General features: G+C 44.8%; 1 protein-coding gene across 2 annotated transcripts; it reads right to left on the reverse strand.

The window, feature by feature from the left end:
• Positions 1-34,259: 34,259 nt before the first annotated feature.
• Positions 34,260-92,278, reverse strand: LOC146863773 (uncharacterized). 2 transcript variants are annotated; one of them, XM_085627963.1, is made up of 5 exons: positions 92,087-92,278; positions 68,911-68,976; positions 68,687-68,732; positions 50,334-50,457; positions 34,260-36,974 (listed from the first exon to the last, which is right to left on the reverse strand). In XM_085627963.1, exons 4-5 carry the CDS (start codon positions 50,416-50,418, stop codon positions 34,888-34,890), a joined length of 2,172 nt encoding a protein of 723 aa, XP_085484089.1. In that variant the 5' UTR covers positions 50,419-50,457; positions 68,687-68,732; positions 68,911-68,976; positions 92,087-92,278; the 3' UTR covers positions 34,260-34,887. The 2 variants fall into 2 exon arrangements, with proteins under 2 accessions (XP_085484089.1, XP_085484083.1); XM_085627957.1 differs by lacking the exons at positions 68,687-68,732; positions 68,911-68,976.
• Between the last annotated feature and the right edge of the window lie 51,901 nt (positions 92,279-144,179).

A 144,179-nucleotide genomic window follows, 5' to 3' on the forward strand; every position in this document is an offset into this window, starting at 1 on the left:
GGCACAAGATTGGGGTGATGGTGCTTTGGACACAGGACGTTGATGTAGACTTGGCCTGAGATGTGGTAACAGCTGGGGGGTAAGATATAGGTGTGGGCAGAGTGACAATCACTGGAGCCATCTGAGCAGGTGAGCCAGATGGGCCAGCAAGCTCCACATCATTCAGACTTGCAGAAATGGTTCTTCACTGATGGCTTGTTTCTGTTATAGAGTGGAGGTATCCTAAGTGGCAGGTGTTTGCCCACGTACTATCAGTGTTGGACCAAATATGAATGAAAAAAGAAATTGGTAAAAGCCTGGATTATACATCCAATGTGTTTGGAGCTCAAAAACAAACAACCTAAATGGAAAAAGAGAAGTACCATAATGATAATAACTTTCAGTGGTATTATAATCAATGACAAAATAAATTAATTAGAAAGTATACATTAAATATACCAAACATTCAAAACAACAGAGTAGAGAGGAGAATGTGAAATAAACCATATAGACCTAGCAGGCAAAAAATCTGACTATTACACAACCTAGTATTACATATTGCATTATTCATTTTATAAACATTGCAGAGTAAACTGTCTATGAAAACCACTTATATTCAGCACACAATTTTACATGCCTTACAATTTTGAAATCAACAAACTTAGCTTTTCTGAAACAAATTACATCAATTCCATAGCATAACAAGGATAGGACAACATAGATGTTTAAAGCTAACAACATTTCAAAACTTAGCATGGACTAGTGATTGATAAATGCATCACACTTTCACAAATGTGAAATGTTGTAGAAAAGAGAGAATGAGCACAATAATATTGCAATTTTTTTTATAATAACCAAATCAGGGCATCATGGTAGTTGTAGTTATTTCAATTGTATATTGACAAAACTAAAACATACCTAGTGAAAATATACAGTAAAAAATAACAGACATTTACTACATAAGATACATATAAGAAATATGTCATTTGTTGTCATAACACTTACACCATGGGAAATGTAATGGAGGTTGAACTCTGTAATCTTAAGTAAAAGAATATACAATGAAAAAGAAAAACAACACATAAAAGCGATTGATACAATTCTATATAGGGTTCTATATAGATTTGTTTGTGTGCTAAAGCTAAATCAACAGTTCTAAGGACATTTAGGTTTAGTGACACATTCAGAAATGTAACATACCAGTCCCCACTCCACCAGAGATTCCTGTCAAGCCTTCAGAATGTAGGATCTGCAAGACCTTCTCCTCCAAGGAAAAAAGTTGTAAGGGGGGCTTGGGGAAACACCACCAGTACTCATGGCCTCCAGGTGATGCTTGGAGGCCAGGGAACACACTCTCCCCCACAGGTCGTTCTACCTCATCCTAAAATCCTCCTGTGTTCATAGATTACTAGTTGCAGCATTCACTCTGTCAACTATTCTGGCACACATTTGCTTTTATGAGATATGGTTATATTTTGTACTTGGTCTTCAAACAATTGTGGCTCTACTCTAATAATTTTATCCAGAATCCACAATTCTCCCTGTGTGAAATAGGGATTTCTCTTCCTTGCCATTATCGGAAATAAGCGAAATAAAATACATTATATTGCCAACAAGAAAATAAATGATAGAGGGAAAGAGGGAAAATAAATAGAGAAAACAAAAAAAGTCAACCAAAAGTTGAGCTTCCGTATGTTTTGCTTCAGTGGAATAGCAAAGGATCATGGTCTGAAATGGAGTGTGTCTTATAGGCTGGTATGCAGGTGAAAAACATTAGCCAAAAGATATAAGGTGTTTAAGGGCAGCATCAATCCAATGGCCACAGGAATACTACAATGGTGAATGTCTACCACAATGGAATCCCTCCATCAGCAATCCGTCACTAAAACACCGTCAGCACTACTGTGAAATCTAAATAGGCTCAGTGCAAACCCCACACGCTAATGACAACCGTACTGTTCATCAGTAGACAAATCTGCCGTGTTGGCAACGGTGAGTTGCATATGAGACGATAAACACTCTGTAATCCACAAATATGCGTTGCCCCTGAGCCAACAATCTTTCCTTTGTGTCAGCTGTCTGAACTGCAGCCAGTGTTTTTTTCAGTTGATGCTAAATTAATTTCAGCATTATAACATAAATGTGATTTATATACAATCAGTACTGTGTCACCCTCCTTGACAGTATCATATGTATAGCCAGTGGACCCCGCAACTATGTGGATCACCAACTTTGTTTTATTGACACAAGTGTGTAAGTGTCTGGATGCATGCATGTCAGTTTGCAATGGTCTGAAAATTTGTGTACGTTTTGATTTCCAGAGTTTATTGGAGAAGGCAGAACAAATTCATTTGTATAATGGTTAGATTCATTTTGCATAATCTGATATGTATCTTCTACCAAAGGTGAGAAAGCCTAAAAGTAGCTTTTTAATCGTGATTGGTGGTTGTTAGAGAACTTAATTCTCTAAGAACAGTGCTGAACAGGTTTTGCCTTCATTTGCCAATTCGCATTCCAGAAATAGGACAAAAAGAAAAGCAATTTTTGGAAATAAATTTGTAGCCATGTTCAGCAAATACCAAAACTATGCGATATACTCACTAAGTGTATATTTAAAGCATCATCCGTGAGGTATCTGTCATCAATGTAGGACAATGCTTATGGGTCAATTTCATGTAAAATTGATGTTACTCAGGCAGAAAACAGATCTGTACTGTTCTTATAGGATAGGATAGGATGTATGCTTGTAAAGCACTCGATTGCTGTGGCATCTTGGCGCTAGTGTATGTGAAAGGGAGTACAGCCTACACTACCAGGAGAACTAGGTGGAGGTATACAGTCATGTTTTCAGAGCCTTCCTAAAAAGCTGCCCATTGGATTGAAATCTCATGGCCGTTGGCATTTTGTTCCAAAACTTTGCTGCACAATTCGATAAAGTCCTACCACCCCATCTTGACCATCTGATTTTAGGAGTCTGGATAATGCCCAGATTTGTGGACCTAAGAGATCGAGAAGGGGTGTAGGGTAAGAATTTTTTTTGGATGTCCTCAGAACCACCACCATAAAGTTCCTTATGCACCAGGCATAGAGCCTTAAATTCTACACGTTGCTGAATGGGAAGCCAGTGCAGTGACTTGATCCCTGCCTTGGTAGAATGTAATTTGGGTATATTTAGAAGTAGTCATGCTGCAGCGTTCTGTAGAGACTGCATTTTCCTCATCTGGGTCTTGTCAATGCCCAGGAAAAGGGCGTTGCAATAATCCAATTTGGACAGGAAGAGAGCCACTACCACCGTCTTTTGCAGTTCTTGTGATATAAAAGGAAACATTTTTTGCAGGGTTTTTCATAAAAAGAAGCAGGAGGAAGTGAGATTGTTGACCTGGGCAGAAAAATTCAGCTGGTCGTTGAAGATGACGCCAAGGTTCCTGACATTTGAGACCGGGCAGGGGCACTCCCCAGCCTCAACCGGCCACCAGGAGTCGTTCCACAGTGATCGGCCCTTGCCAAACTCTACCACCTCTGTTTTACTGATGTTAATTTTCAGGAAACTATGGTTCATCCAGGTCATGATCTCAGTGAGACAAGCATGAAAACTGATGGCTGTGGTCTCAGGCTGGTTGGATATAGAGATCACAAGCTGAGAGTCATCAGCGTAGGAGACCAGGGCAAAACCATGCCTCTTGAAGAGTCTGGCCAACGGAGTGACGTAGATGTTGAACATCGTCAGGGACAGGGCCGATCCCTCTGGGACCCCGCATGGAAGATGGAAGCTATCAGATTGCAGACTCTGCTCCCTTGCCTCCAAAAAAGAGGAGAGGAGGGCCAAAGCTGTGTCCTCGATTCCCACGTCCTTCAGCCGCTGCACTTACACCATGTGATTCACGGTGTCAAATGCTGCTGATAGGTCTAGGAGGATGAGAACCACTCTGCCCCCTCCATCCACTATTCTCAAGATCTCTTCAGTTGCAGTAATCAGGGCTGACTCAGTGGAGTGACAGGACCGAAAACCATGCTGTGTAGAATCAAGCAGGTTGTTAGCATTTAGATAGTTAGTCAACACCTTATTAATTGACTTCTCCAGAATGTTGGCTACTATCGGCAAGCCAGCAATTGGGCGGTTGTTCTTAGGTTCAGTAGGATCCAGAGTCGGCTTTTTGAGAATTGGCCTGATACATACTCTTTTCCAGGCCACCGTTGAGTTGAGGGAGTGGGCAGAATCTTCTCTGGCTCACCAAGGTGGTGAAAGCAGTTAGATCCCTGTTTCAGACTCTATGTTTTGGCAGAAAAAGCCATTGGAAATATCCAATGTTGTTTTGTATTTTTTCATGACAATATTGTTCATTAGAGCTATACTGTGCTAACTTTGTACTCTAAATGTGTGTGTATGACTATTTAAATATCTATAGTCTAAAACTGTCTGAAAGGAATGATCTGGTTTCATTATTGGAAAAGTGGATTATTCAATGAAGATAGACATGGCTCAATTATGCTTTGGTACTCTAATTGTGAGTGAATTTCTATAACTGGGTTTTTAGCATTAAGATTTATTGGGTGTTGTGGTTGCATCTGTGGGCTGGATCTTACGGGTATAACATGATAAGGCGAGTCTTTATCTTAGCCTACATGATTCCGGTATAATGCCAGCCCATTCTGTGGCATACACTTGATTAGCCTTTTCAGGGACAAGAAAGAGAAGGAAGGTTGGACATTCATAACACACTCAGTCAGCCAATCTACATCAGCCAAGACAATGTCAAATGTTATTGTTACATTTTCCCAGAATATTACTTTAATAGTACGCTTTATGTCACCCTTGATTTGGATGAACATTTCATAAAGCTCGTCTGGAGGGTTTACCCCCTGATCTGGGGTTTCAAGTTAAATTAATTCATTAATTGCTCTCAAAATCAAAAACACTTGAAGGTTCTGGTGAACTTTTATGACTTTGGCCGTGCTGTCTAGCAGTGTCAATGCTCTGAAGGAGCATTCTCAATATGTGCCACCTTCTTTGTTTTGAGGTGGGGTTTTGTTGTGGAAGCTTCTCTTCCTTTTTCAGTTGTATGTAATTTGTGGGCTTTGACACCTCCCATCACTTTTTATTTGTCTAGTCAGTTGTCTTGTAAACATCTTTGCTTGCTAGTTGCTAATTTGGTTTTCTGGTTCCTCCTTTTTCCAAGTTGTTCACTCCCCTGGAGTATCGCCCCAGGACTTGTAGGCTTCTGCTTTTCCCACTGCATCATCTGTTAGCGACTACTTTCCCCTTTCTTTAAGAGCATTTGACCAGAGCAATCAATGTTTTCTGTGCTCTGAGATCCGTTTCTGTAAACAGGGCTGTAATAATGTTCTTCTTTCATAGCATTTGCTGTCCATTCAAAGACTGAGGTCAAATGCTAGCTGCTGTTTTCCGAGGGAGCCTGTTTCCACCCCCCACCGTGCAAAGAGAATCATGACAACAGCTATTTACATTGATTTCTAGTTTTGTGCTGCTGATTCACAGAGAAAATAAATACTTTTGTGATTTTTAATGAATATTGGCCCAATTTAAGATGGCAGTTGCACATCATGCGCAATGACAACATTAATGTCACAATTCATGATGAGGCTGTCTTTGTTTTCAAAAAGGTCTTTATTGCTTCAAAAGCCCATCAGCAATATGGCCATCAGTAATGGTATATCTATGTAGTCCCTCTTCTATGTTGGCAGTGTTCTTAGTTTGCCTTACACAGAACCTTATAGTCGGTCACCGAGTAAGAGAGCGGAGCCCAGAGCTCACCATCCTTGTGGTCACACTCCCTGCTGGGGCAAGAGCTGAGGTAGCACCACTCATATACCACACTGAGGTTTACATAGGACAGCAACGTGTTGGTCGAGGGTTTCTTCCCTTTATTTCTGCTACACTTGTGCCCCTCTTCAGGGGTTGTAGGTAACAGAAACTATTCAGTGGCTATTCGCACTCCCATGCTCTGTTGCGTTAGAGCTGCCCCTTTCCAGCGTTTTGCATTATATTTATTGAACAGCAAGGGACATGAAATGTATTTGGCTGCAGGAAGTGTCCTTGGGTCCACTGAATTCTCGGGCTCCGTTTTTAAAATCTGGCACAGCAGGTTCATAGCCATCCGTGCTTGAGCATCTCGCACTCTTTTGGTCACAAAGAAATAAGGATTACAATGTTTTCATAGATGAAATCAGGGTTTGGGTGATGCTGATTTCAATTGACCAATATGTTAACTGGATATTGGTGGAGCCTCAATTCCAAGCAATGTTTTAAAAAAGTTGGGAAGTGGCGCATTAATTAAGCATATTGATCTAGAAAAATTGGTCAGAATGGATTGAAATTTGGCATATGTATCACTGGACAGTCTCTCAACTAAGGAATGTTAAGAATACGTTTTTAAGGGCTCTGTGCCGCTAACAGTGTTTTAAACTAGATGGGATTTAAAGTCAAATTTGCAAAGTGGGTGATTTAGGTGGGACTAGTAACTTAGTAAGAAAGTGTTTGTTCACAGGGAATCATTTTTGGTGCAGCACCTTCTTGAGAAGTAGCATTGTGCATATCTTCCTTCTGGTTTAGTTTGTATTTTTTCGTTATTTTATAACATTTCTATGTCCGATGGACTCTGTAGAGAACTTGTCGCTGGCCAGCACCCAGGAATCAGTTATTCTTTAATTAATGTAATTTAGGCATCTTTAATCAATCAATCAATCAATCAATCAATCAATCAATCAATCAATCAATCATGAGTTTGTAAAGCACACTACTCACCCGTTAGGGTCTCAAGGCGCTATGGGTGGGGTTTTAGCTCCGTTGGGGTCATCTAAAGAGCCAGTTTATATGTCTTTCCTGAATCGGATCCGTGTGGGGCTTTACCAGAGATGGAGAGGGAGGTTATTCTATGCCTTGGCTGCGAGGTAGCAGAAGGACCTTCCACCCGCTCTGTTCCTGTTGATGCATGGGTCGGCGGCCAGGGAGAGGTCGGCTGAACAGAGGTTTCTCATGGTGACGTTGAAGGAGAGACAGTGGTTGTGATATTGTAGTTTGATGTCGTGTAGGGCCTTGTATGCATGCGTGAGCAGCTTGAAAGTTATTCTTCTTTCGAAGGGGAGCCAATGGAGATTGCGGAGGTGTTGGGTGATGTGGTTGTACCTCATATGTTACCTAAGGTCTAATAATGATTGTAAAACATCAATAATAGATACAAGGGGACATGTTTTGGAAATTCTTAAATGCTCAAAATAAAAAGCTGTAAGTGGTCCATTCCTTGACAGGCCCTCCTCGCACTACTCAACCACATAGATTAAAAAGAATGTGTGTTGATAAAAAATTACTGTGTACCAAATGGTTGCTGCTCTGTGTATACAGTCAACCTTTTCACTCAGCTAGCAACTAATTCCTGACACTGTATTCATATGTGCACAATGTGGAGATTTAAGCCATATAGCCTTTGCATCTGTGTTGATTTTTGCCCTTTTAAGTTGCACCTGTGAGTGAAACCCTCACTGCATTTAGAGTTCAGGAACATGTTATGTTATGTTATATTTACTAGTTTCTAAAACACTCAAAGACCCGGAGGCATTTTGGCACTTTCCTAACAAATTACAGGTGTAGGATGTGGCCCTCAAAGAGAAGAATCTACAGGGGTTTGTATAGCCAGTTCTTTAACATTTTCAGGCAAGTATATTTAGGGCTTCCTTGATGTAAAGGAGGAGGGTGTTTCAGGCTTGTGTGGCTCCCAATACAATGCTCTTTCCTTCCCAGGTTGCCCTCTTAAACCTGGAGGGCACCACTAGTTTGGATATAGCTGAACGTAAAGTCCTGCCAGGGATATAGTGTAGAAAGCTCTGTTGAAAAAAAGAGGGCCTTGACGTGTAGCGCTTTGTAGGTGATGCAAAGTACCTTAAATGTCATTCTAAGTATGATCGGGAGCCAAGGCAATTTCCTTGTGCCTTTAAAGCTGAATGATATTTGGGGATATTGTACAGAAGCCTAGCAGCAGTACCCTGAAGAGTTTGTAATCTATTTATTACCACTTGGTTAGCAGAGAAAAACTAAACCATTACAGTGGGCCAATATCGTCATGAACAGTGATGTCACAAGAGTTTTTTGTATCAAGCTTCACAATGGAATTTCACTGTGCATCCAAGAAATTATATTTGCTTTCCTTTTTATTAATTGGAATTGCTCTCTTGGAGAAGAATGGGTTTGAGATTCTTGGATGCCATATAATAGGCTGCAGGTTAATCCTTTCAGTCCAGACTAAAATACTACTCTGGATAGCACACTCCCCCACTTTAATTGTTTTACAGGTTGCTTGTTGCCTTGTCCTGATGAAGACCCCTGTTTAAGGAATTAATTGGCCTATCTTCCTTTTGGGCTCGAAACTTCGACATATAAAAATCACCTGTACCGGATATACGATCCTCATCTTAACTTTTTTCCAAAACATAGGTTTCTAAGTAAGACGTTGGGAATTAGTATTACAGGGGAATTCGGGACAGGCTCCTCTTGTTTTGTATGAATCTGTATATATGTGTTTTCTGTATATTGGCACTTATACCTTTGCCTTTCCCTTGATTTCTTTCACGAGTACTCTCTTAAATCACTTTCTCACTTATCTGAGTGTATTAAACTAAGCTACCTTCTTCTTGCACTTTAAGGGGCTTGTTCGTCCCCAGGTGGCCATTTTCCTTTTACCACATGCTTCCTCTGGTCAGCGCTCTAGACGCTGCATGCTGTCCTGCCTCCGACCCCACTTAATGGTCCCAGAATGGACACGCAGTGGACGCGCGCAGCAGGCATGCAAAAGGCAAGCCTGTCGGCGCCCGTCCGCACCCGACCGGGGCCAGGGGCCATGACCCCTGGTTCAATTAGGAGGAATTCAAAATATAGAGAGAGGAGTCCTACTCACCAAAGGGACAGGACACCAGAAATAGACACTTCTACCAAAGATAAGATCCCTTTGGGCTCCTTAAAGCATACAAACATACATTTCCAACATCCACAGCCCGATCACCAACACTGGATAGAAACCAAAACATGCGGTATAAATGTTATAATGTATTTTTATTATTATACAGACCTTTATCAATTCAAAGTATAAACAAAAAGTAAAAAACCTATACATCAGCAGTACACATAGGGTAAAAATATGTCATACATAGACACCTGGGAGAATTAAACAAACATTAAAAACATCAACAACCTGATGAGTCCACTAAGCACCCCAAAATTAACACAACACTGAAATTGATGACACAAGTTCAATACTTATTAGTGTTCTTTATTCCTAATTGAACGCGATAATATTGGGGTGCGTTCTCAGCACAAAGCGATGCGTTTTGGTGGTATAGTGCGATCCACAACCTTCTTCAGGCTCACATGTACAATGCAGTATCTCCCAACACATTGATCTAAAAAATTTTATAAAAAATATTCACAATTAAACATTTAAAAAAACTTTTTTTGTTTGTTGAATATTTCATGTGTTGTAGGTCCTATTTCATTCCATCTTTATTAAAAACTAAGCATATCAACCACAATTGAGAAAACTTTTTTATTACAGACTTGGTTTCATCCGTGTTGATTCACATACCACTTCCAAACAGGCCAACTTATGTAGCAACCATCATCTCACACATTGCTATTTACCATATCTCAAGAGCGTACCCACTGGAGAAATTGTCAACAAAAGGGGATGTATTTATTCCCTTTTAGTTGCTTCGTGCTCAGGTAGGCCCCTGTGTGCAGATTAAAAACAGGGGTGTGTACGTCTTCCCTGTGATATCAACCCTTATACGTCCATTATACCCCTCTATGAAAAAAATTCTCATAGCTCTACCTGAATGTTCTCTTCTATCGCTGATTGATCAAAGCAGATGAACTAAGTATACAAGAAGCGGGCAAAATTCTTCCTACTAGCTCCAGTGATCACGCTTTACAAGGCCTTTTAAACTAGGTAGAGCGTATATTCCGTTTATATCCCATTGAAATAATTGTATGGAACTTGTGGCCTTGAAATATGTCAGACCCTAACAATAATGTGTTCTCCGATTGTAGGATTGGTTACCTTTTTTATGCAGAACAAGTAGGAAGAATTTTGCCCGCTTCTTGCATACTTAGTTCATCCGCTTTGATCAATCAGCGATAGAAGAGAACATTAAGGTAGAGCTATGAGAATTTTTTCATATAGGGGGATAATGGAAGTATAAGGGCTGATATATGATATTCAAATACCCTTTACTTTGTATCACCACTTTTTCACAGGGAAGATGTACATGCCCCTGTTTTTAATCTGCACGGAGTGGCCTACCAGAGCAGGAAGCCACTAAAAGGGAAGAAATAGATCCCCTTATGTTGACAATTTCTCCGGTGGGTACACCTTTGAGATATGGTAAATAGTAATATGTGAAATGATGGTTGCTACATAAGTTGGCCTGTTTGGAAGTGGTGTGTGAATCCACACGGATGGAACCAAGTCTGTAATATAAATGTTTTCTCAATTGTGGTTGATATGCTTAGTTTTTAATAAAGATGAAATGAAATAGGACCTGTGACACATGAAATATTCAACAAACAAAAAAAAGTTTGTTTTAAATGTTTAATTGTGAATATTTTTTATAACATTTTTTAGATGAATGTGTTGGGAGATACTGCATTGTACATGTAAGCCTGAAGAAGGTGATGGATAGCACTATACCACCGAAACGCGTCGCTTTGTGCTGAGAACGCACCCCAATATTATCGGGTTCAATTAGGAAGATAGAACACTAATAAGAATTGAACCTGTGTCATCAATTTCAGTGTTGTGTTAATTTTGGGGTGCTTACTGGACTCATCAGGTTGTTGATGTTTTTAATGTTTTTTTAATTCTTCCAGGTGTCTATCTATGACATATTTTTAACCTATGTGTCCCGCTGATGTATAGGTTTTTAACTTTTTGTTTATACTTTGAATTGATAAAGGTCTGAATAATTATAAAAATATATTATAGCATTTATACTGCATGTTTTGTTTTCTATCCAGTGTTGGTGATCGGGCTGTGCATGTTGGAATTGTATGTTTGTATGCTTTAAGGAGCCCAAAGGGATCTTATCTTTGACAGAAGTTTCAAATAGGAGGAATAACATATGTTACTCTTTTAAGCAGCTTCTGGAGCACCGTAACTTGCCCCTCCCGGAATTCACTCTACTTACGCTTGAGGAAGGTGGCACTAGTTGCTCATGCTGCAATTTTACATTTAAAGCAGGGACATGTAAGTAACATAGTACCCTATCCACTACCACCGTCACTAACTCACAGGAAAACTCTCTTTTATAATGCAGCCCTTCTTTCAATAAGGAATATTCCTTTTTCAGTATTAATTGCCGCTCGATCCCTAAACATAAGGCGGACATCTTTAATCTTCTCTTCAGTGAACAGCCAGATGCTATCTTTCTTACCGAAACATGGCTGCACATGAGCTCTGGCCCTGATGTAGTTTTAGCCTTACCGTCTAATTTTGCCATAGGTATGAAAGAAAGGGAATTCAAGATGGGTGGAGTCATTGCTATAATCTACAATAAGTCCTAGGGGGATATTCTTAAGAACTTGTGATAATTATCGCAAAAGTAGCTTAACGCAACTTTGCATATCGCAGTCCATCGCGGGAAAACAACGCTGTGTTAACGTAGTATTTTCAACCGGGCATCACCATGAGATAGTCTCACGATAGCACGTCAAATGACCGCGTTAAAATTAACGCGACGCCGCAAAAATGCGAAACGTGAAAAAAGTTGTGAAGAGGCCAATCGTGATACAAAAATCAGTGATACCCACCGACAGGCATGCAATTCCCACGACGCATGCAGGAAAATGCACCATCAGAGCAGAACAAAAAAAAGGGCAAAAAAATAAACTACCTAGCACCATGGATGCACCCGGACCAAGTGCAGAGGTCAACGCAAACCCCACAAGCCGCACAGACCACCAGCAAGGAACCTAAGGGTTGGGGAAGGCCAAGGAGAAGAGGAAGAGGAAGATGGGGTACAGTCCGCATGAAAACCAGATCATCGTCACGGAGGTGACAGATCATTGCCAACTACTGTTTATTACCTCCACTGTGTCATTGGCAACACAAACGGAAATATGGCATTCCATCTTGAACAACATCAATGCAGTCGGAGTGTCTAGGAGGTCAATGGAGGAGGTCAAGAGGCGCTGGCATTATGTGAAAAGCCAAACGAAGCAGAAACCCGGTGCCAACAGGAAGGTAGTAATGGTTACTGAAGGTGGGAATTCTGTGCCACAGGAGGAGCTGGAGGAAATGGTGGCCACAGTCACCAGTGTGGAGACGGTGCAAGGAGTTGTGAATCCAGACACAGCTCGATATGACCTAACACAACATCAACAGGGTGAGTAACGACCAGGAACTGGGGGTACAGGGGGAGACGGGCACAATGGCACGCATGCACAATGATGTGCAGCACACTGCACACCCACAATGACCCTGGATCATGTCCCTGATCCCCGTGGTACACTGCAGCACACATACAAACACCAAGTAGGCCCCCGTCCGCCATGTGCCCAAAGGGGTCTCACCCCACACATCACCAATCTCACAACCAACACATGCAAACGTGCAAAACCCAACAAAGATGCGTATTTATGAGCCACAATGACAATGCAACTGACACTACATGACGATCCGAATGGCTGCAGTACAATCATCATAACATTGTGCATGCCACAACACTGAGGTGGGTGAGTGTGGACCACATCCGGAAAGGAGCTAGTCACACTCTGACACATCCACATGCACAAACAACCCCTGACATCAGCAATACATCTGCAGGCAAACAATGCACAAAAGTACATTAACGGTACAAAAGCACAAATGACCCAAGTCGCCAACATCTCAGCACCATAAAAGCACAAAATTCAAATGCACACCGCCTCAAAGGGATAAGGGGCAGCAAAATTACAGCTGCAGTGGTGACTCCCCCACAATGTAGCACACATACATACAATAACAGCACATCCACATTGACGACAATGTGATACAAAGTGCAACACTTACACTGCAGAACAGAGGAAACAACTGGGTCTGCTTGTGCGTAGAAACTGGCCAATCATATCTGACATAGCAGGAAACTGTGAGATGAAAATGTATGTGTACAACCACACATCCGTCATGTAGTCCAAATGTTCACTGTCCCGCATCAAATAGTCAGCTCCTCCCAAATAGTCACAATGTACATAGTCATCCAGTCAGTATGTAAACATGAACAATGCGCCAACATACATGTCAACACAATGTCAAAATGCATCTCCCCTTCACATTGAAGAGGGAAAAACAGCATCTCCAGCAGAGCAGAACAGACAACCCATCAGTGATGCTGAAGAGGACCTCCACACCTTCGACACCGATGCCCTACAACAGCTCATGGAAATCTTAGGCAGCCCACCTCCAGGAACAGGGCAGCCCAGCTGCATTGAGGAGACCCCACCCCCTGCACAAACCACACAGCAGGAAGCACCCACCACCACGGCTGGCCCCCAGCACCTCACCAAAGCACACATCGTATTCCAAGGCCAGGTGTTAGACTGCCAGAAGGAGGTGGCCGAAGAGGTGCGGGTGGGGTTCGACCTCATGCAAGCCGAACTAGATCACATTTGTGGGTGTCTCAGTCCCATCAGGGACCACTTACACTCCCCAACCGAGACCCACACTGCGACAGAGACACATGCATTTTCACATTTCCAGCACTGAACCATGCCCAGAGCCCCATGATAATCTTTCACACCCCCACGCTGGACTTGCCTACGCCAGCCCAGTCCACTCCTCTTACATATTGAGTGAGGGCCGACAAAGCTACATGTCCAAGGTCTTACCCGCTGCCTGCGGTGACATGGTTGCGTCCGCTGTACACAGCACAACGTAATGTTGTAGGGCCTGGGTCCCTCATCCATACATCATGACCACAAGGACACACTAAGATAGATTGTGGAACTGGCTACGGGCACGTGCGCCCGGCACCTTTATTGCCAGGGTCACATGTACAGTGACGCTGCTGGAGCGGGGTTTATTTTAAAAAATGTGTATACCCTCTCCATTTTGCATGTTTATATTAATAAAAATAGTTAACTAATTGTAATGGTACTAATTGGATTGCTGTGGATTTTAATCAACTTTACTAATAAGAATACACGTGGGAATTGCATTTGCATGGCCTAATTAATACGTAAACTAAATCATGTATGCATATTGATCATAGATAATTAGAATATTGCATGAATATATGTTGCTTCCGTGATGTAATTGTGATTTGTGCTTTATATTGTGAGTATAACCCGCAATGAGTGTTGCTTTTGCTAGATAAATACACACACATATGGGTATTAGCAAGGGAATAACATTTTATTAGTCATTTCTATGTATTAATTACGTTTTTGTGTTTCTTTGCTTAAGTTGACCATTTGGAGTGGCCACAAAATGGCTGACATCCCTATCTGACGAATTGACTCCATTACGAAAGTCTCTGGGTGAAGTGCGCATGCGTCGCCGCTAGCAACAGTGGCCTCTACGCGACCCTAACTCGACTGTGCCCCTCAAGGACGTTCTGGGCTGCAAGCCAGCTGCCCTGAAAGAAACAATAAAAAGATACTTTGGACCGGAAAAATTATGAACTACATCTAAAGAGACATTTACCGCATGGAATCCCTGGTGAACAGATTTGACTGACCAATCAGAGACATTCAAAAATAATATTCGATACTTTTGGAATGTGATATTACTATAAATTATGATAGAATAGAGAGGTTGGTACTCTTCACTTGGGCGCGTTTTTTCGATTTCCTGACGTTATGCTGACGGAGAGGACGGTGACACTGCAGGACAGCTGTTTTCCCTGAATCTTTGACAGACTGAACTGATGACCAAAACTCTGACTTAGAAGACCACATTTAGCTATAAGAGGTAAATATGATGGTCAGCTGCTTGATTAATCAATGACTTTATTTTCATTATTTAGCTAAAATTCAAATGAATTATTACAGAACTGTGTCGGTTTGTTTATTATGAGAAAATGTATTAATGTAAAGAGATTATAGATCTAGAAACCACTTTAACTAGCAGCTAGCTGATTCATGGCCTATCCATGGAAGGGATACTAATGGTGATGTTCAGGTCTTAATGAGGGAAAGAAGGTTAGGTGGATCTATTGCTCATTGGAGACAAACAGGTATTTCCTTCCATTAAAGCGAATGGAATAATCACCTCCTTAGAAACACAGACCAATAGAGAATGAATGTTGGTGTTATGGGCCCCACCAGCGAAAGTAGTGAATGAGTGTGTCTATGTGATTTGCGGTCTGTGACGGAGGGAGGGATTTTGCATTCCACACTGCATCAACGCCTGTGCGGGAAGTGTGTGGGGTCTAAGCCAGCCCTCATGGAGTGGTTGGTGCTGGCAACAACTTGAACAGTGATCACTATTAAAGTGGAAACAGAAAACACCAGCATTACAAAAAAAACTGCGAAGCATCATGGTGGTAGCTGGAGCTAGTACAGAGGTCACCCAATATGCAATCAAAAGTGTCCATGAGTTGCTGTGCACTGAGGTTGGGGCACCAGAGCTGAGCGTGCTCATGTGAAAAAATTGTCTAGGATGGTGTCCCTTCAGAATATATTCCTGCTGCAGCTGCAGTGGGGTCTGTTACACCTGCATCATCTTCCTCTTCATCGTCCCAGGTCTTCCACACTGCCTGAGGTGACATTGCTGCATGAGCTGCCCACAGCAAAAAACTCAATCAGAAATGGTCCCTGAGTTGTGCTGCACTTAGTCAGTAGCAAAGCAGTGGCACCTGAAGAGCTGAGCAGGGTATCATGCATAGGATGGCATCCACAACAGGTGTGAGAAACTCTGATAGTCTAGTAGTAAGACTCTTTCGACTCTGGCAGTTGTTGGTTGGAGATGGTCCTGCGGTTGTGGTGTGTGCATCCTGCGGTGATGCGACGTCCAGGCAGGTCAGGACTCGATTTGATGTGTGAGCCCTGGTGGACCGCAGTTGAGGCCGGAGGCAGCCGACAGTGCAGGGCCACAGACACATGGCGTTGATGACCCCAAGGCCATCGACCCAGAGGACATCCAATATTCTATCAGACAAGGCCCATGACTTGAGCTGCACAGAGCTAGTGGCCCTGGATGCACTGTGGCCGGCACAGGCACACCGCCACTGGACGGTGATTTGCAGTGCACTGAGGTAGGGCCACATGAGCTGAGCGGGTCCTCGTCGATGTCGAAGGTGAATGTCGCGGAGTGTTGCGGGGGATAGTGGAAGGTATCCTTCCAGGGCATGATGCAGAGGGCAGAAGTCGGCAGAAACAGGCAAATGGAAGAGTGGAATGGCACAGACTCACTTTTTACCACCAAGTCAGTATCACCTACATGATGATGAAGACAACCACCAGGCCATAGACTCAGACGACACCAAAGTTCAACCAGAGAGTGTCCATGAATGTCAGGGCACTGACTTAGAGGCACCGGAGCTGAAAGGGGATGCAGTCTGCGATGAGGCATGTACAAAGATATAAACTCTGCCATAAATAAATCAAGACTCAGCTCCAAATGTGTGACCTACTTGGCTGCAGTGTAGGCCGGAGGCAGCGCTCAGCAGGGGCTCACAGGCATGTGTCGTTGGGTTGTGATGCACAGAGTTAGTGGCACCAGAACAGTTGTTGGTAGTGTTCGATCACCTCCGTGGCGATGATCTTACTCCTCTCCTTGCGTTTAATGAAATGTACTCTGTCATAGAGAAATCAAGACTCAGTTCCAACTGTGTGACCTACTTGGGCTTAGTGTAGGCTGGAGGCAGCGGTCAGCAAGAGACCACAGACCAGTGTGGTTGAAATTCTATGCGCAGAGTTGGTGGCACCACATCGAAGGGAGTATAGTGATCTAAATGCGGCCATTAACATATGAACTCGGCCATAATTATATCAAGACTCAGTTCCAAATGTGTGACCTACTAGACTGCAGTTTAGGCCGGAGGCAGTGGTGGAGTAGGTCAACAAGAAAGGAGCACTGCGGGCCTGTGTTGCGGAGGTCGTGATGGTCGGAGGAGGCTGCCAAGGTCGTGGGCCTCGGGCTTGCACTGGCACGTGGTGAGCCCTCTTTGACACACGCCGGTGTCGGCAGGTGAGCAGTGATGCCTGGGTGTACAGGGGCAGACAAGACAGGTCTGGGGACCAGAGGCCAGGGGTGCAGCAGACGCATAGGAGCGCAGGCAATACCGCTCATGGCGTCGACCTCGTGTCGGGGTGAGAGGCGCTGCCATTCCGGAAGAGAACCACGCCCAGAGCTACGTGCTATTTATTCACACCCCTACGCTAGCCTGGCGTAAGCCGGACCAGTCCACTCCGCTCACGCTTATGCTTACACAGGGGGGATGTAACAAGCTACTTTTCCGCAATCTTCCCCACTGGCTGAGGTAACATGGTTGCGTCCACTGTCCACTGCTCTCCAAACACCAGCAGTATATGTCGATATGGACATGTCTGTGGTCTGCATAATGCAGTCTACCCAGCAAATCCACAACATACTTGGCATTGTGTACATTCTTATTCATGGGTCACTTGCCTCCTTCTCACATGCCTAGTTCCCACCTCTCCCCACAATCTGCTATTGTGTGGCTGAGGTATCATGCCGTTGATGGCTTATGTACATGGCTAGCCCAGGTTACCACAGTAAGTTGTGCTGTTGTGTCTGGTAGGTGGGCATGTTGTTTGGCATGTTGTATGTGAGTTTGTAATGTGTGCATCCCCAGAGTTGCATGATTGTGGAGTTAAGGTGTGTGGTGTGTTCATTTGGTTCTTACCACGAGCAGTGCATTTTCATAGGTGCCATCCTGGAAGCACTGGTTGATGATGGACTGTCTGAAGATGTAGGAATCATGCACACTGCCTGGGTAGTTGGTGACGACATTGGTGAAGAGTTCACGGTGGTCCACTATTGCCTGCACATTGATGGAATGCGTGTGCTTTCTGTTGCGGTAATTGTGTGCAGTGTCGCCAGGGGGCACAAGTAGGACATGTGTGAAGTCAATTGCCCCCAACACGAGCGGGAATCCTGCTATGGCGTAGAAGCCTTGCTTGGTCTCCAGCTGTTCCTGCGCAGTGTGGGGGAAGTAAAGGTACTGGGGTACCAAGCTGATGATGGCATCCAGGACAGGTGTGAAGAACTTTGATAGGGCTGGCTGTGATACTCCTCCGACTCTGGCAGTTGTTGAATCGAATGTCCCAGAGATCAACAATTGCAGCACAGCCAGCAGCTTTGTCTGAGGTGGGATGTTGGCTGTCCACTGTGTTGGTACCATCAGCCTGTGGGCAATGATGGTCAAGATGCGGAGGATGGTTGTCCTTTTGAGCCTGTAGTGGGCAATGACATTCTCTGGTGTTAAGTCTGTGAGGATGGTGCATTTTCTAGAGGTCCGCTGTCTTTGTCTGCGCTGCCTCTGTGGTAGTCAGAGGGGGGTGGGGGTGGTTGGGGGGTGGCTGGCCTGGGTGTGGTGGCGGTGGGTGTTGTGGCTCTCTTGGGGCTCTGAGCTGCATGATCAGTAGCTCCATGGCATCTGTTGTTCTTCTGGTGTGGCTCTGGGCTAGGCTCCCTTTTATGGTGCAGGTTGTCGTATGACTTTACATCAGGTCAGAGCAGGTGTGAAATTCCTGCTGCTAACGCGCCTTATCGCCTGTTTTGGGATCTTAGCGCAGATCTGGCTGGTAGTTGAGAATGTTGCGGAGTGGTGTTTTCGCAGCTTTTTGCACGGGAACGCCTATTCTGCATCTCATTAGCGTTAGTTGCCGGGGTCATCGGTGGCGATGTTTTTTGCAGCTGCTATCGCAGGTAAGCTTTGCATTTAGTTTTTTAATTTACAAAAAATATATCTACAAATGTTAAATCTCACAGTTGTCATATTTCTCTATTCGTTATTATTCACAACAACATTACCATCATATTTATGATCATATAATTGACAATAAACATGTTGGAGTTATATTTTTGTAAATTAAATAAAAGATTATATATTTTTATCTTAATGAACAGTGAAAAAATAATTGAAATAATTACAATATCAGTTTGCATTTGGAAGTAATGTTATCTCAATGAATGTCTGGAATTGATATGCCTGCAATGTGTTAAAAACCACCTTGCCCAGGTGTCTCTTTCCCCATAGTTGATAATCCCTGTCCAGGCTTTTTATCCTAGATACAGGGGCCCCGTTTCTTTCCAAAATAAATATGAGAACAAGGTCATCTTCAATGAGAATAATCCATACCACAACAATATAGTGCTATGGAAATGCTATATTGACGATGTACTCTTAAATTGGAAGGGCAATTAGGGCGAACGCCAGGTTTTCCATAGTTGGCTGAAGGAGAAATCGCAAGACAGAAAATGTATGATGCAATATAGCCCCACTAACATCGATTTTCTTGATATCGCTATAAAGGTAGATAAGGGAGAACTATACACAGCACTTTTTAGAAAGAGCAGTGAAAGGAAGCCCCTATTTTGCTACACCAGTCACCACCCCAGAAACCTATGGGACAATCCTTAGGTTACAAAGGAATTGCTCACAGAAAACAGATTATTTACGAGAATCGGAAGACCTACAAAAAACATTTGCAGATCGGGGCTATCCTAAGCGTCTGCTGAGAAAGGCCTGTAAGAGGGCATGGTATAACCCCAGAGAAGCACTCCTAGAGGCCAGGACTCAGGTAAAAAAACCTAAGCTAGAATGATCTGTGTCACAACGTTCTGCATAAGGAGTAATGACATAAGGTGGATTGTAAATAAACACTGGGAACTGATATCTGATGATGTCCACATGAGGGATCCACCCCTGCAATCTTTCCAGAAGGGAAAATGAGTAAGCGATCACATAGTCAGTTCCTTCCTTGAGACTCCCCCGCCACCATCATTATGCTCACTGTGGAATCTTCTGCAGATAGTTGGACACTTCAGATGCGGCCACTGTAAAGCATGTGATCTAACAATTGAAACAAAACTTTTTAGTCACCACGAACAGAGAGTGGTGCTAAAAGATCATACTAATTGCAAAAACACGAATGTGATTTATGCCATCTAATGCCCATGTGGCCTACTTTACATTTACAAAAAGTAAAAACCCAGATACTTCAGCAGTGCAGTAGGATACAGTGTAAAGTGCTAGGTGCCCCCCTGGTTGAGCATTTTCATGCACTACAATATTCAATTGATAGCATGAAGTGGTTAGTCCTGGAGAAGGTGTCTTTAGGGCCGAGGGGAGGTAACCTCAGGGGCGCGCTGAATCTGCATGAATGCACATGGATGCCTCTGTGGACACAGTGACCAAAGGGCTGAATGACCAAGAAGAAGCAAACAGGCAGCTTTCCCTGCTTAATACAGGCTAAATACCTTCAGCAACAGTCTCACATGACCGGTATGTGCTTACCTGTTTTTCACCAAACCAGGGGGTTTGTCAGGCATCACCCTGTCATTTTATGATGCCTTTATGGAGGCAGATATATCCCCCTACCTTTCCACCTTACGTTTATGTATCCGACATGAGGGAATTCAATGATCCTTTGACCGGTTTTACAGGATGATAACATACATTGTTAAATTCTCAGGCGTTAGAGGGTACACTAGATTTTCTCATAATCGCAATCATTCTGTCTATTGTGTTAAGAAAATGCAAAAAATATGTATCTGCCCTCTCAAAACATTGTTTTGTAAATTCATTCCAATCTAATTCATGTGTTTCCCAAACAACTCTGCATGATTTATAATAGTTAGGGTTCCATTCACTAAGCTTGGCATGCATGACTGTTTAACTGGAAATTTGTGATGCCGTTTTGTAGGTCGATATTTCCTCTGACCTCCAGGCATTGGAGGTTTTTTAAGATTCTTTTATGTATTGCACATGATGGGCTTGGGCCCATTGTAATAGTGAGAAATAATTCAGCGCCCTTTTACAGGTCAACAATATTGATTACACAAAAAAAATTCTCTTTGTGATCAATATTTTCTTCATAAATGCAAAAGTACGCGTTGGTCTTACTGTGTCATCATTAAAGGTTTGATTTTGTATACACAGATTTTTTTTATATTTTTATAAATCATACCAGTGTGGCCTCATTAACTTTGCGAGACCCAATATCCTGTACAGAATCATTTATGCTTCTTTCACTGTTGTTCCATCACCATGTGGATGTGAGAAACGCCCCTTTTCCTTGACAGCAGCTAGCAACTGTATCGTTAGTAATTAGGCGCGTGCACACCGACCGGCCGGCTCTGTCATATTTAGGTACGTTTCTTTTGGGAGGCTCTCAGTCAGATCCTATTCCCTCAGAAAATATTTCGAACATTAACCCCTGTGCTCATGATGGAATGGTTCAGTTACGTCATGAGTACAAGTGCAAATGTGCTCATGACGGAACCATTCCATCATTAGCACACTTGAAAAAATCCCTCTGCTGTCAACAGCAGAGGAATTTCCTATTTTTTTGTTCTGCCTTGGGAGGTGGGGAAGAGTTTCCCCAACCTCCCAAGGCATAGTTTTGATTTTCCTTGCAATGACGATTGCGAGCATAGCGCGCTGTCGTCATGACAATGAAAACAAAACTGAAACTTAGTTTCAGTTTCACAGTTTCGGTGCTTGTGGGGCTACATCAGCCCCCCAAGCACCGAAACACATGGAAGGGGTATAGTTGGAAAGGGAAGAATCTCCCCTTTCTAATGGTACCACTCCCTAGTGGATCCCTGCTTGAGGATCGGCCCAGGAGGGCGATCCTCAAGCAGGGATCCACCCACGAACCACCAGGGAGGGAGGAGCGGCCTCTTGGGCAAGAGCCTTTGCTCCCCCATTTAATATTTCCCCAGACAGTCTTTAAGCCCCCCCAGGTGGCAGAAAGCAACCTAGATGCCAGGGATTTGTTTTTTATAGGCCAGGGGTGGGGGTTGCCCAGAATGGGCATGCCAATGCCCCCACCTTGCCCCCCCCAACAAAGGCAAAAGACTTTTAGCCCCCCCAGGAGTCAGATGGGGCAATAGCCAGGGGGGGGCAGAAAGCCCACTAGGCACCAGGTTTTTTTTCTTTTTAATACTTAGCAGTGGGGGCTGCCCCAATCCAAGAAATTCTACTCGGCATTGACATTTTGTCGGAATTTGTCTACCTGTGGATTTTGTGTCCTAGCGTAGCCGGCACCCAATCAAACCTAGCAAACCTGTAAATTGTTTAAAATTAGACACCCAGGGTAATCTAGGATGTGGTGACTTGTGTGGCTTGCACTAGGTTCTGTTACCCAGAATCCCTTTCAAATCTTAAACTTTGTAAAAAAAAAACACATTTTCGTCACATTTCTGTGATGGAAAGTTTGGGAATCTGCGCAGATCCACAAACTTCCACCTACCCAGCATTTCCCAAAGTCTCCCAATAAAAATGGAACCTCACTTGTTTGAGCAGGCCTACTTCCCATCAGTTTTTGTAAAAATGGGGTGTGTCTATGTTATGTTTTGGGTCATTTCCTGTTGCGGGCACTAGGCCTACCCACACAAGTGAGGTACCATTTTTATTGGAAGACTTTGGGGAACGTGGGATGGGTAGAAATTTGTGGATCCACGCAGATTGAAGAACTTTCCACCACAGAAATGTGAGGAAAATGTGTTTTGTTAAACAAATGTTTAGGTTTGCAAGGGATTCTGGGTAACAGAACCTGGTGAGAGCCACTCAAGTCACCCAATCCTGGATTCATCTCTGTGTCTAGTTTAAAAAAATGTATAGGTTTGCTAGGTTTCCCTAGGTGCCGGCTGAGTTAGTGTTCAAACTCCACAGCTTGGCACTATGAAAAAAAAGGGTCTGTTTTCACTGTAAAAATGTGGTGGGTCCACGTTGCGTTTGGGCCGTTTCCTGTCACAGGCACTAGGGCTACCCACAAAAGTGAGATACCATTTTTATCAGGAGACTTAGGGGAACTCAGAATTGTGGAGCAACTGTTATAACCTATTGACTTTTTATGCATTTCTGCCTTCCTGAAGTAGCACAATGTGTAAAAAAGAAGTCACTTTGAAAAATGTCCTGCAATTCAAAGGCTAGTATCGGTGACAACAATTTTGGAGATGTACAGTTTCTAAATTCCATATTTTGTTCCCATTTCGGAAATTCATAGGTGTCTTTGATACCTTGTTCCACTCTTTATATTATATCAAATTAATTGCTATATACCCGGTTCACAATGGGTCTGGGTTCCTCGGGTTCTTGATGAACCTACAAGTCCAATATATCCCCACAAACAGTAGAACCCAGCAAATGTAACAGTATATTGATTTTAAACATCTGTAATACTTAGAAGAAGTTACAGGTAATAACGTTGGCACAAATGGATTTTTTTTAACTCATTTTCAATTTTTCTTATTTTCAACTCTTAGTTTCCATAAAAAAAAAACTTGCAGGATCTAGACAAATGACCCCTTGCTGAATTCAAAATTCTGTCTACTTTTCAGAAATGTATAGCTTTCCGGGATCCATTATTGATTTCATACCCATTTCTACTACTAACTCAAAGGAGGTTGAAATCACAAAAAGCAGCAAAAATAGGCTATGTCCCAGTAAAGTGCCAAAACTGTAAAAAATGTGGTTTTCTGACAAAGGTCTTCTTGTTCCTGAAAGCTGGGAAGATGATGATTTCAGCACCACAAACTGTTTTTTGATACCATTTGCAGGGGAATAAACAGGCACTTTCTTCTGCAGCACTTTTTCCTCATTTCCCCCCCAAATGAATTAGCTGTATTTTGGCTAATTTCTGGGTCCCCTCCAGGGGAATCCACAAACCCTGGGTACCTTTGAAATCCCTATGATGTTGGAAGAAAAGGGCACAAATGTGGCGTGGATACCTTATGTGGACAAAATGTTTCAGTGGTCTAAGCACAAACGGCCTAGAAGCGAAAGCGTTGAAGGTATGTGCGAATCCCCATGGAGTGCTCTTGCTAGACTCCTTCATGCACACAAAATAGTAAAGAAAATCGCCACCTCTGTCATTTTCAGAACTGATTCAATTGGCTTGAATTGAATGTTATTTCAAGGCAATTGGCAAACCCTCTCCTCTGAAGCCGGGCTAAATGTACCTGGGTAATTACCCTCTGGTACACTTTAGCACTGCATTCTTGCATTAGCCTGCTACCATTGTTCTATCCCACTCGTATTCTCGAATCAAATTCAAAAAGATCTTTATTCGATTCATAGAATCATCAAAGCATTATTCAAATATTATAAAACATTTCTAAAAACACATACAGTACATTATTCCTCCTATTATTTACATTTAGCACTATCCTCATTTTATGAGGGTACATTTTAATTGCACAAATTAGAATCTTTAATTCATTTTGTCACTGGGCCTTAGTTTCCTATTTAACATTTTTTTGTAAATTACGGCAAAAAGTGCAAAGTGCAAATTAACAGGGACTTATTTAAGAAAACGCGATTAATACAATGCTGAGAATAATTCAATGATATCGATAAATACATTCTACCTAAAACTACAATCAATTCTACTCTTAACATTGGCATTTTATATTACACGTCCTTCTACCCAAGTACGGATTACACTGATGGAGAGGTCAGCCCCTATACTAAAATTTTATAAGTAAAAGATTTAAAATTTTAGCCCTTTCTTTTTCCTTGTAACATTTGTGGCCAATAGAAATCTGCCAACGCCAAATGCAATGAGTTTAGTGTTATCAGTTTTTAATATTCAGAAACATCTCATTGTATTTTCTAACATTCAAGCTTCTGCCTAGTGGTTTTATCTATTTCCTTCTGGTATTTACATACGCTGGGCAGAAGAATAAGACGTGTGCGATGTCCTCCTTTACTCCTAATTGTCATAACATGCACTTACAATCCTTATCCCCATCCTGTGGCGTTTCCCATTTTGATGTAAAAGCTTTTTTCTGAAGTCTTTCATATCTAAACTTCAGATATAATGTGTTTGCCAGTTGGGGTCTCAATTGCATCCAAAAAAGACTCGAAGCAAGGAGTCGTTTTAAACATTAGGCATTGTGTTGTAAGCCTTCCTGATGTACTATTTAAGGTGACTTGGTGCAAAATAAAATTCCAATAAATGGTCTTAATATCACGCTTTGAATCAGGCATCAGCAGACTCGGATTTGTCCAAAATCTGCTCAGACCTAAATCAAAAAGCCACTTACAGATATGGGCCAACCTGGGAAAAGTAACATAGGTATCAAGTGACAGCAACTCCCTCAATGTTTGTCTGTATGGCTCTAAATCCACTGTAGACCAGATTCTAACCCAGTATGACAGTGTTCTCCAGATCGCCTGATGTCCCAGTCGTTTTGTACCCAAATTCAGTGGCGGCTCCTCGAGGAAGTGCTGCGGGATGGTGAGGCGGGGTGGGGGAGAGGCAGGGTGGGGGTAGTAAACTCTGGCATACAGCTGTATGGAGTTAAATATTTAATAAATAAATAAAACGATTTAAATTGCGCACACTGAATTGCAGCGCTGCTTTGCAGCGCACGCAATGTAATTAGTTTTAATTATTTATTTATTTACTTAACTCATACGGCTGCATGCTGGAGTTAGATTAGATCTATTTACTGACACACTGCTGCTGCTATTGACACACTGCACTTTACCTAGGCTGCTGGAGGCTAGCTCCGCTTTTTAGATAGTTTTAAAATTGTTTTGTATGCTCGTGTACATTTTAATTAATCTGTGTGATTAGAGTGCTAATTTATTAATCCACCACTCGTGATTATACTTTTTGATTGCTTACCTGCTAACCCTCAAATTTACAGGCTAGCTGGGCTATTCTCGCCGGAATACTTCTGCCCGCCATCTTGTGAGGGCTAGACACGCGGACACCACGATTGGGTGCTTTGCGGTCTAGTCCTTGGCTCGTATCCCCTGCCACTTCCTATTTACTTTTCCTAGAATGCAGGCGCGCAGCGAATGCGCGCAGCGGGCGCCGGAGGAGCGCCAGAGGAAAGCCCGTCTGTGCCCGTCCGGGCCCAGACAGGCCTAAGGCCTGCCATTATGCCCGTTGTTACATCTTTGCAGGGTAGTTTCATCAGGTATGCCACGATTGATCCTTTGTCATTGCGACCCCCTAAATCGGATACATGTGGGTTCATTGTGAAGGATGGGCAACCTTTTGTAAGTTGTAAGGTGTGTAGCCCAGGGCTTGGGGCCCATAAGGCTAGAAAAAAGTTAGAATTTGGTCTGTTGAACTGTAGGTCACTTCCCTGTCACTCCACAGAAATTAACTCATTAATTCAGGACTATGATCTTGATGTCTTATTTTTAACGGAGACATGGATCACGTCCACATCCGGCCCAGATATGGTCCGAGCCCTCCCGCCGGGATTTGTGATTTTCCATCTCGACAGACCCATAGGGCGGGGAGGGGGTATGGCTATTCTGTACAGGGATACGCTCAGTTGTAAAGCGCAGGAGGCCGGGGTTAAGGACTGCGAAAGCTGTCAATTCTCCCTCCGGCTGTCCCCCACGGTCGCCATTTCAGGTCTCCTTGTCTATCGCCCCCCTGGGGCAGTGGCCGGTTTCATTGATTCACTAATGGAATCTGTTACCTGCCTAGCTTCCTCTACTACGAATTTTGTCGTGTTAGGAGACCTGAACCTCCATTTTGAGGATTCAATGGACCTGCCGGCTACTGACCTGCAGTGTGACCTGGGCGCTATGCAGATGAGACAAATTAATTTAGGTGCGACCCATGAAAAGGGTCATCTGCTTGACCCAATTTTCTCAAATATGGAGCAACTAACCGCCCTACCTCCCCTTGCCCTACCGTGGACAGACCATTTCTTGGTCTTAGTCAGCTGGGCTCCTGCGGTTTGGGATCTCCCTACACCCAGGACATTTAGGACGGATAGAGCTTGGTCGAGGCACCCTATGGATAAAAGGGCGGCCCACTTGGAGTCATCATGCCCCCAAGGGGGGGTCTGACCCGGTGGAGGTGGATGCCAGCCTGGAGAGCTGGTTGAGTAGCTCCCTAGACGCCATTCTCCCAAAGAAAAAGATGCTCATCAGGAATAAGAGAGCGGGCTCGGCCCCATGGTACTCTCCTGAGCTGAGGGCACTGAGAAAGAGCTGCAAAAGGCTAGAACGGGGGTGGAGGAAGGATTGGGGGATAACAAGTAGGAACAATTATCGCTCAGCCATGAGATCGTACAAGAACGCGATAAGGGAGGCTAAGATCAAATACTTTGATGAAAGAATTTGTAAAGCCACTTGTTCCTCGAGAGAGTCCTTCAAAGTGATGAAGGAGTTGCTAAAAACCCCCGACCCACCGGTTATTCATGACAATCCCCAAGGGAAATGCCTGGGGCTGGCTACTTACTTCAATTCCAAAATTGAGACCATCCTACGCTCACTCCCTCAGCTAACTGCAGTGGCAGAGCCAACTGCTCAGCAAAGGGTAGGAGCAGCTGAGCTGGACCTTTTTGGCCCTGTGACTGCGGAGGAAGTGTTAAATGTGTTTGGGAAACCGAAGAGTGGCTCTCCCAAGGACCCTGTCCCGATGCGATATTTAAAACAGGTTGCGCCGACCATCGTGGCCCCAGTGACCGAGCTGATTAACCTGTCGCTATCGCAGGGGGTGGTGCCACCTGGATGGAAAGGAGCGGTCGTGAAGGCCCTCCTGAAGAAGCCGGGCCTTGACCCCACTGACCTGGCTAATTTTAGGCTGATTTCCCTGCTCCCAGGCATGAGCAAGGTGGCTGAAAGACTGGTCAACTACCAACTCTCGAATTTCTTGGAGGCCAATGGCCGGTTACGGGATTCCCAGACGGGATTCCGTCCTGGACACGGCACAGACACCGCCCTTCTGGCCATGGTGGAGGAAGCCAGGTGCATTCTGGATGCAGGAGGGTCAGTGGCAATGATCCTCCTGGACCTGAGTGCGGCTTTTGATACCGTGAATCATCAGGTGCTACTCCAGCGGCTGGAAGGGTTGGGTGTCACAGGGATGGCTCTGGGATGGCTTGCCTCCTTTTTAGGAGGACGGTCATTTGAAGTTTGGGAAGGAAACGAGAAGTCGCCCCCCTTTGCCCTCCAGTGTGGGGTTCCCCAGGGCTCGTCGTTGAGCCCTACATTATTTAATGTATATATGGCCCCCCTGGAGGATATGGTGTCTCCGGTTGGCTTTAACATCATTAGCTATGCGGATGATACGCAGATGGTGGTGGGGCTCTCTCAGTTAGAGAAGCAACCAGCGGTGCTTCATTCCTGCCTGGAGGAAGTGTTTGGGTGGATGTGTAATTCATCCCTTGAACTTGATAATCAGTTATCACTGAAAGCGCACATCCTGGGTCTGGCCGGAACCTGCTTTGGTATTCTGAAGATGCTCCGCAAGTTTCTTCCATTGCTCTCTGCGGAGCATAGGCGGATTACAGTACAGGCGCTCATCGGGTCCCGGCTCGACTATGCCAATGCCCTCTTTCTTGGCCTCCCGGACTACCTGGTCCAACGCCTGCAGGTGGCACAAAACTCTGCTGCCCGCGCCATCTTTGGCTTGCATAGGCGGTCACGAGCCTCTGGGCTGCTGCAGAGGCTTCATTGGCTGCCTATCCGTAAGCGGATTATGTTCAAATCCCTTACGTTGATGCATAAAGCCCTGTTTGGCTTAGGGGCTGGGTATCTTCGGCGTAGATTGAACCTTTATCGTCCTGCCCGCTCACTGCGGTCCGAATCTCATTTTACTGCCGTGGTGCCACGTGTGCGGAAGGCGCGGACTGGGGGCCGTTCCTTCAGCTTTAAGGCACCCCAGTTGTGGAACTCTCTGCCATTGGCGCTACGCAGCACCTCGAATCTACTCCAATTCAGGAAGAGCCTGAAGACTTGGCTTTTTAATGTTTAACTGTTTTTCTTTGCGGGGTCTGTCTCTTTTCTTTCAGCATTCGTTTTCTTTTCTTGTTATGTTATCACACACGGAGCCGCCTGTGGAAAGCGCCGGGACACTCTTTTAGAGTAGCTGTGCGCTATATAAGTTTATTTTAACATAACATAACATAACATCCCTTAAACTGAATGGCTCAAAGACCGAGCTTATGATCTTAGGTCAATCTTCCTTCTCCCTGTCCCCCAGTAGCTGGCCCGACTGCATGGGAGCTCCTCCCAGCCCGAAGAAGGAGATTAAGAGCCTGGGGGTGTGGCTGGAGCAGGACTTGATGTTTAGAACACACGCCAAAAAGACCGCGGGTGCATGTTTTGGTATGCTCCGGTCAGCCCGCAGGATTCTGTCACTCCTCCCTGAGACCTCCCGTAAGCTGCTTATACAGGGGCTCATCATTTCGAGGCTGGACTACAGCAATGCACTCTTCTTGGGCGCGCCGGAATCCACATTTAAGAAGTTGCAGCAGGTGCAAAATGCAGCGGCCAGACTGCTGATCAATGTTCCCAGAAGGCAGTCCGCCAAACTGGCACTGAAGGCGCTGCACTGGCTCCCGGTGCTGGAAAGAGTAACCTTTAAAGCACTCTGCATGGCACAGAAGAGTCTGCAGGGGAAGGGTCCAGCGATCCTGAGGAACATGATCCAACCCTATAAAGCAGCAAGGGCTCTCCGCTCGGATCATAAATTCCTCCTCCAGTCTTCTAGAGTAAGGCGAGCCCGCACCGGAGGGAGAAGGTTCTCAGTGAATACGGCTTCTGCTTGGAACTCGCTTCCACTCGTGTTGCGGGCAGAGATCAGCACTCTGCGCTTCCGCAAACTATTAAAAACTCATCTGTTCCCAGCCTAATGTGTCATGTGTTGGGCGGTGGTTGATCTATGGATAGCGCTGGGATGCTCAAGGGTAACCGTGCGCGATATAAAACTCCAAATAATAATAATAATAACCCACCTTACCCCTCCCCCGCTTCACCCCCACCCTGCCTCACTGCCCCGCAGCATTCCCTCGAGGAGCCACCACTGCCCAAATCATGTGTTAAAGGGATAACTGGGGTATTCTATGGAAGAGCCATAAACCTTCTTAAAACCTTAATTTTCCCCACAGTTAAAGGGTAGAGGGTTTCACCCCCCCACAGCTCTGAGCCATACAGGGCATCGGTTTGGGCTCTGGACTTATAAACTTCGAGAGCCAATTTGAATCAATGGTAACACCCAGATATACAAAGATGGAAACACGCTCCAGGGTCACTCCATCCGATGCTATGTTGTTTTGAAAACATTTATGGAGTCTCATGGACAAATATTTTGTTTTTATAGGATTTATTTCCAGACCTTTTAATTTACAATAATCATAATAAGTGGATTTAAAAGATTTTGTAAACCCCTTGGGGTTTGAGACAACAAAATTGTGTCATCTGCGAATGCTAACACGCAAATATCGGTCCCTCCAAGCTTTGGGGAATCATGTTTTTTTTTTTAAGGAACTGAATCATATCGTTAACATATAAAAGGAACAACGTTGGCGCCAGGTCGCAGCCCTGGCGCACACCTCTCCTGACTGGAATCTCATCTGTAAGATCCACGCCTTTACCCCAGTGCACCTATGCAAAATTTCCCTCATGTAGCCTTATGAGTTGGAGAAGAATCTCCTCCGGTGCCCCCGCTGCAGCAAATTTTTCCATAATCGGTCCCTAGGGATTGTGGCCGGTTCTCAACTTTGTGTATTTCCAGGCTGGAATTACAAGTCTGATGACTTGATCTATTGTACTAGTTTTCTTTCTGACCCCAGCCTGGCATGGTGAAAGTACATCTTTTTTCATTTATCCAGTCGTTTAGCTTATCCAAGACATGTTTTGCATAAACTTTTTGCATTATATCTATCAGGTTTATGTGCCTGTAATTTGCAGGATCGTCCCTGCTACCATTTTTATGGATCGGGTCAATCTCCCCACCCTTCCAGGACTCTGGAATGGGTTGTCCCCTAGCAATTACGTTACATAAAAAAATTATATATGGTGCCCACACTTCTGGAGCATGTTTGAAAAGGTCCCCTGGTATCTTATCAGGTCCTGGTGCTTTAGATGACTTAATAGCAGCTGTAGCAAATAAGGTGTCTTCTATGCTAAACTGTAAAGGCGTAGTTTCAAGTAAAATCAAGGAACCCTTGGTGCTACTTGTGGGATCTCTATCCAACACATTTGGTGTAGCATATAGATTAGCAACATGTCTTTGCAATGTGCAGGGATCTAAAAAGTGGTTTTGGACTGGATTACCTACTTTACTACCATGTGATATAATCCTCCACAACAAGGACTGATCGCCGGCTTTTGCAGCTAATATCAAATCCTCCCAGCTAGCATCTTCCCAATTTCTATGAGCTATTTTCATGGTTTTCTTATATTAATTTCTTTCACTTCTAATCTAAATTATTTCTTTGGCCTTCATAGCCCTGATGCGACGTCGTTTATCCACTACGGATTCTTTGTTAAACCAAGGATTCGACAGCTGCATTTTGCCCTTACGGTTACTAGCTCCTGGCTGGTATTTGGTTAAATAGGATTTCATATTTTCTACCAACCTCGTCTTAAATTTTTTCCATCATATAAGTTTCTAAGTAAGACGTTGGAAATGAGTCTTACAAGGAACTTCCTGACAGGGTACTCTTGTTTTGTATGAATCTGTATATATTTGTTTTAAGTAGATTAGCACTTATACCTTTGCCTTTCCCTTAATTTCTTTCATGAGCACTCTCTTCAATCACTTTCTCACCTTTGAGCAACTTTTTGTATAAGAAATGAATGCATGAACCTGTATCAATTATCAAACTTATGACAAAGGGTTAACACTCTTTTGCATTCCTTTAGTGTCTGTTTTTGATGGTGTGGGTACCTTCTACAAGAATATAACCCAATTGGGGCCAATTGTTTCTGTACTACTTTTTACGCAGGTCCTATGGCTTGTTGGGTTTCGCCATTGTTTAGTAATGGCTACGTGGACTACAGCACAACATTTATTAGAGTTGACTGGGGAATTTTATTGCACAAATTACACTCCCGGGGGATCCACCCCAAACTTCTCACAACAATAACGTCTCTTCACCAAGGTAACTGGGTTAGGATAAAAACCAGTGCTATGACAGTGACTGCAATAATTCCATCAACAACGGCCTACAACAAGGCTGCGTGTTAGCCCTGCTGCTCTTCAAACCCTACACCACTGTTCTGCTTAAAACGCCGAAAGGCACAAGTCTAGTCACTCAAAGACTTAGGGGAGCTTACGCCTCCAGGCTATGCAATATGCTGATGACATCGTCATCATGGACCAAACAAGAACAGGTCTTCAGAGAGCCCTCAACGCCCTCCACAAGTATCATATGATGAACAAACTCCTGGGGAATCAGTCAAAAACAAAGTAATGGTCTTCAGCAGCTATTGACTAAAGAAATCCATGCACTGACAAGTAGAAGATCAGGGAATAGAAACCTGCACCAGCCACAACTACATGGGCAAATCAAGCGGCTCTCCTCAAGCACCTTGAGTCCTTGAGTCCAAGGGAGCCTAAGATGCTTAAACTCCCAACTACACAGCCCAACAGCCTAGCCAATATTAAACATTTTACGAGCCAAGCTGCTGCCAGCACTGCCCTATGGTCATCTAGCCTTTCCAGGTAAAGTGGGCCCATGCCTTATGAACTACCATAGAAAAAAATATTTTCCGTCCCCCGGCATGCAAGGAGGGCCAGGATAAGTCTGGATACGGGCCTGGTAAGCGCAGACCTCTACTGTCTAGGAGACCTAGTGAAATATTTCATCTGCATCCTGCACGCCCCAGCCCTATCACTGAAAGCGGAATCACACTCCATATTTGCCGACGAGCTCTCCCCATGGCGCTCGCAGCTGCAATCAGCCGTCAGTGCATTCAAAATTGAAAAAAGAAACTTGTCCAATCCAGCCATCCCCCTGTCAATGTGGAAAAAACAATAGATAAGCAAACCACTCAAGCATCATATGAAAGGGACATAGAAAGGCTTCAACACAAGCCCCTTGTACATCATGGAGAAAGCACAACCATACTGCAGTCTTGCAACAAAATCATCTACATGAGGCTGCTAGCTCTTCCAATTCATGATTTCAATCCTCTCTGGGCATGTCTGAACTGGGGTGGCAGAGTGGGCTAAAGAACTGTGATGGATCAAACCCAGATCTGTTGACTGGGTGTGAGTGTTTGATTGGTTCTGATGCTCCGTCCATCACCACCCCCTTGTGTACCGCTTTGTTCACCATAAGTTGGCAGGGTATGCTCAGACGTGAGTCCCTTGCTCACTTTGCCACTGGATTCAAGCAAGCCTGGCTGAAGATGGCTGAAATGCCAGAAACCGGTCCTAGGAAGCTTGTTTACGGTCCAGGGAAGGCATGGCTTGGCAGTTCGGGCTGGACTGTTCCCATGAGGCACAGGGTCAAGACTGATTTGCATATGGCCATGTCTGAACTGGGGTGGCAGAGTGGGCTAAAGAACGGTGATGGATCAAACCCAGATCTGTTGAACCCCTTTTGTACCATTCAAGTAATCCTCTCTGGGCACGCAGGGATTGGCAGCAATCATGCAGGCTGTGCAGCTACCACCTTGAGTCTTGTCTACATCTGCTGTGCTGCTGTCCCCAATTTGCGACGATCGACGTTGCCTCATAATTCTAGTCTGCCAGGGTGACTCGTACAGGTGCTGCAGGGAAGTATCAGACTTATGCTTCACTAACAAGATAGCACAAACCCTCACAAGGTTGGGGAAATTCAACAGCATCATCCAAGCGGCACTGCACACAGCCTAGCACTGCAGACATTGATAAAGGCAGGAGGAGAGATATTCCTGCGGAGGATCATTCAAGCACCCATGAACATCTGCCCAGATGCATATCCTTCCTGACGCGCCACCTCTTAAACTCAATGAGCATTGTAACTTTCTATGGACTGCCTACATTCCACTCATACACTTCGTCTTATCTTTAAGAAAACATTTTAGAATTTATTATTTCAATTTTACAATAAAAAAAAACATTTTAATGACTGTTGGTAAAACTTTTTAAGTGGCTTTTAATTACTGACTGGCTGTCTGTTGTTATAGGCAATGGCGTCATCCAGTTCACCCACATATAATGATTTTTATTAATCGAACATGAATAAACAAATACTATAGTGAGTTTAGTTATCCTGGAATTTTTTTAACATTCAGTCCTTGGTGCCTTAAAATGAGCAAGTGCTGATTGAATGAATTGAATAATTATGTGGCCACAAATGTGCAAATAAGAAAACCTACCTACCAAAGAAATGGAACTGAAAACAATATTCAGTCATATGCAGGGAACTTTATTGATTTACAGATCACAATAGCGAGGAACAAAATCACATGCATGATTCAGGATAAAAAACAAAGACGTTGGTGTACATGTTTTAGCTAACTTTTGAAGAATGATAACATACAGAAAGCACAATGATTAACTCCTACTTAACACATTGGGTCTGTGCAGGTCTTGATCTAGAAGCCATCTACTATGCAGGGATATGTTCTGAGGTAGTGGTGCTTTAAATGCAGAATTCTTGGTCAGGGCAAGGCAAGACATTCAGAGGCACCTGACACCACTTTGAGCTCAAAGGCCACCATATCTGAGACTATGTTGAGTCCAAGAACAAAGGTAAGTGACTTGCCTAAAATTCAAACATAAATGTATCTTGAGGTCTTTTAATTTTAGGCGTCAAGAACAGAGATACTTAACAGATCTTTTAATCCAAGGCAGAGATATTTCAAATGAATGGGCCTGTATTTAGAGTGAAAGACTTGATACACCAACTGTAGACTGCCTGCCACCTACACCCATTGGAATGGAAACATTTACACCCACTGAATCCTATTCAATCCTGTTCAAGTCAAAGCTCAAAGAATTAAACACGAGTTAGAGAGAATATGTCGGCCCTCTTAGAAAAATCCAGATATGTCTAGATCAGTGTTTTTTGAACCTTTTGCAGCATTTACCCCTGCATTTACCACCTCTTTGATGCGTTTCTTTTCTTCTGCTGGGATGGCTGGGATGGCGGCGCCCAGCTGGCAATTGATCGTTTCAACTCTCGCCTCTATACTGATGTCAAACTCTTCTTTTTTTGCAATCACCAAATCCTGGATTGATTTTTGTGCCTCTGCACAGCCACTTTGTAACTTCTCACGCTCGATCTGGAACTGTGGGTTTGAGGGAGTCATGGTGAGAAGTCGTCCTAATGCGCTCACGCGGTCCATCAGGTAGCGCTGGGACACCTCGCTGTAGGTAGACGCGATCATGTTGACTAAGTGGGCAACACTGCTGGCTTTGAAGGCTCGGTTGTACAACATGTCCTTCACAAAGGCATCAGTGGAATAGTTGGGAATGTTCTGCGTAGATCTGGCGTCCTCCACTAATTTATTGACTTCTTTTGAGAGGCAGGACCCGATGAGGCTGGATATCATCTGGAAGAAGCGGACCATCTTCTCCCACTGCTCCTTCACCTTCCCCAGGGAGTCCAATCCTTTAATGAGCATATTTTTAGCTGTTTCAAAATCAATCTTTTCCAGATTATGGCCCCTCATTTCAACCAGGATCTCTGTTAGTTTCTCATTCTCTTTTTTAAGGTTTTCAAAGGAATCTTTGTACATGTCCTGAGTTTTTTTTAATTGAAGTAGGGATTGGTCCACTCGTGCCTGTGCCATTTGTGCCGACTGCGTGCCTATGCCGACATTGCCTTCACTTTTGGCTGCATTCGGTGGCTTTTGCTGCAAAGGCTGAGCGTCAGTCGCTGATTTACAATAAGTATCAACTTTTAGTGACCTGGTAATTACTGACTTTATGTTTTGAGCAAGTAATTTTAAGTAGTTCTCGTCTGTTTTATTGGATAATGCTGCTCTTTCCAAGTCTTCACACATATCAACACCAGATTGTAAAATGGCGTCCATCAGTGTTTGTGCTTTACACTCAGCTTCATCCTCTATATCCTTTTTCAAAGTCAATATCAGTCTTTTTACATAGTTTGTTGTCACTGTGTTCTCTCTGTCATCATAAACAATCTTCATGTTAATAGTTTCTTCCTTACTGTCTAAGACTTTTCGAAAGTCATCTGTGATAGCGGTCATCTGATTGGACTTGGAGCAAATATTGTTAGTCGCATGTGTGGACTTCACATCTCCTGTGCCAGCAGCACCAGCAGGGCTGCTCGTGTCAGTGCTTCTGTCCATACCATTGTTTGAAGAGATAGACAGTCCGTCAAGAATGCCACCCACAAAATTAGCAGCCATGGTTTCCCACACAGAGGGCACATTATTCATAGCGTGCTTATAAGCATCTGAGGCATCCTTTAGTTGTGTCTCAGTGGTCTTCTTGAACTCCTCTGCCATTTCCACAGATTTCTTTGAAGAGGCTTCTCTTACGCTGAGCTGTTCCAGGGCGATCGTCACATCCGTCAGCTTCTTCTCGTAGCCCCTCTTGGAGTTCAGACAAGCTTCAAGCACCTCCTGGACTAGATGAATGGTTTCACTAAAACTCATCTCCACGGACTGAGCTAATGATATGCACTCGTTGGACACACTGAGCAAAGCGCTTAGACGCTTCGGGAGCAGGGCATTCACAATAGCAGTGTTCTGGAACAGAATTGTGACTATTTCTTTATTCGCACTGGGCATGGAACCTGTGAGGAGTCTGATCTGATCCATGTTTTTGTTTGCTGTGCTGAAAGAAATCCAGGCTTTATTGCAGACCTGCATAAGGGTGGCCGCAAAGGACTCTGGGTATTTCATGTACTTGAATCCATTTGTTGGTGGATTCAGGTTGATAGAGAAGTCCCCTCCAGCTGATGAAATGGCTGCCAGCTCTCCCAGAATGGCGATGGAGATGGGGGCGGGCATCAGGAACTCTTCCCAGTTGGCGTAGGGCTTCATCATCAGCTCATTTTCCGCCCTCACGTCCTGGGCTTTGGTGACGCTCCTGACGGCATCCTTGAGATTAGACACTGATGTTTTACAGTCAACTTCCCTCTTGAGTCCTAGAGAAAACATATTCCAGAAAAGTTGTATTAATTAACTTAGTGACCATTAAGCATGAGAGAACACTAGGGGTAACAACAAAAATTTGGTGCAAAATATGTCCATTTGGAAGGGTTCTCACATTAGTTCTGACATTCAATCCCAACAAAAATAAGCTTCCGATGCTGCTGCTGAAGTAATCGCTCTCACAACTAGACTTCACCTGTAGGACAGTAGGAGCAAGGTTCATCTTCTCATTTGAAAAGATATTTATTTGGTACAAATGTAACATTTTCTGTATACTACATAGCAGCAAGAAAGCATGGGCAAATACATGCTCTGCACACTTCATTAATATAGCATAACTATCTAGGTGAATCTATTTCTCTTGCATGCAATGGAGATGATAGAGAATACACTCTCTTCCGGGTGACACAAGTGCTCATCCTGTCCAATGGCTGCTCCCACTGTGATGCCTTATTTCAGGTATCTGCATGCCCTGACTGAAATTGGGACTACTACAAAATGGAAGCATAACCTAGGCATAAGTTATTGTCGCAGTGAAGTGTGTATGTCGGTTTGGCCATCCGAAGATGGGCAGCAAAAACTGACATGCGCACTTAGACTGCCCACCACTCCTCCTCCCTGCTGTCCATGGAGGATGTCCCGGCCCTGCCCCGCCCTACACTTGTGGCATTGTCTCACTCAGTCAGAAAATGAAACATAAAATGATAATACAATTGTTTTATTATCATTCTATTTTTCATTTGCTGGTGCTGAGCCAAGGCTGGACTGGCCGTAGTGGGCACCGGGCGTTTCCCCGGTAGGCCGTCAAGGTGGGGGTGGTTTTCGACCCAGGGGGCAGTTCTGCAATATCGCCCCCCCCCCCACTGTAACAAACGCAGCAGCTGTGCTTGAAACTAGCACCAATCCTCCCCCCCCCAGGCTGGCTCTTCTATCAGTAGCCCCCCCTCCCCCAGGCCGTCGAGCAGTATTGCCTGGGCTGGTTTATGTTCCCAGTCCGGCCATGCTCTGAGCAGTGAGGCAACGCTCCTCCGCCATTACAGAGGAGTATCCTCTGGTTAGGAGATTGTGACTAAGAGGTCACCATTGTGTCAGAAACAGTTAAACATACTAGTAGACATGGGGATCCTAAGAAAAGACAGATACATAGTAGACATTAAAAAGTACTAGTACACCCAGACATACTTTACATAGACATAATACACATAATAGATGTACTGGTCCCACTTCACAAAGTCATTTTCACTTGTAAAAATCATTTACGAGAGAAGTACCAGGATTTGCAGCTCATCCTAATAATGGGTGGAGGTTTTTTCCTGTTGAGTGAGAATACATTTCCTGGGTAAGAAGAACACCCCAGACTTCAAGCGGTGTCAGGTAAGGCATTCCCCAAGGGAAATAATATTTTCTACGAGAAAAAATATAAGCGAAACTTCAACTCAAGCAAGCCTAGAAAAATTCAATGTTGCCCAGTCTTCTAGATGAAAGTTTTATTAACTGGAGAGAGTAGAAAATCGACCCTTGTGCAAATGTGTAATTTTCATACCAGGAGGTATGTTCATACTAGACATATACCATGTGATACCAGACATGTACATGCTACACATATACCTGGTGATACCAGACACATGTGTACTACACATGTACCTGGTGACAGCAGCCATTGGCATAATACACATGTAGATAGTGATACCAGACACGGACATACTACACATGTACCTGGTGATACCAGACACAGGCATACTACACAGGTACCTGGTGATACAAGACACAAGCATACTACACATGTACCTGGTGATACAAGACACAAGCATACTACACAGGTACCTAGTGACAGAAGACACAGGCATACTACACATGTACCTGGTGATACAAGACACGAGCATACTACACATGTACCTGGTGATACAAGACACAAGCATACTACACAGGTACCTAGTGACAGAAGACACAGGCATACTACACATGTACCTAGTGACAGAAGACACAGGCATAGTACACATGTACCTGGTGATACAAGACACGAGCATACTACACAGGTACCTAGTGACAGAAGACACAGGCATACTACACAGGTACCTAGTGACAGAAGACACAGGCATACTTCACATGTACCTAGTGACAGAAGTCACAGGCATACAGTGACAGAAGACACAGGCATACTATACAGGTACCTAGTGACAGAAGACACAGGCATACTACACATGTACCTGGTGATACAAGACACAAGCATACTACACATGTAACTAGTGATATCAGACATGCTTATACTACACATGCTCCTGCTGATAACATACATGGGCATACTACACATGCACCTAGTGATACCAGACATATGTATACTACAATTGTACCTAGTGATACCAGGCATGGACCTAGTAGACATAGTGCAGAATATGCCTGACACAATACAGTCCAGAGCATCAGAGGCTGATACTGACTCTGACACACAGTAATGAGGATTGTCTGAAAGACATCAGCTTCAGCAGCACCTCAGTTTAGTGATTCAAACTTACTGTGGTATCACATACAATCCATTGCAGACTCTCATTATGAGAAGACCAGACAATGGGGCAGTATTTCCCACAGCCAGAGTTACTGATGCTGGGGGTAACACCAACTCAAGTGATGATAAAGATTTTGTCCATTATTAATTGCACCTGGATTTTCACATGGAGATTTCAGCAGTCAAAATGTCTGTATGAAAGGGTGATTGTCTTGTAACTTTTATGGTGATGGTGTTTGCTGTTTTCAGACCCATCGGAATCAAAAGGAAACGTGAAACGTGTTATGAGGGACTTAGATGCCTCCATGAAAAAGGAGGAATCTTATACTGTTGAAAAAAGAGGAAAGGCATAGGAAGACATTTTACACTGCGTAAAGGAAGAATCCATGAACATTAGATGAAGTTGTGTATGTGCACCCTTCTTGATATTTTGCAGTCACTGGGAATCATTGAGACAATGTAGTGGCATCAGTCCACAGGTCGAGCATCACCACTGCTTGAATGCACATGTTCCTTTGGAGATCATGCATGCCAGGACTACTTGGTGTATCCACAGTTTCTTAAGCCAAAGGTTCCCTTCTCGTAGACAAAGCAGCTCTATTGACTTCACTAATTTACATGCGTTGACATGTTTTAGTGTGAACATATATTAAAAAATGGCTTTGTATGTTCCTAATTATGGGTTATTTTCCAAAGTGGAACATCTGAGCTTGCTTGGAACAGAAGTCCTTTTAAGAGCATTTACTATTTTTCTTGTCATCTGTCCTCTTGGTTCACTGCTCTACTTGGAAACTGTCCCCTACTGAAGGAAAAAGAGCCAGGTATGAGAGCCATCTCCCTCCATACAGGTTTCAACACCCACCTTAATGTTGTTTCTAATATTTTTGTTGTAAACAGCAAAAACATATTGACCTCAAAACACTAACTTATGTCTCGTGAGTTATAGTCAATATGGACAGCACGCGTTCAGCCTTGGTGTGCTAGTTTGAAAGACCATGGATAGCACAGCAATCTGCTAACCCCAGTATCGCATCCTAACCAAGAACTCATCATGACCAGGTGGGTGTATAAGTAGTCTTGTGATGGCTCCTCTGAGTAATGGTTTTGGTGTGGCTGGTGGGTGATAATGTGGGTGCAGGCACATTTTATATTCTATAAAATGTACATGGGCATCCCCTGCTGGTGTATGTTGTACAATCGGCGGCCATGTAGAGGTCCAGTCCCCTCCTCTATTTCTGTATCGAGGGAATCTCCTCCACTCCCCACCAACGTGCCACATCTCTCTTGGCCATCGCCAGACCCAATGTAGCAAAAAGTAGCTGGGCTCTATCAATGTCAACCTCACTCGGGATCCCCAGTAGGATGAAACCAGGGTCCACTGGCAGGGCTACCCCTGAGGTCTTCCCCAGCTTCCCCACCACTCTCTTTCAGTATGTCTGCAATGGGGGACTGTTGGAGGGAGGACCACCGGGGAGTCAGGGGGCCCACCCCGGGGCACCTTCCTACCGCAAAGGTATAGCCGAGCGCCGCTGAGAAGCCTCCTAGGAGAGGTCTTCTCCTATGATCGTACTAGGCCCAGTAACACCACCACACAGGACTCCGTATCAGTTGCTTATCTAGGTACTTTATCAATAGTAGCACATTCGAAATATTTACAGGGGGATCGAGAGATCCAGAAAGAGTCTCAATGTCTTTGTAGGGACAGGGTAGCGGGACAGTCTTAGTACCAGCCTGGTACGGGGAAGCTCTGCGCCAGACCTTGCGTTAGGCCGAAGGTGGCTCCGGGGATCGGAGCGGCAGGTGCTGGTCTCAAAGCAGCTTGGACGTGGAGAGCCGCGACGGTGTCTGCAGGGCTCGGGTGGTAGTTCCGCTTGGGTCGAGCCGCGACACAGTCAGCAGGGCTCCGGTGGTAGGTCCGCTTCGGTCGAGCCGCGACGAGGTTAGCTGGGCTCTGATGGCAAGTTCAACAATGTCGGGCCGCGACAGCGTCAGCAGGGCCCCAAAGGTTCGTGAAGGTCTTTAAGCACGGTGGAGCCGCGACGTAGTCAGCAGGGCTCAGAGCGTGGTTCCAGGATGAGTCTTTCTCCGTAGGGTCAGCCGCGATCCGATCAGCAGGGCTCTTGACTCCGGGATACAACTGCTGTCCTGTTGCAGGGTCGCCCCAGATATAGGTCTGGAGCCCTTTGATATCCGGACCCTTGCGCCCGCGGGGGCGGAGAGGCCGGGTCGGGAGCGGCCAGGTGCTCAGCAGGAGAGGCGCCAGGCCCAGGAGAGCTGTGGGGCGATCGCACCTAGGTGTGGGAGGACGGTTGGGGGTCCCATCGATACTGCCCTTCGCCGGGAGTGGGGAAGTGTTCACGTGGTACCCCCTGGCCAGTTGTTGGTGCCTTGATGTCGGGGCTTGCTGGGGCCGAGGCCGGGTTGAGCGGGGTCACGTAGGCTGGTGCGCAGAGTCACGTACAATCCAAAATGGAGGAGCCCCGAGGTGCAGGGGACCTCGTGCAGCTTGGCGAGGGGGAACAGGACCACACCACGAGGCTGGCTCCAACAGGGACAAACCCACACTGTGTAGTGGAAGTCCCCCTTTACATTCCTGCATTTAAGGAAGTATGGCATCTCCACCCTTCCCATCCAATGTAGTCATAGTATACCCTATGTAGGATTTTGTATTGGACAAGGCGCAGTCTAGATTTAATGGCCACTTACCTAGGGTGCATAAGGGCCGCCTCCAAGTCAATGACTTCCAGGCTTCCCAGGTAGCTCTCCCACCTCTCACTCAGTCTCCCAAGGTTGTCTGGTATGTTAATGATTATTGTTTTATAGGTGGTAAAGATTGCTTTCTTCACCAGTTCTTCTTGTAGCAATCTCCCTTCCATTGGAGCATATTTGGGTAAGTCAGTGCACAATATTTCATCTGTCTGCCAGTTATGGCGTAATTGTGCATATCTGAGAAACTGAGATCTATGGAGCCCATACTCTGTACTGAGCGTGGACCCGGCGTTAAGTTCGCCTTTTTCCACAATCAGCCATCGTTGATATGTCCAATAGATCCCCTGCCCTGAATCCCTTTAATTTTCTCAGTTCACTACACCGTCACCCCGCCCTGAGAGGTGTATTCTTTGTAACTTGTTGCATCCATCCCATTCCCTTCGTTGGTCTGTCCCACAACTCCAGGAAAGTCTGAATCTCTGGTAGTAGTGTGGATTGCCCCTTGTCACTATAGAGGTAGTGCAACTCTTTATGTGGCCCCTCCACATCCCTGTCTAACCTGTGTGTGGGATGATCCTGTGCCCTGTGTAGCCATTTGTTGGTATCGATTAGATGTGCGGACCAATAGTATGCCTCTATGTCCGGCAACCCCGATTCCACCATTGTAGGGGTTTGCTGTGGCATTTCCAGAGCTATATCTGAGATGACCTCCTTGCCACAGTAAGGACCAGATATCTCCCTGCTGCCCAGTAAACACCACTCATGAGAGCGAGTGGTACGTGTTCTGGAGACCATACAGTAGTTGTGGCAAAGTGATCCTTTTAAAAATAGTGGTCCTCCCGAGGAGTGATAGGGAAAAGTCCCTCCATCTCTTGGCGTCTTGCTTGAATTTTGTTATTACCTTCCCAAGGTTACGTTGCCTGCAAAGTTCCTTATGCGGAGTGATAAAAATACCCAGGTCGGAGATCACTTTCAAATCAAGGGGCAAAGACAGCCCCGGAGAGATCTCGCCTGGGTTGTACATTGTGTGATTTTTGATCCTATACCCAGAGTGTCTTCCATACTCTTCTACTGTATCAAACAGAACAGGGATAGTATTACAGGGATTTGTGACATAAAGAAGGACATTGTCCACGTAAAGGGTAATCTTTTCTTTCTCCTAGTTGGTGGGGGTAATTCTAAAACCTCGTATTCGTGTGTGGCAACGAATGGCACAGGCCAGAGACTTCAGGGTGAGTGCAAATAAAAATGGGGAGAGGGGGCACCCCTGGCTCGTACCCTGACCAATGGGAAATGCTGAAGATGACATTCTATTCACCCTGACTGTGGCAGTGGGCGCTCTGTAAAGTAGAAATTTAGGACACATACCAAATGTTACTAATGTACAATCAAGGAATGGCCAGTGCACTGCATCAACTGCTTTTTCCACATCTATGCAGGTGGTTTTTCCATTGTGTGTTTAGAAACCACTCTTTTAGAAGTGGCTGGGTTTTTGTGCTCTAACATTTCTGTGTGTCTCTGCCTGGTTGTGGATTGACTGTCTGGATTTAAAAAAGGGATAGGATCTGGGGAATGTCTTGACCGAGGAGAGGAGGTGAGACAGCAACAGGCTGACCTGCATCTGGAGTGTAGGGGGGAGAAGTAGCCCCTAGAGGTGAAGAGGCCTGGGTTGCTGCCATAAAACAATGGTCCCATCTCCTGATTGATTGAGAATCCAGAACCCCACTAATCAAAGTAAGGTGTCACTGGCAGGGAGGCACCCAGAACTGGTATGAACAGGGGACAGTGCCCCCCTGAACACAAAGACTTCTAAGCCATTGAGGGGTACAACTATGAGAGCTGAAACCCCTGGACTTTTGAATGGAGAAATTAAGTGATCAAGTCTGTAAAGGATTGAACCACTTCGTGGTCAAGAGGAACCTTTGCCAAGGAAGAGACAGCTGAAGAGACTGAAGAAAAGGACTGACCCATGCTGTGTGTTCTGGGGCTGGCCTGCGGTTTGCTGCTTTAACCAAGGAGAGGCTTAAGGGACTTTGATGTGTGCTGTGTCCCCCTGCTTGAAAGGTGAAAGGACGTTGATGTGTGCTGTGCCCAGAAGTAACTTATGCCCAAGGGCCCAAGGTGAGCTGGCTCCCTGTTGCGGAAACTCAGGAGCACAAAAGTTTCCAGGAGTGTCTCAGCGACACTGTGTGCATGTGCTTTTTGCAGCCTGATACCCTCGTAATAACTGCCCTGTGATTGTGGGCGCCTTGAGTCCAAGTGAGTCTCAGCGACGCTGTGTGTCTGTGCTTTGTGCAGCCTGAGACCTTCATGAGGATCGGCCTGTGATCGTGTGCACCCGGAGTTCAAATGAGTCTCAGCGACGCTGTGTGCATGTGCTTCGTGCAGCCTGAGACCTTCGGGAGGAGTGCCCTGTGATCATGCACACCCGAAGCCCAAGTGAATCTCATTGACGCTGTGCGCGTGTGCCCTGTTGCAGCCTGAGATCTTCGTAGCACCAACGGCCCAGACCAGCAGCCCCAGAGGAGCTGAGCCGCCAGCCTGAGCCCGCCTTTGCTAGAGCGGGACCTCAAACCAACCCCGTCGAGGGAGGGTCCGAGGAGAGGAGAGCGAGGTCGCACCTCCCAGGTAACATATGTCACTGCCTAGGGCAGGGTGCGGGTTCGGAGAGGGACACTCTTGGCCTCTCCCATTCCTGCAGAGCGAGCCTCTGCTTCGGCTCATATCGCGGCCCGTACTTGCCAAGCAGTGGCAGTATCGGGGCCGGAGTGCAGAGCTACATCATACCCGTGTGGGGGCATCTTTGATGGACGCTGACTGCGAGTCAGTACAAGGGCCGGAGAGACCGCCTAAGGCACCATGATCGGTGCCTGAGTGTATTACGCTTTGCATTGTTTCTGCATTACGAACTACCTGATTGTTTTAATACGCATTGCACTACTTCTGCATAACGAACTACCTGAAGTGTATTTTGCATTGCATTATTTCGGCATTAAAAACTACCTGATTAGTGTATTACGCATTGCATTATTTCTGCATTACGAACTGCCTGATTGTTGCATTACGCATTGCACTATTTTTGCATAACAAACTACCTGATTGTTGCATTACGCATTGCATTAGTTTGCATAACGAACTACCTGATTGTTGTGATACGCATTGCACTATTTTGGCATTACCAACTGCTTGATTGTTGCATAACGAACTGCATTATTTTTACATTGCAAAGTGCCCAATTCTTGCATTACGAACTGCATAGCATTGTATTATGACTGCAGTGGATCATTAAGAATTGCTTATTAATATAGCCAGAACTTACAAGGGCTGGCTGGCCTAATAACCGCCCAGGAGTAATATTACAAATACATATATCTTGGATTTATATCATGTGGTTTCATCGTATATATTTTTATATAAATTTATACTTGTTTTTATGAAACACGTGAGGAGTCCATTTGTGGTGTCATCATTGAGTTGCTGAGAGCGTGGTTGCAAATATTTTAAAGTCTTGCTTTGAAGATAAGCCTGGCTGCTCGTGCCAAGCTACCAAGTGGGTGAGCGGGGGCTGTCTGAGAAGGTGTCCTTCCTTTCCTTGATGTAGAAGCAAGGGTCCCTATTTGGCCTAAGGTACCCACTTCAGCCAACGAGCGACCCCCAGGTCTAACATGATGTTTCTCTCCTCTTAAAAGTGCAGGAGGGTTTCCCCTGCACAGTGAAACATAGTGTGGTTTTGGAGCAGTCGCTCAGTATTTCGCTTGAATTCACTGACGCCAGGGCAGCACGATTTCACGGTTGCCCTGAGAGCAATGCATTCAACATAATTGGGCACAATTTCCCCATTTGTGCATGGTGCACCAGTTTGAAGGTGCGCCGTGGCGCAAACAAGGAAAGAGCGCCCAATATATAACAGGGCCCCTGGTCTCTACAATTGATGGTTCATCAGATCCCATCCAGTGCATCCAACCTTAATGTAAATTACAATCTCAAACAGGGAGACAGGTGCTGAGTTACATTCTGTACCATGGATCAGTCCCACCGATGTAAGTGTGTATATAATGTATAATATTATACATGCTTTGTCGGATGTGTAAGAGACTCACAATTCAAAATGTACTGCAAAATGTATCAATCCAATTGATATACCATAAATATTAACCAGCGTAGAAAGAACCTGTTCCATCTGTAGAAGATACAGGGCAGAATCTAAAGGGGACGGTGGGTCACAATGTCATTTGAAATTAATATTGTGTCCTAAATATTGTTTACAAAAATATTGACCCATGTGGGTGCAGCTTTTCTGTTACCAACTCCAATGGAGGTATATCTTTGTGGATGATATCTATGACACAATATTTATTTCAAGACCTCATTCTGACAACAATATTAATTTACAGTGACTCATAGAAGACATCCCTGCACTGTGACCAAGCCGTCCACAGGCTCTTTTTGCATCATGAGAGGTCATCAGACAGACCATTACTATATGGGTTGTTGTTTGTAATCAGACCAACGAAAAAGCACCCAACCACATGCTGGCACCGTTTGTCTGAATTAGAGAAGATCAGAACAACAGGTGTTTAATAAGTCGACTAATACTTGCCACCCAAGTAATTCACATAGCCTCGAGGTCCTCGAATAGCCTGAATTGTTACACTTGTAGGGTGTGATGTTCGGTGGTTGTGTTGATTCTGTCGTTGGCGGTGCTGGCAGGAGCAATGGGATAAGTGGCCTCCTAAGGGGGTCCGTGGCATTTAGTTTTTTTTACAAATTAAGCACTGCCCCTTCAGTGCTGGTGTCACAGATTGATTGGTAATTCTAAATGTCTGCTGATGGAGTCTGTGCACTGCTTTGGTTTGGAGGATAGAATGAGTGATAATGCCATCTGCCATCTCGAGTTATAACTCACTACCTGGAATGGAAGGAGTGGCAGTACTGGAGTGGGAAGCTGTACTTTATGTCATCGTTGATCTTTGTGGGGGGCAACTGTGATCGAAGAGGCTGACTGTCGTAATACACATTGCCAATATTGCTGCTAACGAACTGCCGGACTGTCTTGTGATGCCTGACATTATTTCTGCATATCGAAGTACACGATTGTAGCTCTACGCATTGCATTATTTCTCCCTTGCAAAGTACAGGATTGTGGCAGCCCGCATTGCATGATTCCTTAATTGCAAAGTACATGTGTGTAGCGGTGCTCATTGCATTATTTCTTCATTGCAAAGTACGTGATTGGGGTGTGACGCATTACATTATTCCTTCATTGCGCAGTACATGATTGTAGCTGTACGCATTGCATTATTTCTCCAATTTCAAGGTACCGGGTGTATCGTTACGCATTGTATTATTTCTCCTTTGCCTAGCACAGGATTGTATCATTATGCAACGCACTATTGTTTGTCCAATGCAACGTGTGTGATTCTAGCTGTGCGACCAGCATAGCATTTTGAACGCAGTGGTTGGTCTTTGAACCTACCAGTCAGCCGGAACGAATATTACCCTTTATTATATGTTGGCTTTTGTATCGTGTGGTTTGATCGTATATCTTTTTATATAAAGTTTATACTTGCTTTATTAAACTCATGTGGAGTCCATTTGTGGTGTCACCAGTGGGTTGCTGTGGGTGTGGTTGCACACACTGTACACTCGAGAGATGTGCCTGGCTGCTGGTGCCAAGCTACTAAGGGGGTGAGCAGGGCTATCTCAAATGGTGTCCTTACTTGGGCTAATGTTGAGTGGGGAGTCCCAGGTATTGCATTTGGTGACAGTGGTGCAGGAATGGGACTCTGGCCACCAACATTTGGCGGGAGCGGTGGGTGTGGTTGCACATACTGTACACTCGTGCCTTTGTGATAGGCCTGGCTGCTCATGCCAAGCTACTAAGCGGGTGAGCAGAGCTATCTCCAACGGTGTCCTTACTTGGCTTAACGTTGAGTGTGGAGTCCCAATTCTTGCATTTGGTGACAGTGGTGCGGGACTGTGACTCTGGCCTCCAACATTTGGCGGCAGAAGTTCAGGACCTCCAAGAAACTAGAATCCCATACGTGGGTAGAATGTATGAATGAGTACACATGGGCACTGGATTGAAGAATGCTGGGCACCAATATCAATGATTTTAATGGCTTATGCGATTTAATCAGTTGGGAGCACTTGAGTAGTCTGTGTGTCCCAGAGCCGCGCCAGCATCTATTGAAAAGTAAGCTGAGTGATCCCAGTAAGCTTGCTGAGGAGGCGGACCACTGGACTAGTACCCGGGTCACAAGGGGATTGGTAGTACAACTGCCAAGAGTATGCAGGGTCCTCTGCCGAAGGTGGGGGAGGACAAGGGTAACCACAAGGAGTCCTCTAAAGGGCCCCAAGGTAGTTCCCCCAAGAAAGAGTCCCAGTCCCCCATGGCCAAGAGGGCCTGGGCCTCCAAGTGCAAGAAGGAGCCCCAAGGTCCTCCTACGTGTTACTTCTGTTAAAAATTGGATCATATTTCCCCTAAATGCCCCAAAAAGTAATCTGCACCCACTGGTGCTCCAACACCTGGTTTAGTGAGTGTAGTGTGGAGGGAGGAATTGAGTCCTTGGAATGGGGAGGAGCAAGCAGTTATGACCCTGGTCTCCTTAGGGGATCGAGAGATGGTCTAGGAAATCTCTCTGCCTGAGAACACTAAAAAAGCACAGGCAATGGGTGACCATCAATTGATGGAGGGTGGAGGCTCTGGGGGACAACAGAGCCAGTTTGACATCTGTCAGGTGTCAGTGGGTGTCTGAAGCGCAAGTAATTCCCGATGTGCTTCACCCTGTAATGTCAGCAGACAATTCAGTGCACCTCTGCAAGGTGGCGCTGGTTTCCTTTGAATGGGGAGCGGTCTCAGGTTCCTTGAAGGTTGTTGTAAGTCCATCCATGCCTGTAGACTGTCTGCTAAGGAATGACCTGGAGAGTTCCCCTTTGAAGGAGGTGGAGCACCAGGCGCATTTGGGCTGTGTGTGACCACTCGGTCTATGGTAGCCAGTAAAGGTATTCAAGAGAACATGGGGCATGTAACAGTGGCCCAGGTGCCTGCCAGTAAGAGAAGATGCAGGGGGTGTGGGAAACCGACCCCCACTGTTCCCACGGTCCAGGAGGAGGCACTCTTTGAGGGGGATGCCCTGGAGCCTACAGGTTAACAAGTGCTTGAACTGGGGGACCTACCCGGGCTGACCGAATGGCAGCAGGAAGGGGGGCCCTCCAGGGAGGAATTCAGTGAGGAACAGAAGTGCCCTTCTCTTGTAGGGTTGCGGCAGCAGGCAGCAAACCAGGCAGCAGGTAATCAGTTGGAATCACACTTAATTTACTATATAGGGTACTATCTTTTGCCCAGAAAAGAGATGGGTTCAGTGGCAACGGAGCGCTGCACCAAGGCCGTGCTTATCATCAAGGACATTGTTCCTAAATGCTTACTTTTCAGGCAGAGCCACGTGTGGCATTTGTCTCTTCCTCTGAACTGCGAAAACCATGACTTATTGATGTCCAGCATGCAGAGATTCCATATGGCTTTACCCCCTTTCTGTCAGCTATCCAATCAAGTTTCTTATACACACACACACACACACACCGCTTTCTTCCCTGTACACTAACTTATCAAGTCATGACTTTACGCACATGAATACACTCTTCTCTGTGACCCTGGTGCTCCCATTTAACAGATGCTAAAGGACTCAACTTTGTGCTGTGTCAATTTGTTAAACAAAGTAATGAGATCAAACCTCTTTAAAGTAGGAGAAATTTGAGTGTGGGAAACAGCCTGCAGGAAAATGGTGGTCCTGAATTGGGTGCAAACTCCTGAACCATAGGTAAAGCAGCTCAGAGAATAAAGCCTCATGTGATCATCACCAACCAAGAGCATGGGTACTATGGAGACATCATTCAAGCTGCGAGCTGCAGCATATGTGGAGTGTGGCATTGAATTCATGAAATCTAAGGTACCTCCAAAGAATGTCTCCATCACTCAGTCTATGAGCCCTTCTTTTGAGTACTGTTTGTAAGGGTGAGATAGCCTTCAGCCCTCTTGCTGTGGAGGGAGGGTGTCTAATAGTGTTATGATCACTGTTACCACTGCATGAAGTCACTCTTTATCATAAAGTAATTCAGACTCCTGTGGCAGAAAACTTACTGTAAATGGCAAGTGGACCACAATAGGAACTTTCGAAGATGGAGAGCACGATGACCAGAGAGTAAATCAGTATTCGGGTCCCCATGGTGCAAGGTTTGAGTGATCTGCTAGCCGGGTCTTCTTCCTGCATAGGAAAGCAGTAAATACCATTTATCACTTATGTAGGATACAGAGACAACTTTAAACCAGTGTAACACATAAATATAAGAATCAGTGACAAAGGTGACTAGTCAACCTTTGCAAAGGATCCTCCACTTCACAGCAACACAAACCACACTTTTTGTAACTGTTGATCCATTTGATTGACCACTGGGTATGATAAGATTAGTTATCTTGCCAGAAAAATCTTTTTTCTTTCTTAAAAAAACATGAAATGTAGTCTGTGGCTATTGTGAAGTTCTTTCTCTTATGTCTTGGAACAAGCTTTGTGCTATGTTAAGCTGCCAAGGTAAAATAGTGACTACTGACAATATTCGATTAGATTCTACTGGTTATCTGTTATCTAATCTCATCCTCCTACAGTTAAAGCAAATTGTTAAAGTTTGATGGCGAAAATAGATACCCATCTAGTGGTGCTATTCCTGCTTGATCAAATTGTAGGATCCAGGGCAAGTACTGTATTTCACTGAGCCTCATGTTTCTTGGTTCATTGTCACTACACAAGTGCAGGAATGTACGCTGTACAAAGACCTACTGTTCAATGTAATTATTGTCTCTGTCGTACTGTCTATAATGTTGTGCTATCTATAGTAAGGATTTACACTACATATAGGTTCCACTTGAACCTTGACTTGTCTCTTAGTTCATTAACAGCATTTTTCATCAAGGTGGGGCAGGAATGCTTCCCAGTTAATGCTTAAAAACACTCACGTTTAACAAATACATCCTGATGCAGTGGTAACATTTGATGTGCTAAAGTAAAATGCCTCCATATGTTAAAAATACACTTTATTGAATTGTCAGGACACCTTATCTTATTCTAACATCATTTTGTTGCATGATGTACATGGCAAATATTTTCATAGCTTGGTTCTGGCTAGGCTTTCCCACCTCTATTGTATTGTGTGTGTATCACTCAGTAAGTTACTGCTTTTAACTAGCAGAGGCCTATCCACACTGGCTGAGGGCCATGCCCCCCACCTTTTTCCAGACAAGAAGTGTATATGTCAGGCTGAACAAAGGACAGCCTGACGGACACTCTTCTTGTTCAGCTCTGGCAGACAGGAGATGGACATGTGCTGAATGCGCAGACTCCCGGCTGCCTGAGTTGAATTTTGCCAGGCTGATGATTTCAAAGCCCTGTGGGCGTGACATCTTCAGTCTGGCAAAAGTGCCTTGAGACCCTCCCCTTTGGGATGAAGGGGAGCACCACTGATTGCCTCGGACCGGGGCACTTCAGTTTTAAGCCCTAAAGTGCCCAGGGAATCAGTGGCACCTAGTAACTGAGTGAGGTGGGGTCAGCGGTCTCCCTGACCCCATCCCACTCTGTGACGATGTTGTAACTGCTGCCTTCCAATCAACCAATGAGGGAAGGCAGAAGACCCAACCCTTCTGGGACCTCTGAGGCTTCCCACTCGGAGAGCTGCTGTTAAGGTAAGTTTATTCATTTTTTATGTTTCATTCGTGTATGTATGAATGTACGTGTATCTAGCTAGGGCTATATAAATTAATAAACTTGTTAGTGTTATGAGTGTGCGTGCGTGTCTGAATGCACTTGCTTAAGTGAGGTGAATGTTTGAATGTGTGGCCACCGCCCCCTACCTGGTAAAATTACCGGCCACCACTGCTTTTAACACAGAGATCCTTTTGTTATTTGCAGCTAATATGTCACAATACTATATTAGCACAGTGAGGTATGACCCGACATCAAGGAACTTTATGCAAACTGAAAGGCATTACTTTAGAAACTTTTTTTATCCTCAATCTTTCATAATTCCAAGATTGTAAAAAAGGGTTACTTTGGATAATAAAGACGTATCAGCACACTCAACAACTGCATAGCGTTTTAATCCTGACTGTGTGTTTCTGCTCTTAGTATATAATACCTACCAGTGTGCATGATATGACTCCTACACATTATAGCCCTCATTGTACACATGCATAGTAGTGCTTTAATTTACTATTGACATTCATATAACAATCGTTTTATGTGCTCTCCTAAGAGGCCAAGGATTGGATGTGCATTTAGTCTGAATACCTTAATGACCCAGTGGCAGGCACTGTGAGAAAGCAGTACTGCCTTCAGGATTGGGACTCTCAATCATGTCAATCATAAATGTCTGCTTGCAATCTGAAATCACTCAGACCTGAAGGCGACTAATTTCACAATTTGTAGTATAAAAGTATGTTTTGTGAAAATGATACTAGAGAAACACACCATCTTTAAAAAGGAAATACTCCTAGAGAACACTGCATGAAGTAAAACACGTGAAATATAAACATGGACTGCTTTGCTGGCATGAATTACCTTAGGGGGTTTACAGTCATTGCTGAGAATTTTAAGTTAAGAGCATGAATAATTAAAGCCCTGGCTGGGGGATAGGAGTAGAGGAGACTCATGAGAGGGCCTAGGCCAATGGTGGTATAAGAGTGGGACAGCGCTAATGATGAAGGGGAATGGAGTGGGATGAAACACAAACAGTATCACAGGATTAGTGGAGTTGAGGGAGAGTCAGTGTTGAGGGTGTCTGCGAAAGTTCTGGGAAACTGGGTCATTTTCCTTTCTGCTCCAAGAGCCTTGCATTCATCCGTACCCCAAATAAACCCATCTGCTGCTTGCCAAGACTAAGAGCTTTAGTCGAGCATTTGCTGCAACACAATGGAAACAACAATGTCTTCTACACTATTTAGTGCCAGAGTAAGTTTATATATTTTTTGGCCTCTCCTTACATTTTAAATGGAAAAGTGTGGAACTCTCGCCTTAATGCAGCAACCCTCATTTCTCACACTGTTGCTTCACATTTACATACACTTGTTTTGCACAAAAACTGAGTTTATTTTTACTGCTGTCCCATTCTGTCATTGTAAAGGAGTTCGCTTTGTTGAATATCTTCAGACAAGTACATAGAATGTAAGCCGTGCCAAACAAGTTGTGTTTCAATTATTGTAATATAAGGGGATATTTCTTAACCCCTTCGCTGCTAGGCCTTTTCCCCTCCTGTGCTAAGCCCTTTTTGGGCTATTTGAGGTAGTGCGCGCTTAGGCCCCTGTAACTTTTTGACCACATTAGGTATCCACGCCAAATTTGCGTCCTTTTCTTCCAACATCTTGGGGATTCTAAAGGTACCCAGGGTTTGTGGATTCTCCTAGAGGGGTCACAGAAATTAGTCAAAATACAGCAATTTTTTTTTTTTTTTGTGAAAAATGTGAAAAACGGGCTGCAAATGAAAGCTTCTGGGTTTTTCTCTGCAAATGGTATCAAAAAAGGGTTTGTGGGGCTGAAATCACAATTTCTCCAGCTTTTAGGGAATGACAGACTTTTGTTAGAAAACCAACATTTTTTACACAGTTTTGGCATTTTTCTGGGACATACCCTATTTTTGCTATTTTTTGTGCTTTCAACCTCCTTCCAGTTAACGGTAGAAAAGGGTAACAAAACAATAATGGATCCTGGAAAGCTATACATTTTTGAAAAGTAGACAAAATTCTGCATTCAGCAAGGGGTCATTTGCGTAGATCCATCAAGGTTTCTTTATAGAAATTTACAGGCAAATATAGGAGAAATTAAAAATTTGTTTAAAAAAGCAGCCTCTTGAGTCAACGTTTTTACCTGTAACTTCTTCGAATTATGACATCTCTTTGAAAGCAATGTACCGTTACATCCGGTAGACCTTCCTGGTTGTGTGGACATATAGGACTTGTAGGTTCATCAAGAGCCCAACGAACCCAGAGTAGAAAAATGAGCAGCATTTTGTAATGTTTTTTTTTTTTGGTCCGGGTATATAGCAATTATTGTGGGAAAATGTATACTTGGAAAAATCGGTATGAAAGTCACCTATGTATTTCTGAAATGGGAACAAATTACAGAGTTCAGAAACAGTGCATATTTGCACATTTTCGAAATTGGGAATACTCATATTTGCATGACAATTATTGGTCATTTTTCAAAATGACTTTTTTTTTACACAATGTCTTTCATTTGGAAGGGAGAAATGCATCAAAAATCAACAGGTAATAACAGTAGCTTTACAAATTTGAACTACCCTAAGTCTCCCGAGAAAAATGGTACCTCACTTGTGTGGGTAGGCATAGTGCCCACGACAGGAAGTGGCTCAAAACCTAAGGTGAACACACCACATTTTCACACTGAAAATTTACACTTTTTTTGCAAAGAGTCTAGCTGTAGTTTTTGAACCCTAGCCCTGCCGGCACCTAGAGAAACCTAGCAAACCTATACATTTTTGTAAACTAGACACCCAGGGGAATCCAGGATGGGGTGACTTGACTGCCTCCCACCATGGTCTATTACCCAGAATCCCTTGCAAACGTAAAAAATTGAAAAAAAAACCACATTTTCCCCACATTTCTGTGATGCAAAGTTCTGGAATCTGCGTGGATCCACAAATTTCCACCCACCCCGCGTTCCCCAAAGTCCTACAAGAAAAATGGTACCTCACTTGTGCGGGTCGGCCTAGTGCCCGCGACAGGAAACGGCGCAAAACGCAATGTGGTTTTGGAGTGAAAAATGACCCTTTTTTTGGCAAAGTGACCAGCTGTAGATTTTGTACCCTAGCCCTGCCGGCACCTAGGGAAACCTAGCAAACCTATACATTTCTGAAAACTAGACACCCAGGGGAATCCAGGATGGGGTGACTTGACTGCCTCCCACCATGGTCTGTTACCCAGAATCCCTTGCAAACGTAAAAAATTGAAAAAAAAACCACATTTTCCCCACATTTCTGTGATGCAAAGTTCTGGAATCTGCGTGGATCCACAAATTTCCACCCACCCCGCGTTCCCCAAAGTCCTACGAGAAAAATGGTACCTCACTTGTGCGGGTCGGCCTAGTGCCCGCGACAGGAAACGGCGCAAAACGCAACGTGGTTTTGGAGTGAAAAATGACCCTTTTTTTGGCAAAGTGACTAGCTGTAGATTTTGTACCCTAGCCCTGCCGGCACCTAGGGAAACCTAGCAAACCTATACATTTCTGAAAACTAGACACCCAGGGGAATCCAGGATGGGGTGACTTGACTGCCTCCCACCATGGTCTGTTACCCAGAATCCCTTGCAAACGTAAAAAATTGACAAAAAAAACACATTTTCCCCACATTTCTGTGATGGAAAGTTCTGGAATCTGCGTGGATCCACAAATTTCCACCCACCCCGCGTTCCCCAAAGTCCTACGAGAAAAATGGTACCTCACTTGTGCGGGTCGGCCTAGTGCCCGCGACAGGAAAAGGCGCAAAACGCAACGTTGTTTTTGGAGTGAAAAATGACCCTTTTTTTGGCAAAGTGACTAGCTGTAGATTTTGTACCCTAGCCCTGCCGGCACCTAGGGAAACCTAGCAAACCTATACATTTCTGAAAACTAGACACCCAGGGGAATCCAGGATGGGGTGACTTGACTGCCTCCCACCATGGTCTGTTACCCAGAATCCCTTGCAAACGTAAAAAATTGACAAAAAAAACACATTTTCCCCACATTTCTGTGATGGAAAGTTCTGGAATCTGCGTGGATCCACAAATTTCCACCCACCCCGCGTTCCCCAAAGTCCTACGAGAAAAATGGTACCTCACTTGTGCGGGTCGGCCTAGTGCCCGCGACAGGAAACGGCGCAAAACGCAACATGGTTTTGGAGTGAAAAATGACCCTTTTTTTGGCAAAGTGACTAGCTGTAGATTTTGTACCCTAGCCCTGCCGGCACCTAGGGAAACCTAGCAAACCTATACATTTCTGAAAACTAGACACCCAGGGGAATCCAGGATGGGGTGACTTGACTGCCTCCCACCATGGTCTGTTACCCAGAATCCCTTGCAAACGTAAAAAATTGACAAAAAAAACACATTTTCCCCACATTTCTGTGATGGAAAGTTCTGGAATCTGCGTGGATCCACAAATTTCCACCCACCCCGCGTTCCCCAAAGTCCTACGAGAAAAATGGTACCTCACTTGTGCGGGTCGGCCTAGTGCCCGCGACAGGAAACGGCGCAAAACGCAACGTGGTTTTGGAGTGAAAAATGACCCTTTTTTTGGCAAAGTGACTAGCTGTAGATTTTGTACCCTAGCCCTGCCGGCACCTAGGGAAACCTAGCAAACCTATACATTTCTGAAAACTAGACACCCAGGGGAATCCAGGATGGGGTGACTTGACTGCCTCCCACCATGGTCTGTTACCCAGAATCCCTTGCAAACGTAAAAAATTGACAAAAAAAACACATTTTCCCCACATTTCTGTGATGGAAAGTTCTGGAATCTGCGTGGATCCACAAATTTCCACCCACCCCGCGTTCCCCAAAGTCCTACGAGAAAAATGGTACCTCACTTGTGCGGGTCGGCCTAGTTCCCGCGACAGGAAACGGCGCAAAACGCAACGTGGTTTTGGAGTGAAAAATGACCCTTTTTTTGGCAAAGTGACTAGCTGTAGATTTTGTACCCTAGCCCTGCCGGCACCTAGGGAAACCTAGCAAACCTATACATTTCTGAAAACTAGACACCCAGGGGAATCCAGGATGGGGTGACTTGACTGCCTCCCACCATGGTCTGTTACCCAGAATCCCTTGCAAACGTAAAAAATTGACAAAAAAAACACATTTTCCCCACATTTCTGTGATGGAAAGTTCTGGAATCTGCGTGGATCCACAAATTTCCACCCACCCCGCGTTCCCCAAAGTCCTACGAGAAAAATGGTACCTCACTTGTGCGGGTCGGCCTAGTGCCCGCGACAGGAAACGGCGCAAAACGCAACGTGGTTTTGGAGTGAAAAATGACCCTTTTTTTGGCAAAGTGACTAGCTGTAGATTTTGTACCCTAGCCCTGCCGGCACCTAGGGAAACCTAGCAAACCTATACATTTCTGAAAACTAGACACCCAGGGGAATCCAGGATGGGGTGACTTGACTGCCTCCCACCATGGTCTGTTACCCAGAATCCCTTGCAAACGTAAAAAATTGACAAAAAAAACACATTTTCCCCACATTTCTGTGATGGAAAGTTCTGGAATCTGCGTGGATCCACAAATTTCCACCCACCCCGCGTTCCCCAAAGTCCTACGTGAAAAATGGTACCTCACTTGTGCGGGTCGGCCTAGTGCCCGCGACAGGAAACGGCGCAAAACGCAACGTGGTTTTGGAGTGAAAAATGACCCTTTTTTTGGCAAAGTGACTAGCTGTAGATTTTGTACCCTAGCCCTGCCGGCACCTAGGGAAACCTAGCAAACCTATACATTTCTGAAAACTAGACACCCAGGGGAATCCAGGATGGGGTGACTTGACTGCCTCCCACCATGGTCTGTTACCCAGAATCCCTTGCAAACGTAAAAAATTGACAAAAAAAACACATTTTCCCCACATTTCTGTGATGGAAAGTTCTGGAATCTGCGTGGATCCACAAATTTCCACCCACCCCGCGTTCCCCAAAGTCCTACGAGAAAAATGGTACCTCACTTGTGCGGGTCGGCCTAGTGCCCGCGACAGGAAACGGCGCAAAACGCAACGTGGTTTTGGAGTGAAAAATGACCCTTTTTTTGGCAAAGTGACTAGCTGTAGATTTTGTACCCTAGCCCTGCCGGCACCTAGGGAAACCTAGCAAACCTATACATTTCTGAAAACTAGACACCCAGGGGAATCCAGGATGGGGTGACTTGACTGCCTCCCACCATGGTCTGTTACCCAGAATCCCTTGCAAACGTAAAAAATTGACAAAAAAAACACATTTTCCCCACATTTCTGTGATGGAAAGTTCTGGAATCTGCGTGGATCCACAAATTTCCACCCACCCCGCGTTCCCCAAAGTCCTACGAGAAAAATGGTACCTCACTTGTGCGGGTCGGCCTAGTGCCCGCGACAGGAAACGGCGCAAAACGCAACATGGTTTTGGAGTGAAAAATGACCCTTTTTTTGGCAAAGTGACTAGCTGTAGATTTTGTACCCTAGCCCTGCCGGCACCTAGGGAAACCTAGCAAACCTATACATTTCTGAAAACTAGACACCCAGGGGAATCCAGGATGGGGTGACTTGACTGCCTCCCACCATGGTCTGTTACCCAGAATCCCTTGCAAACGTAAAAAATTGACAAAAAAAACACATTTTCCCCACATTTCTGTGATGGAAAGTTCTGGAATCTGCGTGGATCCACAAATTTCCACCCACCCCGCGTTCCCCAAAGTCCTACGTGAAAAATGGTACCTCACTTGTGCGGGTCGGCCTAGTGCCCGCGACAGGAAACGGCGCAAAACGCAACGTGGTTTTGGAGTGAAAAATGACCCTTTTTTTGGCAAAGTGACTAGCTGTAGATTTTGTACCCTAGCCCTGCCGGCACCTAGGGAAACCTAGCAAACCTATACATTTCTGAAAACTAGACACCCAGGGGAATCCAGGATGGGGTGACTTGACTGCCTCCCACCATGGTCTGTTACCCAGAATCCCTTGCAAACGTAAAAAATTGACAAAAAAAACACATTTTCCCCACATTTCTGTGATGGAAAGTTCTGGAATCTGCGTGGATCCACAAATTTCCACCCACCCCGCGTTCCCCAAAGTCCTACGAGAAAAATGGTACCTCACTTGTGCGGGTCGGCCTAGTGCCCGCGACAGGAAACGGCGCAAAACGCAACGTGGTTTTGGAGTGAAAAATGACCCTTTTTTTGGCAAAGTGACTAGCTGTAGATTTTGTACCCTAGCCCTGCCGGCACCTAGGGAAACCTAGCAAACCTATACATTTCTGAAAACTAGACACCCAGGGGAATCCAGGATGGGGTGACTTGACTGCCTCCCACCATGGTCTGTTACCCAGAATCCCTTGCAAACGTAAAAAATTGACAAAAAAAACACATTTTCCCCACATTTCTGTGATGGAAAGTTCTGGAATCTGCGTGGATCCACAAATTTCCACCCACCCCGCGTTCCCCAAAGTCCTACGAGAAAAATGGTACCTCACTTGTGCGGGTCGGCCTAGTGCCCGCGACAGGAAACGGCGCAAAACGCAACGTGGTTTTGGAGTGAAAAATGACCCTTTTTTTGGCAAAGTGACTAGCTGTAGATTTTGTACCCTAGCCCTGCCGGCACCTAGGGAAACCTAGCAAACCTATACATTTCTGAAAACTAGACACCCAGGGGAATCCAGGATGGGGTGACTTGACTGCCTCCCACCATGGTCTGTTACCCAGAATCCCTTGCAAACGTAAAAAATTGAAAAAAAAACCACATTTTCCCCACATTTCTGTGATGGAAAGTTCTGGAATCTGCGTGGATCCACAAATTTCCACCCACCCCGCGTTCCCCAAAGTCCTACGAGAAAAATGGTACCTCACTTGTGCGGGTCGGCCTAGTGCCCGCGACAGGAAACGGCGCAAAACGCAACGTGGTTTTGGAGTGAAAAATGACCCTTTTTTTGGCAAAGTGACTAGCTGTAGATTTTGTACCCTAGCCCTGCCGGCACCTAGGGAAACCTAGCAAACCTATACATTTCTGAAAACTAGACACCCAGGGGAATCCAGGATAGGGTGACTTGACTGCCTCCCACCATGGTCTGTTACCCAGAATCCCTTGCAAACGTAAAAAATTGACAAAAAAAACACATTTTCCCCACATTTCTGTGATGGAAAGTTCTGGAATCTGCGTGGATCCACAAATTTCCACCCACCCCGCGTTCCCCAAAGTCCTACGAGAAAAATGGTACCTCACTTGTGCGGGTCGGCCTAGTGCCCGCGACAGGAAACGGCGCAAAACGCAACGTGGTTTTGGAGTGAAAAATGACCCTTTTTTTGGCAAAGTGACTAGCTGTAGATTTTGTACCCTAGCCCTGCCGGCACCTAGGGAAACCTAGCAAACCTATACATTTCTGAAAACTAGACACCCAGGGGAATCCAGGATGGGGTGACTTGACTGCCTCCCACCATGGTCTGTTACCCAGAATCCCTTGCAAACGTAAAAAATTAAAAAAAAAAACACATTTTCCCCACATTTCTGTGATGGAAAGTTCTGGAATCTGCGTGGATCCACAAATTTCCACCCACCCCGCGTTCCCCAAAGTCCTACGAGAAAAATGGTACCTCACTTGTGCGGGTCAGCCTAGTGCCCGCGACATGAAACGGCGCAAAACGCAAAGTGGTTTTGGAGTGAAAAATGACCCTTTTTTTGGCAAAGTGACTAGCTGTAGATTTTGTACCCTAGCCCTGCCGGCACCTAGGGAAACCTACCAAACCTATACATTTCTGAAAACTAGACACCCGGCGGTTTCCAGGGAGGTATGGCTTGCGTGGATCCCCCAACGTTTCCTTACCCAGAATCCCCTGCAAACCTCAATTTTTGCACAAAAAATCACTTTTTTCACACATTTTGGGGTGGGAAAGTAGTGGCATCACCGGGCTCACACAAATTTACCACCACCCAGCGTTCCCCCAGGTCTCCCGGTAAAAATGGTGCCTCACTTGTGTGGGAGGCCCAAGTACCCGCGGCAGGCAAGGGCCCCAAACGTAGTGAGGCGACCTCAAGATGGCCTATCGCCAAACCACCTGGTTTTGCAAGGGGGGTCACTTTGGTTTTTGGCCCGGTGCGCGGCGGCCATCTAGGGAAACCTACCAAACCCAGGCATTTTTGAAAACTAGACACCCGGCGGCTTCCAGGGAGGTATGGCTTGCGTGGATCCCCCAACGTTTCCTTACCCAGAATCCCCTGCAAACCTCAATTTTTGCTCAAAAAATCACTTTTTTCACACATTTTGGGGTGGGAAAGTAGTGGCATCACCGGGCTCACACAAATTTACCACCACCCAGCGTTCCCCCAGGTCTCCCGGTAAAAATGGTGCCTCACTTGTGTGGGAGGCCCAAGTACCCGCGGCAGGCAAGGGCCCCAAAGGTAGTGAGGCCACCTCAAGATGGCCTATCGCCAAACCACCTGGTTTTGCAAGGGGGGTCACTTTGGTTTTTGGCCCGGTGCGCGGCGGCCATCTAGGGAAACCTACCAAACCCAGGCATTTTTGAAAACTAGACACCCGGCGGCTTCCAGGGAGGTATGGCTTGCGTGGATCCCCCAACGTTTCCTTACCCAGAATCCCCTGCAAACCTCAATTTTTGCTCAAAAAATCACTTTTTTCACACATTTTGGGGTGGGAAAGTAGTGGCATCACCGGGCTCACACAAATTTACCACCACCCAGCGTTCCCCCAGGTCTCCCGGTAAAAATGGTGCCTCACTTGTGTGGGAGGCCCAAGTACCCGCGGCAGGCAAGGGCCCCAAACGTAGTGAGGCGACCTCAAGATGGCCTATCGCCAAACCACCTGGTTTTGCAAGGGGGGTCACTTTGGTTTTTGGCCCGGTGCGCGGCGGCCATCTAGGGAAACCTACCAAACCCAGGCATTTTTGAAAACTAGACACCCGGCGGCTTCCAGGGAGGTATGGCTTGCGTGGATCCCCCAACGTTTCCTTACCCAGAATCCCCTGCAAACCTCAATTTTTGCTCAAAAAATCACTTTTTTCACACATTTTGGGGTGGGAAAGTAGTGGCATCACCGGGCTCACACAAATTTACCACCACCCAGCGTTCCCCCAGGTCTCCCGGTAAAAATGGTGCCTCACTTGTGTGGGAGGCCCAAGTACCCGCGGCAGGCAAGGGCCCCAAACGTAGTGAGGCCACCTCAAGATGGCCTATCGCCAAACCACCTGGTTTTGCAAGGGGGGTCACTTTGGTTTTTGGCCCGGTGCGCGGCGGCCATCTAGGGAAACCTACCAAACCCAGGCATTTTTGAAAACTAGACACCCGGCGGCTTCCAGGGAGGTATGGCTTGCGTGGATCCCCCAACGTTTCCTTACCCAGAATCCCCTGCAAACCTCAATTTTTGCTCAAAAAATCACTTTTTTCACACATTTTGGGGTGGGAAAGTAGTGGCATCACCGGGCTCACACAAATTTACCACCACCCAGCGTTCCCCCAGGTCTCCCGGTAAAAATGGTGCCTCACTTGTGTGGGAGGCCCAAGTACCCGCGGCAGGCCAGGACAACAAACGTAGTGAGGCGACCTTTGGGATAGGCAATGTTGATGTTGCCTCACTACGTTTGGGGCCCTTGCCTGCCGCGGGTACTTGGGCCTCCCACACAAGTGAGGCACCATTTTTACCGGGAGACCTGGGGGAACGCTGGGTGGTGGTAAATTTGTGTGAGCCCGGTGATGCCACTACTTTCCCATCCCAAAATGTGTGAAAAAAGTGATTTTTTGAGCAACAATTGAGGTTTGCAGGGGATTCTGGGTAAGGAAACGTTGGGGGATCCACGCAAGCCATACCTCCCTGGAAGCCGCCGGGTGTCTAGTTTTCAAAAATGCCTGGGTTTGGTAGGTTTCCCTAGATGGCCGCCGCGCACCGGGCCAAAAACCAAAGTGACCCCCCTTGCAAAACCAGGCGGTTTGGCGATAGGCCATCTTGAGGTGGCCTCACTACCTTTGGGGCCCTTGCCTGCCGCGGGTACTTGGGCCTCCCACACAAGTGAGGCACCATTTTTACTGGGAGACCTGGGGGAACGCTGGGTGGTGGTAAATTTGTGTGAGCCCGGTGATGCCACTACTTTCCCACCCCAAAATGTGTGAAAAAAGTGATTTTTTGAGCAAAAATTGAGGTTTGCAGGGGATTCTGGGTAAGGAAACGTTGGGGGATCCACGCAAGCCATACCTCCCTGGAAGCCGCCGGGTGTCTAGTTTTCAAAAATGCCTGGGTTTGGTAGGTTTCCCTAGATGGCCGCCGCGCACCGGGCCAAAAACCACAGTGACCCCCCTTGCAAAACCAGGTGGTTTGGCGATAGGCCATCTTGAGGTGGCCTCACTACGTTTGGGGCCCTTGCCTGCCGCGGGTACTTGGGCCTCCCACACAAGTGAGGCACCATTTTTACCGGGAGACCTGGGGGAACGCTGGGTGGTGGTAAATTTGTGTGAGCCCGGTGATGCCACTACTTTCCCACCCCAAAATGTGTGAAAAAAGTGATTTTTTGAGCAAAAATTGAGGTTTGCAGGGGATTCTGGGTAAGGAAACGTTGGGGGATCCACGCAAGCCATACCTCCCTGGAAGCCGCCGGGTGTCTAGTTTTCAAAAATGCCTGGGTTTGGTAGGTTTCCCTAGATGGCCGCCGCGCACCGGGCCAAAAACCAAAGTGACCCCCCTTGCAAAACCAGGTGGTTTGGCGATAGGCCATCTTGAGGTGGCCTCACTACGTTTGGGGCCCTTGCCTGCCGCGGGTACTTGGGCCTCCCACACAAGTGAGGCACCATTTTTACCGGGAGACCTGGGGGAACGCTGGGTGGTGGTAAATTTGTGTGAGCCCGGTGATGCCACTACTTTCCCACCCCAAAATGTGTGAAAAAAGTGATTTTTTGAGCAAAAATTGAGGTTTGCAGGGGATTCTGGGTAAGGAAACGTTGGGGGATCCACGCAAGCCATACCTCCCTGGAAGCCGCCGGGTGTCTAGTTTTCAAAAATGCCTGGGTTTGGTAGGTTTCCCTAGATGGCCGCCGCGCACCGGGCCAAAAACCAAAGTGACCCCCCTTGCAAAACCAGGTGGTTTGGCGATAGGCCATCTTGAGGTCGCCTCACTACGTTTGGGGCCCTTGCCTGCCGCGGGTACTTGGGCCTCCCACACAAGTGAGGCACCATTTTTACCGGGAGACCTGGGGGAACGCTGGGTGGTGGTAAATTTGTGTGAGCCCGGTGATGCCACTACTTTCCCACCCCAAAATGTGTGAAAAAAGTGATTTTTTGAGCAAAAATTGAGGTTTGCAGGGGATTCTGGGTAAGGAAACGTTGGGGGATCCACGCAAGCCATACCTCCCTGGAAGCCGCCGGGTGTCTAGTTTTCAAAAATGCCTGGGTTTGGTAGGTTTCCCTAGATGGCCGCCGCGCACCGGGCCAAAAACCAAAGTGACCCCCCTTGCAAAACCAGGTGGTTTGGCGATAGGCCATCTTGAGGTGGCCTCACTACCTTTGGGGCCCTTGCCTGCCGCGGGTACTTGGGCCTCCCACACAAGTGAGGCACCATTTTTACCGGGAGACCTGGGGGAACGCTGGGTGGTGGTAAATTTGTGTGAGCCCGGTGATGCCACTACTTTCCCACCCCAAAATGTGTGAAAAAAGTGATTTTTTGGGCAAAAATTGAGGTTTGCAGGGGATTCTGGGTAAGGAAACGTTGGGGGATCCACGCAAGCCATACCTCCCTGGAAGCCGCCGGGTGTCTAGTTTTCAAAAATGCCTGGGTTTGGTAGGTTTCCCTAGATGGCCGCCGAGCCCTGGGCAAAAAACAAAAGTAACCCCCCTTGCATAACCAGATTACCTATTGTTACTACAGCGTGAGAATTTAGGAATAATACTGCAAAGAAAATGTGGCAGACAATTTGAGGTTTACAGGACAATGGGGATAAAAAATATTTTTCAAATCACTAGAGAGACATCACCATGAACTCCCAAAGGTTTTCGACAATATCTACAGTTGGTGGGTTATTCTTACATGGAAAGTGTACCTTGGCAGAGAAACAAAAAAAAAAGATTCCTGCACAACCATCTATTCCTCAAACACACACACATACTGGTTGGATTTGGCACGAGGGCAAGTCATGGTTCAGTGTATTAAATTTTATTAACAAGAGATTTCACAAATATGAAATGCACTGTCAATAATTAAATTCACAAAAAACCAAACCAATGACTTGCAGCTCGTGAGCTGTAAAGCCACGTCAAGGCACCAACCGCTTTACAGGCCATTCACACACCTTTCATACGTGATACAAACAAGACCATTCGCACCACCAGGTACAAAAGCAACACAGTACAAAAATCACCAAAAAGGGACAAGGTACACCCTGCTTCAAAAAAACAAATATTACTGCACAGTCATCTAACCCGCAAGCACACGCACATACTGGTTGGATTTGGCACGAGGGTGAGTGATGGTTCAGTAGATAAAATTGTATTACCAAGTGATTTCACAAAAAATGAAATGCACTGGTAATAATTGAAAGGGCAAGAAACTGAACCATTGACTCACAGCTCGTGAGCTGTAAAGCCACGACAAGGCACCAACCTCTTTACAGGCCATTCATACACCTTTCATACGTGTGAGACATACAAAACCATTCACACCGCCAGCCGCGGGCCCATCACATAACAAAACTCACACCGGCACACAGCGCCATTCAAGGGCCCATCACTTTCACACGCCCACAATCCAGACACAGCAACTACACAGGCAGAAGGATTGCGTGGAGTGGCACTCAGCTAGCAGTGTGTGTAGTGACCAGCAGAAAGTCACTACTCACACACAGCCAGCCAAGCACCGGTCGACACACACCGCTAGCCAAACGCCAGTCCACGCACACCGCTAGCCAAGCGCCAGTCCAGGCACACCACCATCCAATCGCCAGTCCAGGCACACCGGCAGCCAATCGCCAATCCACCTACACCGCCAGCCAAGCTCCAGTCCACGGACACCACCAGACAAGCACCATTCCACACACACCGCCAGCCAAGCTCCAGTCCACACACACCACCAGACAAGCTCCAGTCCACGGACACCACCAGCCAAGCTCCAGTCCACGGACACCACCAGCCAAACACCAGTCCGCACACACCACCAGTCCACACACACTGCCAGCCAAGAACCAGTCCACGCACAGCGCCAGCCAAGCACCATTCCACGCACACCACCAGCCAAGCACCATTCCACGCACACCGCCAGCCAAGCACCATTCCACGCACACCACCAGCCACGCACACCACCAGCCACGCACCAGTCCACGCACACCGCCAGTCCATGCACACCGCCAGTCCACGCACACCGTCAGCCAAGCACCATTCCACGCACACCACCAACCAAGTGCCAGTCCACACACACCAACAGCCAAGCGCAAGCCTACACACACCGCCATCACATTTTGGATTTTTTTAGAAAAAAATAAAAACACAAACAAATTGCAAATAGATAAAAATCTTCTAACAGAAAATCAGCAACTAAATACATTGCACTAACACCAACATTGAAACAGAATCAAATTATCCAAAGAATACAGACCAGCCAGTTCACTTTACCACTCAAGAATCCTCCCAAAAAATTTTTCGCGTGTGGTACGCTCTAAAACAAGCAGAGAGACACAGTGCAGGATGAGAGGGACAATCGGGGCAGTACATACGACACTCCTTCCGCGTACCTCTTCGCCAACAGACTCTACATCTCCTACTGGGAAAATCTTTTGCGGGTGTGGGAGGAATGTGATCTGGAAAGTGGCGTTCTTTCAATCTAGCAACATCCTCCACCAGTCCAACTCTAGGAACACTTGCCTGTTCCACTACAACAAGGCTGCCTATTACAGACTCCTGAAACTTAACAAAAGTCATCGTTGACTCAGGGCAAGAATCCTGGAACACAACAAAAGCATTAAACATTGCCAAGTGGAAAAGATGGATAGCCAACTTCTTGTACCAAATGTAAGCCTTACGAAGAGCAGTGTAAGGTTCCAACCTCTGATCTACTCTGTCAACACCACCCATGTACCTATTATAGTCTAAAACACATACAGGTTTGCGCGCTTCAGCGACCTGACCCCAAACAGTCACAGGTGCAGTGCTTTCATCATGGATGGAAGTCAGCATGTAGACATCTCTCCTGTCTGTAAACTTCACAGCAAGAAGCTCCTGGCAACGCAACGCACTGCACTGTCCCCGCACAAGCTTTTGACAAACAAGTTCTTTCGGAAAACCTTTACGGTTACAGCGGACTGTGCCACAAGCAAAAGTGTCCACTTTGGCCAATTCCCTGAACAACCGTACACCAGTGTAGAAGTTATCTACATATAAATGGTGGCCTTTGTTAAAAAATCCTCTTCCAAGTTCCCAAACAATTTTCTCAGTCACTCCAAAAGTGGACGGACAACCAGGGAGGTTAAACCTAGATTCCTTACCGGTGTACACCCTGAAATTAGAGACATATCCAGTCCTACTGTCACACAGCATATACAGCTTTATTCCATAGCGTGCCCTCTTACTAGGAATGTATTGCCTAAAAACCAAGCGGCCCTTGAACAACACCAAAGACTCATCCACTGCAATTTCTCTACCAGGGGCATAAATCTCAGAAAATCGATCAACAAAGTGATCAAGGACAGGCCTAATCTTAAAAAGACGGTCACAATCAGGGTGATCTCGTGGCAACGCTAAACCATTATCTACAAAGTGCATCATCCGAAGCAGAAGCAAATACCTGTCACGACTCATGACTGCCGGAAAAATAGACGTTGCCATCAAGGGACTGCTAGACCAATATGAAGCCAATGATGGCTTCCTTAGCAAGCCCATCAAAAAAGTTAAACCCAAGAACTTCTTCATCTCTTCAACATTTGTGGGAGTCCACCGGGTAGCTCTAGAGTGTGGCTTAAGACTGGCACTGTTGTCCCTCAAAAACTGTTCGGCATACAAATTAGTCTGCTCAACAATCTCTGCCAAAAACACATCGTCCATAAACAACTGAAAAAAATTTACAGGCAAAAAGTTCTCGGTATTCACTCTAGACCCTGGAACACCAGTAAACTCAGGAAATTCCGGCTGCACCATGCCAGGGGCCACCCAGAGGTCATCACTTTCAACGGGAAGACTTGCAGCCCCAGCCTGCAGCCCAGATGTCTCTTGCCGCACTACACCAACGGAAAGGCTTGCAGCCCCAGCCTGCAGCCCAGATGCCTCTTGCCGCACTACACCAACGGGAAGCCTTGCAGTCCCAGCCTGCAGCCCAGATGTCTCTTGCCGCACTACACCAACGGGAAGCCTTGCAGGCGCAGGCTGCAGCCCAGATGCCTCTTGCCGCACTATCGGCACATCAGTCTCCTCCTCTAACACAGGCACTTCATCCGCGCTAAGAGTATCTTCATCATCCGATGACCCCATACGGAGAGAAAACTCACTGCCAGAATCGTCCCCTGCCCCCTCTCCCTCAGAAGCAGAGTCAGTCTCTGACCCAATATCAGAGGAAGACTCAAACAGCAAACCAACAACCTGCTGAGCAGTCATCCTGCGGCTAGCCATTATACCTACTAAGATGGAAGACTGCACAAACAAGTCAACAACAACCAACAATGTGCAAACCAAGTAAGTAAAGAAATGTGTACCTTATATCAATAAGATCAATGTACTCAAAAACTATACAATCCAAAATCAAAAGAGACAGCTACACTCACCAGAAACAAACTCTGCAGTGACACAGCAAAGACCAACGATATCAAACTAGAAAGAAGAAAAAAAAACAAATTACTCACAAGACAACAAAATACACATCATGCACCAATGCAAAAAGTTTTTGAAACTCAAAAACCAAACATACTGCTATTATTACACCATTTGCAAAAAAAAACAGGCAGAGAAATCAAACACATTTGCATTGTACAAAAAAACAGTCTCTTACCAAACTACACAAACAGCAAAACCACCAGAACCAAAATGTCACCGTGAACAGAAGAAAAGCCTTCACCTAGAACAAAAAAGTAAACAAAAAAAACATTACAATTGGAAATCACAAAACATATAACAATAAACATTATAACATGCCATGTCACTACCCAAATGGTCAATCGGTTTGTGTGCCAGGTCAGGCAGAAAACAGCAGGAAAAAAAAGGCTATTCAGTCCCGGGGCAGGTGACCCAAATACATATAACAAATTGCACCCTGGAAGCGAGGGGTCACTTCTATTTCTAATTGAACTAATTCCCTGGTGTCTAGTGGGCTTTTCTGCCTCCAATGGGAGCAGAAACGGCAAAAAAATAAAACCGATCTGCCCACAGAGGGGGCAGAAAAGTCTTCAAAACATTTAGGGGCCCAAGGAAGCGACCCTTGCCCAAGGGGTCGCTTCCTACAATAATATTTATATCCCTGGTGTCTAGTGGGCTTTTCTGCCCCCCCCCAAAGAGCAGAAACGGACAGAAAGACGACCAATCTGCCCCCAGGGGGGGGCAGAAAAGTATTCTAAAAAATTAGGCCGCAAAGGAAGCGACCCTTGCCCAAGGGGTCGCTTCCTACATAAAGAAAAAGACATCCCTGGTGTCTAGTGGGCTTTTCTGCCCCCCCTGGGGGCAGAAACGGGCAGAAAGACGACCGATCTGCCCCCAGGGGGGGCAGAAAAGTCTCCTAATCACTTTACCACCCTAGGAAGCGACCCTTGCCCAAGGGGTCGCTTCCTACATAACGAAATAGACATCCCTGGTGTCTAGTGGGCTTTTCTGCCCCCCCTAGGGGGAGAAACGGGCAGAAAGAAGACCGATCTGCCCCCAGGGGGGGCAGAAAAGTCTTCAAATTATTTGGCCCCCAAAGGAAGCGACCCTTGCCTAAGGGGTCGCTTCCTACATAGCATAACCAATATCCCTGGTGTCTAGTGGGCTTTTCTGCCCCCCCCGGGGGCAGAAACGCGCAGAAAGCGGACCGATCTGCCCCCAGGGGGGGCAGAAAAGACTTCAACAAAATTTGCCCCCAAGGAAGCGACCCTTGCCCAAGGGGTCGCTTCCTACATAGTAGGAACAGCATCCCTGGTGACTAGTGGGCTTTTCTGCCCCCCCCCCGGGGGCAGAAACGCGCAGAAAGCGGGCCGATCTGCCCCCAGGGGGGGCAGAAAAGACTTTGCAAAATTTTCGTCCCCAAGGAAGCGACCCTTGCCTAAGGGGTCGCTTCCCAAACTCCAAATACAAAATCCCTGGTGTCTAGTGGGGCATCCCTACTCCACGATCGCGACGCTGTGCGCGATCGTGGAGCAGGAATGCCCTGTATTGAGAGATCGGGGGAGAGGAAATACTCTTTCCTCTCCCCCGATGCCTCAATACTAGAGATTTCACCGCCGCGGCCCCCACCAGACGCCAAACACCTACCTCTGCTCCCCTCGGACGCGCTGGAAGAAATGGATTCCAGCGCGTCCAACGCTTCCTGATGACGCCGGCGCGCGCTGTGCGCGCTGACGTCATCAGAAAGCGTGGGGGGGCTCGGGGGGGGTCGGGGGTGGCAGCGGAAGCTCTTCCGCTGCCACCCCCGTAAAGGGGGCCAAGATCGAGGGACAAGGGGGGGAGCGCCAGCGCTTCCCCCGGGGGCTGTCCTCATGACGGAACGGTTCCGTCATGAGCACAGCCCAACCGATGCTCATGACGGAACCGTTCCGTCATGAGCATCGAAGGGGTTAATATGTAGATCAATTTGTGATGTTAATGCTGCATAACGTTTTCAGAGTCACATTGTAGAAATAGCATTGAAATTCCTATTCATAGACATAAAGTGGTTTATAATCTGCTTTTGTAGAGGTAATTAATGAATGTCAGTTTCAGGTTTGGTTCTGTGGTAACAGAACTACAAGATGAAAAGTCAAAGTGAGACTGGTCTTGAAAATGAGTAGTTATTAACACCCAGTTAACCTCCCACTAACTGTATAATGAATAGAATTTAGATTCATCCTTAAAAAATATAAAGGAGGCAAGATGGCGGTCGCAATGGCAGCTGAGTGAGTGGCTTGTGGACTCTCCTCCGAGACCCCCCATTCCGTTCCTTACCCGTGGAAATGGATGCCTCGAGCGTGTAATGCTGTGGCTGTACTTTCTCTGGACTTCGCCGAGCGCTGCATACATCAGTTGCAGTAGATTGCGGTGTCCCACCCCAAACTTTCAGCGGTATCTGCTTCAGTGGAGGCTTTAGCTGGACGAACTCGCAGTGCGGCCATCAGGAATCGCAATGGCTCCAAAGACAGTAAACAAGGGCGCTAAGACCCGGGGTGCCGCAGTAGTAATGTCTGAGGCTGCATCCGCAATCCTGGAATCTCCCGCTGAGCAAGGAATCAAGTCGGTTGGCCGAGGCGGGGATGCCAGAGCACGCCAAGAAGCTAGCGGCTCTTCTCCTGGCTGTGTGCAGAGGGATGGTGGCTTGGTGCAAAAACCACAAACAGAACCGAGAATTTTTAAAAAGCACTGGGGCAAATATAAGGTTAAAGTGGATACTGAAACAAGTATATCCCCTGGGGCTGTGACAATGACAGTTGCTTGCAACAAAGTATCTGTTGATGTATCAGGACAGAAAGATTCTTTACTGGCGCTGCCTGGGACTGATGTATTGCTAACAAACGAAGGAATGGCTGGTTATACAGCACCTGGCAACACAAAAGAGCTGGGAGTGCTACCGGAGGAGCCTGAGACACTGGATTTGCTTAAAGTACAGAATCCCTTACAAGCGGTAGGGTCCTCTGCTCAACCGTGAAGGTTTGATTTTGGAGAATTTGAATGAAAGTATAGATAACCAACATTCCGGCATCAAACATCAATAGGGAGAGTCAATTAAAGATATTCAGGGGGGACATTTTATTCAATGTCGGACCCCTCCGACTCCTCTGAGAAGGAAAGTGAGGGAGTGGACTGGGCAGATGATAAGAGCGACGTGAGTAACTATCAGCGCGATGATGAGGAGTTAAATTCGGAGGTATCCATTAATCCAGGGACAGTGTGCAAATTGCAAGACACTATTAACCCTTTGTCAAAAGAGAAGTCTGGTACAGCTGGATCAATAGTGAGGAATTATTCATTCTCCCCTCAAGAAGAATGGTGGTTTGGGTAAGAACTCTGGCATCTGATGCAGCGGGAGGGGGAGAAAGCGAAAATACCCTCAGCACAATATACCAAATAATAATAGGGAGGAGACCAAGGCTGAGGGTCTGCGGACCCAGGGTGCTGTTCGTAAACTACAAAATACTGTGCGCCGAGTTGCAAAGACTTGCACAGAAATATCCACAAGGATTGGGGAAGCAGAGGAAAGGATTTCTGCAATGGAAGACGAAATAGTAAAGCAGAAGGCTACAATAGCATCTTTGCAAGCGCTAAGAGAAGACACCAATTGGAAGCTTATTGACTTGGAGTATCGTTCCAGAAGGAATAACTTACGTATTTTGGGTATTCCAGAGGGACAGGAGGGCAAAGATGTTAAGCAGTTTGTTAGTGAACTGTTTTCCGAAGCTTTTCCCGAATTCAAACACTGGAACTGGGAAGTAGAACTTCCGAGGGCACACAGGTTCCCATTTAATCAACGAGGAAGAGCAGGGGCACCAAATGAAAATCCTAGGGCGATATTTATTTGTTTGAATAATTTTTTGTTGCGGGAACCATTATATGATTTGGCAAGGCCTGACAGGAAGAGAGGTGGTAAGGGCTGTGATTTTTTTGTCCGTCCGGATTGCTGCCAGGCCACCGTTCAAAAGAGATGGCAGTAACGTCTGATGATTCCATTATTTCAGGCTAAAGGGGCGCAGGTCTTTCTGCTCAATTCTGCCAAGCTAAAAATGTTATGTAAGGAAAAAAAAAAAATTTTTGTATCAGACAGAGCAAAGGATTTTTTGAGTACAATGTGAAAGAAATTAAGAGATAACTGTATAAATGTTCTCTTAGGTTGCTAGGGAAATTTCTCTTAAGGATTCAGGGGGGTTACCTGGTTTTTGGTCTAACTTTCTTTTTTTGGGGGGGGGTCCGGGGGAGGGGTATTAATTCACTACCCATCACAGAGGACTTAGTCCTTATGCCTCATTTGGGAGGGGGAGGGAAGGTGGGTAGGGTAGCTGTGGGGTGGCTAGGGTGGGGGCCGAGGATGGTGGGGGGCGGGGGAAGGCTTGTTTGGCATCTGGTGTTCACCTGGCATAAAGGTTATGGTACTTGTGTTTTTGCGAGACACTATGTCTTTTCTGTGTTTTTTGAAGTGCAGCTCAGGCTTTCGGCAGGGAAGGCAAGGTATGATTGATATAACTGCATAATAATATGGGTAAATTATCCATATGTTCGTGGAATATATGTGGTTTAAACAATAAAAAGAAAGGGGGGGTGATGGGTCAAATTCTGCAGATGTTGCGTTTTGATCTGGTTTGTGTGCAAGAAACTCATATTGCGTGGAATAATCGATAGTGGCTGAATGAGTTGATCATGGATATACTTGGGTGTACCAAACAGAGTTCCACTTCAAGAGGGGTAGCGATTTTGATGGGATATGGCCTGGGTGCTCGAAATCGGGTAAAGGAGGATGTCTTGGGGCGCTGGGTCATTGTGGAACTAACTGTTAATGGCTCATTGACGATATGCTCTATTTATGGCTGTAATCTGGATGACCCGAAGGTGCTGCATTACTTAAGTATTGAATTAGCGGCATGGCCAGCCCCCTTAATCCTCTGTGGGGATTTCAATCTTCACTAAGAGGGCGGTTTTGATATTACTAGCGATTGCCCCTATATGGGGAAAAAACTAAAGTTTTTAAAGCTACTCAAGGCATAGTTAAAGAGTTTGGGCTGGTCGATATATGGTACACTCATAAGAGAAATGTTCCAGGAAACACTTACTACTCGGCTCCTCATAGGAAGCATGTGCGCTTAGATTATTTCTTTATCTCAGCAGAAAAAGCAACAGGTGCCAAGGTAGAGATTATACCGAGGATGATTTCAGACCATAATCCAGTTGTATTAGAACTCAATATCAGTGCTAGGTCCCAACCAAAGGCGTGGACTTTTGAAGGCAAACTTTTATAGGATCCTGAATACTGTAGACACATGTGTGATTGGATTACTGAATTCTTTAAAATTAATCGAGGAACTGCTTCAGATTCTATTGTTTGGGATACATTCAAGGCCGGGGTGCGGGGGGAAACACTAAGCTTCTCTATTGTTAAACAAAGTAAAATTGTGGCAGACATCAAGGATGGGATGAAGCAGCTAAGGCTATAGAAATAGAACTTATGGGTGAAGTAATCCGTGAACAAAACGTGGATAAAACTCTAAAGGCCATTGCAATATTAAAAATGAAAATCCATCAGCATTTTGCCACGAAAATTGCAACTACATTGGCTATGTATAAGGCTCAAATTTATGAAGCGGGGGAAGACTCTGGTAGGATCTTAGCGAAGAGATTACAGCAAAGGGGAATAAGTAATAGAATCTATAGGATACAGGACCATCTCAATCAGATACATGAATCTCTGGGCAAAGTTTTGAATGTTTTTCCTAAATTTTATGTGAACTTATATACAGAGAATGAAATAGTAGATACAGAAGAGAAACATGATTGAATTCAGTTCTGATATTGAAATTAATAAAGTTTAACAACACCAAAATGTGGAATTAGCAGCAGACATAACTTGGGAGGAAGTGGATGGAGCAATGCTGTCGCTAGCCATGGGCAAAGCTGTAGGTCCGGATGGTATCCCGTTAAAATTTTATAAAACATTTCGTCAGGTTTTAAGACCGGAACTTATGACATTATTCCTCGCTGCTCAACGTGGAATAGCACCAGATTCATGGCGAAAAACCACCATTATTGTTTCTTAAAAAAAAGGACAAACCTGCATTGTATCCATCCTCATACAGACCAATCTCATTGATCAACTCAGATAGCAAGATCTTCTCAAAAGTCATTGCTCAGCGTCTAGGGGCAGTCATCACTCCTCTAGTATCCAACGTTCAGCATGGGTTTATCCCAGGTAGGGATACTGCTGATCATGTGAGACGGGTGATAGCTCTCCTGGATTGGGCTCAGGCAACTGAATCTGTATTGGGGGTGATCCTGTTGGACGACGAGAAGGCGTTCAACAGGCTCTCTTGGCAATATATGTGGGAGGTCTTGCGATGGAAAGGTTTCTGTTCTCAGTTTATACAAGCAGTTAAGACACTTTACATATGTCTGGTTGCCACTATACGCATCTCCGGTCTAGAATCTGACTTATTTAATATCAGCAGGGGCACAAGGCAGGGGTGCCCATGCTCCCCTCTTTTATTTGCATTATATATTGATTTATTTTTGAACAAATTAAATCAGCATATAGGTATTAAACCAGTTAGTTTTCGCAATATTGAGTATAGAGCATTAGCATATGCTGATGACATAGTTGTAGTCTCTAGCGATATCGTTACCGCCCTTCCTGCAATGAAGTCACTAGCTGCTCAGTTTGGCTCTTTTTCTGGATATAAACTGAATATAGAAAAAACTCAGGTGCTATATTCAGATAAGGACCACCCGGCAGATATGTCAATTATTCCTGAAGCAACATATTTGGGAGTGAAAATTACATCTGTGGTGGATAAGATCCCTGATTTGAACATTTTCCCTGTGATGGAGAAGGTGAATTCAACCCTGGAAAGGTTAGATCATCTTCACCTATCCCTCCATGGTAGATGTAATGTATTAAAAATGTTGGTTCTTCCAAAATTTTGATATTTGTATAGAACAATCCCTTTAGAGTTTTCTTTGTCGTGTTTTATTAAATTAGAGAGGATATGTTCTAGATTTTTGTGGGGCTATCGACGACAGAGAAGGGCATATAAGAAAATGGATCTACCTAGACATCGGGGGGGCTGGGGCATTCCACAGTTTGTAATATATTATTGGGCAGCTATGATGGAATATATGGGCCTTTAGTTGTTGGGACTAAAGCCGAGATTTCCTTTTTTCATAGACCATCAATTTACGAATTTGGTTTGGGAGAAGAGATGAACGGCTGTTTAGTGAAGACATTAGAACCTAGCTACTATAAAAAAAAACTAAGTTTACGATACTCAATGCGGCATGTATGGTTTGGAAGCAAATTAAACAAAAGTTACGGATCTTAAATTTGAATGCTTATACCCCTTTTTCAGCTTCTGGGACACTGACCATCATTTTTCGGGATCTAGTTACAATTAGATGGGGCCTAAAAGGAATACGTTGTTTAGGGGATTAGTTTGATAAAGGATATCTCTTAGTATTCTTAGATTTACAGGAGAAATATGGCCCAGGCAAGCAAGACTTTTTTAAATATCTTCAAATTCAAAGTTTTCTTGTTAGGTTGGGGGTAGGTACAGGACAATTATTATTAAAATCTCCCTAATCGAAAAAATGACGAAGAAAGCATCAATAGGTCAATTTTATCAACAGTTAGTTGAAGTATTTCCGGATGATTTGGATTTATGTAAAACAAAATGGGAAAATAAACTGGGTGTTGAGGAGATTAATAGTAAATCCCTTGAGCTTGCTAACCGAGTGTTAATGACTGGAAGATTATGTAGTCAGCATTATATGGCCCTTTATGATTTATAATACACTCCTAGTAAGGTGGCACGATGGGGCGTAACAGCAGGGTACAAATGTAATTGTTGTGGATTATTTGCAGCGGATTCATCCCATATGTTTTTCTTTTGTCCTAGACTGGGGGAGTGCTTTCAAGAAATTGAGAATTTCTTAAACATAATATTTGGATCCCCCATGACAATTACGGGAGAGTTAGTAATCATTGGTGTAGGTTCTGATAGGGCGGCCAATGTAAGATCAGAAGCTACAACTGCTCTTCTATTCATTATTATGGCGGTGGTACGGGCTTGTATCACCAATGAGTGGATTAGTTCTGATCCTCCCACCCTCAATAACTGGCACTCTAGACTTTTAACAAAATTGAAAGAAGTTAGCGCACACCAGTTAGTGAAGAAACGAATCATTCATCGGCTAAATAAACATGGATGTGGCGTGCAACTCAGACAAGAGGTAGCCAACCTACCCGCAGCTTAAGAATTTCATCGATCCCAGCTAGGTATCTCCTTATAGATCCTTGCAAACCCACCCAAGTTTATGAGATCCACTCTGATATTGGAGACCAAATTTTGGCGCCCATGGTTCTTGTCCTTCTCACTTTGGTTATTCAAAATAGAATTTTTGAGATTTCCTATGGAAACTAGGTTGTAACTATAACTATCTCTTCCAGCACATAAACAATCAATGGCGTTTTGCTGTTTCAATGTGTGCTGCACACTCCAGACACATACAAACAGCAAAAACCATGACAAATTAAACATTTCTCCCCACTGTGCCAGGGTAAGACCAGGTTTTCCCTGGTCTTAATTTTGGTGATGCCCTATATTTACGCCACCCTTGTAAATATGGAGATGCGTCAAAATCAATGGGTGTTGCAGTGGAACGCCCACCACAAAACTCATTACCCACCCCTTTCACACTAGTGTGAAAGGGTGCCTTATTCACAAGGCGTTGTTCAGCCAAGTTAGCGGCTTAACGCTGCCCTGTGAATATTGCAAAGCATCTATCACCACCACAATGTGGAGAAAAGTGACGCTGTGGTGGCAAAAGGGGCTTGTAAATATGCCTGTGGTGTTATCCATCTTACAAGATCTCGTGAAGGTTGTAGAATCCCCGCCCTCTAGAAGTTTAGTTTTGTGGAGGTGTTTGTGGTGTCCGAAGGCACAATGTGCTTGGAGCACAAGAATCTGCGGTAGTAGTGCTGACAGCAGAAGCTAGCCGCTCTTGTGTTACATGTGTTGCTGCTTTCTCCTCCCACCGATCACTTCTCCATGTTGCTGTGTCCTCCCCCATACCTCTATTCTTGCTTGCCCATCATCCCCCCCCTCGTCCTTGCTTTCCTGTCCCGCTCTTCCACCCAAAAATAAACAACACTATGACGCTGCCCCAGTGCTGGTTTTTATGGTACATGCCATATTTCTGCCATTTGCATACGCTCTAAATAACAGATGCTATTGCCCTCTTTAATTATACTGTTTAACGACCTGGGCAGCATGGAATGTGGAGTTGGTCTCCCTGGATTTCTAACTCATGAGCTTTGTATAACCGCAGATGACAGTGGCGAGCCTTCACTCACAACGCCATTTTGCTGACTGTAAATAATGCCGATATATCATTGTCTTTTGAGACCAATATCCTCTTTTCTTTAAGCATGTAACACTTTTTCTGCATTTTATATGAACTAAATATGTAGGCACAAAAAAGGAAACCTGCTTGTATCTTGTGTTGTGCATTCCCTTCCCCTTTCTGGTGCAGTGCTCCTGCAAGTGACCTTGTGTGTGGTAACGTCGTAGCTGGTGCTTTGATTTCAGAGACTCTGTGGGAATGTCGGGGTTTACTGTATGCATTTTTATCATGACAGACCTACGGTGCAGTCTTGGGTTATGAGCTCTGCTCCCTCCGTGATTACCTCATGCTGGCTGGAATCAGTCATTTCACCTGGCGACAATGGTAATCCCTACTGAGGCTGGCAGGAAGTTTCATCATGCTTGCAGCCAAGGTAGATGACTTCACACAGGGAGAGGTTTAATTTTGCGGCCTGAAAACCTGGCGCAGCGAAGAGAGGGACAGCCGGATAATTTTTTTGTATACATAACAGGACAAAAAACACATGTGACTCCTCGAGGCCAGAGTTTGGGACTTTCTTATAGGGCAGCTCTGGGTGTAGGTGCAGGAGTACTTAACCCCTTTGCGACTAGGCCTTTCCCCCCCCCCCCGTGCTGATTCTAAAGGTTCCCAGGGTTTGTAGATTCCCCCTGAGGGGGATCCAGAAATTAGCCAAAATCTAGCAAAATTTTAGTTTTTCCTTGAAAAATGGGGAAAAAGGGCTACAGATGAAAACATCTGTTTTTTTCTCTGCAAATGGTATCAATAAAGGGGTTGTGGTGCTGGAATCACAATTTTCCAAGATTTCAGGGACAAGCAGACTTATGTCAGAAAACCAATATCTTTTACACAGTTTTGGCATTTTTCTGGGACATAGCCCATTTTTGCTATTTTTTGTGCTTTCAACCTCATTCTAGTTAATGGTAGAAATGGGTATGAAAGCAATAATAGATACTAGAAAGCTATACATTTTAGGAATGTAGACAAAAGTCTGAATTCAGCAAGGAGTGATTTGTGTATATCCTTCAAGGTTTCTTTATAGAAACTAACAGTTGAATATGGGAAAAATTGAACATTAGTTTAAAAAAACAGCCATTTGTGTCAACGTTTTCACCTGTAACTTCTTCTTCTTAATATGACAGCTATTTCAAAACAACATACCGTTACATCCGCTGGACGTTTCTGGTTGTGGGGATATATAGGACTTGTAGGTCCACCAAGAACCTGACGAACCCAGAGCCAATAACTGAGCAGTGTCTTGCAATGGTTTTTTATTATGTACAGGGTATATAGCAAATTATTTGGGAAAATATATACATGGAAAAATCGGTATGAAAAACACCTATGTATTTCTGAAATTGGAACAAAATATAGAGTTTAAAAACAGTAGATATTTACACATTTCCAAAATTGTGAGTACCCATACTAGCATGAGAATTATGTCATTTTTCAAAATGACTTCTTTTTAACACATTGTCTTTCATTTGGAAGGCAGAAATGCATTGAAAGTCAATAGGTAATAACAGTTGCTCTACAATTCTGTGTTACCCTAAGTCTCCTGATAAACATGGTGCCTCACTTGTGTGGGTAGGCCTAGTGCCCGCGACAGGAAACTGCTCAAAACGCATTGTAGACACGGGGAACAACCTTTACAATGCAACTTTTACAACGCACTACCATTACAACAAAACTTGTTACAACGCGAGTGCATTGACAACGCAGGACATTACAACGCATGTCTTTACATCGACTTGCACTAGATGGCGTGCTAACATTAAAAATAGTGTAGTTTACTATCCCAACACCTTCCCTACTGTTACGTGGACTGGAGTTGGAATAGTAAATTACACTTTTTTAATGTTATCCCGCCATCTAGTGCAAGTCGATGTAAAGACTTGCGTTATAATGTCCTGCGTTGTCAATGCACTCGCGTTGTAAAACTTTTGTTGTAACAGCATGCATTGTAACAGCATGCGTTGTAACATCATACATCCGTAGACACACTTTATTTTTAGTGAAAACTGACCCTAGCTGTAGATTTTGAACCCTAGTTCTGCCGTTACCTAGGGAAACCTAGCAAACCTATACATTTTTAAAAACTAGACACCCAGGGAAATCTAGGATGGGGTGACTTGACTAGCTCTCACCAGGTTATATTACCCAGAATTCCTTGCAAACCTTAAAATGTGTTAAAAAAACCCATTTTCCTCACATTTCTGTAGTGGAAAGTTCTGGAATCTGAGTAGATCCACCAAATTCTACCCACCCTACGTTCCCCAAAGGCTTACAAGAAAAATGGTACCTCACTTGTGTGCATAGGCCTAGTGCTCGCAACAGGAAACAGCCCAAAACGCAGCGTGGACACACCACATTTTCACAGTGAAAACGGACCCTTTTTTTGCAAAGTCCCTACATGTAGATTTTGAACCCTAGCTCTGCCGGCATCTAGGGAAACCTCGCAAACCTATAAAACTAGACACCCAGGGGAATCCAGGATGAGGTGAATTGACTGGCTCTTATCAGGACCTGTTACCAAGAATCCCTTGCAAACCTTACAATTGGTCGCAAAAAAAACATTTTCCTCACATTTCTGTGGTGGAAAGTTCTGGAATCTGCGTGGATCCACAAAATTCCACCCACTCTGCGTTCCCCAAAGCCTTCTGAGAACAATGGTACCTCAATTTCTGTGGCTAGGCCTAGTACCCGTGACAGGAAATGGCCCAAAATGCAATGTGGACACCCCACATTTTCAAAGTGAAAACTGACCCTTTTTTTGCAAAGTGCCTAGCTGTGGATTTCGAACTCTCACTTAGCCAGTTCCTAGGGAAACCAAGCAAACCTATACATTTTTAAAATCTAGACACCCAGGGGAATCGAGGATGTTGTAACTTGACTGGCTCACACCACGTTCTATTACCCAGAATCCTTTGCAAACCTAAAAATTGGACAAAAAAAACATTTTCCTCACATTTCTGTGGTGCAAAGTTCTGGAATCTGCGTGGATCCACAAAATTCCACCAACCCCCCCATTCCCCAAAGTCTTCCAAGAAAAATAGTACCTCACTTCTGTGGGCAAGCCTAGTGGCCACAACAGGAAACGGCCCAAAATGCAATGTGGACACACCACATTTTCAAAGTGAAAACTGACCCTTTTTTTGCAAAGTGCCTAGCTGTGGATTTTGAACCCTCACTTAGCCAGCTCCTAGGGAAACCAAGCAAACCTATACATTTTTTAAAACTAGACACCCAGGGAAATCTAGGATGGGGTGACATGTCTGGCTCTCACCAGGTTCTGTTACCCAGAATCCCTTGCAAACCTCAAAATGTGTAAAAAAAAAAAAACATTTTCCTTACATTTCTGTGCGGGAAGGTTATGGAATCTGTGTGGATCCACAAAATTCAACCCACCCCGCATTCCCCAAAAATGGTATCTCACTTGTGTGTGTGGGTCAAGTACACGCGACAGGCAAAAGCCTGGTGATTTGCGCTATATAAATATCTGCACATTTACACATTTTTATCTGCACAAAACCTATTGAGGCAACATCAATATTACCTATCACAAAACAACCTGGTTTTTCAAGGGGAGTCCCATGAATGTTTGGCCCCGGGGGGCAGCTACCATCTAGGAAATCCTACCAAACCCAGACATTTCTGAAAACTAGACACCCAGGGGAGTCCATCAAGGTATGGCTTGTGTGTGTCCCCCAACATTTCCCTACCCATAATCCCCTGCAAACCTATAATTTAGCTGAAACAAATCACCTTTTTCTCAAATGTCTGTGTGAGAAAGTTCTGGAATCTGCGTGGACCCACAAATTTCCTACCACCCAATGTTTCCCCAGGTTTCCCTATAAAAATTATACCTCACACGTGTGGGTGGGTCAAGTACCCGTGACAGGCAAGCGCCCAAATGTATTGAGGAGACAGCAAAATGACCTATCACAAAACAACCTGGATTTGCAAGGGGGGGGTCACCTGGGATTTTGGCCCTAGGCTCGGTGGACATCTTGGAAAACTATCAAACCCACACATTTCTGAAAACTAGATACCCAGGGGAGTCCAGCGAGGTATGACTTGAGTGGATGCCCCGACGTTTCCCTACCCAGAAATGCCTGCAAACCTGAAATTTACCTGAAAAAACATATTTTCCACATATTTTTGGGAGGAATCACTGTGCCAGCACAAATGTCCTACACACAGTGTCCCCTCAGTGTCCTGAGTTAAATGATACCTCACTTGTGTGGGTGGGGCAAGGGCCTGTGACTGGGAACAGCCCAATACATAGGGAATAATAGCACAGAGAATGCTAAGCGCTAAAGGTTTTTAAAAATACATTTTTTGCCAATTCTGCATTGAAGACCCACACAAGTGAGGTATCCTTTTACTCACTAGGTAACACTAGGGAGAACGCTATGGAGTAGGGCATTTGTGCCAGCATGGTGATTCCACCCACAAATATGTGGAAAATGTGATTTTTTTATTCAGCTAAATTTGAGGTTTGCAAGGGATTCTGGGTAGGGAAACGTTGGAGATCCACACAAGCCATACCTCATTTGACTCCCCAGGGTGTCTAGTTTTCAGAAATGTGTGGGTTTGGTAGGTTTCCCTTGATGGCGGTGAGCCCGGGGCCAAAAAATCAGGTGACCCTCACAAAACCAGGTAGTTATGTTATAGGTAATTTTGAAGTCTCCACAGTACGATTTGGGCCATTTCCCGTTGCAGCCACTATGCCTAACCACACAAGTGAGGTACCATTTCATCAGGAGACCTGGGGGAACGCTGGGTGGTACGAAACTTATGGCGAACAAAGCAAAACCAAAGGGGATGATGGACAGAGTGTTGAACATTGCAAACACTCACCCCCAGTCAACTGATTTGGGTTTAATCCACCATCATTCTTTAGCTCACTCTGCCACCCAAGTTCAGACATGGCCATATGCAAATCAGTCTTGACCCTGTGCCTCATGGGAGCAATCCAGCCCCAACTGCCAAGCCATGTCTTCCCTGGACCGGAAACAAGCATCCTGGGACCGGTTTCCGGCTAACAGCCGTCATCAGTCAGGTTAGCTTGAATCCAATGGCAAAGTGAGCAAGGGACCCACGTCTGAGCATACCCTGCCAACTCAGGGCGAACAAAGCAAAACCAAAGGGGATGATGGACGGAGTGTTGAACATTGCAAACACTCACCCCCAGTCAACTGATCTGGGTTTAATCCATCATCATTCTTTAGCTCACTCCGCCACCCAAGTTCAGACATGGCCATATGCAAATCAGTTTTGACCCTGTGCCTCATGGGAACAGTCCAGCCCGAACTGCCAAGTCATGTCTTCCCTGGACCAGAAACAAGCATCCTGAGACCGGTTTCTGGCTAACAGCCGTCATCAGCCAGGCTAGCTTGAATCCAGTGGCAAAGGGAGCAAGGGACCCACGTCTGGGCATAGCCTGCCAACTCCGGGCTCAACAAAGCAAAACCAAGACTGATCCCTGGCATCTAGGGTGTTTTCTGTCCCCCGAGGGGCAGAAAGACTGAAATTGAGTGGGGGGAGGGTTGGAGGCATTGGCATGCTCATCTTGGGCAACCTCCACCCCTAAATACATTGGGGAAACTAAACTGGTGTCTAATGGGCTTTCTGTCCCCCTGGGGGGGCAGATTGGGAGCTACTGTCTGGATCTGCCCCCCAGGGTGGGCAAAAAGACTGTACTTTTGCGGCAGGGGTGGGAGCATTGGCATGCCCATTTTGGGCAGCCCCTACCCCAAATTATATATTTTTAAAAAAATCCCTAGTATTTAGTGGGCTTTCTGCCCCCTCGGGGGCAGATTGGGGGTTACTGCCCCCATATGCTCCCAGGGGGGGGCAGAAAGACTACCTTTGCAGCGGGGGACATTGCCATGCCTATATTGGGCAGTCCCCACCCCTAATTATATATATTTTTTAAATCCCTGGTATCTAGTGGCAAAGACTGTACTTTTGCGGCAGGGCTGGGGTTATTGACTTTTCCTCTCACAGAAAACTGCCCAATTACTGTTAAAATTGCGTATTTTTGCTTATGTGGTCATTCGGGAGATTATTTTTTCTTTGATCCCTGCTCGTGTCACTGTTTGCCCCGTCTTCAGTGGTTCAGCTTGGGTCGCTCATCACTTATTCTCCCTGTACCGTTCAAATACACAGAAGAAATAGATGCTTGAGATGCAGTTTTCAAAATCGCCTCTTATATTTTCGCTGACTTCAAAGTGCAATGATTTCCCCCAAACTGCCCCCGCTTCGCTGCTTTTCCTTTAGCGAGCCTCGGTCACCGGACCTTCAGCAGCCCAACCTTGCAGCACAGTTAAGGGCAAGGATTGGGCAACTCCTGTCGCATTGTCTCTGACCCTTGTTTAAATAATACCAACTGAGTGGCCAAAAGGTTTTCGAGCTCTGTAAATGAGCTCTAGTTACATTACACAAGGTCAGATTCATTTTTTTTGTTTTTGGGTGCATGGAGATTAAGTGATGCCCATGCCTTCCCTGTTTATTCATTATTGCCCTTCTACCTAACAAATGGAAGCATTTTGTTGTTGTTGCTATGTCCAGTGACCCATTACCCAGGGGCTGGGACAGAGGGCAGAGTCAGGGGCCTGCTGGTAAACGGATGGTACGAGCAGTGTTTTGAATGGAAAACTCTGGAGAAAGATGCCTGGTGAATACAGGTCTTGGGGAGGAGGGATGTGGCATCTCCGCCATTAGAAAGTATTTCACTGTTTTTTTTCATAGATCGTTCAATACTGTCGTGATTCTGTCACACACACAATATTATAGAGCTGTTGACTTGCCTCGAGGCACTTATATTTCTGTCTGTACACTAAAAAGCCTTATTTTCATAGGCTGTTCAATACTGTAGTAATGCAGTTGCACAAAGAGGGACTAATTACGATGTCTGTCGGTAAGCCTCTGCCCGCCTGTCGGACGCTTACCAACAGACATGGTAAGTTTACATTCCGACCGCTGAATTATTATGTCGGCGGTCGGAGTGTTAACCGGCTGGGGGAACCGACTGAGTTCTGATGGGCTCCAGTCGTAAGCCGCTCCTTATCCCTTGAGGACGGCATTTCCGCTGTCGGGATTATGATGTTTGTTTCTGACAGCCTTCCCATGTTGGCCTTTCTAACATGGAAAGGCTGTCAGAGAGCGACTTTGAGGGCTCCTCACAGGGCCCCCTTCTCCCCTGGCCCTCGGGTTGGGGACCTGGGCTGCCCCCCTTCACATTCCTGCACCGTATGGCAGGCGCCTCATCGTGAGCAGCCTGCCACACTGGCGGGGAGGCGCAAAAACTTTAATTTTACGATGGGAGCTTGTGCTGCGGGCGGTTTCGGAACACTGCACAAGCTCCCAATGTAAAATGCACGTGTGTACCAAGCGCGGTAGCATCCTCATTCAGTATGTGGAACCGCCGAACGATGGTCAGGCGGTTCCCTCACCAAAATGGTATAAGGCAGACGCAAGTTCGCCCGACATCGTAATGAGGGCCAGAATGTTATAGTGTTGTTGACTTGCATCAAGGCACTTGCCTTTCTGTCTATGCATTAAAAAGGCTGGAAATGTGTACATAAATGTTTCCTGGGGCAAGCATGCATTCCTGCATCAATCTGCAAGTCCCAGTATGTAGTAATTTTATAGCTCTTCAATCCCTGGTGGCACAGCACCCAGGATAATGTGCTGAATGGCTAAACACTTATAAGGTCCCAAAGGTGAGACATATTGGGCCCGATTCACAGAACTAACTTAAGACAAAATCCTAAACTTACTACCATTTTGGTATTCACAGAAGGCACTTACTCATTTTGGTATTCACAGAAGGCACTTACTCATTTCAGTATTCACAGAAGTTAGGAATCCTAACTTTAGGACTCCTAAATGCCTTCTGTGAATACCGAAAGTCTTAAAATTAGGATTTTTCTCAGTTTAGTAGTAGTATAGTTAGGACTCCTAACTTTAGGACTCCTAAATGCCTTCTGTGAATACCGAAAGTCTTAAAATTAGGATTTTTCTCAATTTAGTAGTCCTAAATTTAGCACTCCTAACTTTAGGACTCCTAAATGCCTTCTGTGAATACCGAAAGTCTTAAAATTTGGATTTTTCTCAGTTTAGTAGTAGTATAGTTAGGACTCCTAACTTTAGGACTCCTAAATGCCTTCTGTGAATACCGAAAGTCTTAAAATTAGGATTTTTCTCAATTTAGTAGTCCTAAATTTAGGACTCCTAACTTTAGGACTCCTGAATGCCTTCTGTGAATACCGAAAGCCTTAAAATTAGGATTTTTCTCAGTTTAGTAGTTGTAAAGTTATGAGTCCTAACTATACTACTACTAAACTGAGAAAAATCCTAAATTTAAGACTTTCGGTATTCACAGAAGGCATTTAGGAGTCCTAAAGTTAGGACTCCTAACTTCTGTGAATACCGAAATGAGTAAGTGCCTTCTGTGAATACCAAAATGAGTAAGTGCCTTCTGTGAATACCAAAATGGTAGTAAGTTTAGGATTTTGTCTTAAGTTAGTTCTGTGAATCGGGCCCATGGTCTATGAAAATGCTTGTTGTGCTTCCCTCCCACATCTTGCACTCTGTATTTCCCTTTCTTGCCTCTGTGTTCTCTCCCTTTTATATTTCTCCCCTCCTCCCTAAATATTCTGTGTTTCCCCTACCTACCTTCCACCCCAACCTCTCAAGAACATTTGTTCTGTTTTGTTAGTGGTGTTTTTATGCTAAAAATCTACGGGCATATTTATGAGCTCCTTGCACCATCGTAGTGCCAGTTTTTTGGAAACTACAAAATCATATTTATGAGGTCAAGCTAAGCCAGATTTTGTGGCTTTGAATGGCCTCATAGATGTGGAGTATGGTAAGGCAGCGCAAATCTCTGCGTTGTCTTATTCTGCGCTAGGGAGGCGCTCCATGAGCATCATGGTAGGTTTTCCGACGCAACACCAATGGGTATTGATGCTTCCCCAGATTTACAAAACCATGTAAACCTGAAGTTGTGCCAAATGCTTACTCCTCCCTAGTGGAGGAACAATGAGGAGAAATAACTTCATTTCTCCTACTTTTTTCCTCTTTTCGTGTGTGCTGCATTCTGCAGTACACATAGAAAGAGGAAAAAGCCTGCCAGGATTGTTGTTGTAGAGGAAGGTGGTCCTTTCTGCACAAAAACAATTGCTGCCTACAACACAGGTACCCTTGCACCATGGTGCAAGGGTACCTGCTTTGGCTCTAGGCTGCTGAAATGACACCAGCGCGGGGGAAAGGACAGGAATGCGTCATATTGGATAAATACAATGCATTTGCGCCCCTTCACTTTGATGTAGGGCAGTGCTGCAAGGTGACTTCAGGGAGTCCGTAGGCGGTCACCACTACACCCCCTTACTCCTCTACACTTAAGATAGTCATGAGCTCCTGAGGGTGCGGCCTGTGTGAGCAAAGGGGTGCAATGCAGAAGTGGCACATCTCCCCCTTCCTGAAGTGGGCCTACCAGAGTGTAACAAGATGTTTACCTGGCGCAGATGTCACAACATCTGTCAATGATGAGGGGTGCCAGGAATCTGCTCCCTAGGTATGTCCACGGGAGATCTGTGGCACCAGAAGCTCAAGTGTATCGACACAACACATTTTGTGTGAATACAGCCCATTTTGAACATTTCTAGATTTGCTGGGCACACCCAAAGGGCCATAAATCTTATTTTTCTTGATGTGCTATCTTGATCCAGAAATGACATGCGGTAAAGAAACTGTTTTTTGGGCTGGCGGGTCAATACAAACCAAGATTTTCAAGGATCTTTAGTCTTTGGGTCACTCGACAAAGGACGGAATATAGTATTTGTTAATAGGCTACATATCTACGCGCTGTACATTACACAGCCAGCTGTGGATGTAGGAACAGTGTGTGTTAACCATGGGGGTGAAGACGTGCACTTCATTATTTTTTTTGCAGTTTTATAAAGCACAAACTTGGCCCAAGGGCATCACCGCACTTTATATAGGAATTAGGAAGTTTACATCACATGCACATGTTGCTTTTTTAACCCCTTTGCTTCCAGGCCTTTTCCCCTCCTGTGCCACGCCCTTTTTTGGCTATTTGGGGTAGTGCGCGCTGAGGCCCCTGTAACGTTTTGACCACATAAGGTATCCACGCTAAATTTGCGTCCTTTTCTTCCAACATCATGCGGATTCTGAAGGTACTCAGGGTTTGTGGATTCCCCTGGAGAGGTCACAGAAATGAGCCAAAATACAGCAAAATTTAGTTATTTGGGGGGAAAATGGGAAAAACGGGCTGCAAATTAAAGCTTCTGGGTTTTTCCCTGCAAGTGTTATCAAAAAAGGGTTTGTGGGGCTGAAATCACCATTTTCCCAGCTTTTAGGGGATACCAGACTTTTGTCAGAAACCCAAAAATGTTTACACCATTTTGGCAGTTTTCTGGGACATAGCCTATTTTTGCTATTTTTTTTGCTTTCGACCTCCTTCCAGTTAATGGTAGAAATGGGTACAAAAGCAATAATGGATCCTAGAAAGCTATACATTTTAGAGAAGTAGACAAAATTCTGAATTCAGCAAGGGGTCATTTGTGTAGATCCATCAAGGTTTTTTTATAGAAACTAACAGTTAAATATAGGATAAATGAAAAATGTGTTAAATAAAAAAGACTTTTGTGTCAACGTTTTCACCTGTAACTTCTTTTAATTATGACAGCTTTTTAAAATCAATATACCGTTACATCCGCTGGACATTTCTGGTTGTGGGGATATATAGGACTTGTAGGTTCACCAAGAACCCGACGAACCCAGAGCCAAAAACTGAGCAGCAACTTGCAATGGTTTGTTATTATGTACCGGGTATATAGTAATTATTCTGTAAAAATGTGTACATGGAAAAATTGGTATGAAAGACACCTATGTATTTCTGAAATGGGAACAAAATATAGAGTTTAGAAACAGTAGATATTTGCACATTTCCGAAATTGGGAATACTCATACTAGCATGAGAATTATCAGTCATTTTTTAAAATGACTTTTTTTTTACACAATGTCTTTCATTTGGAAGGCAAAAATGCATCGAAAGTCAATAGGTAATAACAGTTCCTTTACAAATCTGAATTACCTTAAGTATCCCGATAAAAATGGTACCTCACTTGTAGGAGTAGGCATAGTGCCGACGACAGGAAGTGGCTCAAAACCCAACGTGAACACACCACATTTTCACAATGCAAAATTACCCTTTTTTAGCAAAGTGCCTAGCTGTAGTTTTTTAACCCTAGCTCTGTCGGCACTTAGGGAAACCTAACAAACCTATACATTTTTGAAAACTAGACACCAAGGGGAATCCAGGATGGGGTGACTTGACTGCCTCCCACCAGGTTCTGTTACCCAGAATCCCTTGCAAACCTAAAAAATTGCCAAAAAAACACTTTTCCCCCACATTTATCTGGTGGAAAGTTCTGGAATCTGTGTGGTTCCACAAATTTCCACCCACCCCGCGTTCCCCAAAGTCTTCCGAGAAAAATGGTACCTCACTTGTGTGGGTCGGCCTAGTGCCCGCGACAGGAAACGGCGCAAAACGTAACATGGGCACACCTCAATTTCGTAGCGAAAAATGACCCTTTTTTGGCAAAGTGCCTAGCTGTAGTTTTTGAACCATAGCTCGGCCGGCACCTAGGGAAACCTAGCAAATCTATACATTTTTGAAAACTAGACTCCCAGGGGAATCCAGGATGGGGTGACTAGACTGCCTCCCACCATGTTCTGTTACCCAGAACCCCTTGCAAACCTCAAAAAATGCCAAACAAAACACATTTTCCCCATATTTCTGTGGTGGAAAGTTCTGGAATCTACTTGGATCCCCAAATTTCCACCCACCCAGTGTTCCCCAATGTCTTCCGAGACTTCTTGTCAGTACAGGTGTGTCATAACATTGATGCACTAGTATAAAAGGGTGCTTTATTGCATTGGAGCATGTAGTACCTTAACAGGCATATGCATAAGGAAATGGTGCGGCGCATGGCTGCGCTGGGTCATTTCCATAATGCAGGGATGCTCCGTATTTACAAGAATATGGTGCACCCCTGTGTTTTCCATAGCACCGGCGCTAAAAATAGCTGCCTACCACCAATATAGACACCGTTGTGCCACTGTGCAAAGGGACACCTTCCTGCTCATAAATAATCATTATTGGCGCTTTGCTCTTTCTAGGTGTGTTGCAGAATTCAGCAGACTTAGAAAAAGCACAACAAATGTTCCTCCTCGCTGCACCAATCTAACACCTGCTTTTGCATTGTGTTAGTTTTTGGTGCTGCCTAAGATTTACACATCCTTGTAAATCTGGGGCAGCGTAAAAAAGCAGTGGGTGTTGTGGCGAAACGCTCAAAGCAGCACCCATTGCACGCCCCTTTCATGCAAAACCTGCGTGAAAGGATACCACATTTACAACGCGGTGTTAAGACATGCAAAGTGGCTTAACTCCACTTTGTAAATATGGTGCAGGGCATTGTGCAGCCGGAACGTTGGAACAAGTGACGTTTCGGTGGCGCAATTCCCTTGTACATATGCCCCTGGGTTTGTGTCGCGCTTTGTTGCACTAATGCAACACAGCACGATTCCTTGGTGAGTTTGCTGCTCGCTGCTGATGTCTGTGTTGCATATATGTCACAAGTTAAATTTTTGTCTAGTCCAGCTTAGCCTTTTAATATTCTAAAACTGATGAATTGAGTACCAAAAAAGTGAGTAATAGTTGCTTTGATTATTTACAAAACTTAGAACTTTGCTAAAACAATCGTTTTACAAAACAAGCTTTTCGCACATCTGGCTTGCCTACAATACCCCAAATTCAGAAGGTGGCCCTATTAATCCTTGATTTAAAATTGTGAAGCAGAAAGTAACTGTGGCCACCTCACCTGAGACGTGATGAAAACATCTGTGACATGTCCTTTCTCTGGTAGTATAGAGCTCACTAGTGCTGCTACCAGACATCTCCAGATGTGTGCAGCCAGATGCTGACAATGTATTTGTATTCTTAGAAGAGGGTAATGCCAGCAGTCTTCCCACCACCTGCTCTTAGGCCCAGGATTGATGTATGTACAGTGTTGGTGCAGGGGACAGAAATGGCACTTTGTGACAGGGCGGTGCCAGATTTCAGCAGAGTGACATCATGTGCTGTAGGTCAGTGTAGGCTGATCTCAGTAGCATTGCAAGACACACAAGTGACCCATCCCAGCATTTCTCAACAGATCAGACATGCATTGCAGGAGTGCACTGACATGTTACATGTGGACAGTACTAATGCGCCTCAGTGGACCCGCAGTGCCATGGAGCGCTGACGCTTCCACATGTGAATGCCATGTAGACACTAATACAGTGCACAGACCTTCTCAGCAGAGCTGCACTGGTGATATGGCCACCGTGTCACTGCGCATAGGGGCAGGCTGTCACAACAGTGCTAAACAGCACCTATTCTCAATCCTCGTATCCTGTAGGCCTGTGTGGTGCTGTGGGACGAGGATGTTTCAGGGGGTTGCATGATCCATGTAGATAGTGTCAGGAGTGATGGTGGCCAGAATCTGAGCAGCTCACTTGGAGGTGAAAGGGCAGCGGTTTTAACCTCTTAGGGTCCCATGGTGGAAATATCGGGGCAGAGTATGTTGGTGAGTTGATGGGACCACTTATGATGGAGGAATTCCTCCTGTAGGCTTACATGTCTACAAGCTCCCTAAACATTAAAAAAGGGGTTGCAATGTACGTTTCATTCAAAATATTTGTTGCAAATACAATTTCTCTTTTTTTGCTGTAAATTCCCCACACAAGTACACATTCAGCAGAGATTTCCTGCTGTGAAATCTGCTTTTTTATCTATTCAAACTACACAAAGTTGCAAAGAGAATAAACCTTTACACATCCTTTCTGCTCACCTTCTGTCCGTCAGCTCAGGAGGGATCTCCTACGCTCAGTGAGTGATGGTGTCAGGTCTCACCTCTGACTGCTGATCTCTGCTGTGAACGCAGGAGAGATCCCCCACACTCGGTGAGTGATGGTGTCAGGTCTCACCTCTGCCTGCTGCTCTCTGCTGTGAACGCAGGAGGGATCTCCCACACTCGGTGAGTGATACTGGAGTAGAGATCTCTCTAGATATAGACCCTGCAATGCAAAGTAGGGGGGAGGTCTGGGAGGAAAACATTTTTCCACAGAACCGAAGCCATCAATCACCTGCAAGGCGCCAGCAGACAGTGAGGTATCTTGGCAAATATATGAGAGCAAAAATGTTCTTTGATCACGTTTAGGCCTGTCGCGTGCAGCTCAGACCGGACTGTGAGAGTAAGACACGCGATTCAAACGCGAACAAATCTAAAATGGGTCTCACACATCGTTTACGCATAGCAGAGCCCTGTCTGTGCATGAAATCATATTTAACCACTCCAATGAAAGGTGCACTCTCTAAACGAAGCCCTTAATGCTGCCGAAGCAGGTACCCGGGTTCATGTAGTAAGGATGTCACCCAAGGTCCGGGAGCCCAGGACATGTATAACATTCTGGAAGACCGGAAGTGACATCGAAAGGCAGGACATGTTTAAGCGTGATTATAAACTGTGACTTAACAGCAGTAAAACATAATTTGAACTATTGGCTTGGCTACCATTATTCATTTTTATTGCATTTTATACAAAAGGGCTAATAATGTATTTCTTAGTGCAATGAACACCTAACAATCTGGGATTGGGTTTCCTTGTCATCTGGTGCAGGACTGCGCCAATATGCGAGTGTGCGCATCATTCGACGCAAATCTAAATGCAACCGTGCAATATATGAGCCTGGCGGAAAGCGGAATTGCTGCAACTTCACAGGGCATGTCACAGAAAAGGCTTTGCATTAAGATGTGTGTGTAGTGAGGGGTCTGAGGAAATTCAAAATATGGCCCGTCTTTGCTTGTAACACCACCACACTGTTGCCTTCACTCAGGCCCCTTCAACATTCATAGCCTTTCTTTCACGTTCTATACTGTTGCACATATTACACGACCTTTCCTTTTTCCCGAGCTAAGTCCATTCTGAGACCCGGCTCGAAGCAACGAATTCCCCAGATAACCATCTATTGACCCTTGGTGACCGTTCTCGGCCTCTGCAGTTGTTTTACGAATCACCATCTTCAACACGCAAACACGTCCTGTCGTCAATTAATTCAACCTAGGAATGGCTATGCCACCTGACCTATAGGGTCGGGTAGAGAACACGACCTTAGGGAAGGAATTTCTATTACCCATTATCCTGTATCTTGTACAAAGAATGTTTTCTTGTGGATGATTTGTATTTTTATTGCACCTTGTGGGGGTCGTTGCTTTAAGGGATTCAAGCGCTACAAAAGACTGTGAGCCACAAATTGAAGTGGCAGTCTCCTGAGAACCTACCACTGATGTACTTCTAGGATAACTGTACTTAGCTGCAGCTAATAAATTGAAGTTCCTATGCCAGACAGAGTGTTCCGTGTCTCTGTAATTTGGAAGGCGAACTCAGAAGATTTCAGGCGTACCCTGCGCCGCTGGGCTTTAAAAGCCTGGTTCTTCAGGTCCACAAGAATTACTTCTTAAAGTTATGTTTATGTTATACAGATAGGGGTGAGCAGGGAGCACGTCCTTCACGCAGGAAGTCCGCAGCAACGGCACCTCCTACCCTAACATTCCAACAGAACCTGCACATGTTCACGAGATAAACGCCTACATCTAGCAACTCCACAGTGGGGCGCCCAGTGCAACCATTTTTTTGGGGTGCCTCCAATTGACCACCTCTGACACGGATTCCCTCACTAGCACCCTTTAACAGTGCCCCTCAAGTCTCTATAACATCTCTCTCAGATGCAGTTAATTAGGTTTATAGCACCGCTCATACCAGTGTAGGGTTTCAGAGCACTTTACCCCACACACACTACACAGAGACAATCAATCATGGTAGGCAGTATAGTTTAAGAGTGCTTGGTCTGTGGAAGCACAAACTCAGAATTTAAAATGGAACACCCTGGCTGAGGGCTCTCTTAAATAATCAGAACCGATTTCTACCCAAATGAACACTTTTTCCAACATTAGGATAATGAAACATGGTACAAAATTCATAATACCCTCATATACACCTTGCAATTTGCATGCAGCTCTTATATTACAGTTAATAGCTCACTGTTCTAAGTTAGGATTTTAACTTATAAACTGTAAGTAAAACAAGCACTTGCAATGCAATAGGTCTTGCTTTTGCAAGAGTTTAAGCTCCTGGCAGTGAAAACGACAATGCATTTTATTTATGTTTTCAAAACCCAACTCATAAATAGGAGACATTGTGATTTACAGTGGCAATAGATCAAACTCCCACAAATGCGAGACCTATTGCTTTGCAAATGCTTGTTATATCATACTAGCTGCCTTGTGGCAACTACTGTGTTAGACAGATGTACATTGTCTATACCCTGATGGATATTCTGCACTTTTACCACCAGCTGAAGTTTATCCTGTCATTCCACTCCTAATATGTCCTAAGTGCAACTGTAATATGAACTACGCTGTTAATTGAAGCAGCCCCTGTGCTACACCTGTTCAATATGTCCAAGGTCACATAGGATGCGACGCATCAGATAGGGCAAATGTAGAGTGTGCATGAGGGAGGCGGGTCCTAGCAAGAGAGAGTGTTAAACAGTGTCTGTGAGAGAAGGGAGCCCATCTGAAAGCATGTGTGAGAGAGAAATGTGTTAGAGAAATAAGTGTGTGAGAGAACTTGGATGCATGTGTTTGAGAGAACGTGTGCATGAGAATGTGTGTGATAGACAACTTGAGAAAAAGTTCAAAATGTCTGTGTGAGAAAATGTGTGTGTGTGCGCGTGTGTGAGAGAGCGGGGGTTTTAGAGGTTGAGAGGTGAAATTGGTAGTAGTGCAGCCGGATATTTTCAAAGTGTAACCAGAAGTGTACAGCCCATGCAGAACCCACGGAAACGCCCCACCACGAGCATGTACCCCACCCCACCCGCAACCACACAAGGGAGTTGTAAATTCTGCTCCTTGCTCTGCAATGGGTGGCAGTAACTGGTCATTGGCGCGGCTCCTCGGGTCTCAGTCGAGGAGCCAAGTCTTTCGTATGAAAGTAATGGCACCCCTAGGGGCAAGATCTGAGCACCCCCTGTAGGGCGCCTCCGTCACAACTTTACGAGACGGGGTGCAGACTAGGCCTGGGCAAAATTTCCGTTCCGTTCGCGGAATTTGCGATAATTTGGCATTTCCGCGTTCCGCGGAGAGCGCGGAAATGTCAAAATTTCCGCATTCCGCAGCTTTGCGATAATTTGGTTCTTGCTCGCGCTGTAAAATAATACATTCTCGCGCGCGCGCGATCGCCTTACCTGAATCCCCGCGTTCGCCGACAAGTTTCCCGATCCGGTCGCGTTCTCCATGAGATGTTGTATTGTTTTAGCCATTTGCGCTGTCTCGCGACAGTTCGCGTCCGCAGTGACGTCATGCGTCGCGCGATCACGTCTTTCTTCTCGCGATCATGCACCGCGAGACAACTGAAAACAAGATGGCCGCGCCCGCGAGAAACCGCAGGGGTAAGTTAGCGACCCGCAACCATGCAGAAAATATCGCGAACGGGCGGGAAAAAAACTTCCGCATCTTCGCGATATTTCCGCTTGTTTGCGGAGATTTTTAACATTTTTGCGATAATTCGCGAAAGTGGCTTCCGCAAATTCCGCCCACCCCTAGTGCAGACACAGGCAGCAAAGACCGACTTGCACAGACAGTACAGCAAAGGGGCTGTGTGCATGAGTGGAACATAGTATTGTCACGGGGAAGAAAAGAATATAGGTATTTAAAAACAAGTAGAAAGCTTAGGGTTTTGAAGCGAAAAATAGAGGAAACACATGGAAAAAAGAAAGAAATAATTAGAGATCTGAAGAAACGGCGAGAAAGAAAAAATTGTAAAATAAACAACCACATGGAGCAGTGCACACACCGGGCACTCAGAAGTACCCGTGATGTACACGCATGGAGCGAGGGGGAGCTGAGAGGGTTGAAAGGGTGCCCCACGGACGATGCTTGTGGCGTGCCACCACATGCGAAGAAGCACCCCCCATCGGCAACATAAAACATTTTCATGAGCATTAATGTGTGTGCAAACCTCCATTTGTCACGCGACACGAAGGGCATAGATGGGGAGGGAGAGGGAACAAAGGAGGAAGCCTGCTTCAAAGCAGAATTCTTCAATTAAGAGAGCACCAGCTTTGTGAGCGTCAGAGCAGCGAGGAGCATATTTAAAAGATGGAGCGCAATGATAAACAAGCATCATGTAAACAGAAAACAGATCAACAGCACAAGATGAATCAGCGTGTACTTACAAGTAATGTGGAAAGCATACCATTAAGCGGGCACCATGGGGAATCACAGAAGGAAATAAACCAAGAAGTCCCTAAGGGAAGAACTAACCAGCTACAGCGTAAGTACGCTGTAGTTGGTCGGTGCTCCTTGGCAAAATGATATATTGTGACAAGTAACAAATAGGGAGCCAGGAAAGAAGAGTAGCGGAGGAGTGCACCAATCCCAAGCAGCAGGTGGGATTACACTCAGTATAGTTTTTACTCTAGGTCTTGCAACAGCGCATGCGCTGTCTAGGCTCAACCTAAAAAGGATCCCTCAGACAAAAGCAAGAGCCCACTGACCTATTTACACTATATGCACTTTGTGATCTGCATGGTACAGGTTCTGAGCTACCTAACACGAGTGAAAACTTCTACTAGACAAACCTCTAATCTCTCTCTAGGAAGAACATTTATCCTGGAGTTATCTTGACGTTTTTATTGTTGCCTGAAAATTGCTGGAGGCCAGGAAAGCTGGCAGCAGCTGCTTTTAAAACCATAATAAATTTGCAAACGTGATGCCCCCACCCAAAGTCATTGCCCTGTTTAGTCACACCAGTCGCATCGCCCTAGAGACGGCCCTGTGTGAAAGATCTGTCTTGTGCACTGCTCTATGAAATAGCTACACGCCTTTTCTATGCAGACCTATTGTACAAACATTCAAGGTCATTTTTATAATGTGACAAGCTCCAGGATGTTGCTTGTGCCAAAACTTCTCACTTTTTAACGAAAGAAAGAGAAAAAATTATGGAAGTAGAGTTTGCATAATAAAAACACTGCACTGATCTACTTGTGATGGGCAAATTTAATTTCATAAAGGTTTTTATTTTACTGGAAATCATTTTTTCAGAAACTTATTCCTAACCATAAACTTCACAAAGCTATATATTTGCAACTGTTGCTTACCTCTGCCAGAGAAATTCTTTATTTTAGTTCATTTATTTTATTTACAGAGTTTCATAAAGCGCGCACATGACCCAAGGGTATCAGAGCACTGTACATAGGGTTGAATGAACAAAAAGATAGGTATAGACAGGTACATCAAAAGTAAAGAGCCACAATAGGCCGTTGCAACAGATATCACATTAAACAACTGTCGTTTCATTCATATTCCATTAGTCCACATTGATCTAGCATCTTCATGGTGGTTATTTGCTGCTGGTCTGAACTATTCAGATCCAGGTACCCAGCAGTGTTTCCGCTGGTTCTCCTGTAAACGACGTGCTTCTGACCAAACTCGAGATTGCTGCTATTGTGATGTCTTTTGCACCCTGGGGTGGGGTTCTCCAAGAGTCTATGTAAAAAATCTATTCAAAAGGATCTTTTCATCTCTTTTTTGAAAAAGTTGGTTGATGGGTCTGAACGCACCATGGGTGGTAAGGAGTTCCAGATCCTTCGTGCCGCCCCCGAGAAGGAATGTGTGTATGTTTTTTGTTTCCTGAATCTAGGAGGTCCAAGCCTGAGACAGTTAGCACTTTTTAGGTGGCGGCTGCCACCGGAGAGTCAAATCTTTTCTGCCAAGTTACTTGGTTAGTTAAAATGCAGTGCTTTGTGTGTGAGGCAGGCAATTTTGAATTGCGCTCTTGCCTCGAGGGGAAGCCAGTCTAGATACCTAAGTGATGGGGTGATGTGGTCAAAGTGTCTAAGTTCCTGTTTCAGCATTAAGAGTCATTTTGAGAGGGTCACCGCACCATATTCTATTCTGGAGACCACAAGTTTTTGTACTGCTTGTTTTTAAGTCTGAAGGTGGTAGAAGTGGTTTCAATTTCTTCAGTAGTTTGTTGGAATGATGCACTGTGTGTGGTAGCACTGATGTGAGCTCTCTTGTTCAGGCTCTTGTCCAGTGTTATTCCAAGGGATTTTATGGAGTCAATGATGTTAGGTTAGCACTTGAGTGCATCTAGGTGCTTGAGCCAATCTTGGATGGGTGTGGAGCTGTTTTGCGGGGGGGGAAAGAAGGAATTCAGTTTTCAAAGAGTTCAGCTTGAGGTTGTTTTTAGAGAGCCAGGACTGAGTTTTGACCAGAGAGAAATGATAGTTCTGCTTGCACTTAGTAACATCCATGCAGTATATCAAAATAATCTCCACTTCTTGCGTTGAACCTCCCCTCCTGCCATGTCCACCACCATCCTCTGGGATCTATCACTCTTCTTGTTCCTCACTTGCTGGAATCCTGAAGAAGGGGCACACACCTCCGGAACTGCTCCCTCTCGGTAATGGCCTTGCATACTTCACAGTGTATAAGATATACGTCTACTTTAGGTATCTAATGTGGATCGTGCCCTACCTCTCTTCTCCTCATTGGACAATGGCAGTGAATGCTTTTGCCTCCACCATGCATTGGGCCTGATTACACCGGTACAAGTGCTCCTATCTATGGGCCTGATTCACAGAACTAACTTAAGGCAAAATCCTAAACTTACTACCATTTTGGTATTCACAGAAGTCACTTACTCATTTTGGTATTCACAGAAGTCACTTACTCATTTTGGTATTCACAGAAGACACTTACTCACTTCGGTATTCACAGAAGTTAGGAGTCCTAACTTTAGGACTCCTAAATGCCTTCTATGAATATCGAAAATCTTAAAATTAGGATTTTTCTCGATTTAGCAGTAGTAAAGTTAGGACTCCTAACTTTGGGACTCCTAAATGCCTTCTGTGAATACCGAAAGCCTTAAAATTTGAATTTTTCTCAGTTTAGTAGTACTAAAGTTAGGAGTCCTAATTTTAGGACTCCTAAACTGAGAAAAATCCTAACTTTAAGACTTTCGGTATTCACAGAAGTCATTTAGGAGTCCTAAAGTTAGGACTCCTAACTTCTGTGAATACCGAAGTGAGTAAGTGTCTTCTGTGAATACCAAAATGAGTAAGTGCATTCTGTGAATACGAAAATGGTAGTAAGTTTAGGATTTTGTCTTAAGTTAGTTCTGTGAATCGGACCCCTTGGGTGTAAATGTACGGGTTTTGGAATTCACAAGCATTCCCAGTAGCATGTCGGAAATACTGTGCCTTTCATAGCCATTCACTACAAGGAATGTCATGTGACAACTGTTATCCTCCCAATGTGATTCCTCAATTTACAGTGTAAAAGGACAATTTTTATTTTTATTTATTTTTGTTTTTCCTCCATGAGCAAAACAGTTCTCCCTTAAAGAAATGTCATCCTTGCAGATGTTCCATTGCACTTCCCAACCCGGAAGTCAAATTTTAAGAGCTCTTTACTGGCTGGCACACACTTTTAACCATTTTAAATCATTTGCTGAGCGGGAAAGGGTCAAAGAGGAGTTAGCATGCAGATTGCTTACTCTGTTATTGTGCAGTCATAACTAACAATTCTGCATCAGTGAAGCCATTCCCTCCAGCTAGGTATTCTTTTGTGGATTCTGCTGAATCTTAGAAATTTGAAAACATTCGAAATGAATGATTTATGAGGTCTCACCCACCCATATTGTATTCATGCTTATTGCAATGTATAATTTAAAGCATGCATTGCTCGATCATCGCTGTGTTGGGTTACCAAGTCACTCAATGGGGCCTTGCGTGGCTTGGTAAATCTGACAAATCTGACTTTTTTGTTGCATCGTGCTTGTACCCCCTTGCATGGGTGGCGCAAGGGCATGAAATTAATTTGTATAGCACACTTATTCCCCGAACCGGGGTTTCCAGGCACTGTACTCATACCACTGTGAAGCCCTTCCTGGCTTTTCCCTGTGAAATGTCCACTCCTGGGCACCCCCAAGGTGAAGCCAGGCATCCCAGCGCTGTTGGGGCCGTTGTGGAGATTAAGCAAGCCATTGCCCAGAGTTGCAGAGTGGGACCCATGATTAGAATAGGCACCGAGGCGAGAATTATCAGGTTCGAGGAAATTGAGCCCAAGACCCGCCAAGGCGGGAATTGAACCCTGGTCCCGGGCCAGACCTCTGCATCAGGGTCTGCCGCTCTAACCATTGAGCCACACTTATCCACAACGCAATGCATCAACAATGATGAATACGCTCTTATCACTCTTTCGAAAGCAGACTCAGTAAGCCAGTTTCAGATATAAATAATTACCCAAGACCATTTACATTTTTCATGTGCAGTGGTGCAGCAGGGGTGACGTGAGCCTTAATGAGTACAATGCCCTTGTGCTCCTGGTTGCAAAGACACTTGTACCCATTCTGCAGTACTGTGTGCTGCACTAGTAGCAGCACGCCCTGCCTCTGACCCCGGCCATGTGGACAAATATCTCTAAACACAGTAATCTGTCCCTCTGCTCAGCCTGTGTACAAGTATCAGCGCACATCACACATATTTCCTCTGCGTGCACGTGTGTGGCTCACCACCCCTTCTCAGTATTCCATAGGTCTGAGAACCCAAATAAGCACCATTCTGAGGAGGGATTCAGGTCAGCAGGACTTAATCCCATCTGCGCTGTGCCTCAGTGAAATACTCACTTCTACTTGATAAAAATGGGAACCAGCTGAGCAGCCGGCATGGCCTGCCTTTGAGGGCTATGGAACTGGTTGACACACATTGGAATCAGGGGTGAAGGGTGACATTGTTAATTAGAGAGTTTTCAAGTGTTTGTTGTGAGGAGGTAGTGAGTGTCCCCTGTGTCTGGGGTGTGGTCTTTACTGTGAAAGGACGAGGAACACTTTGATGAGACAAACAGTGCTTAATTTGAGCCAGTGGTTTCTGATGCTCGGCACCGGCACTTAATCGTCAATACTGGCACTTATTGCATCCTGCCACATTGTGGCATTCTTTATCTAATTTAGAGATGTGCAAAAGAACAGTTGATTATTATTTCAATATACATTAATAATAGGGGTAGGAGATAAATTCTGCTTCGCCCGCAGAGTTAGCAGAGTTGTGGCCCCTCTGCATTGCGAATGTAAGGCAGAGTTCCTGTCAAATTCTGCCAAGCGCCACATGGGTGTTTCTTCTTGAGTGCAGCTCGCCAAGTGTAATTTGGTAGGGGCGAGCGAGAATTGGTGGGCCCTAGCACAACTTTCAGGTGGTACAGGGGCACTCAGCAGGATTTTCCCAACGCAGGCAGTCGCAACCCTTTCAATTTAGAAAGCTACCCCGCTAGCAGAAAATCTGCTGAGCGTCAGCAAATGAAGCAGATCCGTCTGGCACCCCGCGTGGTGCTGTTGTGGAAATATGGATTTTTATGATCAGTTATGTCCCCTATCTTGGACCCCAACGGTTTCATGTATAAATCACCAGTACATGTATGTTTCCTCCAGTTCCAGTTATGAAGACGCAAACACATGTGCGTCCACCGCCAACATGTCCTCTTTCAGATCCGCCATGAATGGGTCGGATATTCCATTCCTAAGTATGAAAGGCCACCGGCTTTATATGGTTCATTTATCCCATTTTACAGTTCAGGCGAGTAGGCCCTGATTCTGCCATCAAGCCTTTCCTTGCCTTCTGCCTCTGAAAGCTCCAGTCTGAGCCTGCATCTGTATCCATGAACTTTGTCCTATTCCCTGCGCGGCTAACGGTGCCTGACTCCAGCCTGTTGCCTGCCAAAAACTGTATTTCACCTTCGAGATTATCTGCTCCGCTCCCTATCCAATGCATTCCTGTCTAGTAGTTTAAGTAAACATTCTTCCAGCTACCGAGCAAAGGGCCCGGCTTCTCTGTCTTCATGCAAGTAATTCATAGCCCTGTTACTATGGAAGATTTCTGCCCTCGCATCTAGTGTAGACACTTAGACGCTTGTACACGTGCTCACAGTCAGTATAGAATAGATTTTGTTCGAAAGACCTTTCTTTTTGGATAACATAGTTCTTTAAACATAGGATGTTAGATATGATTTGGGATTAGGTTGACTTGACCCCCCAGACTTCTGTCTCCACATGTAGAGCTAAATGTCAAGTCCCCTTCACCCCCTAGTTGCACGTCAATTGCACGTCATGCTGCTGCGCGCGCATCTCTGCCAAGTATTTCTGCTGACATTGCGAAATTCTTTCATGAAACCACCCATTTATGACATCATACCTGATGACGTTCTTTAGTTACGCCCAGTTACACCCACTTTAGTTACGCATGTATGTTTTAATCTTTGTTATCAATTGTTACGCCTCCTGCATCTGTTTCACTGTAATGCCTATTGTATAAAAATGATTACTTGTCAATAAAGTATGGTCCTTCACTTCCTGGACCTTCGTGGTGATGGAATATGGAGTCCATCAATTCGAATTGATTTTGGAATAAAGCCCGTTCCGAACCTCTAATACCACGGATTCTGCCTCTTATTTTACTGAGCTATTGCTATAGATTTTCCGCATCAAATTAAGTACCGGTAATTAAATTATTTACCACATATATGGCGCCCGAACAGGGACACTTTCTCATCTCACGCGCCGGAGGTGCGTTGCAGGCCCGGTCTCCTGCCACAGCTGGACGGACAACAACGCGTACCCACAGGATTTCCTGTATCTCCCTCCTGCCGAGCGGGGGTAACTGAGGCTGCGATCAACACCCAGACGAGGCGGTGAGAAGTGCGAAGTATCCCGACCAGAGCCTAGCTGAGAGAGCAAGATCCGAGGTATACAGAGGCCCACCAGTTTCCGAAGTCCCCGAAGTTCCGAGTCGAGTCCAGTCCGGTCCAAGTCCAGTTCAGTTCAGTTCCGAGGCCTTCCGTTCCGAGCTACCCGGTGAGTACCATTGTCGGGGAGGCGTTCTGACGTGCACATAGTTTGTGCCGGTCAAGACGGGTTTGGGTACACAAATCCGGTCTGCACTGTTTTAGCAGTGTATCTGTACTGTTTAGCAGTATATCAAGTATGTCTAGTATATAAATTCAGAATTATCTAGTTAAGTATAGGCCTGGGCAAAAATTTCGTTCCGTTCGCGGAAATTGCGATAATTTGACATTTTTGCGTTCCGCGGAGAGCGCGAAAATGTCAAAAATTCCGGTTTCCGCAGCTTGGCGATAATTTGTTTCTTGCTCGCGCTGTAAAATGATACATTCTTGCGCGCGCGCGATCGCCTTACCTGAATCCCTGCGTTCGCCGACAAGTTTTCTTGATCCGGTCGCGTTCTCCATGAGATGTTGTATTGTTTTTAGCCATTTGCGCTGACTCGCGACAGTTCGCGCCCGCAGTGACGTCATGCGTCGCGCGATCACGTCTTTCTTCTCGCGATCATGCACCGCGAGAACAACTCAAAACAAGATGGCCGCGCCCGCAAGCAACCACATGGGTAAGTTGGCGACCCGCAACCATGCAGAAAATCTCGCGAACATGCCGGAAAAAAACTTCCGCATCTTCGCGATATTTCTGCTTGTTTGCGATAATTTTAAACATTCTCGCGATAATTTGCGAAGGTTAATTCCGCAAATTCCGCCCACCCCTAGTTAAGTACCGAGTATTATGCTTAGTGACTAGTTCCCTAAATGGCCATCATTGTTTGTTCATTCAATGTTAAAATGTTAAAAATGTTTTAAATACGTTCTGTATATTGTGGTGTGAATGACTGTTCATCATTGTGTTTTGTGGTATTAAACGTGTTCAAAATTAGGGATCAGATCAGTTCTCAATATGCCGCTCTTTTCGAAATTAAGACAGATCAAAACTAGAAAAGGGGTACTCGAAGAAGCTGTTCCCATTCCTCCTAGGGACACTCCAGGGTACTTCATGTATCATAAACATGGCCTAGACGCCATATTATTTCTTGATTTATGGGTAGACTACACCAAGGAATTACCAGAAAGTCAGAGGTGGCCCGCAGCTGGGACCTGGGATGCAGATTGCATCATGAAAGTAGAGGAAGAATTATGGAAAAAGAAAGCTAGACAGTCACAGAAAGATGCCATTGAATTATGGCGTAAAGAATCATATAGACGTACAGAAAAAGCGCTCAGACAGGAAGAGAAAAGTAAGGAGAATTCAAATAAAGTCCGAGAAAGTCTATTAATTGAAGAAGGTACTCGAGTAAAAGCAGAACAAACAGACAGACAAAGAAATGCCCTTATGAATGGTATGTATCCTCTTCTGGCCGAAGGGTTACCTAAGGCTACTCCGGAGATACCAAAAGACTTGCCACCCCCATTGTTTCCGATAAAAGTACATCCCAAAGGGCATCCCAGAACCGCAGAAGATGTTTTTCTTTCCTCTTATTTAGACGACGCAACTCCCGAGTATGCTAATACTGCGCCACATAGACCGCCTGCCGAGGGGGTTCAACGCCAAGACCCTCCTCCGTCTGTACCTACGCAACAGCAAACTCCGACACAAGTTCCGGCAAGCACATCTGCTTCTACATCTGTATCCACACCTATGGTTGCTATATCACGTTCAACGAATCCTTTCACATCCAGCACCCCAGGTGGTGCTACCGGAGGTACATCAAACATTTTTTCCACGCCACCCAGAGCAAATAAACTTTCCTTTCAAGAATTAGCCCACCAACGTACGCCCAAACTAGTAACTCCCAACACGCTCAAGGAACTTCTAATAGATTGTAGATATGACCCTGTGCCCGGAAAAGGGGACGAAATGATGCTGGCATCATTACGTATCCGACGAGCTGCAATATATTTAGGGAAGCTACCAGGAATGACTACACATTTAGAAAATATATATCACTTTGTCCAGTCAGGGCGAGATTCTGAGAGTATTAACAGAGCCATGGAGTACCAAAAAGTGGAAATACAGGGGGAACTGTTACGTTTCCTCATAAACTGTGTGATCAGAAATCAAGACCGACCAGGGGTAAATCCGGAAGAAATGCAAATTCTTACCACATGGAGTCAGAATATATCAGAGGGGAGACATGATAAACGATCATGTATAGTAGCTATGTGCCGAAAGATCCGCAAAGAAATAGAACGAATACACGAAGAAAGATTAGCAGTAGACGAACCTGAACAAACCGAGGACGAGGAAGAATTAGAACTGCCCACAGGACAGTTAGAAACCATGGCGTATGTAGGTAGAGGAAGATCTTGCAATAATACTAGATGCATTACTGATCCGATACGTCCGATACGTCCAGATAATAGCAGGAAATTCCAAACTCCTATAATAAATATAAGGTCCCCCGAACATTCGTTCCAAGCCGTTGACAAATTACTTCGAGAACGAAGGGGTTATCATATACTCGATTCTATGGACGAACAAGAATTAGCCAGGTCAGCCGTTCACTGGGTCGATAGTCCCGGAAAATATAGTGATGATACACTAGCGCACACGTTTTTGAACCTCACCCCAGATGAACAGCGTTTAGCTGGCATCTATATGATTCAACAACTCCTTATATTATATAAAAGCCAACACTCCGATCCTGGCCCCTTACCTGATATATTGACTAAATTACTCACGAATAAATGGAGAGGTTCAGGTACTGAGTTAATTAGAGAAATCCTAGAATCCAGAAAGCAGTACATTCTTTTTGTATGTCCCGAACATGTCTCACTGCCCATCAAGGAAAGAACGACGTATTATATGGATAGACAGAATCCCTTACGCGAAGTCCACCCGATAAAAGGTGAGGACAATCAGTTTAAACGTGTGTTTGTATACACACCCATATCCAAAATAGAACTATTAGAAATGAAGAAAGTGGTACCCAGTCATGACAAAGACCCAGCGGGTTTCCACCGTGAAATTAAAGATATGTTACTCATGGGAGAATATACCTACCCCGACATTATGACAATATTGAAGGTATTAATGCCTGCGGGCATTTACGAAAAACTCAAGGAAAAGGATTGGGAGGTGGGAGACCAGAAGATAGATTGGACAGCATTAGAAAACGAAGAAAAAGCTCGAGGTCCAGGTTCAGGGCTTGGGGAAAAGACCAAAACACTACCAGGTCTACTAGTACAGGTGCTGCCACGTTTATTAACTACGAAAAAGGAAGACTGGGGTGCAATCTCAGCCTGTAAACAAAAACCAGATGAAGACACTAGTGATTTCTATTCCCGATTTGAAAAATGTTTTGGTATAAATAGTGGAATAAAAGCAAGTAGCGAGTCGTATCCACATCTGTTTGTGACAAAATTGGTTGAAAATGCCTTGCCCCAAGTTAAGAATAGAGTATTGAAATTCGAGAGTACCTGGCAAGGTAACACTCCGTCACAAATGTTACAAATGCTACAGTACCATCACAATAGAATTAGAGAAGAACAAGAACATGAACAAAGACGCATGAAAGACACGAAAATCAAAATGCTAGTTTCCCAGACAGTTCCAGCTGACGGTCATAAAAAGGGTATGACACAGTCCAGTGTTTCAACAGGTCCTGTAAAAGGGACATGCAACTATTGTAAACAGCCAGGTCATTATGTACACGATTGTCCAGTTTTAAAACATAATATCGCCATAGGTAATACAAAAGAAAGACCACGACCACTTAGACAGGATCAGAATCAACAAGGAGCTCCGCAGCATGCACAGTCCATGCCAGCTCCGCAACAGTCTATGTCAGCTCCACCACCGCAGCCTATTGCTGCCACACAAACAACGACACGACAGATGTATCAGACCGCACAGTATGACTATCCTGATTATCAACGATACTCATGAAACAGCCTAGAGAGGGAAGTTGGCTTACCCCTTATTGAGGTTCCTGTAGATCAAGAAGGACCTTATGTACACAGTGAACTATTATGCCAAGATAGAAAATTTTTACTTCATACAGGGGCAAGCCGAACAACAATAAAACGTAGTGAAGTTCCAGGGGCACCCCTCTCAGGCTCACAGAATATTTCCCTTGGCTTTTCAGGAAAACCTATCGTTAACGAAGTATCCCAGCCTCTACCACTTACGATTGGTCCCTTGACACGAACTACAGATTTATTACTTACTAAATCATGTCCAGAAAACTTGTTAGGTATAAAAACATTAAAACCTCTAGGAGCTATAATATGTTGTTCTCCGGAAGGAGTGAGATTATTTTTACGTGATTTCAAAGGGCACTACGTGTCCCGAGACATGGATCACCGACTGCAGACTTTACCCACACATTTATGGGCACAAGGCCCTACAGATGTTGGTTGCATGAACATTACACCATATCGAGTCACACTAAAGGCAGGAGTGGTACTACCACGAATGCGACAATACAAGTTACCCCCAGATGCTGTAGTGGCTTTACTGCAAATCATTGACGAGCTTATTACCCAAGGAGTGGTTGTGGAAACCGACTCCAATGTATGTAATTCACCGATAATTCTGATTCTTAAACGAACTGATCCAAAAGCCCTGCCAGTATATCGATTGGTTATTGATCTGCGCGAATTAAATAAATGTATTGTACCACAATACCCCGTAGTCCCAGACATTTCTTCATTACTGACAGCCATTGATTCCGAAGCAACATTCTTTACTGTAATTGATCTCAAGAATGCCTTTTTCAGCGTCCCAATAGATCCGGAAAGCCAATACTTGTTCGGATTTAGTTTAAATGGACGAAGCTTTAAATTCACACGCGCACCTCAAGGATTCACAGAAAGCCCCAGCATCTATAGCCAAGCACTGAAACGAGAACTTGACAGTATCCACATGCCAGTCAACACTGCCCTGCTTCAATATGTCGATGATCTGCTGATCACCGCTAGAAGCGAACTTGAATGTGAAAAAGCCTCACTGACGGTTTTACAATTCTTGGCCGAAAAGGGGCACAAGGTGTCCCCTTCTAAGCTGCAATTCTGTGTCCAGCGAGTTGTTTACCTTGGTCACTCGCTGTCCAAGGAGGGAAGGCAGCTTACACCAGATCGCATCCAGTTAATTGCTAACATGCCAACACCCAAGACACAAAAGGAGGTGCGGGCCTTTATAGGCCTCACCTCATATTGTAGGCAGTGGATCCCGCAGTATGCATTTCTAGCAAAACCACTCATTCAGTTGACAACACAGGAGGCAGCCACATCGACTGTTCTCCCTTGGACTCAGGAACATGCACAAGCTTTTGAAAGCCTAAAGAAAGCTTTATGTCAAGCACCTGTTTTAGCAACACCATGTTACAATAAACAGTTTACACTCTTTGTTACAGAACGCGAAGGTACTGCCTTGTCAGTACTCACACAGGAACAAGCAGGATCACACAAACCATGTGCTTATTTTTCTAGTACATTAGATCCCGTAGCTCAAGCTCTGCCTGCGTGTCTGAAATCAGTGGCGGCGACAGCTTTAGCAATCAGACAAAGCGATGCCATAGTGTTAGGACATCCATTGACAGTACAAGTACCACATGCAGTAGAGGTTCTCTTGAACCGCACACAAACACAACACTTGACTATAGCACGACTCACTGGTTACGAATTAACATTATTTCAGCCACACATAGAAATCAGACGTTGTAGTACATTGAATCCTGCCACACTGTTACCAGTAAACGGAACAGACCCACTAGCACATGATTGTATTGAAGTTATTACTATCACGACGAAACCTAGACAAGACTTGACAGACGTCCCATTGTCAGACCCAGACCTGACGTTGTATGTAGATGGTTCATGTATGAGAACTAGTACAGGAGAGTTAGTGGCCGCTTACGCAGTCACAACAGACACTGAAATCATTGAAACAAATTGCATAAATACCTTGTCAGCTCAAGCCGCAGAGCTCATCGCTCTGACACAAGCCTGTATTCAAGCTACGAATAAAAAAGTCAACATATACACTGATTCACGTTATGCATTCGGAGTTGTACATGACTTCGGCGTGCTGTGGCGAGAGAGAGGTTATTTAACTTCTCACGGTGCTCACATTCAGCACGGACCCCTCATTCATGCCTTATTAGATGCAATACATCTACCCATTGCAATATCAATTATGAAATGTAAAGTTCATACGAAAGTTACTGATATCATTTCTCAAGGCAATGATCTAGCTGACAGAACAGCTAAACAGACTGCTCAAACTCAAACATCTGACATGACAAAGACAATAGTCCGGACACCAACACATTGCATGATGGTTAAGGATCCCGCTCTTGACGTAATTGACATACAGACACATGCTACACCAGAAGAAATAAAGAAATGGACTGAATTAGGAGGGATCCAAACGGATCAAGGATGGATGACGAAGGAAAAATCTGTATGTTCCTTCCTGATTCAATGGTCCAAGTTATCATTAATACTGTACATAGTCCAGCGCACCTAGGAGAAAAAGCTATGCTAGACAGCATTCAACACATTTGGTTCAACAAACATTTACGAGCAGCAGCTAAACAAAAAGTTCGTACCTGTATGATCTGTTGTCAGTTTAACCCAGGTAAAAGCATTCCCGTAGAACAAGGTGGATTTCAGCCTCCCGATCACCCTTTTGAAGTCCTCCAGATGGATTACATCCAGATGGAACGATGTCGAGGATTCAAATATGTTCTCGTAGTTGTCTGTGCTCTTTCCCGTTGGACAGAGGCATACCCGGTTTCAGATTACACTGCCCCGACTACTGCCAAACAGTTGGTTCGAGAATTCTTCCCACGATACGGTTTACCACGTGTTGTCTACTCAGATAACGGCCAGCCGTTCTCATCCGAACGAATGAAACACGTTTCACTTTTGTTAGGCTATCAGTGGAGATTTCACTGTGTCCGACACCCCGAGGCAGCAGGTCTCGTGGAACGACATAATCAAACTCTGAAAATTAGATTGTCCAAAATATGTAGAGAGAAAGGTGTCGACTGGGTAGTAGCCTTACCAGTTGCTCTCTTTTACATGAGAATGGTAGCGCACTCTCGAACAGGGCTATCCCCTTATGAGGTGATCTTCGGTAGACCACCAAATATGTGGGGGACGCCTATACCACGCAAAATAACTGATGTTGACTGTAATATGCTGACAGATTACTTGGCTTCCTTGATGTCTGCACTCAATCTTGTCGTTCACAGGTAGCTGCAGCCTTTCCCGACAACACCGAGGTGAAACCCCATGACGTAATTCCCGGGGACTTGGTGTTAGTGAGGAACTTTGACCGGAAGTCTCAGCTGGATCCTAGGTGGAAATCGCCTCAACTCGTACTGTTAACCACGAGGACAGCCGTGAAGATCGAAGGTCGAAAAGGCTGGATACATTCAAGTCATATCAAGAAATTTCATGGACTACCGTCCGATGTAAACGACACACCTCGCGTGTCTTCACCGATTGACTCAAAGCTTCCTTTGGTTGAACTGAATGACAAGGAACAATATAAACTAAAACTAAGGTCTAATAAGTCAGACAATTTGATTGTTTAAGTCCTCTCCAAGGTGAATCGGTCGAATTTGTCTCTGACATGTATCCTCTAGACCTGAATAGAGAAAGAAACCGAAAAATGCGATTGAAACAACATGCGTACTGTAAATCACTGCGTAGTCATTGCACAGTGACGTTATTAATTTTGCTTTTCTTAAGTCTTTTAATAATCGCTGCAAGTATATTGTTGCACATATATTATCCTATTTCTAAACATATTTACAATGTTACTGTTGAACATTCTTTTAGTGAATTACCCCCGCATGAGTTGTCCTATAGATTTGCGCTGCGCAATAACACTTTTATTAGTATGTTACATCATTCCCATCAGGCTAGCAATGCTACAAATTGTTGGATATGTGGCCGACTCCCTCCCTATCAGAACTATAAGGGAATTCTGCCTCTCTTTCCATACCCGTTCACACACAATGGCTCCTGTGGAGCATGGTTTAGTTTGATTAATTCCCTAGATTCGAATTCTGCAGTTGATAAAGACAACTGGGTATGGGGAAACCTGAACTTAGTTTTGCTTAAAGTCTGCTACCCTAACAAGGAGGGACTTCCCAAAAGAACAGGAACTGATCTAGAAAATGAGGTATATGGATTAGGGAATTTCACGCTTAATCTCATGATCCTGAATGTCGAATCCGAAGCTGCACCAATTTTGCCCGCTATGTCAGTATTTCCAGTTAAAGGTGAATTATGTGTAAGAAAGAATGGTTCCATACATATGGGCCATAGTAGATGTACCACTGTAATAGAATTCAGTGATCAAGGCAAGTCTACATTTAGAGCTTCTCGCCATTCCTACTTCATATGTGGTCAGACTGCATATATATGTTTGCCTCTAGATTGGGATGGTACCTGTTACATCGGATTCCTTTTGCCACCTGTTTTCCTAGCTCCTCCTGATTATCATAGAAATACTCATTTAGTACACAATAGAGAACGGAGAGATCTTCCAATAGTCGACTACACTGAGACAGCATGGGAAAAATACACAGATTTCAATAAAGGTCTCTTTCCCTATATAGGTACAGTTACCAATAGTAAGCTGATACGTAGATTAACCAGAACCCTTGAAGCAGTAGTGAATGAAACTATTTCCGCCTTAGGCAATTTAACAGAAGAGCAGTCTGCTATGCGGATTGTTGTGCTTCAAAATCGTCTTGTCCTTGACGTCATCCTGGCCGATAGGGGCGGAGCTTGTAGGGTCATCGGATCAAGCTGTTGCATTTTCATACCAGAAAATTCGCCATCTGTATATAAAGCCGTAACTCGCCTTCATAAGATTGTAAGCCAGATACACCAGAATCCAGGCACCTGGACTTGGTCCGGTTGGTTTTGGAGTGTATTGTCTACCTTTGGATGGAGGGTCCTATCCTTCCTAGGTATTGGCTTTCTCATATTATTCAGTTGCTGCTTATGCCTACAATGTGGACCAGCGATTTGTGGTCTGTGTGCCACATCGTGTATTCCACCACCAAGATTTCATTCATCCCGGAAGAAGAAAGAAGAACAAATGATGCTATATGAACAGATCAACGGATTGATGAAGATTGATATCTCTTAAGGGCAAGTAGGGGACAAGGAGGGAATGTGGAAATATGGATTTTTATGATCAGTTATGTCCCCTATCTTGGACCCCAACGGTTTCATGTATAAATCACCAGTACATGTATGTTTCCTCCAGTTCCAGTTATGAAGACGCAAACACATGTGCGTCCACCGCCAACATGTCCTCTTTCAGATCCGCCATGAATGGGTCGGATATTCCATTCCTAAGTATGAAAGGCCACCGGCTTTATATGGTTCATTTATCCCATTTTACAGTTCAGGCGAGTAGGCCCTGATTCTGCCATCAAGCCTTTCCTTGCCTTCTGCCTCTGAAAGCTCCAGTCTGAGCCTGCATCTGTATCCATGAACTTTGTCCTATTCCCTGCGCGGCTAACGGTGCCTGACTCCAGCCTGTTGCCTGCCAAAAACTGTATTTCACCTTCGAGATTATCTGCTCCGCTCCCTATCCAATGCATTCCTGTCTAGTAGTTTAAGTAAACATTCTTCCAGCTACCGAGCAAAGGGCCCGGCTTCTCTGTCTTCATGCAAGTAATTCATAGCCCTGTTACTATGGAAGATTTCTGCCCTCGCATCTAGTGTAGACACTTAGACGCTTGTACACGCGCTCACAGTCAGTATAGAATAGATTTTGTTCGAAAGACCTTTCTTTTTGGATAACATAGTTCTTTAAACATAGGATGTTAGATATGATTTGGGATTAGGTTGACTTGACCCCCCAGACTTCTGTCTCCACATGTAGAGCTAAATGTCAAGTCCCCTTCACCCCCTAGTTGCACGTCAATTGCACGTCATGCTGCTGCGCGCGCATCTCTGCCAAGTATTTCTGCTGACATTGCGAAATTCTTTCATGAAACCACCCATTTATGACATCATACCTGATGACGTTCTTTAGTTACGCCCAGTTACACCCACTTTAGTTACGCATGTATGTTTTAATCTTTGTTATCAATTGTTACGCCTCCTGCATCTGTTTCACTGTAATGCCTATTGTATAAAAATGATTACTTGTCAATAAAGTATGGTCCTTCACTTCCTGAACCTTCGTGGTGATGGAATATGGAGTCCATCAATTCGAATTGATTTTGGAATAAAGCCCGTTCCGAACCTCTAATACCACGGATTCTGCCTCTTATTTTACTGAGCTATTGTTATAGATTTTCCGCATCAAATTAAGTACCGGTAATTAAATTATTTACCACACTGTTTGCGCTGATTTTGCAGCACAGAAGAAGCTCCCAGTTCTAAAAATCAGCACAGCTGCGTGACTTGCCAATTTCCGTCCGTTCACAGACCTCAGCGAAATCTCATAGAGTATTCATGTAACTCCACGGAATTCCACAGTGTGAAACTCTCTGACTTCTGCCCACCCCAATTAAAAACGAATAATACCTGTTGTTCAAGCCAATCTTGAAGCTTTTTGGGTCTGGAATAGTCTAAATGTTTACATTTGATCGAGTGTGATTGTCAGTAGTTGTGTTTGTGGTGTCATTGGCAGCACTGCCAGGGCAGTGGGTGGTGCCTGCTGAAGTGGCCTTCTGACGAGGGCTCTGGTATCTATTTTGTTTTTACAGATTAAACCCTGTCAGAAAGTAGAGCTCACTGAATTTGATGCATGTTTGGTCAGTGGTATTATTGTTAAGACCCTGCTATCTTGACAGTGTGCTTGGTTGTATATTTATTAAAGTTGGCCTGCTATTTTGGAATACTAATGGCACCTTGAGCATGTTGTGCGGTTGGTTTGATGTATGAAGTTTTCTGGCAGCCTAACTTATTTGGCCACATGGCCAGACATCAAGAGCATGCGTCATTTGGAGCCAATTGTGTTTTCACCACTGATCCCATGTGTGATTTTGTGTGTATCACTGTGAGTCAGTTGCCTGCAGTAGCTGTTTTTGCTGGTAATAGTGTTCCCTCGTCTTTTGCTGGCTGCAGTTTATTGAAATAGGACTTATGTCACCCTGATAGGATTGTGACACAGTTGTTTGCAAAGACATTTCACTGCCTTGGGTGCAAAGACAATGTAGATGAAATCAGAAGAAAGAACACATCAAAGGTTAGTCAACCCCCATTCTTTACATTACCAAAATGTGGCAGTACAAGACAAAAAAGGATATAGATTGTGATGTCTTTGGGTAAATATCAATGAATAAATTAAGCCTGGGCAAAGCACTACGCTACGCTCGCGTAGTTTGCGAAGTTTGCACTACTTCGCACTACGCGAATTGCATGTAGCACAGTGCGAACACGCGTAGCGCAGTGTTGCGTAGTGCAGCGGTCATTTTTTGCTTGCTTGCGGTCCTCAACGTCAAGTTGGCGACCGCGAGCAAGCAAAATGACATCCCGGCGAGACTTTTTCCTTGTTCGCGATCAGCAACATCAAGTTGGCGATCGCAAGCGTGGAAAATAAACCTCCCAGTGAGATTCTCAACGCGGGGAGGTCAGGTTTCTCATTGCGAGTGGTCGCGTATGCTCGCGACTGCTCGCGATGAGAAACTACCAGTCTGCGTTGAGAAAGCTGCAGGTCGAGTAAAAATCTACTCGAGCGGCAGAAAACTACAGCTCGCACTGTGCAAGATGTTGTTTTCAATGATTGCACAGTGCCGGATGCTTGTTCGCACTGTGCAATCATTGAAAACGACATCTTTCACAGTGCGAACAGGGTACTATGCAGTTCGCAAAGTGCTACGCGTAGCTCGCGTAGTGCGAAGTGCACTTTGCGTAGCTACGCGTAGCGCTACTTCGCGAACTACGCCCAGGGTTAGAATAAATATCTGAGACTGTTTTTTGGAATGGGAAAGTCAATCAATCAATCAGGAAATTGTGAAGCTCTCTACTGACCCGTGAGGATCTCAAGGTGCTCTGGGTGGGGGGGGGGGGGGTTGCAGCTCTGAATCAGCCGTAGTGCCAGGTCTTGAGGCTCTTCCTGAAGGTGTGCAGATTGGGGGAGCGTCAGATGCTGATCGGGAGCTCGTTCCACGTTTTTGCCATTATGTGGGAGAAACCTCTTCCACCTGCTCTGGCTCTGCAGATGCGCAGGGTTTTGGCAAGGTCAACGGAGCGGACTTTCCTCTTGGGTAGGCGGAAGGAGACTCTTTCATTGAGGTATTGGGGTCTGGTGTTGTGGAGGGATTTGTAGGTGTGGGTGAGTAGTTTGAAAGTTGCTCTTTTCTTGAAAGGGGAGCAAGTGGACGTCTCGCAGGTGTTGGGTGATGTTTTCATGTCGCGGGATGCCGAGGATAAGTCTGGCTGGGGTGTCTTGGATGGTCTGGAGTTTGCGGAGCAGGGATTTGTTGAGGGATAGAGGGCATTTCCGTAGGCCTGTCTGATTGTTATGAGTGCGTGGGTGACGGTCTTTCTGGATTTGGAGGGGATCCATTTGAAGGTCTTGCGAAGGACGCGGAGTGTGTAGAAGCAGGTGGAGGTGACGTTGTTAATCAGTTGGGTCATAGTGAAGGAGGAGTCTAGTATGATGCCGAGGTCTCGGGCATGGTCTTTGGGAGTAGGGGGGTTGCTGAGGGCGGGGGCCACCAGGTGGTGTTCCATGTTGGCGGGGTGGGTCCGAGGACGCGTACTTCTGTCTACTCCGAGTTGAGCTTCTGGCAGCTGCTGCTCATCCAGGATGCAACATCTTTAATTCCTTCCTGGAAGCTGTGTCTGGTGGTGTGGGTATCCTTTGTGAGGGACAGGTTAAGCTGGGTGTCATTGGCATAGGATACTATGCTGAGCCCATGCTGTGTGACGATGGCTGCGAGGCGAGCCTTGTAGATGTTAAAGAGGATGGGGCTGAGAAATGATCCTTGGGGTACTCTGCAGTTGATTTGTGTGGTTTCAGAGAGGAAGGGCGGGAGTCTGATTCATTGGGTTCTGCTGGTGAGGAAGGAGCGGATCAAGTCGAGGGCGGTTCACTCTATGCCGGTGTTGTGGAGTCTGGTGTTGAAGGCTGCTGAGAAACTTTCGAGGATGAGGGCAGCGGTGTGTCCATGCTCGAGTAGGGTGAGGATGTCGTCTGTGCCGGCGAGGAGGCCGGTCTCGGTTCTGTGGTTGCTGCAGAATCCAGATTGGGAGAGGTCGAGGATGCAGTTCTCTTCGATGAAGTATGTTAGTTGGATGTAGACGATCTTCTCACTGACTTTGGCCACGAAGGGGATGAGAGAGATGAGTCGGTAATTTTTGCGGCCAATCGGGTCTGCAGAGGGCTTCTTGAGGAGGGACTTGACTTCTGGGCGTTTCCAGTCATCGGGGAATGTGCCGGATTCAAAGGTGGCATTGATGGTGCATCGTAGCTCGGGTGCTATGGCGGCGGAGGCTCTGTGGAAGATGTGCAGCGGGCAGGGGTTCATGGGGCTCTAGAGTGAGTGCTTTTCATGGTCGTGGTGGTGTCTTCAGTGGTAACCGGGCTCCAGGCGGAGAAGATAGGCTGGCTATCATTGCTAGAGGAAGGAGGGTTTTCGGTAGGGGTGGGAGGAATTTGCGAAATCCACTTTCGCAAATTATCGTGAAAATGTTTAAAATTATCGCAAACAAGCGGAAACATCGCGAAGATGCGCAATTTTTTCCCCCACATGTTCATGAGATTTTCTGCATGGTTGCGGGTCGCCAACTTACCCATGTGGTTGCTCGCGGGTGCGGCAATCTTGTTTTGAGTTGTCTCACGGTGCATGATCGCGAGAAGAAAGACGTGATCGCGCGACGCATGACGTCACTGCGGGCGCGAACTGTCGTGAGACAGCACAAATGGCTAAAAACAATCCAACATCTCATGGAGAACGCGACCGGATCAAGAAAACTTGTCGGCAAACGCAGGGATTCAGGTAAGGCGATCGCGCACGCGCGAGAATGTATTATTTTACAGCGCGAGCAAGAAACAAATAATAAACTGCGGTAAGCGGAAATTTTGACATTTTCGCGCTCTCCGCGGAACGCGAAAATGTCAAATTATCGCAATTCCCGCCAACGGGACAACATTTTTGCCCAGGCCTAGTTTTCGGTTTCTGGTGTCTGTTCATTGAAGTTGTCTTAGAGGGACTTGATTTACAGATGGAAGTAGGAGCCAAGTTTGTTTCAAGTGTCCTGGGAGGGAGTGATGTCCGTGGCTTTGCTGGGGGGTTTGGTGAATTTCTGAATAATGTTATGTTATGGAAACTTTTAGAGCGCACAATTACCCGGATGTGTCCTGGCGCTAGTTACTTCTCCCTAATGCAGAGCTAGAAAAAAGAAGGGTTATTTATTAAAAAGCCAGGTCTTCAGCCCTTTCCTGAAAGCTTTAAGATTGGTGGTATTTCTCAGATGGAATGGCAAGCTGTTCCAGGCTTTTGCTGCACATGAAGAGAAGCCTCTGCCACCCCACTGAGCTTTTTTTGTGGGTGGGACTATGACCAATTTGGCTCCCAGTGACCTGAGAGTTCTTGTCGGACTATACCACTGAAACTGGCATCTTAAATGATCTGGTCCCAAGCCTTGAAGTGCTTTGGACCATACAAAGTGATTTAAAATGCACCCATTGCCTCACCGGGAGCCAGTGCAATTTTTTTAATCTCTTTGGAAATTGGGGAGAACTTGGATGTGCCCGTAAGTAATCTGGCTGTGGCATTTTGTTGCAGCTGAAGTTTATACAGGAGTTTTTGTTATATGTTTAAATAGAGGCTGTTGCAGTAGTCCAACCTCGACAATGATGCTGAATAGTTCCTTGGAGTTGCTGGAGTTAGCGAGGATTTTGCTCTGGATGAAGGTCCTTTTCGTGGATCTGATGAGTTGGTGGTATTCAGTTGTGGCGTTCTTATAGGTGGTCTGATCTTCTGTGGTTATGCTCTTTCTCCATATCTTCTCGAGACGTCTGCAGGTGCGTCAGGATTCTTGGAGGTCAGTGGTGAACCAGGTGGCTTTCATAGGGCGCTGTCAGTTGGGGTTGCAGAGGGAGGCGAGCTTGTCTGTACAGTTGGTGATCCATCTGTGTAGTTTTTGGGCTGCAGGGTTGGTGTAGGTTGAGGGGGGTGGGGGGTGGTTGAGGGTGGAGTTGAGGTACTCCTCAGTGAACTTGCTACAGTTCCTTCATGGAGGGCGTGGTGTAGGTTTGTGAGCAGTGGCTTTGTTGATAAAGAAGTGTGCACAGTGGTGGTCCGTCCAGGGGTGTTACGTGGTGTGGGTGAAGTGGACATTGTTACCTCCTGAGAATATGGGGTTGAGGGTGTGTTCTGCCTTGTGGGTGGGGTGGGGGTGGTGACAAGCTAATTCAGTCCGATGTTGGCGTGGTTGTCCATGAGGGCAGAGGAGTTGGGGTTACTGGGGTTGTCGAGGTGGAAGTTGAGGTCTCCGAGTAGTATGTAGTCTGTGGAGGTGATGGAGTGGGGTGCGATGAGGTCAGTGATGGTTATGATGAATGCGGTTCGAGGTCCGGGAGGTCTGTAGGCGAGGGTGCAGCGTAGGGTTATTCTGTGACTGGTATGCATCTGGAAATAGAGGTTTTCCGTGGGGACGAGGGGTCGTTCGTGCTGGAGGTGGAGAGTCGGAGGGAGATCTTGTGTGCGATGGGGAGTTCTCCTCCAGGGTCAGTGGTGCGGTCCTTGCTCTGGATCTTTGTATGTGTCGGGGATGGCGGTAGCGATGTCAGGGGTGGGGATGGAGTTGGTCCAGGTTTCCGTGAAGAAGGTGACGTCTGGCGAGAGGGTGTCAAGGATGACCCAGATTTCTACTGCATGTTTGAGCAGGAAGTGCACGTTGAGGAGGATGCACCTCAGGGCTTAGGGTGTGCAGGTATCTTGCGGAAGGGTGGTGGCCGTGGGGATGCAGAGGTTGTTGAAGGTTTGTGTGCAGTCTCGGCTGGAGAACTGTCCATGAGTGGTGTTCGGCGTGGACAGCTGGAAGTTGCTGTTCCTTCTGGGGTTGAGTGCGTGGAGGGCCGTTGAGTGGTAGCGGTGGATGGTCGGAGAACCAGGGTCCCTGGAACTGTTCGTGGTCGGGTCACCGACGGGTGCAGATGGGTTTGCCATTGGCACACCTTTGGCGTGCCAGTGGTGCAGTTGCCATTAAATAGGGAACGTGGGAGGAAAACGCAGGTGGTAGGCAGCAGTGGGAGCCGGCAAGGAGGAGCGGCCGCGGGGGCAGCAGCGGCAGGAAAATGACAGTGAAAACAGGCATAGTGAAACGGAGGGCACAACAAAATGCACAAAATACATTTAAAAAACTGAAAAACAGGCACAATAACAGTGACAACAGAAAAGACAGACAAAGACATTCAACAGGCACAATTACGGAAAGGACAGAGAAAATTACAGTCGAACAGAGAAGGCTGGATGAGAATACTAGCAGAAGAGCAAGGCTCTCCCACTGGACCACCAGGGATGAGGTTCAGGCAGGAGCCTGTGGGTGGAGGAGGGCCTTGAACACCTACCTGGACCGAGAGGTGTAGGGCCAGTTGCAGCGATGCAATGACGGAGCTGCAAGGGTGAAGAGCAGAGTTCTCTGACCAGGAGGGTACTGATGTCTGAACCACTAATGTTGATTTTTTTTGTCAGAGATCACGGTCATGTGTGCAGAATGACATAGGCCTACCTCACAAATTGCGGTCTTGTTGAACCAGAAGGGGCTCACAAAGTGCTTCACTCATGGCAGTAAAAGGCTAGCATCTCTACCAGGAGTTAAGCAGCATGGGAGTGGTAGTGGCAGCATACCGTGTAGTGATCAGTAGGAGTGAATAGGTCCTTTTTAGGTCGAGTCTACAGCGCTTGTCAAGCGATCTGTTGTAGGTACTTTGTGTGGGTCTGGCTGCTCCCATGCTTTGGATTGGCTTTGGTGTGCCAAAATCGTAGTCTGCAAATGGCTAATTGTTGGTGGATGTCCCACCATTTTTTCCTGAAATTAACTCCCATGGAATATTGCCTCGGGAACGAGCAGCAACGCAATTTGGTGGGAGTGGCTTTTGTCATGTCCCACCTTTTTCTCCCCTCAAGTTAACTCCCATGCAGTAGTATTACCTTTGAAGCAAGCAGCAACACGAGGGCTTTGCCTGCTTTCTCCTCACCTTGCATTTATTCTGAGGGTGATGCACAACGAGTTCTATGTGTCCCACTAAAGCCCCAGCTCCTCCCGCTGGTCGTGCGGCGGCTCTCTTTTTTTTTACTACAAAAAAAGGGTTCACTGCAGTGTTTTAATCTCTATATGGTTACATTAAACGGATCAAATTCCAGTATTAACATGGCAGCCATTCTGAGAGCTGTATCCCAAATCAAGCTGCGATTAAAAAGACATCCGTGGCACATATTATGATAGTAAAGTCCAAAATTTGATTTTAGGCTTTCAATCAAAATTACATAAAATGATTTAAAATACAAAATAGCTTTATTTGCTTTTGCGGTAATTTACATGGCAGTTCACAGGATTCATAGCCTTTGTAAACAGGCTACTATGTGAGTCTGCATTATTAAAAAATTAGTCCATTGGCTATGTCAATGAAAATCCTGGTCTAGATTGACAGTGTATGTCATGCTGTGCCTGACGCAGCTGAGCCAGGCGCTTGAATGGTGACCTGAAAGTAAAAGCCGGTGTCTCTTTTCCACTTTGCTCTCATTTTAGTGGTAGCGTGCTGCTAAGCAGCCTCAGCTTTTTATTGATGTGATGGAGGAGGACCAGGTGAGAGTCACACTTGATGCAGGGAACTGATCCTCTCTCTCCCCCATTAGTCTCCATGCGTGTGTTGCAGCGTGAAAACCTGAGTAAAGGGAAACAGGACAAAACCCGTACCAAATATCCTCCTTTCGTCACAGATCAGATATCACATTAACACTTTCACACTCGCAGTCATTGGTGGGGCCCATAACACCAACATTCACACGCCCTTTTACACTGGTCTGCACTTACAGGAGAGATGAGCGGTTCAAGCGCTGACATGAAAGGAAGACCTTATAACCAATAGGAAAAATATTATATTACATAACTATACATTATATCCTTACACCTACAGATCTCAATCCTAAACATCAAGATACTCCTCCCACGTGTTCAATGGATCATTTAGTGGGATTAGTTAATGGTGATTTAGGCCAGCTAAAACACATTTAAGATTTTGATCTTTCCTCCCTCAATAAATGACAAACGCACTGCTTGTTAATTAATATCTGTTTATCTATTTATCGCAAAAAAATTAGTTTACATCTAGTAAGTTCATTAAGTTTTATGTAAATCACAGAACACCATATTTACCTAATCTGGCTATCGGTCGTCCTCTAAGTCATCAAATTAACCGTCAATCAGTCAGATTTCAAAAGGTTCTTCATGCAGCACGCTACAGTCCCAAAGATTGGGCAAGGACCAGAGACGTGCAAGCATCTATCAGTGCCCATAAATTTTATAAAGTTTGCAGTTCATCAAGGAATTAGGCAGCATTCAGACTGTCAAGGATTCAGGAACACAGCAATCACCCAGATAGTAGCGACACCGTCGTCTTCGTCAGCATAAGGAAAAGGGAAAAAAAAAGTGTGTGTGCTCTCTATTCTACCATCATTTTTATAATAAAAGTAAAGTCAAGATGTAACATTTTACAAGTTTTGGGCTTTTCTAATTGGTCGGTTGGGATCCTCCAGTGAGGTTTCGCACAGTTCAAGAGGTTATGTCATGGTTTTAGATTTTTCCAGATTCTTGTACAGGTCCATTGTTTTGGTACTTGGCAGACTTAGCACAGTATGACAAGGGTCATGATGAGGCCACAGGAACAAGCTGTAGCGCAGTCGCACTTCGCCCGAAACCTCGTGGAATGGTGGCCATCGCGTCGTGTCACGTTGGCGGCCATATTTGTTTTTAGGCCCAAAGGACAACTTAAACAAAAGAAACACAAAGAAATAATTAATACATAATAAAATGTTAACCCCTTACTAATCCCTCTATGTGCTTGTAATTATCTAGCATATAGCGACATGTAAAGCGTTCATATTCACCCATTTGATGTCATCTGGAGCAACTTTACGAAAATGTCCCAAAAGCAACATATGTCCTGCAGTATTCTATTCCATACATATACTACGGCTAGTATGCGTACGGATTTTCATTATAAAGATTATTTAGCCATGCAAATTTCATATCCCACGTATATTTCGTATATTAGTAATGTTGGTTAGGTAACGTGCAAACACATTTAATAATACTATGATTAATAGATTATTCTAATTAGTACATTCATGCAGAATAGGGGGGTATACAAGAAACATTTGTACTACCCGCTCCATCAATCCCCCCTTTGGTGATTTTATCACCACACCATTAATTTACATGGAGTTGAAATGAGTTCTTGCTTTTTTTAATTTACATCTCTGTCTCCCCAATTTCTTCTCTTCTGGCTGTTTTATACACGTTTTCCTTCATCTCTTCTAATTCTACTTCTTCAAATTCCCTCTCTTGTCTCTTATCCTGTCTTCTTAAATTTTCTCTTTTTAACTTTTTCTGGATTTTATTTATTTTGCTACATAGACATCCTAATCTTAATATTAATACTACAAAAATTACACATGTTAATGGAAATATGATTTTACCTAAAAAGGTACTACCTAGGTTTACTAAGAAGTCTTTAATAGAAGATATTTTCTTTCCAATCTTTTCCCAAACACTTTCAACCTCCAGTGGTGCAATTTCATCATGCAGATCAGTTATATTTTTAATATAAATTTTCAAATCTTTACTTTCGTCTGGAACAATGTTGAACTTTCCGAATTCCACAGACTCCACCCTCTTTTGCCAATAATATATCAAGGGCAAGTCGATTTTGCATTACCATGGCACGCATGGCAACCATTTCAGTATTTACCAATAAAAATCCTCCAGCTGTGCTTGTTGACAAGCGATCCACTACTGTTGATAGTCTTCTAATTTTGTTTGCATTCAGAGATATTCCCACTGCTAGTATCAATGCTCCAAAGATGTCACCTACAATTTCTGACCAAGATTCTCTCTTTCTACGTGCTAAATAACCACCTATCTTATGTACACCATCTTCTCTTCTTTCCATGTGAAAAATCTTTGAGAAAACCAGGCCTACATAACATGTGCCATATTAATGGTCTGGTAAACGATAATATGCCTTGCTCCCACAGGAAAAACTGGATCCTTTCCTCCTTTAAATCCCCATCCACCCATGATTCGGTTTGTATCATGGCACTCACTGTTACCTACAAAGTAATTATCGTATGAAGTTTGATTCCTTCTAATACACAATTTTCCTTTCTGAGGCCAATCTAAAGCCATAGTTGGACTAGGTTCTCCCTTCAAGTGTTTTTCCATTTCAACATCCCAAATTGTCTTTTCCAATTCTCCCTTAGATGCTTTACTTTGCATTTTCAATCTCCTTTCTTCAACCATATCCAAAAACGTCTTTTCTTCTTTCTTTAAACTGCAAGTCAAATTATTTCTCAATCTATATTCTAATGCTAGTTCTTTAGTCTCTAAGAAAAATTCACCTAATACCTTTGCAGATTTTACCTTATTTAGCTTGTTAATTGATGGTACTTGTGAAAATATGTTATCTACATCTGAAAAATAATATTCTAACTTCCCTGTCTGGTAAAATAAACTAGCTATTACAATACATGTTATTCCATTGGTTACTGGAAGGTGCTGATAAGTCACTCCCTCTGATACAGATGCAGGTAACTGCATACAAACATAGCAGTCCCTTACTTCCATTGTCTTTATATATTCATACAGTAGTTTTGAAAAAACATTGTTAGAAAAATCAGTTATAGACCTGTCTTTATGCAAATAATTTCTATCTATTTTAGTCGGAACTACCTTTTGAATCTTTTCTATATTAGTTTAGTTTTCATTATGTCCTTCTATTGTTTCTATGGTAACCTTAAATGAGATCATCAGAGTTAGTACACTCCACAGAAGCATTAGTAATCCTGTACAACAACAACACATCTTACACCATCGCTTCAAAAATATACATCTATCTTTTCTACTATCTGTGTTTGCCATTTTTGTAAAAATAAACAGTGTCTTTTGACTTTGCCTCTCCTACTTCACATCTAGTTTGTCTAACCCACGGCTCTAAGCACCTACTTGGTTCTACCAGCTTTGTCTTTTTCCGTATTTTCTTTTCTTTCCATTAGCACCATTTTATTCAGTTTGGCATCTCGTCGACCTTCACCTTTCCCTCATGATCTGAATACAGAATTTCCTGAACATCCGTTTCTTCTCCAATGTCGGACAAGATAACTCTCAGAATTTCCGATTCTTCGTCTTCCTCAACCACTTCCGGTACAGTCACCGCTGGTTTTTTTTGGCTATCCGCCTCTTCTTTTATTTCAGGCAGGGCCACATTCGTCCATTCCGGTGACTTATACTTCTGGTTAGGCTTCCTCGTTCTTTTGCTTTCCTCTATTACAATTATTTCTTCGTCTTTTGATTTCTCTTGACTAGTTACTTCATTCACCTGTTCTGCTCTTGGTGAATTTACTCGTGTCAGTTGATATCTCAGTCTCTTTATTTTGTTCGGCCAAACTTCATCTCTTGCTGATCTTTTCAGTTTATTTCCATTATCATTCTTTTCAGTTCTCCATGCTTTTTTTTCTTAAGACTCGCCCTTCTGGTACTTTGTCTTCGCTTTCCTCCGACTCTGTTTCAACTTGCTTTTTACTTTCAACAGCTTTTCTTTCCACCACTTCTTTTATTTTCCCTACTTCACTCCCTCCTCGAGTTTCCGGCGCACAACCTTCCTGCTGACTACTCATCCCTTCATCTAACTGGATGTTGGAGTTCCCTACACCTCCTCGGGGGTCTTCCGCAAGAATCTTTCCCTCTCTCTCTGTATCTGGCACCTGTCCATCTATTTTTGTTATCTCAGGTGGAATTTCTCTCAATGTTTCATCTGGAACTTCTTTATCAACAATTTCTTTAATTGTCTTTTCACTGTCTTTTTCTTTTCTCGAGCATAGAGTTACTTGTTCAGTCTCTGAGTCTGAGCTGGTATCGGAAATCTGTAACCTTCTTCTCAAGGAAATACTTCTTGGGACAAAAGTTAGATCTGACTCTGATTCCCCTCTTTCAGGGTTTACTCTTGTTCTTGTTCCTTCATCATCCAATTCAGAACTTGATTATGATTCAGCGAAATACTCTCATTCTGTGTTATCCACTGGATTTGAAATTCTCAATGTGTGACTTACATGAATCTAGTTCTTGATTCCAGCACACTTCAAAGCTGTTGTTGTGGTCAAAATCACCTATCGTGGTTTTCCCCACCTTGGGACCAAACAGTTCCCCCTTCTGTGTATTTTGATTCTCACCCAGTCCCCTGGGCTCAGATCATGAACTTGCTTCTTTTCAAGGGTGGTGTCATCCGCTCCAACCTGATGAAAAACAGAGTGAACTGCGTCAGCCAGGCTTTTACAGTAATCCAACACCATGTCATCAGTTATAGGCAACAGTTTGTTGACTGATATGAACACATGATGCATTGCTCTACCCATGATAATTTCGTGGGGACTTAACACTGTAGTTCTGTCTGGAATTGATCTAATAGTCATGAGTACTAGAGGCAAGACATCAGGCCATTTCAAACCCGTTGCTAAACACATTTTCCCTATTCTGTTTTTGATAGTACCATTCATTTGTTCTACCACACCAGAAACCTCTGGACGATAGGCACAATGTAGTTTTTGCTGTACATTTAACATTTAATGCTTCACAAATCAATTTTCTGATCTCATTATGGAAATGTTTTCCTCTGTCTGACTCAATTGTTACTGGGAACCCGAATCTAGGAATAAATTCCCTCAAAAGCAATTTAGCTACTGTGATTCCATCACTTCTTCTTGTTGGATATGCTTCTACCCATCTAGAAAACAAATAGATCATGACTAGAACATACCTCAACCTGTTTTTGGGAGGCATCTCAATGATATCTACTTGCATTCTGGTGAAAGGCCCTCCTTCTCGACCTATTGTTCCTAGACTCACCACTGTCTTTCTTCCATGGTTGTACTGCTAACATATAAGGCATCTCTGACAAAGACTTTCTGCTACAAGTCTAAACTTTGCATTGTACCAGGTCTGCTTAAATGACCTTATCATAGCATCTCTCCCTATGTGTCCCTGTCCATGATACATTTGTGCCATGGCAGACACCATGCTATCAGGCATAACTGGTCTTCCATCCCGATAGACCCACACACGATCCTTCTCCCTTGGTGCACATCCTACTTTTACCCACTGCTTCATTTCCTCATCTACTGCTTCTTCCTGCAATTGCCTCACTTCCTCCCAGGTACCCACAATGTTAGTAAACATTAAGGTGCAAGAATTAATATCTCTCTCCTTTGCCCGATTCACAGAATTTTGATTACGTGCACAATATTGAGCCATATCGTTGGCGTATTTGTTGCCGATGGCAGTATAATCGCCAGATTGACTATGTGCAGCACACTTCCCAACAGCCAATTGCTTAGGCAGATGTATCGCCTCAAGCAATTTCCAACCACTTCAGCATTCTTGGTGGGAGTTCCACTTGATGTAAAAAATCCTCTCTGTTGCCATATTTGGCCAAAGTCATGCACCACACCAAAACCATACTGACTATCAGTTATCACAGTCACTCTCACATTCTTTCCAATCTTGCATGCTCTAGTCAAAGCAACAAGTTCAGCTATTTGGGCTGATCTTACTCCTTTCAGGTAGGATGCTTCCATTACTGCTGCAACCGTGCATACTGCATACGCTGCACTCAACATTCCGTCATCTGTTCTCAAGCAAGACCCATCCACAAACATTACAAAATCACTTTCTGGCAATGGTACATCTTTTATGTCAGGACGTGGTTTGGTACAGAAATCAAATACATCCAGACATTCATGATCTGCTTCGTCTCTAACTTCCACATTCTCTGCATCAGGCAACAACGTTGAAGGATTCACATTCAAGCATCTAACAAGACTCACATTCGTTGCACCTAATATGACTTTCTTGTATTTAGTCAGCCGACTATGTGTCATGAACTGAGTGCGACTCCTTGTTAAAAGGATTGCCACATCATGAGGTACAAACACTTTCACAGGATATCCCATCACAATTTCTTCACTCTGTTCCAAACTCCTAGAGGTAGCAGCCACTGCTTTCAAGCACCCAGGTAAGGCTACAGCTACTGAGTCTAGCATGGATGAAAAGTATGCAATTGGTCTCCTCAGTTTTCCATGCTTCTGTATTAAAACTGAAAGTGCACAGCCATTCCTCTCACTGCAATACAACTCAAATTCTTTCTCGTGATCAGGCATTCCTAATGCTGGCGCTTCATACAAACCATCTCTCAATCGTTTAAATGCTGCCAACTCCTCTTTATTCAAATCAATGGGATCACTCACATCACTTCTTGTCAAGCATACCAAGGGCTTTACAATCAGGGAGAAATTGCTTATCAACTGCCGACAATATCCAACCATTCCAAGAAACATTCTTACCTCTCCTTGCGTCATGGGGGCTCTCATTCCTTTTATGATCCTGATTCTGTCTAATGTTATTTTTCTCAGTCCCTTTTCGATATTATGGCCTAAATAATGTACTTCTTTTTGGCAAAATTGTAACTTTGATGGTGATACTTTAAGTCCTCCATCGGCCAGATGATTCAGCAAGGCTATAGTGTCCATTACACAAGCTTCACGAGTCTTCAACACCACAAGAAGGTCGTCGATATATTGTACTAACACTGGATTCTCTGGCATTTCTAGGTTTTCTAAGGATTTCTTCAATATCTGATTAAATATTTTCTGTATACCCTTGTGCGATTCGGCACCAGGCCAAAATACGTTCGCCAAAACGAGACGCAAAATTTTGCTGGCTGTCATGGTGCAATGGAATGAAAAAGAAAGCATGGCATAAGTCAATCACAGTATACCATTCTGCATCATGAGGAATCTGATACAAAATCACAGATGGATTTGGTACAATGGGACAACATGACACAACTATTTTGTTTATCTTTCTCAAATCTTGCACTATCCTGAACTTCCCATTAGGCTTTTTTAGTCCCATAATCGGGAAATTACATGGACTACTCATTATTTCTCTCAAAGTGCCTTGTTTTATCATTTTCTCAATTACAGGGGTAACTCCTTCAATTATCTAAGGGGTCAATTTATTTATTTTGAGGGAAATTTGGGTAGCTTATTCCTTCCTTCACTGTTATTTTTACTGGGTCCACATTTATCATTAGTCTCACATCTTCTCCCATGAAATCCCAGACTTCTGCTTTTAATCTGTTTCAATTCTTTAGGTAATTCATCAGGGTTAAATACAGCATAGGCTTCAGTAACCTAAGTTTCCCTGTTTGCCATAGTCATTTTATACAGCACGTCTTCATCAGGGGTCTCAAATGCTATACCATCAGGGGTACAGAAAATAGTGCAATTCATTTTGCACAGCAAGTCCCTACCTAATAAATTCACAGGACTTGTATCGCACACAACAAAGCGGTGCATTTCAGAGAATTTCCCTATGCTAACTTTCACTGGTTCTGTAAGATAAGTTTTAATCTGTCTGTTGGATACACCAACTACTTGGATTGTTTAATCCGAGAGAGGAAGATTCTTAACATCAGCTGACCTAACAGTTGATTGAGTAGCACCAGTATCGACTAGGAAAGTATTATTTTCATTATTTATTTTTCTGTCCACAAATGGGCCTGTCTGGTCTACTTCTAGAGTTGCCCCAAGTACGCACTCTTCTTCCTCCCCTTGGTACCGTCAATAACCTTCTTCTGACTCGCTCTCATTGCGTTGTAGCCAATACTGAGAAACAGCGCTAGCGTGCGGCAGCTTAGTTACCTGTTCTTTGTTGTAGAATCCTGTCTCATTACTGTATTTCTGTGAATTTTTGCTTTGTGGAAAAGGCAGTTTTGGCACCTGATTCTGTTGGGTAACAACCTGCTGCTGTTGCTGCGGTTGACCACTCACCTCATTCTGCACCTGTGGATTCAATGATGCATTTTCATTATTAGTACTTGGGGGAAATTTACACTCGGATTTCCAATGCCCTACTCTTCCGCAATTATGACAAGGGAATTTCTTTTTAGCTTCTTCTATATTAAAATTTCCCTTACCTTTCCCAGGAGTGAATTTTGGTCTGGGTCCTGTATTATTCGCTTGTTCCATTAACTGAGCTTCCTGTCTTTCTGCCATCTTACTTGTGCCCACATAGCTTTCTCTTTTAATTTACACTGTTTGGCTTCAATCTCATCACTAAAATATTTTGCATGTCTCAATACTTCATCTATTCTCTTGTTTTGCCAATCTACAGTATGTTGCTTGATCATTTCACTAATTTCTGGACGTAAACCATATACAAATCTGTATACAAAATGGCTCAAATCCTTTCCACTTAAATTTTCATCACCACTGAACTGTTTAAAAGCCAGGATTAATCTCTCGTAATATGCATGTACTGACTCCTTACTTTCCTGATGAGTTCTGTCAATTTTTACCCAATCAGTTTCTTTGAGAGGTACTTTATTTTTTAGAAAGGCAATAACCTGTTCATATTTCTTCATAACTTCTGAGTCAGGGGCTCCTGTCTTTTGATCCCTAGGGTATTCTTGTGAGGGCCAATTAATCATCAGCTTATACTCTGTCCATAAATCTGCTGGTACTATTATGTCAAATAGACTGCTTATATCAATCCATAATTCTTTAAATAATTTCACAAATCTGTCCACTTGCCAATACCACTCGACAGGCTTTTCGCGTAGTCGAGGGAAATCATTGGTAAATGACAAAATATCTTACCTAGTCCATGGAACATGTACATATCCTCCTTCGGGAATTTCTCTTATGGGGCATTCTGTTACTACTTTTTCTTTTTCTCTTACAGGGAATGCTGCAAAAGTTTTATTTGAGGCATCCTCTCGTTTTCGGTACCACCTGCTTCTCCATTTATCCACATCTCCCCATTTTCAAGATAATTATTTCCTTAATCTGACTTATTCGTCCTGTGGTATTCACATTTTCAATATCTTTTTAGTAAAATCTATTCAATATGGTTTCTGTACAGCCTTTACCTTTTCAATATCTATACCCATTTCATTTGCTACTTCTTCTAATCTTTCATGCAGATTTTTTGCTCTCCAAGTTATACTTTTACACAGAAATAGTAACTCTTCATCCTGATAAGTTTTTAACTTCTCTGTGGGGATAGTTCCTACTATTAATTCTTCCAGAACCATTCATAGCTTGGCCACATCTATTGATTGAGATTCTTTGTCTTTTCTCTGCAAGCTTCTCAACCATTCGCTCAATTCTTCTGAAGTAGGACCCACTGGTTTCTCTACATTACTTTGTTCTAAGTCTTTTTGAGTCTCTAATGCTGATTCCATTGTCATTGTATGCCTTTCTGCTATATTTGGACTTAATATCAGGAACATTTGGCTCGATCGTACTCATAGTTTGTCTGCATGGGTTTTCATTCATACTTTTCTTTGGCCTCTCAGTCTGTTTATTACTGTTATAAGGAACTGTTAAACAGTGTTCACTATCTTTCTGTTTATCAAAAATAGGTATCACTGGGCCTATAGTCACTGGAACAGTCACAGCTTCTAAATTTTTAGTCAATTCTCTCATCTTTTCAGTTTAATTCTAAAGTTGTTTTCGCTAATTCTGCTGAATTTTCACCACTAATTCTTGGGGTACTGGTTAGGCCTGGGCGAAAATTCCGTTCCGCTCGCGGAAATTGCGATAATTTTCCATTTTCACGTTCCGCAGAGAGCGCGAAAATGTCAAAATTTCCGCAATCCGCATTTTACCGGACTTTTTTTTCTTGCTCGCACTGTAAAAAAATACATTCTCTCGTGCGTGTGATTGCCTTACCTGAATCCCCGCGTTCGCCAACAAGTTTTCCCGATCCGGTCGCGTTCTCCACGAGATCTTGGATTGTTGGTAGCCATTTGCGCTGTCTCGCGAGAGTTCGCACCCGCATTAACGTCATTCGTCGCGCGATCACGTCATTCGTCGCGCGATCACGTCTTTCTTCTCGCGATCATTCACCGTGAGAGTATGAGATGATTGAGATCTCGAACACGTCATTCTCCAGCGCGAGCGAGAGCGTGAGGATGCGGGCACGTCATATCGAACGCGGACGGACAAGTGAAAACAAGATGGCCGCCCCCGTGAGCAACCGCATGGGCAAGTTGGCGAGCCGCAATCACGCAGAAAATACCGCGAACGGGCGGGAAAGAAATTCTGCGTCTTCGTGATATTTCCGCATGTTTGCGGAGATTTTTAACATTTTCTCAATATTTTGCGAAAGTGAATTACGCACATTCCGCCCACCCCTAGTCACAATCGGTTTGTCCTTTTTAAATAAGTTCTTAATTTTCCCAAACCAGGACTTTTTCTCCTTTTCTGGTTTATCGTAATACATCATTTTGTCTTCCGTGTATCGCAAGTCTTTTCCTTTCGACTATTCTGTTGTTCTAACCAATCACAGCGCGACTCACACTAACACACCAATCCGAAGCGTCTATGTCACTTCTGCAATTCTCCAATCCCAGCGCGTCTCACACTTATTTACCAATCAGCAACGTCCACGTCACCCTGTAATTCTCCACTCCTAGCGCGGCATACACTAGTGCATCACTCAAGGGTGTCTTTGTTTCTTACTGACTGGCCAATCCAAGCGCGGCTTTTCTGACGTCAGCTTTTCTCGCTGTCGCAGCTCCTGCTCCTGTTGACCCCTCCTTTACAAAATGTTATCGGTAACTTTTCTTACGGTCTTTTTACTTACAAATCTGTTAGTGACGACATAAAAACGCCACCATTGTCCACTTCGCTAACCAAAGAATAGTTAATGATCTTTTTCACAAGAATTACGTCTTTCCCGAGAGCAGCGCTTACGTCTGCCCTACTACGAAATCTTTAATTCCGTTGATAAAGTAGCACATCCCTCTACCTTACCGTTCTAGCAAGCATTTGCCAATTGTTTCTCTAGAATTAAGACACCTAGTTGGAGACCCAATGCTCCTAAGAACTAGAGTTTCGCAATTAACCCGAATGCCTTTTCACTCACGCACTTTCACACGGAAAATGTAGTTCATTCACACAGGATTCTGTCTTTCCAGAGAGCTTAGGGAACACCTATTACCTTTCCAGGGATAAGCGTTATCAGAATACCTTCTGGACTCCCAGTACCTAAAACCAAAATTTCACAGGTGACATTCGCTACCATACACTCCTTTCATACAGGAAATATTTCTAATGGCAACACACGACGATGCTACCGAATCGAACCCAGATAATGCGTCGTGCAACTCCAATCATCACTCGTTCTCCCCGTGTACCTACAGGGCAAAAACAATTCCGTCTTTCCCGAGAGCAGCGCTGTGAGAAGTAGGCCTGGCATATGCTGGTCACTAGTTATAGTGGCCACCTTGCACCAGTCCAATTCGACTCTTATGGTAGGTAGGTTTAAGACAACCTTTTAAAGAAAGCGATCCTAGTGGTAGCTGTGGAGAGCAGCCTTCAGGCTAAGTCTCTGAGGAATGTAAAGCAGCTTGTTTTACCTTATCATCTCTTGAATTACGAAATGAAAGGACCCCACACAGGTATATATATCAAATATATATGTATTTATTACGAGAAACACTCTACTAATCTCTTTATGAGATTAGAAGCCAGGAACACATTTAAATATCAACGTTTCACAATAAGTTAAGTACAAATATGGCTGGAACCCATGGGCCGTACCAGACCATTTACTACAAAAATAGGTTAAGAAGGTCGACTTGCAAAATGACAAGGCCTAGGGCCTGGGGAATCGCTGGGGCTTCACTACTTCAGTGAAAGCAGGTAAGTAACAGGCCCATGGGAGACGCGTGCAGTGTGTGAACACAGCCGCGGGTTCCTTATTGATGACAATGGAGCAAGTCGCGGTTTGATTTTTAAAGTTTAAGGGTACTTCGAGGAAGTCTACAAGCAAGCCACTTACAAGGTAAGTATTTCGAGGGCCAACACGCACTAGGGCATCAGAGTGCATGAGTTACCTCACCCAGAGAAGCCGGGTGCATAGGTGTCTTTTGGTGTCGGGTCGCGTCGCTGTTTTCTATGGAGACCAGAGAAGATTTGCTGCTTGTGTCATCTGAAGAAGTGTCCCGTGGAATTCAAGGGTGGATTCGAGATGCAGATGACCTGAAAATTGAAGGGACAGTATTCACAGTCACTTGCCAGTGACCGGGGGCCAGGAAGCTGGTTGCCCACGGAAGTTGGGTGATTTCAGGTGATCAAGGGTATTTTGACTATTTGATCGCGAGGTCCAGGAAGGATTGACGAAGACCAGCAGCAGGATTCGGAGTGTCCCACAAAGTCTTCAGCTTACTGAGGTGTTGGCAACCGGATTGGAGCCAACAAGCCTTGGCAACAGCAAGTCTTGTGGAAAGTGAATAAATTCAGCGTTGCAGACCAGCAAGGTTCGAGGGACTCACCCAGCAAGAGTGAGTGAGAGCCGGTCTGGAGCAACTAGGGGAACTCTTTGAGTTGATAAGAAAGTCTTCGGGGGACCCACAAGCCAACAGGCAAGGGATTGTGAAGATGCCTCTTGAGGAAATACTTCACAGGAGCCCAAGGTCACTCGGGATGGGGTAGGCCTTTGATTTTCACTGCAAAACCTGCTGGAGGCTTGGGCCACAATTAGTCCAATGCACAAGTTCGTAGAACGTCGTGAAGGGGTTGCACTTGACAATAGTGCGTGATACCTGGGTATTGCTGTTCCTCATCACTCGTGGGGTCCACTTGCCACTGCTTTGCTGGCAACTCACAATGACTGTTGAGAAGTCAGGAAATCTACTTTTGGGGCTGCAGGGATTTCGAACTCCAGCGGGAGCGGGAACGTTTGCGACCGTTGATTAAGGTTTTTGGTGCCTGCCAAGCAGGGGAGTCACTCCTTGACTCCAAGGGAGATTCTTCTGGCTTCCAAAGGTAGTGGAACATCGAAGGGCCAGGATTCTTCTTTGTAGGGCATCATCCAGGGTTATCTGCTTTGCAATGGCAAGGTTTGGTATCTTATACTGAAGATAGAGGAGGAACTAGCTCTATGACCACTCCTCTGGGAGGGTCAGGGTAGGGGGGGGTTACACCCACTTCCCTTTGTCCAGTTTTGTGCCAGAGCAGGGACAGGTAGCCCCTGAACCGGTTTGAGCTGGCATATGCACAGAGGAGCCTACTGCTCCCCCAGTGCAGGACTTCAAAGCACTCTAGAAGGGCACCCACCCAGGTCCAATACACTAAATCCTGTCTGGAACGTAGTAACACCTCCCTGTGACAGGATGCCTATTGTTGGGCCTCCTCCACTGCGAGTTTCAGTCAGCAGCAGGAGGGCAGCCCAGTGTCTGTGCTGGTGGCATCCATTTTGTGATGCCAAGGCTCTTTCAGATTTCTACCGTGTAACCACAGTAGGTACATGTCGTCCCCTCTAGAAGGTTGGGATCATACTCCCACACCAGTTACTGGTGTGGGGGTATGATTCCAAGTTGTTTGACACCAAACACAACATGTTTTGATGCAGTCATTCCAAAGTTGGCATTTACCGCTGGGTTATAATGCACTTAAGAGTATATGGTTTAACAGCCACAGAGAATAGACTCTGAGAGCTGCAGAGGGGTCCGGCTCATGCATAGGCACCCCCTCACATAGTAAACCAAGCACCCTGCCCTCAGGATTGATAGGGCCTGCCATAGCGGTAGCTGATACGTTTATATGTGTGTGTATGGTGAGATATAGGAACCTATACCTCAGTGAGGAGTGCTAACACTACCTCACCCAGGATGCAGTAGCAGGCCTGTGGTGTCAGATAGAGTCTGCTTCCCAGGGGTGGCATAACACATGCTTCAGCCCCTGGTAGGCCTGTGAAGTACCAATGCCCTAGGTACTTAAGGTACCATATACTAGAGGCTCATAAGGTACCACAGTATCCAATCACTAGTGCATCTAATATGCACACCAAGTCGTTTAGAGAGAACAGAGAGACTGGGGCCCTGATTAGCAGGGACCCAGCCAGACTATAGCCAGAAGCCAGTGTATACATCAGAAAAAAAAGTGGGGGCAACATAAGTGAAGATCCTACTCTCCTACAAGAGCTTACCTCTGCTCTACTACGGAACCGTTACAAACGTCCAACTTCCTACATCCCAGAAGCCGTGCAAACAACATAGAACTCAACGCGACTCAACATAGAGTGTTAATACGTAAACCAATACCAATCAATCATCAATAAGCAATGTACAAGCAATAATCAACAAACCAAAACAATAAAAACCATAACTCTGCTACCAGAAAAACTGTTGCAGTGCAAAAACCTGAGTATCGGGAAACAGGACAGAACCCATACCAAATATCCTCCCTTCGTCACAGACCAGATATCACATTAATACTTTCACACTTGCAGTCATTGGTGGGGCCCATAACACCAACATTCACACGTCACTTTACACTGGTCTGCACTTACAGGAGAGATGAGCGGTTCAAGCACTGACATGAAAGGAATACCTTATAACCTATAGGAAAAATATTATATTACATAACTATACATTAATATCATTACACCTACAGATCTCAATCCTAAACATCAAGATACTCCTCCCATGTGATCAATGGATCATTTAGTTGGATTAGTTAATGGTGATTTAGGCTTAGCTAAAACACATTTAAGATTTTGATCTTTCCTCCCTCAATAAATGACAAACGCATTGCTTGTTAATCAATATCTGTTTATCCATTTATCGCAAAATATTTAGTTTACATCTAGCAAATTCATTAAATCCTATGTAAATCACAGAACACCATATTTACCTAATCTGGCTATCAGTCGTCCTCTAAGTCATCAAATTAACCGTCAATCAGTTGGATTTCAAAAGGTTCTTCATGCAGCACCCTACAGTCCCAAAGATTGGGCAAGGACCAGAGACGTGCAAGCATCTATCAGTGCCCATAAATTTTATAAAGTTTGCAGTTCAAGAAGGAATTAGGCAGCATTCAGACTGTCACGGATTCAGGAACACAGCAATCACCCAGATAGCAGCGTCACCGTCGTCTTCGTCAGCATAAGGAAAAGGGAAAAAAAAAAGTGTGTGTGCTCTCTATTCTACCATCATTTTTATAATAAAAGTAAAGTCAAGATGTAACATTTTACAAGTTTTGGATTTTTCCAGTTTCTTGTACAGGTCCATTGTTTTGGTACTTGGCGGACTTCCCACCGTGGCCTTATTCGGGCACAGTATGACAAGGGTCATGACGAGGCCACAGGAACAAACTGTAGCGCAGTCGCACTTCGCCCGAAACCTCGTGGAATTGTGGCCATCACGTCGTGTCACGTTGGCGGCCATATTTGTTTTTAGACCCAAAGGACAACTTAAGCGAAGCAAACACAAAGAAATAATTAATACATAATAAAATGTCAACCCCTTGCTAATCCTTCTATGTGCCTGTAATTATCTAGCATATAGCGACATTTAAAGCGTTCATATTCACCCATTTGATGTCATCTGGAGAAACATCTGGAGCAACATTACGAAAACGTCACAAAAGCAACATATATCAAGCAGTATTCTATTCAATACATATACTACGGTTAGTATGCGTACGGATTTTAATTATAAAGATTATTTAGCCATGCATATTGCAAATCCCACGTGTATTTCGAATATTAGTAATATTTGTTAGGTAACGTGAAAACACATTTAATTATATTAGGATTAAATGATTATTCTAATTAGTATATTCATGTAGAATAGGGGGGTATACAACATTTTTTTGTACTACCCGCTCCATCACGTGCACCGTCCACTATCGTACTGACTCTCTATAAAGACTAGTTGTTGGGTTTTTGTGACACCCTACCTCTCTCTTCTAGGATCATTGTTGACATCTGGGCATTTGACATTGTAGGGAGAATACATAAGGTCCCATGCCCTGCAATAATTTAACCTTTATTATGGCAGTCCATATATAATATATACATAAACATATCTCCAATAATGCACTTGTATCCTGATATCAAAAGCACAAGTAAGGATGGGGGCCTCTAAAGTATGCCGTTTTGTGGACGCCAGTATGTCGCAGCACTGCTATGAAAGCCCAGCAAAGAACATTTAACGGTAAAGAAATGAGAGATTAAACTGATGTGATTTTTAAAGGTTTTTGTTCCATTTGGAGTTTTGAAAAGAAAAAAAAAAGACGCAGCCAGACAGCAGAAACAATTCTAGCATATTTCATTGATGGGGGCAAAGAACTACGCTCGGCAGGAGCAAAAACCATAACATCACAAGTACAATGATAGTAATATGTGCAACGTTTTCATTTACAAGAAATACCACCTGTCTACTCTTGGTTATGTGCGTCTGATTTTCCGCAGAGATTTTGCTACTTGCAAAAAGTACCCTCAAAATTTGGGCTCATATCCAATTCATTGACTTTTATGGATGATATTATTTTGTTTGATGTAACAGCCTTAGGTCTACAAAGAGACCAGCAATAGTTATGCTAAAAGTCTCTTTCTAAAGATAAATGTAGCAAACTCTGAGATGCTAGATTTAAGGGGGAAAAAAAGGTTTCAAGTTTAATTGGTACACGAAAAAGTGGAGGTTGGTAACAACTACTTTTACTTGGGAAAAAGCTTTGCTATCAACCACTCCCACAAGTTGCACTTTTCCAATTTAGGAAAAAAAGCCTTAGCCCATGCAGGTGATCTTCAAATTTTCTATTATGCCATTAGAAAGAGACATGTTTTAATTATTTATTAGAAATATCTAGAGCAAAGATTACTGCAACTTTTATTATCGGTTATACTATGTATCGGTATAATCATGATGCTTTTGGAATCGCCTTCTGAGTTACGCTTAGCAAATGAACCTGAGTAGTTTGGGTGATGTCTTTTATGGCCATCTATTTGTTTTAGGAGATGGCTAACTCTTGCTTGTTTCAGTCCTCATGGATCTTTGGTTAAAGACAGTTCAAAATTTCCGAACATACGTGACAAAAATGTTCAATGCTATTAAGGACACGGAGGCGAGGATTATGCTTCTCTTTTCTTTACTTAGAAAAACTCATCAGCCAATCAGATTACAGTAAGAGAAAAACAAACTACAATACCCATGAATACAGTGGGTATCACCTGACAACCATAGAGAGTCCCTCTATAAAAGGTCCATTAGAGAATACCACATCCTCTTTCTTTGTTAAACAGAACAGGTAGCGTGAAGAACAGTCCAACATTTGTGAAGAATTTGGAAATTAAAGTAGCTCGATCCTTGAACAGCAGATCAACAGGTTGGAAACAGAAGGCTTGATGCGTGCATCATCAGAAAAAACAGGAACCTGCAGGTAACCCTAAGACCGTTCATGGAGACAGAGTAACACGTCTTACTTAGGATCCGAACCTGAAAGGAAAGATAGAGTCGTAATACACCATTCCCTTGTGGTAGAAAAACATTACAGTAAAGGGGAGGGAAAAGAAGGAATGTATCCATAACACAAATATGCATATGCAGTAAAAGCAGACAATATAAACAACCATATGAAACAGTACTGGGTGGGATAATTCTCGCCTCCGTGTCCTTAATAGAATTGAAAATTCTTGTAACGTATGTTCGCAAATTTTGAATTCTATGTCAGTACCAGAGACTCCGATTATGCTTGTTCAAAGTCTTGCCACCACCACAGATGCAATATCCACAATTGGTTTATCATAAAAAGTTTTAAACATGCAAGGCCCGATTCACAGAACTAACTTAAGACAAAATCCTAAACTTACTACCATTTTGGTATTCACAGAAGGCACTTACTCATTTTGGTATTCAAAGAAGGCACTTACTCATTTCGGTATTCACAGAAGTTAGGAGTCCTAACTTTAGGACTCCTAAATGCCTTCTGTGAATACCGAAAGTCTTAAAATTAGGATTTTTCTCAGTTTAGTAGTAGTATAGTTAGGACTCCTAACTTTAGGACTCCTAAATGCCTTCTGTGAATACCAAAAGTCTTAAAATTAGGATTTTTATCAATTTAGTAGTTCTAAGTTTAGGACTCCTAACTTTAGGACTCCTAAATGCCTTCTGTGAATACTGAAAGTCTTAAAATTAGGATTTTTCTCAGTTTAGTAGTAGTATAGTTAGGACTCCTAACTTTAGGACTCCTAAATGCCTTCTGTGAATACCGAAAGTCTTAAAATTAGGATTTTACTCAATTTAGTAGTCCTAAGTTTAGGACTCCTAACTTTAGGACTCCTAAATGCCTTCTGTGAATACCGAAAGCCTTAAAATTAGGATTTTTCTCAGTTTAGTAGTTGTAAAGTTATGAGTCCTAACTATACTACTACTAAACTGAGAAAAATCCTACATTTAAGACTTTCGGTATTCACAGAAGGCATTTAGGAGTCCTAAAGTTAGGACTCCTGCCTTCTGTGAATACCAAAATGAGTAAGTGCCTTCTGTGAATACCAAAATGGTAGTAAGTTTAGGATTTTGTCTTAAGTTAGTTCTGTGAATCGGGCCCACAATCAGTTGACTAATCAGCTGCTTGCATAATATCCATTAAACCAACTCCCATAGAAAAGGCCTTGGAAGCCATAGCTCCACGAGCCGAGTGTGCACCAAATTTTGTAGCATCAATTCCAGCCTCACCCATGAGCCATCTCACCCATCGTGCCAGTGTAGCAGGGGTGACTGGGTGAAAAGGTTTTTGCAAAGCAATCAACAACTGACCCTGCGTATCCTGTCGAAATTGAGCAGTACTTACCTCATAATCCTTAATACATTGAACTACACAAAGTTTAGGATTATTAGGAAAACTCGGGTAAGTAATAGAAGTAGTATTACACTTAGTGCGTCTGGAGATGGCAAAAGTAACACCTTCTGGTGAAAAAACGACCTGCAAGATCCAGAGCACGGATATCCGAAACACGTTTACAAGAAACCAAACATAACAACATAGATAATTTGGCCGAAAGCTGTTTGCGGGACAGATTACTATTGGATGGCCAGGCTTCCAAGAATCGTAAAACAGTAGAAACATCCCACAAATCAACATATTTAGGGCAAGGCGGTTTTACCAACCTAATACCCCTGAGTAATTTGCAAACCAAGGGATGCTCACCTGCAGGTTTGTCATTGATTGTAATATGGCCAGCCGAAATGGCAGAACAAAAATTATTAACCGTTGTATAAGCAAGACCAGAAGAAGCAATAGATGCAAGAAAATTCACAATTAAAGAGATATCTGCTGAAGCGGGTTCCACCTGCCGTTGATCGCACCAACAACACCATTGTTTCCAGGCTGTGGAATAACGTTTGTGCGTGTTGGGAGACCAAGCCTCGCTGATAAATTTGGTAGCGTCTCGCGAAAGGCCTGGGATTTTCCAGCGATCCCCGAAACCCACCAGGCCACAAGAAGACGTTGACCTGATTCTATCAGTGGATGTGGGTTGTTGAGAGGGTCCAGCAACAGATTCCAACGCTGGGGAATAAGGAGCGGCTCTGCACAAATCATCTCCAGAAGAACCGGGAATCAAGCCTGAGCCCTCCAAAGAGGAGTGATCAGAATCAATTCCGACTGTTAATGTTTCGTGCGAACCAAGACCCTGGGGATCATCATGAACGGGGGAAAGGCATTACACAGATGAGACGGGCAGTCCTGCAGAAATGCATCCATGGCCAGAGCTTCCGGATCCGGGTGCCAAGTGAAAAACAAAGGAAGTTGCCTGTTGAGTCGAGAGGCAAAAAGATCTATCTGACACGGACCCCAAACCCGAGTGAGAGACCTGAAGACACGAGGATGAAGCCGCCAATCGCTGAAGTCTCTGAGATGACAAGAGTTCCAATCAGCAATCAGATTGTTGCACCCCGGAAGATATTCCGTAATCACTGAGATTTGTCTCTGAAGACAAAAGTGCCAGAAATTCTTGTCAATCTCTGTCAGGATCTTGGACCGCGTGCCCCCTAATTTGTTGACATACCGAACCGCTGGCACATTGTCCATGCGGAGAAGAATGCAACAATTCGTCATGTGGGGTGAAAGACAACGAATCGCAAATGATCCTGCCGGAAGTTCCAAACAATTTATATGGAGAGATCATTTGTCCTGGGACCACTGGCCCCCCGTGGTTATCGAACCGCAACGGGTTCCCCATCACCACCGACTGGCATCGGACTCTATCACCACTTCCGGAGTAGCCCCGAATAGGGCTTGACCATTCCAAGACTCCATGTGTTCCAACCACCACAACATCTCCCACCTCGCCTCCTCCGAAAGAGGAATCTGATCTGAATATTTGAGGCCTCTCTGGAGATGGCGGAGTCGCTGAAGTGCTCGGTAATGGAGAGGTCCCGGGAATATTGCCTGAATTGATGAAGCTAGAAGGCCAACTATCCGGGCTACCGATCTCAATGCCACAATCTGTATGTGTAAAATCAATCTCAATTACCTCTTGATGGATCTGATCTTTTGATTTGGTAAGAGGAGCTGGCAACTGAGAGAATTGGCCAGAAAATCCAGGAACTCTATTGATTGAGACGGGATGAACACTGACTTGAAAAGGATGTATTGACCATTCCAAATGAGTCATTAGTAGACGAGGACAACGAGCCATGATGAGAATGTCGTCCAAGTAAATGATCAGATGAACACCCCTGGCTCTGAGAGACTCAACAACAGGCCTCAGAAGTTTTGTGAAGCACCGAGGTGCTGACGAGAGGCCGGAAAGGAGAACCTTGTACTCGAACCAGACTCCCTGCCATTGGAATTGGAAAAACCGACGATGAGGACCGAAAATGGGAATTGACAGATACACATCCTTCAGGTCTAGATGGACCATACAGTCCCCTTCCTGAAAAAGATCTCGAAGACGATGGATGCCCTCCATCTTGAAGTGACGATAAACGACCCAGCCATTGAAGTCTTTGAGATTGAGAACCAGTCTGGATCCGCCCCCTTTTTTCTGAACCAGAAGGAGTTTGCTGGAGAAACCGTGAGGATGACGGGTGGTCCGAACAATGGCTTCAAACGTGTATTTGTGCTTTTACTGATGCTTGCTCACTTGTAAACTAAGTACTTCGAACTCCAGTCTCATAAAGAGACTAGAGGGGTGTGTTCTATCTTAAATACATATAATTTGAATACATACCTGGTGTGCTTGTCTTTTCATTTGATCATTCAAGAGATTATAGACTGGTAAAACAAGCTGCTTTACATTCCTTCAAGACTTAGCCTGAAGGCTGCTCTCCATAGCTACCACTAGGGTAGCTTTGATATACATTTTTCTTTAACCATTCACCATAAGGGGTTGTTTGGACTGATACAAGGTGGCCACTAGAACTAGTGGTCAGCATATATCAGGCCACCTTTTCACACCAGGTGTGAAGGAAACTCGGACCCTCTTACTGACCCAGACACGGGCAGCACCAGAGGAAGTGGCTGGGAGTGTGGGCACTGGCCGCTGTGTGGTTGATGATGATGCAGAGTCTCCATTCCCTGTGCCCGCCAACATGGATGCATCACTGCTGGCATCAGATGATGTGGTACTTTGCGTCTCAGGCTGGGATTCCTCCTGCAGACTCCGGTCCCCCTCTGAGGTGCTGGTGACATCTGTCTAGCTGGGCTCCTGTGCAGTTGTAGTGGTAGTATCACCCCCACTGGTGTGCGGCTCCTGTTCCTCCGTGACAACCGGTGAATCTGCAGGAGAGAGAGACGCAGGGTCAGGTTTGTGGCATCAACAAAACAAACAAATGCAATCAATGTAGTACAAAAGAGGACCAAATCGATATGTTGCACACCACAACCTGCAATCACAATTCGGCAAGTCACTACATAGACCCCAACAGTGCATGTAACCCTGATAATCTGTCATGACTGAGCCTTGTCTTGCCCACACACCCTGCCAGTGGCAGTAGTCTACCAGACACACAACTTGCTCTGTGCACATGTAGGGACATTATGGGGGCACACCACTTGTTGCCACTGACAGACCTGGATTGAAGATGAGGAGACAACACAGACACTGATTACAACATGACAGTCCACAATGGCAAAGAGCCCATGCCAACCACCATGTTGTACTCTTGGGCCCAAAGACTGGTGTTCATTGTTGTCAGATGTCTAGGCCTCAAAATTCTGAGTGCATGCAATGGACGCATTGATAAAGTCACGCTCAGATTGTGAACACTGCTGTTCCCTCCCAATGTAATTCCCCAGACTACCCCAATGCTGACGAAACCTGAAGAGCACAATTCAGACTGCAATGGGAATGCACAGCATGGAGAATTACCTTTGTAGGAACATTTTGGGCAAATGCATGACATTGACACCCAGCCCAGCAGCCACTTACATGACACTGCATCACTACACCAACATCACATACGCTAGCGCAATCACAGACCCTGTACACATGCAGCCACTCCCAGACAAAGTCACCCTCCCCAAATACTCACCCCTGCCTTGCTGCTGACGCTCCTTCAGACGTGCATCCAGCTCAGGCTGAGTCACCGCAAAGATGCGGCCCATCAGTGGTGTCATGCTGCACCGTGCCAAACACCCAGTACGATGAAGCAGCCCCAAGGTCATCTCTGCCACGTTCTTTGTCAGCTGGCTGATGTCGTCGAACCTCAGTGGCAGTGGTTGCGCCGTCGGTTAGATACCCTCAGACGAACCTTTGCTGCAATGGCCCTCCACACAGCCTTACGCTGGTGTACCTTGAGCTGCAGGCATGGGAGACAAGAGGGGGAAATGATCAGTGACACAGTGTCATGTACCAACATCTATCAGTATAGTAGCAAGACACAAACTCATCACAGATTCTACAATATGTCCATCAGAGACTAGGGTACATCTCACATGGGCACTCTGCATGGGATAAGCTGATGTGATTGCAGGCAG

This window comes from Triturus cristatus, chromosome 2_1 (genome assembly GCF_964204655.1).
Source record: "Triturus cristatus chromosome 2_1, aTriCri1.1, whole genome shotgun sequence".
Classification (NCBI taxonomy): Eukaryota; Metazoa; Chordata; class Amphibia; order Caudata; family Salamandridae; genus Triturus; species Triturus cristatus.

Bases quoted from the DNA above. Each gene is read 5' to 3' on its own strand.
- LOC146863773 (XM_085627957.1), bottom strand. From the start codon at position 50,418: ATGGGGACCCGAATACTGATTTACTCTCTGGTCATCGTGCTCTCCATC. The intron at 36,975-50,333 runs GTAAGTTTTCTG...TGTTTTCTCTAG, and splicing joins TGGTCCACTTGCCATTTACA to GACTCAAGAGGGAAGTTGAC.